This window comes from Salmo salar, chromosome ssa09 (genome assembly GCF_905237065.1).
Source record: "Salmo salar chromosome ssa09, Ssal_v3.1, whole genome shotgun sequence".
NCBI lineage: Eukaryota > Metazoa > Chordata > Actinopteri > Salmoniformes > Salmonidae > Salmo > Salmo salar.
Window position 1 is genome coordinate 57,199,718 of NC_059450.1, and position 144,179 is coordinate 57,343,896.

The following is a 144,179-nucleotide window of genomic DNA, read 5'->3' on the forward strand; positions in this document are numbered from 1 at the left end:
GGCATGCTGACACGGTCGCCAGGTGTATGATGTTTCCTCCGACACATTGGTGCGGGTGGCTTCCGGGTTAAGTGGGCATTGTGTCAAGAAGCAGTGAGACTTGGTTGGGTTGTATTTCGGAGGACACGGCTCTTGACCGTAAGGGAGTTGCAGCGATGAGAGAAGACTGTAACTACCAATTGGATACCATGAAATCGGGGAGAAAAATGGGTAAGAAAAAAAAGAAAAGAATTAGACGACGAGTAGGTAAACCATCACTACCGTCGGTATTATTGGTCAAAGTGCAATCATTGGAAAAAAAACTGGAAGATTTACGATTAAGACTATTGTACCAACGGGACATTAAAAACTATAATACCTTATGTTTCACCGAAACTGGTGAACGACAACACAGTTAATATAGATCTGGCTGGCTTCTCCATGTTTTGGCAGGACAGAGCAGCTACGTCTGGTAAGAGGAGGGTCGGGGTGTGTGTCTATTTGTCAATAACAGCTGGTCCACAATGTCTGATATTAAAGTCACAAGGCATTGCTTGCCTGAGGTAGAATACCTCATGATAAGCTGTAGATCACAAAATCTACCAAGAGAGATCACATCGATATTATTTGTAGCCGTCTATTTACCACCACAAACCGATGCTGGCACCAAGACCTAACTCAAAGAGCTGTAGCTAAGCAAACAAAAACATGCTATTCCAGAAGTGGCACTCCAAGTGGCCGGGGACTTTAATGCAGGCAAATTTAAATCCGTTTTACCTCATTTCTACCAGCATGGCACATGTGCAACCAGAGAGAAAAAACACTCTAGACCACGTTTACTCCACACACAGAGATGCATACAAAGCTCTCCCTCGCCCTCCATTTGGAAAATCTGACCATCATTATATTCTCCTGATTCCTGCTTACAAGCAAAAACTAAAGTGGGAGGTACCAGTGACTCACTCAATACAGAAGTGACCGGATGACGCAGATGCTACACTACAGGACTGTTTTTCTAGCACAAACTGGAATATGTACCCGGGATTCATCCAAGTGCATTGAGGAGTATACCACCTCAGTCACGGGCTTCATCAGTAAGTCCGTTGACGACGTCATCCCCACAGTGACCGTACATACATTTCCCACAAGAAGACATGGATTACAGGCAACATCTGCAGCGAGCTACAGGCTAGAACTGCCGCTTTCAAGGAGCGGGACACTAATCAGGACACTTTCAAGAAATCCCGTTATGCCCTCAGATGAACCATCAATCAGGCAAAGTGTCAATACACTACTAATATTGAATCCTACTACACTGGCTCTGATGCTCATCGGATGTGGTAGGGCTTGAAAACTGGCTTTGAGGCAAGCAACACTGAAGCATGCATGAGAGCACCTGCTGTTCCTGACGACTGTGTGATCATGCTCTCCGTAGCCAATGTGAGCAAGACCTTTAAACAGGTCAACATTCACATTCAGACGGATTACCAGGACGTGTACTGAAAGCATGCACGGACCAACTGGCAAGTGTCTTCTCTGACATTTTCAACCTCTCGCTGGCCGAGTCTGTAATAACTACATGTATCAAACAGACCGCCAAGAAAGCGAAGGTAACCTGCCTAAATGTCGGTAGTCATGTCGGTAGCCATGAAGTGCTTTGAAAGGCATGGTCATAGCTCACATCAACACCACAGAATTTATTTGCAAATTATGGTGGAAAATAAGTATTTGGTCAATAACAAAAGTTTATCTCAATACTTTGTTATATACCCTTTGTTGGCAATGACACAGGTCAAACGTTTTCTGTAAGTCTTCACAAGGTTTTCACACACTGTTGCTGGTATTTTGGCCCATTCCTCCATGCAGATCTCCTCTAGAGCAGTGATGTTTTGCGGCTGTCGCTGGGCAACACGGACTTTCAACTCCCTCCAAAGATTTTCTATGGGGTTGAGATCTGGAGACTGGCTAGGCCACTCCAGGACCTTGAAATGCTTCTTACGAAGCCACTCCTTCACCGTTCTTGTTTTCATTTTGACCCCACGGGTGAGATCTTGCGTGGAGCCCCAGATCGAGGGAGATTATCAGTGGTCTTGCATGTCTTCCATTTCCTAATAATTGCTCCCACAGTTGATTTCTTCAAACCAAGCTGCTTACCTATTGCAGATTCAGTCTTCCCAGCCTGGTGCAGGTCTACAATTTTGTTTCTGGTGTCCTTTGACAGCTCTTTGGTCTTGGCCATAGTGGAGTTTGGAGTGTGACTGTTTGAGGTTGTGGACAGGTGTCTTTTATACTGATAACAAGTTAAAACAGGTGCCATTAATACAGGTAACAAGTGGAGGACATTTTAGCCTCTTAAAGAAGAAGTTACAGGTCTGTGAGAGCCAGAAATCTTGCTTGTTTGTAGGTGACCAAATACTTATTTTCCACCATAATTTGCAAATAAATTCATTAAAAATCCTACAATGTGATTTTCTGGAATTTTTTTTCTAATTTTGGCTGTCATAGTTGACGTGTACCTATGACGAAAATTACAGGCCTCTCTCATCTTTTTAAGTGGGAGAACTTGCACAATTGGTGGCTGACTAAATACTTTTTTCCCCACTGTATCGCCCCAACAGATCCACAGATGACAAAATATCAATCGCACTCCACACTGCCCTTTCCCATATGGACAAAAGGAACACATATGTGAGAATGCTGTTCATTGACTACAGCTCAGCGTTCAACACCATACTACCCACAACGCTCATCACTAAGCCAAGGACCCTGGGACTAAACACCTCCCTCTGCAACTGGAACTGGACTTCCTAACGGGCCATCCCCAGGTGGTAAGGGTAGGCAACAACACATATGCCACGCTGATCCTCAACACTGGGGCCCCTCAGGGGTGCGTGCTTAGTCCCCTCCTGTACTCCCTGTTCACCCACGACTGCGTGGCCAAACACAACTCCAACACAATCATTAAGTTTGCTGATGACACAACAGTGGTAGGCCTGATCATTGACAATGATGAGACAGCCTATAGGGAGGAGGTCAGAGACCTGGCAGTGTGGTGCCAGTACAACAAACTCTCTCTCAATGTGAACAAGACAAAGGAGCTGATTGTGGACTATAGGAAAAGGAAGGCCGAACAGGCTCCATTAACATCAACGGGATTGAAGTGGAGCGGGTCGAGAGTTTCAAGTTCTTTGGTGTCCACAGCACCAACAAACTATCATGGTCCAAACACACCAAGACAGTTGTGAAGAGGGCACAATAACACATTTTCCCCCTCAGGAGACTGAAAAGATTTTGCATGGGTCCCCAGTTCCTCAAAAAGTTCTACAGCTGCACCATCGAGAGCATCTTGACCGGTTGCATCACCACCTGGTATGGCAACTGCTCGGGTAGTGCGTACGGCCCAGTACATCACTGGGGCCAAGCTCCCTGTCATCCAGGACCTATATATTAGGCAGTATCAGAGGAAGGCCCAAAAAAATTGTAAGACTACAGTCACCAAAGTCATAGACTGTTCTCTCTGCTACCGCAAGGAAAGCGGTACCAGAGCGCCAAGTCCAGGACTAAACGGCTCCTTAACAGCTTCTACCCCCAAGCCATAGGACCTCTGAACAATTAATCCACCCGGACTATTTACATTGACCCCCCCCCCTTTTTGTTTTTACACTGCTGCTTATCGCTGTTTATTATCTAAGCATTGTCACTTCACAAATTACCTCAACTTACCTGTACCCCCGCACATTGACTCGGTACCGGTACCCCCTGTATATAGCTTCGTTATTGTTATGTAAATGTATTGTTACTTTTTGATTGAATATATATTTTTTTACTGTAATTTCTTTGGTAGATATTTTGTTAACTCTATTTCTTGAACTGCATTGTTGGTTAAGGGCTTGTAAGTAATCATTTTACGGTAAGGTCTACACTTGTTGTATTCGGTGCATGTGACAAATACTATTTTATTTGATGTTGCACTGTGAAGATGGGCAAGCCAAGTTGTGAGTACAATGTAATTGATCAACTCCATGGTGCATATGTAACAACATTATAGAATAATGACGAAAATCTTTAATTGCTCTGATACCATACCTCAAAATACAGCATGGACTGAAACGTTAAAAAATTGACTTGGCTGTCAGGTCTTCTGAGCTGTTTTTCTGGTTTGATGGGCAGAGCCTTCAAGGAGAGGTGTAAAACCTACAGCCAATGTGTATTTTAGCAGTTGCTGTAAGTAGATATTAGAAACAGTTGAGTGGAGAAAACACTATTCTTTATAACATAATGTCTATCAACACTTATGAAGCCAGATCCTCAATGTGGTTGCCAGTGCGATTAGAAGCATTTAATAGCACACTTGTTCTACTCATAGAGTTGGATAAAACTTGGCCCAAAACCTGTTTTAGCATGGACAGCGCAATGTACTGATTTCACTATTTTGAAGTAGTCAGCTGGGTGGGACTTCGGACGCTAATACATCTCCATGTACTACTATTAAGTTCTGATTTGTGTATAGCAGGCATATTCAGTAATACAGTACTTTGTTACTGCAGTCTGATTGGCTGTGTTAATTCTAAGTGCTATGTAATCACTCCGACAGACATAATGCACTGATAAGTCAACATCTGGACCCCAGAGGTTATATCAAGTTACTCTCTTTCATGCTCTGTTCCACAAGTAGACAGTCTCTTATGTGAAGTGTGTGATATTTTGTAATGGTGCAGTGATAGTAGGAAATGTATTTTGACCTTGAGTAAACTACTCAAGATCAAGGCAGCAGAGTTTATGAATACAGATGGAGTTTTTTGCTGACGGAGTTTTTTGCCTGACGGCAGGGCCCGGGACGGACACAAATGCTCTGACATCCTCCACAGAGCTGAATACTTTCACGCAATGAATGTGGTGGTGATAAACCCTGACTAAAGTTATCAGAAAACCGAGATCAGGTAGGGCCGCTGACCTGTGTGCCACCGATGAAAGCGTCCTGCTCTGAATGGCATTATTAATCTCCGTAGTCCTGGAAGAGCTTCGCTGTGTGGGGGAAAAAAATGGATGTCGCAAACCTTCATTCAGATTGGGTTATAAATGTACGGCTTTCGTACAGCAAAGCTGGGAATACAAAAATGTGTGTGTGTATGAGTGTGACCCGATCGGTTTGATTGACAAGATGGGGATTGTGGATGTTTAAATGCAGGGTTCAGGCAAATTAAACTGAGGTCTCAGAATAGGAGAGAGGTGTGAGTCACACAAATATCAAACAAATGAAATGTCAAAGATGATACCTCGCACAAATAAAATGTCAGGGACAATTCCTCGGTCTGTGGTACCTCTCACTTGGCCTCATCATTCCCAGCCAGTCATATTTTTAGTTAGGCAATGCGAGGGCACAGTAATGGGCACTCTCCCAGGCATGGAAATGGGCATCCATTTGACCCGTCAGGACCCCATTATTTGAACTGCTGAATGAATACCAGGGGCTCCTCCAATCTCCAATCCACCAGGTCACAAAGCATATTTTCTCCACTCCTCGCCACCCAGGCACTTCTCCTCTCTGTTTCTTCCTTCTCCCTGTCTGGCGCTTTGCCTCAGTTCCTCCCATCGCAGCATCCCATCCTCCCCTCCACCAACTCTGACTATCAAAACAACAGTCATTAGGCAAATTTGCTTTGGTGCTAGTTTATGTTAATTATCATGGAATTATCACTTCATTAAAACGGGCAGAGATACATTATCTCAGATTAAATGGATGCGAAATGGGAAGATAATGATCAGGCGACGAGAGGAAAACATTTAAGCGACTACTTGACAATGGAAATAATTAAATTACTCCCCATCTCGTTCCCAAAGAGCTGGCCAAACCCAAAGAGACAATGCGGCACACAATGCGACATGACAGAGCACAAGGACCCCCCATGCCCGAACACGACTCATGAGGCAAAAGTTTCTTCGCAAGATTTCTCTGCAGGTAACTTTTTTCCTATAGTGAGTTGCAGGTATCCATTAATCACACCAAATACCAATTACAGTTTAACGAAGGCTCGCGTCAGCCTGGCGGATCTCCTCTTTGTTTCCCAAACAAAGTATGGAGCTCTGCGGCAAGATTGGGGTGTGTCATTTAGTGGATTAATGTCTCTATAATATTGATTCGAATAATGGCCATTTTATTATTGTTGGTATTATCATGGTGACAGCCTTAGTTTTAGTTTATTTTCAGCTAAACGCAATTACACTAAGTTGAATGTCAAAGATGGTGCGTTATAAGAATGTACCATCGTGGTGTGAGGGAAGGTTTGTTATGTCGGAAGCCAGGGCTGTCTTATCTAAATATATATTGCATTTGTCACCCGGGTGATAAGCAGCATGGTGACCAGAGGGACGCAGTTAAGGATGTGCTCTACTGGCTGATTTGCCATCATTAAAGGGATCATATTGCTATGGCAACTTCAGCAGGACTCCTGTCTCCCCGTTGCTCGGTGATAGATAGTGACTTAGGCAGTTGGTCTGGCCTTAGACAGCAACCAAATCAGGCAGAGAATAGGAGGAATCACTCAAGCCGTGGAGGTCGGGTCTCTCTATCTGCAAATCCAAAGAGACATGGGTCAGAGCCATGATGTATAGACACGAATAGTCCTGCTTTCACCTCTGTAACACTTCAAGTCATAAATATGGACTAGGGTTGTGATACCTTTTTGTGTTTTGATTTTCTTTATAATCCAATCAGCTGAATGCACATGCATGGGGGAGTGCTGTACAAATGCATGAATACATGAATACACAGGGCAGGTAAGTGTGTTTCAGGGGTTACAAAAGCTTGTGAATAACAGAAGCAGTCTTGGTCACGTTCCATGTACTAGAAAGATTCAGTTGGTGTTCTGCAGTATGACGAATGAAGCAGATTGAAATTAGCATAATATTTGCCTTGCATGGGACAATGTCTTATGAAATGGAACAGTGGATGTAGTCAGTGAGCAGGTTCAAGTAGACATATCAAGACCTCTTCCTACTAAAATCTGTGTAATGGACCTACGATTTCTAAAATGTGTGGTATTATCCAAGAATGAGCCCACAAAGGTTTCATTTTAGTTGCTTACTCATTCCCAAAGTTCCCGGTCTCCTCTCTCCTTGGAATCATACCTTTGCATGATTTATCTGTGTTTGAGGTGACTTGAAGGAAAACATTTCATGTATGTGACCAAGCATCGCTAACACCATTTACCCTCATTTTAAAAAGTGGAAAGTTTGCTTGCTCCCATGGTTATTTCAAGTCTAAACTCAGTAGGGGGAATAACTCAAAGTAAATGCAGCTTGACCTTATATTAATTTTACAACAGACTAAGGCAACTTTCTGCATTTGTTTACACTTTTTCAGATGTTTTTGTGTGGATTTCTATACTTTTCAATAGTTTTGATCATGTCTCAACATTGTTAAAATAATGATAATTTCAGATATACTGAAGAAAAATATAAAATGCAACATGTAAAGTGTTGGTCCCATGTTTCATGAGCTGAAATGTAAGATCCTAGAAATGTTCCATATGCAAAAAAAGCTTTTCTGTCAGTTTCTTTGCACACATCCCTGTTAGTGAACATGTTCTCATTTGACAAGATAATCCATATACCTGACAGGTGTGGCATAATCAAGAATCTGATTAAACAGCATGATCATTGCACAAGTGTACCTTGTGAGGGAGCATGAAATTGGCATGCTGACTGCAGGAATGTCCACCAGAGCTGTTGCAAGAGGATTGAATGTTCATTACTCTTCCATAAGCTGCCTCCAACATTGTTATAGAGAATTTGGCAGTATGTCCAACCTGCCTCACAACCGCAGACCACGTGTAACCACGCCAGCCCACGACACCCACATCTGGCTTCTTCACCTGCAGGTTCTTCTGGGACCACCCGCCCGGACAGCTGATGAAACTGAGGAGTATTTCTGTCTTTAATAAAGCCCTTTTGTGCGGAAATACTCATTCTGAGTGGCTGGGCCTGGCTCCTCAGTGTTTGGGCATTGATCCCAAGTGGGTGGGCCTATACCCTCCCAGGTCCACCCATGGCTGTGCCCTTGCCCAGTCATGTGAACTCTATAGATTGGGGCCTAATGAATTTATTTCAATTGACTGATTTCCTTATATGAACTGCAACTCAGTAAAACCGTTAATTGTTGCATGTTGCCTTTTATTTTTTTGTTCAGTGTAGTTTACTATAGGTATTATTTTGAATACTTGATCTAGTCCCTTCTACGAAATTTGGTCTGTGAGCTGTTGTCTGCCTCAACCCAGAGAAAGCACAGACACTTAAGTTGGTTTTCATTGTAGCTTTCAAACGGACATTCCTATTGTGATTTTACATTCCATCGAGGATGGCAAGACCATAATGTAACCACTACTACAATAGCGTCTCGAAAACCTTTTTGAACCTAAATTGTCACGTCTACTCTCGCGCTTCCCCTCCGGCATTTGACTTCGCCGGTATACCAACCACCGGTCCTAGGATTCATCATTACGCACACCTGGCATCAATCATTACTTGCACCTACACGTCATCATGATACTCACCTGGACTCCATCACCTTCCTGATTACCTCCCATGTATCTGTCACTCCCCTTGGGACTTTCCTCAGTCAGTATTGTTCCTGTGTTTAGCGTAGACACTACTGTTATGTTGTTTTGTTGGCTGTTTTGTTAAACGTTTCACCTGCTTCTCGATTCTCAGCATCTCCATTACATAAATAAAACTTTGCTCTGCTTCATAACGTAATTTGTCATTTTAGCTGGCTGTGTAATAGGAAATGCATCCCTTTTGTAGAATGTATGGAATTTGGTCCTAATACTTATCCTATTTTTGAGAAATCTAACAATTTAACATTACATAGAACCTCATCCCTCTTACCTCTGCATATACAGAGCAATAGCCATCTTCCCTAATCTATTCCCCCTCCATTGGCCATTCCCCATTGTCCTGCACTACCACTACTTTCTCCTCAATCTGAATAACTCAGCAGCTAACTGCACCACAGCCACTGCAGTACGACTCCATGAACTCCCTCAATAATCCCCCCTCCCTATTGGCTAGCCCACTGTTCTACAAAAAAGCTAGTTTGCTTTCGGAATGGAGGTACAGGTTCATTAGCTGCCATTCTGTTGGAGAGTGGGCTCCCCAGTGAAGTGGTGGTAGAGGCCACAGGAAGCGCTGTTGGAAGAGGGGGGGCTTCTAGAGAAAATGGTGGTTCTTTCCAGCTGTGTGGGGTCTCTGTGTGGTTCTTCCTCACCCGTGTCGTTGGTATCATCCAGGCCACCAGTATTGTTTTCAAGGCCACATCAAACAATGGCGTTCATCCCCAGGGTTTTTCTATATCAGTTCCATCTATTACTTCCAACAATAGCTGTATTGCTAGGCTCAGCCACATCCGCAGTAGGCCTATACATTAGGTGCTATAGTTTAAAAAGGAAACCAAGGAATCAAAAATCAAACCCTCAGAGATACCGTTCTATGGTTGTGATATATTCACAATACACCACACCTAGCTTTTTGCACTTTTAATGTTTGTTTTGTTTTAGGTGGCTTTTTAATGTTTTTTTCCTTTGTTCGGAAATCTGTCTTCGGCAATCTCCAGAAAGTTAGGCTCAGGAGAAACCAAATCCAATTTCCTCCACCTGCTGCACTGGAAGCTCGACACACCTGTCCTCAAAGTTCCTGGCAAGCTCTCCCTTGTGTTTGTTGGGAGATTTAATTAACATCAGAGAAATAAAGGTGGTGACGAAACACACACGCACAGTCATACATGTAAACACACAGGTACACACACACACACACACACACACACACACACACACACACACTCCTTCAAAATCTCGATAGTCAATCTGTTCAAATCTAAGAGCCTGTAGAAAAGCCTCTCTGTACCACTCTTAACACTCAAACACATTAACCTTTCATGACACTACCCATTACAAAAATTATTTATATGGAAGAATGAAGCAAAAATGAACATGCATTTGCATGTTCTTCTACATGTACAGTACATGTGTGGACACGCATGTTTAATACATTACATTAATGCATGTATGCACAGCCTGTGCCATTGTGATGTGCAGATCTGCACAACATAATGTATTCATGTATATGTATGTGCAGATTTATGGATGCATGTTGAATGTTTGATAGTTATAGCTCAGAGGAATTTATGACACATTTGTGACACATTAATTCACGCTGAACCATTCTCGTACATTTGTGACATTCTTAGCAACACTTCCTTAGAAAGCAAACTGTAATCAAATGTTTGCACAGTGCTTGTTGCACTGTAAAATTAATTATAGGTGTTTTTAAGGAATATAACACAATTGTGAAAGCTCATCGACCAATCAGATTGCGTGGTTGGAACTATCCAGGTGTATTTATTTATGGAATTAATTTGACAGCGACAGTGCACATTAATCAAATTGTTTGGGGCGACAGGTAGCATCGCGGTTAGTGTTGGGCCAGTAAATGAAAGGTCGCTGGTTTGAATACCAGAGCTGACAAAGTGAAAAATTGGTTGCTGTGCCCTTGAGCAATGCACTTAACCTTGATTGCTCCAGGGGCGGTGGCTGTCACCCAGCTCCCTGCGATATGTAAGAAACACATTTGTGTATAACAGGACAATTATATCATACGCACCCCCAGAAATATTACTAACACTTCAGCATTCACATCCACAGAAATCTGCCAGAGTTAGCAATAGAGCAAATGTACACCTGTCGTCCTAAATGAAGCTAGATATGCTTGGTCAACTATCCACTTTGTTGAACTCTTCAGAAATAGGTTCAAATCAATCCGCATGGTTCCAAATTGACCCCTCGACACAACAATGGCTCTCTGTGACTGAGTAAGCTCACTACTGTCTGTCCGGCAGATGCAGAAGCATGCACTCTACACTCCCCATCCACATCTGCAGCCCCTTCATCAGCCTTTCAATTGATTGGAAAGCTCTAATTATTTGCATTACAGGGAGAAAATGTAATGGTGTGTGATTGGGATTTGACTAGTGTTTGGATCACTCAACTTGGCTCGAATAGGGTGACTGGATGGAAATTGCCAGGATTGTCATTTTTAATGGGTCTCTGTGTGTTTGATGGTCCAACTGCACAGTGTATACACATGTAGCCAGTCAGAGTAAGTATGCTAGAGCTAGAGTGGTGTTGTCAATCATATTTGTTCAATAAATCTGCAAGTTTGCTCATTATGAGACAGGACCTTGTATTCACTTGTCATCTCTTGTTGCCATACCACAGTAAAAGATGGCTGCATAGGAGTTGATGGACAACTGCTAATTACGTTGTCATATTTCACCATGAATCATAGCACACAATTTCTAGGAAACATTATAGTAAAGCCTTATGTAATATTTGGAGATCTCCCTCCTTTATTGTTAAATCACACTCCTCCATTCATACCTTGTTATTGTGAATCAGAGCCACCTGTTTATCTTCAGGGAGAGTTAGCATAGATAGCATAGATCACTGTCACCTTTCAAGTTCCTTGGCATTAGACGTGTTTGTTCCCGAGGCAAAAGGACAACTTCTCTACACCAAAGAGAACTGATAAAAAAACTAATAAAAAACTAATAATTTCACTAATAAAAAAACAAATATTGTTTTGGACAACACATAAAAGCAGAGCTGTCACCATGGGTGATAGCAGGATTAAACAGCTCTAAACAGAGGAGTTTTATTCTTGCAGAAGATGTGTCATCTTCCCACTGATTTAACGCTTTCTCTGGCCAGTGTAAAAATATGTATCCTTGTAGCTTCCTACGCCTCTTGATGTTCTCTTTTTGAGCTAATTTTCCTTTTTGGAATTGGTTTGGAAATAGGAAAAGGGGGGGGGTTGCATTATTTAGAGAACTTTCCCACTGCGCCTATCGATAAGTGGCTCTAGAGTTGGGGGAAGTAACTGAGCTCGCCTTAGGGGTAAACAAGGTCATGGAAGGAGAAAGCTGTCAATGTGTGTGTATTGTTTATATGTACTTCTTTCAAATCCAATTTTGTCAAATTTAATTTAAAGGCAGCAAAATGTGAAGACTGTAAGGGGTGTGTAGACTTTAATTAGTCACTGTACATACAGCAAAAACATTCATAAGTTAACAACGGTAAGTAGAGAAAAGCTGTGAGAATTTTGTATGTTATCATAGACCCCTATCAAGCCATTTTTGGAAGACAGTAGCAGCTTTCTCGCTGACACCCTCGGGTTCAATTTATGTTCCAACTGATCAGAGAGTACAACCACTTTTCCTACGCACCTCCACGCCTACGTCTACACCTCCTCATCCCTCAGATTTATGACAGCCGTTATTCAACATAAGAGCTACTCTGCCTTCGTTGTCATGTGTTCAGCTCTCACTAAAGTGCTCAAGCACCTGGCCAAAACCACTGTCAACAATCCAAGTTTTTTTTTCAACGTGTGGGTGACATTCGGCTCTCCTACACACTATGAGAATAATACCCTCAGCTCGAGCTCACCTTGGGTGTTTTGTCTCCAGGCCACCTGTGGCTCAGCTGTGTGTTCGATTCCTAAAGGGACCAGTACGGATATGTATGCACTCACTGGATAAGAGCGTCGCTAAATACCTCAAATGTAAAAAATAAGGGCACTACTTTATCAGGGTCAGTTATGTTGGCACTTTTGCATGCATTGTGTACTATGATACAGCACACAACACAGCTTGATATAAAGATGGAGCACCTACATAACATGCATGGATGGAGGACAGTGCTATCCATAACACAAGTCTTCATTGCATAAGTTTTGAGTAATAGGCTTAATATTGGCATTTACATAATAATAAAATGTTGCAATTAACTGGCTATGGGGCCAATGTCAAAACAACTCAAATCACTGCTGTTATAGAGAAAGAGTGGAATGAACTGATATTCCAGGGAGAAAGTTATTGAATATACTGCATATTTCATAAAATTCTACCCCCATGTTTCAGAGCATACCTTCAGTATCCATGGGAACTGACATTTAAAGTGACATGCTCCTCTGATTTTAACTATCCACAGCACATTTTGGGTCTCACTTTGGACTGTGATCCATCTTTCCGAATTACTGTAGTACCAGAACAATTGATCCGATCATTTTAAATCCCCTAGTATTTTCCACTAAAAGGCTTTGCACAAGAGGAAGACAGGGAAACAATTGAGTTTGATCCAAAAAATGGATTAAAAAAGTAGATCTCATGAAGTAGTCCTTGTTGAAGGAACTACTTTTGATTGTTTTTATCATACATCAACTGGCCTTCTATTGTCGCTCTTCTTAAAACTCCATTAGGATCGGAGAGGTCAGGGAGCTTATCTGTGCCAACGTAAAATAAATCATTGGCGGGCAGGGAGTTAAGGTCAACAAATCATCCCTCCGATAATGCACGTCCATGGAGAGGCCCGGGGAGATTCATTGCCGTGCTAGCGTTGACAGAAATAGAGGCTTTGAAACCCCACACTCTTTAATTTCTAGTCCCGGCGTTTAGCGCTTTTATCCTCCAGAGAGAGGAGGGTCAACAGCATCTGTTCCCCAGCCCCAGAACATTGTTTTGGGGCTTTGAGGGCTGTGAGAGATGCCTGGGGGTCAGTGTCTGATTGCTGCTGGAGATAGCAGATTTAGGGCAAGGGGGCTCGTATCCAAACAGAGGATCCTCAAAGAGCCCTGTTCCCAGGTCAGTGTTATCCGGGAATCTCCAATGGTTAGGATATCATCTGTCTAGCATCAATGCCAATTACAGGGGGGGTGGAGGGTATCTGGTCTCTGGTTCTTGAGGATGCAGCAACGCACCATGAATGCAAGGCATTGTTTGTCTTCTTCATTTCAGAAGGGCGATCAAAGTTCGATTGTGCTCACCACAAAAGGAAGCGGCTGGGTCTATTAGATATGTAATGGTGGCCGGGAGATGGAAAGGGTAATGAGTTTCTCACAATCTCACTGATAGCAATGACCAGCCCACCTCTTTGCTGTATTACAAGCAAAATGCACATCCCTTTCTTTGACATTGTGTATCTCCACAATTACAGGCTCAAATCTTAGCCGCTTATTGTCGGAAAGTAATAGTAACCTCCTCTAGAGCAAAACACTCTCTTAAAATGAATGTCTCTTGTCAGATAATCTGCCATTCTTTGGCCTCGTCACCTCCAAATAAATGTGACCATGTAACAGCGGTACTGGAGATTCCTTATCCATTACTCCTGTGTGGTGCTTCGGAGCTCCACAGGCCTCATCCAGGCCCCACGCTGAGCCTAGTCTGAGTCCAATGTAGATGGGCTGTGTGTGGGCCTCATGCAGGTGTGCAGAGCCCCGGCACTGGGTCGATCTGATAACTCTCCTGCCGTGAGGATAATGGCTTCTTTTAAAGGTGTGGATCTTCAGACCAAGACCATTATCTGCCTGACACCCCCCACCTCTTTGTCCTTGCACCTTTCTAATCCCAATCTGAGGTCCTTAGGTCCTGACACTAGGCTGAAGCTAAATAGTGCTAATGCAAAACATGGAGAGTCCAGGAAGAATAAATAAAACACCTCCCCTTTGTCCTCGCAAATCAGTCCCTTCCCACGCCCCTCGGCCCTCCATTTCAAATCAAATAAATTTAGTTGCAAGCCCTTAACCAACAATGCAGTTCAAAATATTAACAAAATAAAAAACGAACACAACATAATAACAATAGCGAGGGTATATACGGGGGGGGGGCATACCGATGCCGAGTCAATGTGTGGGGGTACAGGTTAGTTGAGGTAATTTGTACACGTAGGTAGGGTAAAGTGACTATGCATATATAATGAACAGCGAGTAGCAGCAGTGTAAAAACAAAGGGGGAGTGTCAACGTAAATTGTCCGGGTGTCCATTTGATTAATTGTTCAGCAGTCTTATTACTTGGGGTAGAAGCTGTTAAGGAGCCTATTGGTCCTAGACTTGGCGCTCTGGTACCGCTTTCCGTGCGGTAGCAGAGAGAACAGTCTGTGACTTAGGTGACTGGAGTCTTTGACAATTTTTCTGGCCTTCCTCTGACACTGCCTAGTATATAGGTCCTGGATGACAGGGAGCTTGGCTACAATAATGTACTGAGCCATACGCACTACCCTCTATAGCGCCATACGGTCGGATGCCGAGCAGTTGTCATACCAGGCGGTGATGTAACCGGTCAGGATGCTCTTGATGCTGCAGCTGTAGATCTTTTTGAGGATCTGGGGATCCATGCCAAGTCTTTTCAGTCTCCAGCGGGGGAAAAGGTGTTGTCGTGCCCTCTTCATAACTGTCTTGTTGTGTTTGGACCATGATAGTTTGTTGGTGCTGTGGACACCAAAGAACTTGAAACTTTCGACCTGCTCCACTTCAATCCCGTTGATGTTAATGGGCACCTGTTCGGCCTTCCTTTTCCTATAGTCCACAATCAGCTCCTTTGTCTTGCTCACATTGAGAGAGAGGTTGTTGTCCTGGCACCACATTGCCAGGTCTCTGAGCTTCTCCCTATAGGCTGTCTCGTCGTTGTTGGTGATCAGGCCTACCACTGTTGTGTCATCAGCAAACTTAATGATGGTGTTGGAGTCGTGTTTGGCCACGCAGTCGTGGGTGAACAGGGAGTACAGGGGGGGACTAAGCACACACCCCCGAGGGGTCCCAGTGTTGAGGATCAGCGTGGCAGATGTGCTGTTGCCTACCCTTACCACCTGGGGGTGGCCATCAGGAAGTCCAGGATCCAGTTGCAGAGGAAGGTGTTTTAGTTAAAGGGTCCTTAGCTTAGTGGTGAGCTTTGTGGGCACTATGGTGTTGAACGCTGAGCTGTAGTCAATGAACAGCATTCTCACATAGGTGTTCCTTTTGTCCAATTGAGATTGCATCATCTGTTGGGGCTGTATGTGAATTGGAGTGGGTCTAGGGTTTCCGGGATGATATTGCTGATGTGAGCCATGACCAGCCTTTCAAAGCACTTCATGGTTACTGACGTGAGTGCTAAGGGGCGATAATCATTTAGGCAGGTTACCTTCGCTTTCTTGGGCACAGGGACTATGGTGGTCTCCCTGAAACATGTAGGTATTACAGACTCGGTCAGGGAGAGGTTGAAAATGTCAGTGAAGACAATTGCCAGTTGGTCTGCGCATGCTTTGAGTACACTTCCTGGTAATTGGTCTGGCCTGCGGCTTTGTGAATATTGACCTGTTTAAAAGGTCTTGCTCACATTGGCTACGGAGTGCGTGATCACAGTCGTTTGGAACAGCTGGTGCTCTCATGCATGCTTCAGTGTTGCTTGCCTCGAAGCGAGCATAAAAGGCATTTAGCTCATCTGGTAGGCTCGCGTCAATGTGCAGCTCGTGGCTGGGTTTCCCTTTGTAGTCCGTAAAAGTTTACAAGTCCTGCCACATCGGAAGAGCGTCAGAGCCGGTGTAGTAGGATTCAAACTTTGTCCTGTATTGATGCTTTGCCTGTTTGATGGTTCGTCTGATGGTGTACCGGGATTTCCTATAAGCATCCGGATTAGTGTCCCGCTCCTTGAAAGCAGCAGCTATAGCCTGTAGCTCGCTGCGGATGTTGCCTGTAAGCTATGGCTTCTGGTTGGGATATGTATGTACCGTCACTGTGGGGACGATGTCGTCAATGCACGTATTGATGAAGCTGGTGACTGAGGTAGCATACTCCTCAATGAACTTGGATGAATCCCGCAACATATTCTAGTCTGTGCTAGCAAAACAGTCGTGTTGAGTAGCATCCGCGTCATCTGACCACTTCTGTATTGAGCGAGTCACTGGTACTTCCTGCTTTAGTTTTTGCTTGTAGCAGGAATCAGGAGGACAGAATTATGGTCAGATTTGCCAAATGGAGGGCGAGGGAGAGCTTTGTATGCATCTCTGTATGTGGAGTAAAGGTGATCTGTTTTTTCTCCCTCTGGTTGCACATGTGACATGCTGGTAGAAATGAGGTAAAACGGATTTAAGTTTGCCTGCGTTAAAGTCCCCGGCCACTAGGAGAGCCGCTTCTGGAAGAGCCTGTTCTTGTTTGCTAGGGCTTTATAAAGCTTGTTGAGTGCGGTTTTAGTGCCAGCTTTGGTTTGTGGTGGTAAATAGATGGCTATGACTAATATAGAGAATTATCTTGGTAGATAGGGGTAGGTAGTGTGGTCTACAGCTTATCATGAGGTACTCCACCTCAGGCGACCAATACTTCGAGACTTCTTTAATATTAGACATCGCGCACCAGCTGTTTTTGCCAGACACACACCCAGCCCCTCGTCTTAGGTAAGATAGTCTTATTAATCGTAGATCTCCCAGTTGAATTTCTAATGATTGCACGTTGGCCAAAAGATGTATGGTAGTGGAGGTTCACTCACTCGCCTCCGAAATATCACAATGCACCCCAACCTCCGCCCCCTTTTTCTCTTCACACGAATGACGCGATTTGGGCCTGGTCTCGGGATTTGGGCCTGGTCTCGAGAAAGCAGTATATCCTTAGCGTAGGACTGGTTAAAGAAAAATACACTGCTCAAAAAAATAAAGGGAACACTTAAACAACACAATGTAACTCCAAGTCAATCACACTTCTGTGAAATCAAACTGTCCACTTAGGAAGCAACACTGATTGACAATAAATTTCACATGCTGTTGTGCAAATGGAATAGACAACAGGTGGAAATTAGAGGCAATTAGCAAAACACCCCCAATAAAGGAGTGGTTCTGCAGGTTGTGACCACAGACCACTTCTCAGTTCCTATGCTTCCTGGCTGATGTTTTGGTCACTTTTGAATGCTGGCGGTGCTTTCACTCTAGTGGTAGCATGAGACGGAGTCTACAACCCACACAAGTGGCTCAGGTAGTGCAGCTCATCCAGGATGGCACATCAATGCGAGCTGTGGCAAGAAGGTTTGCTGTGTCTGTCAGCGTAGTGTCCAGAGCATGGAGGCGCTACCAGGAGACAGGCCAGTACATCAGGAGACGTGGAGGAGGCTGTAGGAGGGCAACAACCCAGCAGCAGGACCGCTACCGCCGCCTTTGTTCAAGGAGGAGCAGGAGGAGCACTGCCAGAGCCCTGCAAAATGACTTCCAGCAGGCCACAAATGTGCATGTGTCTGCTCAAACGATCAGAAACAGACTCCATGAGGGTGGTATGAGGGCCCGACGTCCACAGGTGGGGGTTGTGCTTACAGCCCAACACCGTGCAGGACGTTTGGCATTTGCCAGAGAACACCAAGATTGGCAAATTTGCCACTGGCGCCCTGTGCTCTTCACAGATGAAAGCAGGTTCACACTGAGCACATGTGACAGACGTGACAGAGTCTGGAGACGCCGTGGAGAACGTTCTGCTACCTGCAACATCCTCCAGCATGACCGGTTTGGTGGTGGGTCAGTCATGGTGTGGGGTGGCATTTCTTTGGGGGGCCGCACAGCCCTCCTATTGCTCGCCAGAGGTAGCCTGACTGCCATTAGGTACCGAGATGAGATCCTCAGACCCCTTGTGAGACCATATGCTGGTGCGGTTGGCCCTGGGTTCCTCCTAATGCAAGACAATGCTAGACCTCATGTGGCTGGAGTGTGTCAGCAGTTCCTGCAAGAGGAAGGCATTGATGCTATGTACTGGCCCACCCGTTCCCCAGACCTGAATCCAATTGAGCACATCTGGGACATCATGTCTCGCTCCATCCACCAACGCCACGTTGCACCACAGACTGTCCAGGAGTTGGCGGATGCTTTAGTCCAGGTCTGGGAGGAGATCCCTCAGGAAACCATCCGCCACCTCATCAGGAGTATGCCCAGGCGTTGTAGGGAGGTCATACAGGCACGTGGAGAACACACACACTACTGAGCCTCATTTTGACTTGTTTTAAGGACAAGTTGGATCAGCCTGTAGTGTGGTTTTCCACTTTAATTTTGAGTGTGACTCCAAATCCAGACCTCCATGGGTTGATAAATTGGATTTCCATTGATTATTTTTGTGTGATTTTGTTGTCAGCACATTCAACTATGTAAAGAAAAAAGTATTTCATAAGATTATTTCATTCATTTAGATCTAGGATGTGTTATTTTAGTGTTCCCTTTATTTTTTTGAGCAGTATATTTGTCCAGTTCGAGGTCAGTAATCGCTGTTCTGATGACCAGAAGCTCGGTAGCAGCAATGTTATGTACAAAATGGGGAAAAACAAACAAAATAGCACAGTTGGTTAGGAGCCCGTAATACAGCAGCCATCCCCTCCGGTGCCTTTACCATTGTGTGTTCACACTCTCCTCTACCATATGCACAAGCATCCCAAAGCAAAGGGAGTGAAAATCATTGAGGGTGTAGGGACTAATTATACCCTCAGACAGCCACTTCGAGCCAGCTAAACTTCTGGCTTCACAGCGAAGTTGTATCCACCAAGCTCTGCTATTTCTTTGGTCACACAAACGACTGGAGAGGCGGTTGTGTTTGTATCTGATCTTGAGGTGTGACAAATGCAGTAAATGAAATACCTCCCAAATTAAATGTTTAATTGTTAATATCTTCTAAAATAACATGGGGAATATGTTAATTTGAATTTAATCCTTGTTTTATTACTGAACTATGGAACATGAATTGCATCATTCAAATCAAGAGTGTATCCCAAAGTTGTTGGGTTTATTTGATCCCCCTGCCACTCTCAAAGTCACCATCTGAGTTTCTTAAGCTACACGTGACAACGGAGGGCCCTCCAAACAAGTTGGTAGGGGCGAGGGGCTGGTTTGGGATTCATCGCATTAGCTTTAGATCTGTGATCATTTTTGTGTAATACATTACATTTACAGTTTAGTCATTTAGCAGACGCTCTTATCCAGAGCGACTTACAGTAGTGAATACATACATTTCATACATTGCCATCACACTGCCCTACCCCATCTGGTCAAGAGGAATACCTATGTAAGAATGCTGTTCATTGACATTCAGCGCAGCATTTTTTTTTTTTGTACTGAATCGAACCCACAACCCTGGCATTGCACACACCATGCTGGCGTTGCAAACACCATGCTCTACCAACTGAGCCACAGGGAAGGCTAATAGAATGCTAATAGAATGGTTGCCAAAAAAGAGCAGGAACATGGTGTTGTTTTTCTTTGTCCTTGATAAGGACCAACATCTACTGTCCTTCTTTTGGTCATGGCTGAGTTCCTTCTCATCCTGGTCATGGTTGGTGGAGCTCCAGCTGTGATGTGACTGGAGAATTAAATAAGAGATGTGAGATGGGAAGCGCCTGAAGTAAAGCCAGAGCAACACCTAATTTGCATCCATTAGACTGAATGAGTTTGGCAATTGATAAGTAGAGAAGTGGAGAAGAAAGCACATTAGACCTTTGATATTTATGGGCCAGACACCTCCCCATAACAACTTATGGTGCCACTGGTAGTCCACTGTTGACTGGCAGCAGCTTGGGCCTTCAAGCCAGCTTGAATAGCTGATGCATTTCAATGGACTAAATGCCTCCATTGTCCAGAGCTTAAGACAAACGTGAGGTCTACACCCATTTTTGTCTCTACAAAACCATATATACTGTATTCATGATCCCTAACTCAGTCCATAATTCATGTGTCTGAACTGAGATCTGACGTTGCTTTAGTGGCAACTCAAGCCTTTGCTATTTGATGGTGCTGGACTCTGTGGGCAGACATTTTGTTAGCTTCCAAATGTGAAAGTGTTGTGGGGTTCCTGCACTGGTCCCATGGTCCCATAGGATCCAGTTAATAGGAATAGGGGGCCACAATGAGGCCTGTCCATCTGCAGTAGAAGCAGCTGCAGTTCCTTTTGAAAGACTGAGGTCGGTGCAGAAATGGAGATCGTGGCCGTGATTGGGGAGGGGAGGAGAGGGAGGCTAGCTCACTCGAAAGGACAGGCGACAAACTGTTTTATATTGGAGGAATTTTGGGCTGTCGACGGTGGTGCCCCCCTCTACAGTACATGGCTGTGTCAGAATTAAATCATTTTAATTGTTCAATGATTTCCCGTCGCGCAATTTTGCTAAATGATAATTGAAACATTAATAGGACATTAATAGGACGTGTGTCCCGGTAACCTTTGATATAAATCTCTGCGCCGTAATGGGGGACAATTCACCCTGACCAACGGGAATCAGAAGTAATTAAATATGAGACAAGTGCCATTTGGGGATGGCTTAAATTACAAATACGGCTAACGATTTGCAAATACAGCTAATAAACTCGGGACTTGGTTGATAGAGAAGGGCACGGTTTTCACACAAGGCTGTGAGTCTGTGTGTGTGCGGGTGTGTGCTATTGTATTGTGCTACATACTGTAGCTTGTTTGTAATGGTGATGATATACGCTGAGTGTACACAATATTAGGAAAACCTGCTCTTTCCATGACAGACTAACCAGGTGAATACAGGTGAAAGCTATGACCCCCAATAGGGGCCCACAGACAATGCAATCGCCATCACACTGCCCTACCCCATCTGGTCAAGAGGAATACTTATGTAAGAATGCTGTTCATTGACATTCAGCTCAGCATTCAGCATTCAGCACCATAATACCCTCCAATCTCATAATTAAGCTTGAGGCCCTGGGTCTCAACCCCGCCCTGTGCAATTGGGTCCTGGACTTCCTAACGGGACGCCCCCAAGATGGTGAAGGTAGGACACAACATCTCCACTTCGCTGACCTTCAACACTGGGACCCCAAAAGGGTGCGTGCTCAGCCCCCTCCAACTCAATCATCAAGTTTGCAGAAGACACAACAGGAGTAGGCTTGATTACCAACAATGACGAGACAGCATACAGGGAGGAGGTGAGGGCTCTTAGAATGGGGTGTCAGGAAAATAACCTCTCACTCAACGTCAACAAAACAAAGGAGATGATCTTGGACTTCAGGAAACAGCAGAGGGAGCACCCCCCTATCCACATCGACAGGACAGCAGTGGAGAAGGTGTAAAGTTTTTAGGGGTTTATCGGCGTACACATCACTAACAATCTGAAATGGTCCACCCACACAGACAGTGTTGTGAAGAAGACGCAACAGCGCCTCTTCAACCTCAGGAGGCTAAAGAAATTTGGCTTGTTACCTAAAACCCTAACAAACTTTTACAGATGCAAAATTAAGAGCATCCTGCCGGGCTGTATGACCACCTGGTACGGCAACTGCATTGCCCACAACTGCAGGGCTCTCCAGAGGGTGGTGTGGTCTGCACAACGCATCACCGGGGGCAAACTACAGAACCCCAGGACACCGACAACACCTGATGTCACAGGAAGGCCAAAAAGATCATCAAGGACAACAACCACCCAAGCCTCTCCCTGTTCACCCTGCTAACATCTGGAAGGCGAGGTCAGTACAGGTGCATCAAAGCTGGGACGAGAGACTGAAAAACAGATTCTATCTCAAGGCCATCAGACTGCTAAACAGCCATCACTAACATAGAGAGGCTGCTGCCTACATACAGACTTGCAATCTTTGGCCACTTTAATAAATGCAACACTAGTCACTTTAATAATGCCACTTAATAATGTTTGCATATGTTGCATTACTCATCTCATATGTACTGTATATACTGTATTCTATACCATCTATTGCATCTTAGCTTATGCCGCTCTGTCATTGCTCATCTATATATTTTTATATTCTTATTCCAGTCCTTTACTTAGATTTGTGTGTATTAGGTATCTGTTGTTGAATTGTGAGACATTACTTGTTAGATATTACTGCGCTGTTGGAACTAGAAGCACAAGCATTTCACTACTCGCAATAACATCTGCTAAGCATGTGTACAGTATGTGACTAATAAAGTGTGATTTGATTTGATCCCTTATTGATGTCACCTGTAAAATCAACTTCAATCAGTGTAGATGTTGGGGAGGAGACATGTTAAAGAATGAGTTTTAAACATTGAAACAATTGAGACATGGATTGTGTGTGTATGTGTGCCATTCAGAGGGTGAATGGGCAAGACAAAATATTTAAGTGCAAGGGGTATGGTAGTCGATGCCAGACACGCTGTTTTGAGTGTGTCAAGAACTGCGACGCTGTTGGGTTTTTCACACTCAACCATTTCCTGTGTGTATCAAGAATGGTCCACCACCCAAAGGACATCCAGCCAACTTGACACAACTGTGGGACGCCTTGGAGTTAACATGGGCCAGCATCTCTGTGGAACACTTTCAACACCATGCCCAGATGAATTGCGGCTGTTCTGAGGGCAAAATGGGGTGCAACTCAATATTAGGAAGGTGCTCCTAATGTTTTGTGCACTCAGTGAAGTTCATACTTTGACCTTAAAGACAATAGCTGCTAGTTCCAAGTTAAAAGGACTGTTATGGGATCCCATAGCAGCCTTTGACCGTAGTTACAACCCTTTCCTGCAGTCAAATGACCAAAGTGCCCTCTAGTGGCCTCATGGGTGGAATGTTATTAATATTCTTCATAATTTCATAATTAATACACTTTTTTCATTTTTTTACCACCCAAAATCCTGTGTGTCTGTGTCAAATGGTTTTGTTATTATTCAGTTTTCTGTGATGTATATAAAGTGTAGTATTGGAATGCAAATTCAAAATGTAATACATTTCAACTCTATATCTGACATGGTACAGGTGTCTTCTTTTTTAAGCCCATAATCATGTGTGAGAGGTGTAGATTTGTTTAAGACTACCAAGGAACACTCTGTTCGACCCTGATTCAGCCCACTGCAGTAAAAGTAAAACCTGGCTAGCTCCAGGTTAAAGACACACTCCAGCTATTTTTGAACTTTTCCTTTTGAAAAACAATATCCCATGTATAAATACAGTAATGTACTCACACTTAAGGGTACAAAAATATGTTTTGAGCAAAATTGTGTTTCCTTAGACACAAGTCCCGAATGGCGCAGCATCTCAGTGCAAGAGGGGTCACTACAGTCCTTGGTTCGATTCCAGGCTGTATCACATCCGGCTGTTATTGGGAGTCCCAATTGTGGCGCACATATGGCCCAGCGTAGTCCGGATTTGGCCGAGGTTGGCTGTCATTATAAATAAGAATTTGTTCTTAACTGACTTGCCTAGTTAAATAAAAAATATTAAAAAATAAAATTAATGGAGTAGGCCATTCAATGACTTAGCCTGATGGTACCCTCTGGTGTCATCAGCCTCCTCCTTGCTTGAGGAACAATAGAGAACAAAGAAGAAAGCCCTCCCACCCTGCTGTCAGAGGACACCAAGACCAAAAATGTAATGTCTTTTGTTAAGTAAATCGGTTGATGAATGAGCTGAAAAGGATACTGGAGTAGGACTGTAAAGGGACTGTAATGTGAAGAACCCAGGGGTCTAAACAGTATTAGAACGGCATGAATCATCTAAATGAATGGGGGCAGGGCTACTGCTAGCATGCTACTGCCTGTGACGTAGGGGAGGAAAAGTTAGCTGGAGGAAACCAGATTCTCCTAATAGATTAATGGGACTGTAAGTGAGTACGTTTTAAACTACTTTCATGTTGGCTTGACCAGAGGGTAGAGAGGCAATGGCAAATTAATTAGAGAATATGAAAACGACCCCGCTCTCCACACTTATCTACGAGGGCAGCTGTGTGGCATCAATTTTATCCCCATGCTTTGGGGGTTCTCTTCTTTGTCTTTTTTTCTCCTCCTCCTCCTCTTCCATTAAGCTGTAGTTGTAGAATGTCTCCTTGTCAACCTGCATTTTCTCATTTGGAGCATCAATCCATTACAACTCGCTCCAGGGAGTCATCTGCACCTATGGGGGAGGTGAAGAGTGGAAGCACCATTGAGTGAATATGTCAAGGATAGAGAAAGAGTAGGAGTGGTAGATGAGTGAGGTCCTGACATAGCTTTTCACTTATTTCATAGCTTCAGGCTCTTCAGTGCATCAAAGGCAACTAATCAATTAATAAGGTTTGTAAGGAGAAAATACTGTCAAAAGGATATTATGTTGCTGGGTACGAATGTGCATTACTCACTCACCTAATGCAAAAGGAATGGCAACGCAAGGCTTCACATGCCTCAATGTCTGTTTCGTGACATCTAAGGAGGAGTTTGTGAATGTTAAATGCCTCTAAAATGGCATGGGTGACCCACTCCTGCAAATGAAAAGGGCTCTGCCATTAGAAATGGACACTTTGGCTGGAGCAGTCCCAAAAGACTACCGTCCGTCGCCCTATACTGGTGGGTCTTCCTCGTTTATTTCCTCAAATTAGTCAAGCAAAATATTAAAAAAATTATGTCACAGAGCACTTATAACGAGAGAGCAGCACCTGCCTGAAATGCTAATTTCGACTTGACTGAGCCTGAACAGAAACTATTAATGTCCATGCTATCGTGACAGATATAATAGTCATCACTCTATGCACTAGCATGCCATTTTCAAGGAAGGCTTCCAGACGATATTCAGATCACATTATAGATTTGAATGAATTATGGTAAGACAAAAGATTATTACAAAAAATTGATAATTGCAATATGCTGGGATGCTGTCGTGCTCATTAATTTACAACAATCCGCACACACTCTCTCATATCGTTTCAACACACATATATTTCATTATGAGCTATTTGATGGTAAATTTGTGGAGTGTTATCAAAAACGACTTTCTCTCTCATACTGTACATTCAGGAAAAATAAGGAAACAAAGTGGAGAACATTTAATAGTTTAATAAGAAGCTGCTGTATACATTCAGTGATTATTCAGATTTTTATGTTGCCAGAAGCCATGGGTGAGACCAGCAAAAACATTCAGCTACAAGATCTATTTCGTTGTATGCAAATGTGTCCTTTTTTCATTTACAATTTTCCATGTTGTACATAGTTTAACTGCAAAGCAACTGAAAACCGCATTGCTGATTTGCAATACGGTTCTTCAAAGACCTTAATTTCCTTCAAACATACAATTCCACCAAATCTGTTTGGTTGTGATTGTAAGATTTGACTTGTTGTTCTTAATTATATTTTCAAACTCAATTCAAATGAGACGGTACCTGATGACACAGCAGTTGAGCATTCCTTCATCCTTAGTATCTTACTTGAAGTGTCAACAGGGCCCTTACTCTGGTTCATATCTCTAAGGCCAGTTCTGAGGTGAGGAACTTACGGGGAACCTTAGTCCAAAAACAGAAACACAGAAATAGTTGGAATCATCTCAATAGCTGAAAAAACTATCTTAAACCTCTTCATCTCACTTAAATAAATTAAGCAGTCTTTACGGTTTTGTTTGTGTCCTTTTTGGTTTATTTTGCTATCTCATTCTAAGCTCAACTGGCACACTAGTGTTGCTGCTGAAATTGCTTTTTTTGTTTTTGTTTTACATTTTCTATTTGCCCACACAAAAACTTCATGGCACAAGAACTGACCAATAAGAAACTCTTTACAACAAGGTAGACTGCAAGTCAACAGTTGCCAGGGGTAACACAGTAAACAAAAGAATCCAAGTTAATTTTAAAAATACAAAATAATCATGATCAATAAAAAAGCAAAAATAAATGAATCAACAAAAGCCAGTTAATTTCAAGTTTAACTTACTGATAAAATAACTAAAATAACTACACAGCATTAAATATTCTCATTATACATTTTTAAATTATTTATAAAATATATTTTGGCATATGTTTTTTTCTTTTTGTGTTTGTGTAACAAACGCTACTGTAGCTTCAGTTGAACACCAATGTTTATTATTGTTATTATTTTTTACTCTTGAAACAAAACATTAAAGGGATTGTCACATAACAACAGGTTATTAAAAATGATACTAGTATACCCTATACAGAGTTTCACATAGCAAGACGTGAGTGACGATCCCTCTATTCTAGCCCCATAGTCAAAACTCAGAAAAAGTACAAGACCAGAGCACAAAGTTTCTAATTGTGCTCCACTGGCTACAATCAAGATTGGGCACAGGAGATTTCTAAAGCAATGTTTTTTTCCCCCTCTTCCATACATCTCGGTCATGACGGAAGGAATCGGTCTGTCCCACGTCCCAGTGTTTGGACTGCCTGGGCAGATAGCGAGTTCATTTAGCTCGATCAGTGATAAGCCATAAATACTGTTCCCTCCCTTCCATTCCTTTCTCCTTCTTTACTACTGAGCACTGTTCAAGACGCGCATGGAGGCAATGGTTCAAAGAAGAACAATCCTGTGTATGTCTGTCTGTCTGTTGCCATCTGTTGCACTGTGGTGAGCTCACTCTACAGAGGAAACAACAAGTTGATTTGACAGCCGAGCCAAACTGCAAACCAAAGAAGGCAATTACAGTTAGTGATACAAAAAAGTTTGAAAGGCATAACTGTACTTTTATATCTGTCAGTGTAGGTGTCCAATCCACAAAAATCCGAACGGTGCCAGCCTCGGCGGGGAAAGAGGCCGAATCTGGCCAAAGGGGCACGATTGGGCGCGTCACATAGTCAACAGTAACCTGCCTGTCCACTGGCTGCAGACGGGGTGAGCAGCAAACAAACGGAAAAGCAAACAAGAAAAGTACTGCGACTACAACAAAGCCACATCCAAGGCCTTCACTTTTCTTGAGGAACACAACACAAAGCTCAGCATATTCCAGTACGGTTCCATATCTGGGCTGTGTCAGACCTGGTCGTTAGGTACTGTGTACTATGCTCAAGATGTCTCTCTCTCTTTCTTTCTTTCTTGCCTCGGCTTGAGTTTCTCCTGCGTACACACAGCTATGGCGGAGTATATATATACGTGTTTGTTTAGAGTGTGTGTGTGTGTGTGTGTGTGTGTGTGTGTGTGTGTGTGTGCGCGTGTGGGCTCCCCTGAGGCCCGTTAGAGCACAATGTCCTTCAGGCGCTTGCTGCTGGGAGACTCCTTCTCAACATGGCCGCTGTCGTGGAGGAGCGTGTTGATCTCCCGGACGGCCGGCTCGCTGTCCTTTCCCTCGGGCTGTCGCAGCATGCTGTGGTTGGCGATGCGCTCAGCGTCGCGGCACTTGAGCGTGTTGTAGCCGGATGGCGCCTTGGCCAGGGGGCTTTTCAGGTGCACAGGGGAGGTGATGGGGCTGGCTGCCTCGCGCCCGTTGCCTGCCTCGCGCACGGCGCCGCCGTTGGCCTTGGGGCTGTACGCCTGCGACTCCATTGTCCGCTTGTTGCCCTTTAGCTCGCCCCGCTCTGGGTCCTCTGGGCCATCCTTGCCGAAGGTGGCAAAAGTCCGTTTGATGGTGCCGGTGCCGCAGTCCTCGTAGTGGGGCACATCCACGGTGGTGGCCTCGATGGACAGGGCAATAACGTTATTACGTGGGTGGCCATGATCAGGAGACTTGCCACGGGCTGGGCCGGGCACACGGGGCATCCAGCAGCGGTCTGAATGGCCCAGGATGCGACACTCGTCCTGGCAGTGGAAGCCTTCGCTTGAGTCTGCAGAGAGGGGGAAGAAGGGGGGGAGAGAGGAAGAGAAGGAAATCATTAGGTTTGTCTGTTGAACTGGCCTATTTTCCAGCGCTTTAACTCATTCACGCTTTGCTTTCATGGATTTCACCATGGTTTGTTTCTGGTACTTTCATCTTATTGCAAGGTGTCAGAAACCTGAAAAAAATGAAGAAAAGTTTGTGGCAGCCCCAGTTTATATTTTTCATGGGTAATTTGCGTTCTCTTTCATGTATGGCGTTTCTGCCATCTACACAAGACTCTTCTCCTGCTGCCTTGCCGTTGCTTCCAGACGACTAGAGATCTGCAAGTTTGAGGCACTTCTAATGTGCCAATTAAAGGACGTATAATTAAATCAAAAGTCAATTTCCAGCTCATGCACCATCAGGTTTTCTATAGCAACACTTGATGAATGCCGGGGTTTAAAAAGTGCAATCAGATATTCCCACTAAGAGAGACAGCAGCCACGTTGCCATATTGTTGCCTAGTTCATCCAGCTCAGTCTCTGTCATCTGGCACCGAGTTATAAATATATAATGATGTTTAAATGCTGAATAAAATATTTGGCTGAGTCTGCATAACTACATATCCTTTGTGTCGGAGGGAAGGGCTTTCAAGACGATTTTTGTATCAGTTATAAAAACAATAAAAGAGCCAAGCGCTCTCGTTTTGAGCTGTCGTCCTCTTTTCTGTCTTTTTGTTATCTAAGTGAAAATTGTCTGTAATTTGGACATGACCTTTCTTTTTTAAGATGTTTATTTTTTATTTTTTATCCATATGCCAGTCGAGTGAGTTCTTGATGCTGAAGCCTTTTGAATCCATACATTCATTATTAGCCATCTGGACAAATAACCTAACAAGACCACATGCAAGATGCCCTCGTGTTTACGAATACCATCAAAGTGTGAGCCTCACCAAATCACACACCCATCACAAAGCAGGCAAAGGATGGCTTTATACTGACATATTGAACGCAAGTGAAGAGCAAGTTCTGTTATGAGAATGAAAAGGATGTTTGTGGATATGTAGCGTCTCACTACAATCGCACTCGTGAAAAAAGACTGAATAATACAATAGAGCTACCATGTTAAAGCCCAAATATACACAGTCATTAATCTTAACCATTCAGTATGCCACTGCTGTGCCTCCGAGTTCTCTCTGTTGGCCTCGGCCTTGTAAAAGAAACTGACACACAGATGTTCAGTGACCACATTTCTAAGCCTCCCGATTGGTCCTCGCCTCCTAAGGGCAAGGGGCCCTCCTCCCACACGAAAGGCCCAAGGTGACAAGAAGGGATAGTGGGTAGGAATTGCCGCGCGCCACACATTTACATCTGGCACTCGCAGCTTGACAGATCACCTATTTAAAATCACTAATTACTGTTTTCTTCCCCTCTTTTCTGCACTCTGAGGAACACCTCTGCTTTGGGCGATCAGATCGATATTTAAAGATCGCGTTCCAGGGCCAAGGCTGCCGGAACTGTCTCCCTCTTAAACTGTGATCCTATGAGATTGAAAGATGACTGAATGGCTGGCTGACTTGCTAACTGGCTGGCTGGGTTTGTGGGCCATTTAAACCATGCTATGGCTGATCTCAGTATAGGATTATGTAGGTTTGCTCAAGGCCAGGGACACTGGAGCTCAAGAGGCCAAGCGGGCAGCCATGACCATGGGTGACCGACGTCAATTCCATCATGAATGTTTCATGGAAGGGCTGTGCTGAAGGATTACCTTGAGTTTTGCAGTGTGTGTGTGTGTGTGTGTGTGTGTGTGTGTGTGTGTGTGTGTGTGTGTGTGTGTGTGTGTGTGTGTGTGTGTGTGTGTGTGTGTGTGTGTGTGTGTGTGTGTGTGTGTGTGTGTGTGTGTGTGGGTTTGTGTACCCTGACGCATATTGCCTGTGTCTGCAATATGCACACAGACACCACACACAGACACACCCTCCCTCCTTCCCTCTCTTCACACGCTTGTCAATACACACTCCCGCCCACACACTCTGATGTGAACAGGGGAACATGGCGAAATTAAAATGGAATAGAAAATAAAGCTCTGGATCGACTCTGGTGGCGCAAATTTTGTATGTAATTACCAGGGCCTGTGAACACACACAAGTCCACATCTTGAAAGGGGCTTTTCATCACCTAAAGTCAATGTTATCACCATGGAAGCGAGTGGTTGAGCTTTACCATTATCCATACTGCTCTCTGTGGCAGAGACTGGCTATAGAGCACCTGGCATATTGTACAATCCCAATCTCCTCTTCAGAACTTCTGCTCTCCTATGAGGATCTTCCTCCTTTTCCAGGGAAGCTAGATTTGACTGAAAGATCTCAGGACACAAAGAAGACATATTTAAAGCCTATGCTTTATACTGAGCCATCCATGCAAGATCCAGTGAATATACCCTTTCTCACCCGCTTCCTTTAGGGGACCTCCGGAGAGAGAGAGCGGTTCTGTTGCAAATGACATCGTTCTGAAAGCCTGAGTGCTATTAACGAAACTTTCACATCCTGACTCCACTTAGAGGATCACAACACAAGCAGATGTCATTCTCAAAGGTCCCCCCCGAAGATGACAAAACAACATTGAAAATAAAGAAAAGTTAAGAAGAACGACGGGTCTTCGGTCGACCCCTGACAAAGCCGAATCTCTTGGGGGGGGCGGGGGATCTAAAGAAGCTAAATCTAATGCTCACAAATGAAGCAATTAAATGCTCTTGATAGCCGGATCTGAAACGCCACAAGCTGAGAGGAAGAGCAAGAAGGAGGCACCCTCCTGCTGTGAATGCCTATTGAAAGTCATCAGGAAAATAAGCTTGCCAATCAGTTCCATGAAAAAAACTTAAAGTACAGACAGAGCCATTCGTTCTATATCATTTCCTATCTAGGATTTAATACCTATTAATTACTGAGGGCACTCCGTCGGGAGTCGGAAGCTCGCATGTGTTTTCAGTCATTCCAGATTTGAAATAGAAAGCAAGTTAAACGGAGAGAAGGGGAAAAAATAAATCACAACGATCCAAGTCCCTCAGCACTGCTGACAATTCAGAAATGTTGTGCATTTAATTCCGCATTGGGCCGTCAAAAGAATACCAAAGGCTTTGGGGATCACTTTAAATATGTATGTATTTGTATGAATAATAAATATTGGCACTTCAAAAGCCAAAATCTCCTGGTAGATATCGCCTGTGTTTTACATAGAATAGCATTGGTTTACATCAGTATGAAGAAGGGAGCCCACCTGTTCCCCCTCGTTCCTGCTTTCATTCACTAGAAGCTCCACTTATTCAGCCACCTCACTTTCTGCCCCTTTCCTCATTCACAGGAATGTGTCACAACCTTAGGTCACAGCAGATAGGAAGTCAGCGGGTAGCTCTTTGAGCCTGGCACAGCCATCCCTCAGTGTACCGTTGCTAGCAGACCTTTAACAATCCACCCTAGTTGCACACCTGAAGGTGCTATTTGTTTGTGGCTAAATTAGCAAATGGCTGAGGATGAAATCTCCTAACAGTGAGCACAAAAGGGAAGTATTTTGCTCATATGTAGAAAAGACTCTACCCCCAAAACTCAGAGCTTGCGCCAGAAATCTGTTGTCTTGTTTGGGCAGGGCAATGTGCTTTCACTTGGAAAACAAACACAGTTTTCCCTCCAAAAAGTACAACAAGAGAACCTCCAGGTAATCCTATAAAATGAGGGGGAAGAAGGCAGAGTAATGTCTTAACGAATGAGGCGGCTTTGACTAGAAAGCCAGGGGTGACTCGATGCAGGCCCAGATTCTGGAGACTACTCACACTCGGTTTCTATTGGAGGGCTTAATTGCAGCCATGGGGCTGTGAGATTCTCTGTATGACATCATTCAGTCAGTTTGGGTTTTCTGAACTATGAGCCCTAAAAAAATTTTTGGAGCAGTAAGAGTCTTTAAAAAGTAGTATTAGAAAAAGGTGGATGAGGATATATTCTTAAAGATAATTGTATATAGTCATATACCCTATGGTTAGGACCATGTATCATTTTATTCCACTTCATTTAGCAATGATTAGTGCTATTGATAATGATTATGATAGCCCAATAATACCGTAACAACACTGAGCTGCCCCAAAATAAAGAAAATTGTCCGACGATACCATGTTGAGATCATTCATCAGATGCTACACTGGCAAACACATGATTTGGAGAGATTTTCAACTTTTCATTTATTTCGCTCTCAAAAAGCTTTACTTTTCTACTGTCACTTTGTTAGTTGTTCCCCCGAACCCCCCTCCCACCCCGTCGATATTGGTCTCTGTGTCCAATGGCTGAAACAATGAATTTATAGCTTGTTTGTGTGAGAAGAAAAAGTGATTGGCTCTGGGAGAAAGACCAAACCGCTATGGCTGATATTTTGTTTTGTCTCTTTCACTTCGCTGCAAGAGTGGTGCTGCCTGTAGCTGACTGGTACGAAATCTGAGCAGTTATCCAGCCACTGACCCCTTTAACCTTTTACTGCAGTGGGCTAAATCAGGGTAACACAGAGTGATTCTTTGTAGTCTTAAACAAATCTACTTTGAAACAAAGTATACACTTCACACACATGATTATGGGCTTAAAAAATAAGCCACCTGTACCATGTCAGATATACAGTTGAAATGTATTACATTTTCAGTTTATATCCCAATATTACACTATATACATCACACAAGATTGAAATATAACAAAACCTTTTGACATAGAAACACGAAATTTGTCATAAAAAAATAAAAAAATCTTTATTAATGATGAAATTGTGAAAAAATATTAATAACATTCCACCCATGAGGCCAAAGAGGGTGCTTATGGTCATTGACTGCAGGAAAAGGCTACGGACAAGGCTGGTAGCAGGCCGCCTCTCTTCCTCCATGTCTATCTGTCTGAGTGACATCACTCCTCATGCACCACAACAAAGCCCACACGTTGCTGCACTTGAGGTGCTAGTCCCTATCTGTGACAGTGGAATTGCTGTTCTGTAATTGCTCTCCATATTAATTTTCCATTCTACCAGCCAGAGACTAAATTACCAAGATTACATCTAAATTGTCCCACAGTCTCTCAATGCTCAACTGCTGATGCAGAAGCTCCCTCAGCATAAAAATCTGAGAGAGACATTTCAGAAATGGGGAACTAGGAATTTAGTGTCTGTATGGTTGCTTGGTGCTAGAGCTAAGTTGAATTCTCAGGCAACCCTGGAGTCTGCTGAAAACCTGGGTTGTGTATATTAGGCACCAAATGAAAGAAAAGGGACTGAAACAGGGAGGCACTACCTTTAACAATAATATATGCACATTTTCATTTTCCATTTGCAAAATGTTTAAACCCTGTGCCCCAATGAACACAACCCTGATTAACTTGGTCATGGCTTACCCAGACACAGTGGGTCAGGGGCTTTACAGTCTGGTCATGCTTTAGCTAGCTCTAGCGCTAACGCTATTTGCCATCCACTATTACTGGGCTTGAGCGGGGCCAGGCCTGCCAGTGAGGCAGCCTCCTCCACTACTACCCACCAGGGAGAGTCCAAGCGCTGCTGTCATCCCAGCCAGCCAATTTAGTCGGCCGGTGCCATTAATCAGCCGTGAGCCCTGGTTCCTGTGGGAGTGCAAGATGGAGTGTGATGGTCTTGTTTTTACAAACATTGGAGGGGCATCCTTACCGTGCCGTGCTAGCCCATCATTCTCCCAGCACCACCACAGCAGCCGAGGCCTTTCCCTCCTCTCCATCCACTGCCTCCTACTCCCAACAGCATCTGGTTCACTCAACCCCCTTCCTCCTCCCAACCGCGAGTCTATCCCTCCTCCCCATCCACTGTTCTCCCTCCCTCTTCCTTCCTCTCAACTTGTCTCTTGTCTTCTCTCGTCTTACATAAAGCACATCACTTTTATTAAATCTACCCTTCTTCCCAAAAATCTCTCTTTTTTTGGTGTCGTTATCCGACCCCTCCAGACTTCCTTCTCTCTTCCTCTCATCCTCTTTACCGTCAGTCAGATTATTAATTATGGAGGAAATTAGAGTCGCTGGGAAGCCGTGTTAAGACTGTCATACGGATGGGGAACTGAGAGAGCGGTGGGCCCTAAGCTGCCTCCATTTCGGAGCATTAGTACCAGTAAATTTATCAGGGAAGTGATTTGCTATCTAGTTCATCGAGCGGCCGGGTGTGTGTCTGACAGGCCAGTCTCTTCCGTGAAGGCCCCGGCTGTGTGATTCGTCGGCGGCTAACGTAAACTGACAGGTTATCTTATATCTTTGGTCAACACCACCAACCACTACCCTTACCGCCTGTTTATTTTACAAGTACCACTTTCATTAATTACTTTAAAAGCTAAACTATAAATCATGCCAAATTCCAGAGAACGTTTTTCCTCCATTCTCCAACCACCCCTTCCCCTCCTCCCTCCATTCTCCCACTCGCTCTCTGTTTTGCTGCCCAATCAACTCCTGGCGTGTGTGCATTCCATCGCAGGTTCCTCTTTTTTTAAAGAATGAATCTCCAAACTGATGTTGACAAACAATGCAATGGCTTCTAAATTGATACAAACAGCATACGTTTTACAGCTGTGTAACTGCGACGAGAAGAACAGAATCGTTTTTTTGTTTTTTTGCTATGCTGTTTTCATAAATCACTTTGACCAAAACACTGCAGTTGGCAGCGATGACAAAGGCAGAAGTGGCGAGCCAATGGACTGCTTTATATAGTGGTAACGAACGTGAGCTGGTTGTCATTATGAAATACGCCCAAGTGGGCTGGCGGGACATTTTTTCCAAGTGCCCTGGCAGGCGACTAATTCTATTTTGTTGGGAGGCACCTTTCCGCACCCTACCAAACAGTGGCTCTATATAGGAGATATAACCATCAATGGCAACTAGAGGTCACAGAAGCCTGGTTAAAGGTCCTAAAAATGCCATCTCTGGCTCCAGGGGCTCAGCCTTTACTGGGAACATGGCGTAGGGAGATAGGAAATGCTCAGAGGTGCAGGTTTCAAAGTGATCATGACTGATCTTATGTGAGCTAGTGGGATGTAGGATGTAGGCGACTTGGATCACAGCGTAATAATTCCTGGGGTGGGAGGGGTCGGCTCACGCCGAGGCTCTGATTTGACGACAGCCTGACACACACAGACACACACACACACACACACACACACACACACACACACACACACACACACACACACACACACACACACACACACACACACACACACACACACACACACACACACACACACACACCCAGCTCAGGCCAACATATCAACAAAAGTAGGATCTATCCTGGGAAATCCTCAACGGAGTCTGTACTGCATCCTAGGCGACCGGCTAATTAGATGAAGAGTGACACAGGATACGATTCTAGGGGTGCTGCTCACCCACTAAAGTGTCCCCCTACTGGCAGAACCTCAAATTAACCTGGCTCATTGCAGGGCCACAACAACATAGGCACGCACCCCCAGGACACTCAATCCCCATTTTCTCCACAGTCCCAATCCCTGACCTGCCATTGGCTCTCTCATTTCCTCTCTCTGTAATGGCATGGGCAGAGGAAGGAATGACATCTTTAAATACATTGTAACAAATGCTGCATTTCTGCTGTGTTTAAGCTTGACCGAGCTAGCGAGCTAATTTGCTTCGGCAAAAACCCTTGAGTCTGAGAAAGGGATCGAGGAGGGACAAACGCAGACAGTAAATTACATCTGTGATGGGGGGACAGGGACGAGCTGGGCTTTTGGGGTTGAGGGATGGAGAGGGGGGAGTAGGCAGAGGCAGGAAGACGCAAATCCCTTCGATGAGGTAAGCAGGATATAATCATCGCTGAGGCTTTCTACCCATCTCCAGGGAAGCAGTCTTAGCTAGTGAGTCCCTTATGGGACAGTTCTCAAATGAGTCTATTTGTGGAATTTGTAGAACCAGAGTTGGAGTCTGAGAATATTAGAAGAGTAGAAAGATGTGGGTAAAAGATGTGCTACCTCGCTTTAATAGCTGGGTGCTCTGCCATATATGGCAATAACTTTAAATTAAATCCCAATTTCATGAAACTGCAACACTCCAAAAGGTTTCTTAAAAAAAGCCACCCCACTCTCACCCCAGTGCTACCATAAACCAATTTCCCTTACATTTTGTATTTTTATTTCCGAGTGTGGTGTTTTATTCACTCAGGAAACCCAACACAATAGCTCAGTTCCCATCTGACCACGAACCCACCTGGACATCCGGCAGCCTGAGTTCAACAAATCAATGTGTCTTCCTCTAAACAGCTGGGCCCAGCATGCCGAGACATTGAATATACTAACATCGCTAGACTCCATGGCATTCCCTATATAGTGTACTACTTTTGACCAGAGCTCTATGGCTCTGTCTATGAGCCATGGTCAAACGTAGTGCACTAAATAGGGAATAGGGTGCGATTTGGGACTCAGACCATCTCTGTCTCTTCCCAGTGAGACTCGGCACTGCTTGAACAGAGGCCCCTTACATAATTAATGTAATGTGCCTTCTCATTCAGTCATGTTCACTCTGTGTCTGCTGGGACTATGTGTTTTATATTCCGTTTTATCTCTCAGCAGAAAGACGCCAGAGCATTCTCTCTCTCACTCTCCCTCCCTCTCTCTGTTCCCTCTTTCTTCCCTGTATCTCACTCTCTTTCTCTCTCTCACCCTTCCCTCTTTCTTCCTGTTATTATTTCTTACATTGTCCTTCTTTTCCCTCCATTTCTTTCCACATCCCCTTTTTCATGCTCACTTGAACAATCTATGGAAGTAGAACAATGTAGGTGAGGTTGGTTTGGTTGTGCATGTAGAAACACAGTGAAGCAGGGGTGGCCCCCCTGGGGAGAGCCTAGCTGTCCAGTAGAAGGGCTTGATAAGAGGCCTGGCACAGGTCACCCTAACTGTCACAGCTCTGGCTTACTGGAGCAACCCCTAGCCAATGTCAAGTGCAGGTGACGCATAGAGGCTAATGTTGCACAGGGGCTTGTTGTGATTTTCTCCAGACACAAAAAGGCATTTTTGTTTGGTGTCTGGAGGCCTGCTGTTTCTCTCAGAGGGTCTCCATTATTCACAGCTGAGAGGGCCCTGGCTGTGATGGCACTTAATAGCACCGAGTCCGAGCCCATCTCCACACCACTCTGTTTCTCTAGCCATTGCCTCTACGGCGGAGAGGGCATTGTCAGCAGTACAGCAATCCCGGAGAACTGCGGTGGGCTGGTATCACCCACCGCAGGAAGAAAAGAAAACCAGTGAAGTAAGAAAGGAAGAGGGAACCAATAGTTATGTATTTTCTCGACTATGGCATAAGGTAGATGGTGGGGAGGGAGGAGGGGTGGGGGCGCCTTACTGTATGCTTTATGTATTGTACATTGGGTACGGTTACATGCAGACAATAATACGATTATTGTGAATACTCAGATTAATAAACTAGTTTGGTTTACATGCTTTGCAAGAAGATTTCACTAATAATCCTGTTTACATGGGCACATCTAAATTCAGGCAACTTGATGGGACTTTGATAAATGCAGAAAATTGCCAATCAAAATAAACTTTCTACCACAGTGACCATGTTATTTTTGGGAAGACTAGTTTGATTCTGGGTTCGGACATATAAAGTTTATGTGAAACTATTTCTAAGATGAATACTTTCAGTTTTCCCGAACTCACTTTACTCACGCAAAAGAGGGAAGCTCCTTCGGCTGGTGCTAGCACATGTGCAGATGAAATACACAGCTGGAACTGTGATTAAGGTGTTTACATGTCCTAATAATTTGAAAGATAGCTCAGAAATCCAGGTGTTTTAATCGGTGTGTGCTTACTTCGATTATGACTTTACTCCGATTAAGCTAAGCAGAGTAAGTTATTTACATGACTAATGCCATACTCCTCCTACTGCCATAATCAGTTTAATATTGAATTATTAGTGTGCATGTAAACATACTCATTATGATTAAATGGCCTATATGTGGCAAAGAAGCAAGCAACCCCCTATGCAAGTTAGAATGGCACATTTAGGGATGGGGCCACACACACACATAACAAGGTTTGTAGCATGGGGGTGGGGGTAGGATAGGCCCATACATATCCTCAAGGAAACCCATGTCATAAACTCATAATCTTGTGTGGTGGGATATTAAATTAGACGTCTACTGTGAGTGCTGAATGATATCAGTGCCATCTGAGACTTATTAAGTTGTTTAAGATCTCTTTGTGATGCTAATGAGAGCCGAACTGGGAGAAGGTGTCCGTCCCAAATGGCACCATATTCTCTAAATAGTGCTCTACTTTTGACCAGAACCCTATGGGTATTGGTCAAAAGTAGTGCACTATATAGGCAATAGGGTGCCATTTGGGACGCAGCCAAGGAAACACAAGATTCCCATTATGGTCATGTGTGTCAGTCTTCTCCAGGCCATACTAATAAGGGGCTTAAGTCCCCTATATACGGCGGCTCTTGTGTGTTCATTGTCTGGGGTATGACGATCAGTCTCTCTGCTGTCAATGTGCAGTCTGGCTCAGAGATTTAATGGGAAATGCATGAGAACAGGACGGCGCATCATAAAAAAAGCAATTTTGTGGGTTTCCTGTCTGCCATTAAACTTAACAGCCAACCTCTCCCATTACTTTTTATCCTCCTTTTTTAAAGGGGTGGAAGGGTGGAAGAGGAGTAAGGGCTGAAAAATCATAATTGTCTCACCAAGGAGAATTAACTGATTAAATAGAATTACTTCCTTTCCAAGGGATAGCTATTTGATTGGCATACCTTGAATATTCTTGGGATTTTTGTTTTCTTCATTTTCTCGTGGAGGAATGGAGGTTGCGTGCATTCAGAGTGGACAAAGGGATCTTGGTTGGAGAGAGGGAGGCATGTGAAAATTATGGTCTGGGCTGTGTGTGTGTGTGTGTGGTGGAGGTGGCGTCGTCAGTTTCAGCAGGCCACTAGTCTATCAGTAGCGGCCAGAGGCCTTCTGGCAAGGTTGGGAAGGTGAGGGGGGTTACAGGTGTCCACAGGACATTTCCTGATCCCCTCCCTCTGTCTGTCTCTTTAATCTTTCATCAATAGCTAATAATCTGGACCCCGCCTGGCCAACAGGCTTGCTATAGCTGTGGTCATTCTGTATCAAGGGAAAGTCCCTCCATACTCCCTCTACCTACATTTTTTCATCCTGTTTAAACTGGGTGAATTTCATTTAAATACTGTGAGCTTATCTGGCCGAGGTCATCATTGGGGACAACCAAGTGGACTTCAGACACTGATCAATGAGGCTAAGAGAGAGAAAAGGTGTTTGGTTTGGTTTCCTCAACCTGTGGCCCCTACAAAGGAAATACGTGAAAACACCACCTGCCATTATGCATGTTTTATAGGTAGGTTGGCTGGGCTGGTGTGCTAGTGTTTCTTCATTGAAAAATGGGGTCTGAATGATTGAACGTTTGAAGAATAAATAATTTGCTGCTGAATATACATGAAGCAGACTGAGAGATAATGGAAATGCCAGCTGCCCAGGGTAGTAACCTTTTGTCACCACCTTAATTACCATAGAAGGAGAAGGAAGTGGCTTCTACCACAAATTCCATATATGTTAAATACACTAAGTGTACAAAACAATAAGAACACCATCCTAATATTTAGATGCACAGAAAAGCCTAAATTTGTCGGGGCATGGACTCTACAAGGTGTCGAAAGCATTCCACAGGGATGCTGGCCCATTTTGACGCCAATGCTTCCCACAGTTGTGTCAAGTTGGCTAGATGTCCTTTGGGTGGTGGACCATTCTTGATACACACGGGAAGCACAAGAGAAGGTGAGAGCAAGGGATATATCACACAGTTAGAGGAGGAGAAAAGCTTTCTCCTATCTGTCAGGAAGTGTGAGACCCAGTTAAAAGCAGAGATGCACACATTGAAGCAGTGGAGAGATGTGCCTCTCTCTCGCTCACTCTCTCTCTTTTCTCTTCTCCTCCCCTGCTGCAGTGATAAATGTCTCTTTGTATTCTGGACAGAAAACTACAGGGCTACAATGTACTTGTCAGTAGACAGCTCATTTTCTCTCCCTTAAACAGAGCACAGTATATGCTTAATCTTTCCCTTTGGTGTAGGCAGGAAATAAAACAAATGCCTATTGCCAAGGACTGGAATGCCCAGAATATCGAACCCCATTCATTGCGTGTGTGTGTGTGTGTGTGTGTGTGTGTGTGTGTGTGTGTGTGCGTGCGTAAGCATATTATGAGCTTGCCTGTATGCACACATGAGCGGGTGTATGTGTGCATGCATGTCTGTGTGAGAGAGTAGCATATTAAATCAGTGTTGCGACTGCATGGCTGTTCATATCTTTGTGCCTCTATACCCTATTGACGTTCTGACTGTAGTACTGTAAAGTATTCCTACATGGGAGTCTGCAGTGTAGCAAATAGAGTTGATTAGAGCTGGCTCATTGCAGGCTAGCTGCCAGGCTTGGCCCAGTCTAGATGGAGCACATACAGGCTCGTGTCTGATACCCAGGGATCCCTGTAATACGAGGCCCAGCTTTGCTTTGGCAGCCACGCACACGCATACGTACGCATACGCAAGCACACAGATGCACACACACACAGCCTCTCCCAGAGATATTTGCCCTGTCTGCTCGGTTATTGCCACACACACAGCCTCTCCCAGAGATATTTGTCCTGTCTGCTCGGTTATTGCCACACACACAGCCTCTCCCAGAGATATTTGTCCTGTCTGCTCGGTTATTGCCACACACACAGCCTCTCCCAGAGATATTTGCCCTGTCTGCTCGGTTATTGCCACACACACAGCCTCTCCCAGAGATATTTGTCCTGTCTGCTCGGTTATTGCCACACACACAGCCTCTCCCAGAGATATTTGTCCTGTCTGCTCGGTTATTGCCACACACACAGCCTCTCCCAGAGATATTTGTCCTGTCTGCTCGGTTATTGCCACACACAGCCTCTCCCAGAGATATTTGCCCTGTCTGCTCGGTTATTGCCACACACACAGCCTCTCCCAGAGATATTTGTCCTGTCTGCTCGGTTATTGCCACACACACAGGTCCCACTAGTATAGTTCCAAATCATCATCATCAATACAAAAATGAAATTCTCTCAGACAGTCATAGGATTATATGGTATTTCAATCAAGCCAACATACACTGAGTGTACAAAACATTAAGGACATGACATAGACTAACCAGGTGAATCTCGGTGAAAGATTTGATATGATCCCTTATTGATGTCACTTGACCAAACGGTCGCCCCCCTTTTGTAGGCCCATGGACCAATTTCAATCTGGGGGGGGAACTCAGTCGGGGTCTGAATTTACTGTTGAGAGTTAGAATACATTAAGTGCAATTTAGAAATTTGGTTGTGCAGTCACTTAATTTGCCCATGTCAGCAAAAAAAAATGTATTGGTAAATTAGTCTAGCGGACAGCTGTAGAAACTTGTAGTAAGCATGATCGAATTACCGATCGGGGTGGGGGCAATTGATGATCAGCTATCATATTTAAAAAAATGCATACAATTGCCTCCACCCTATGGAAAAATGTGTAGAATCGCAGGAAATTAACTTTAAAACCCCCAAAAGTATCTTCGCTGTCACGAGTGGAGCCGCTAAAATGTTTTGCTCGCAGGGTGTGTGGGGGGCGGCCCCTCATGATGAGTTCAGTTATTTTGTAGCCCCCACCCCATCAAAGTTGCAAAGGTGTAGATGAAGGATTTTTAAGCCTTGAGACAATTGAGACATGGATTGTGTATGTGTGCCTTTATGAGGGTGAATGGGCAAGACAAAATATTTCAGTGCAAGGGGTATGGTAGTGCCTTTGAATGGGGTATAGTACTGAAGCTATCGAGGTTACCTGGCCAGCTACACTTTCAAAGTCAACAACGCGACCACTGCTAGCTAGCCTACTTTACCACCCAGCAGTACTGTATCATTTTAGTCAATAAGTTGTCTTTGTCATACTTTGATAATTGTGTAGTTTAGAGTAATTATCGAGGTTAGCTGGACAGCTATTTTCGTCCCCCGCGACGCCATTTCCAAACCTGGCCAACTATTACCGACGAGCAGCATTGTAGAAACTAAATACATTACAAAGGAACGTCTTGATTAGTGTTATGTTAGCTAGCTACATAGCTGCCTTTGTATCATGATAAGGTGTAGCACTGAAACTATCGAGGTTACCTAGCCAGCTACACTTTCAAACAAAGTCAACAACGCAGGCACTGCTAGCTAGCCTACTTCACCAGCCAGCAGTACTGTATCATTTTAATCATTTTACTCAAAAAGATTTTTGCAACATAAGCTAACTTTCTGAACATTCGAGACGTGTAGTCCACTTGTCATTCCTATCTCCTTTGCATTAGCGTAGCCTCTTCTGTAGCCTGTCAACTATGTGTCTGTCTATCCCTGTTCTCTCCCCTCTGCACAGGCCATACAAACGCTTCACACCAAGTGGCTGCTGCCACTCTAACCTGGTGGTTCCAGCGCACACGACCCACGTGGAGTTCCAGGTCTCCGGCAGCCTCTGGAACTGCCGGTCTGCGGCCAACAAGGCAGAGTTCATCTCAGCCTATGCTACCCTCCAGTCCCTCGCCTTCTTGGCGCTGACGGAAACATGGATTACCACAGATAACACTGCTACTCCTACTGCTCTCTCCTCGTCTGCCCACGTGTTCTCGCACACCCCGAGAGCTTCTGGTCAGCGGGGTGGTGGCACTGGGATCCTCATCTCTCCCAAGTGGACATTCTCTCTTTCTCCCCTGACCCATCTGTCTATCGCCTCCTTTGAATTCCATGCTGTCACAGTTACCAGCCCTTTCAAGCTTAACATCCTTATCATTTATCGCCCTCCAGGTTCCCTTGGGGAGTTCATCAATGAGCTTGACGCCTTGATAAGTTCCTTTCCTGAAGATGGCTCACCTCTCACAGTTCTGGGTGACTTTAACCTCCCCACGTCTACCTTTGACTCATTCCTCTCTGCCTCCTTCTTTCCACTCCTCTCCTCTTTTGACCTCACCCTCTCACCTTCCCCCCCTACTCACAAGGCAGGCAATACGCTTGACCTCATCTTTACTAGATGCTGTTCTTCCACTAATCTCATTGCAACTCCCCTCCAAGTCTCCGACCACTACCTTGTATCCTTTTCCCTCTCGCTCTCATCCAACACTTCTCACTCTGCCCCTACTCGGATGGTATTGCGCCGTCCCAACCTTCGCTCTCTCTCTCCCGCTACGCTCTCCTCTTCCATCCTATCATCTCTTCCCTCTGCTCAAACCTTCTCCAACCTATCTCCTGATTCTGCCTCCTCAACCCTCCTCTCCTCCCTTTCTGCATCCTTTGACTCTCTATGTCCCCTAACCCTAGGAAGCTCTTTGCCACCTTCTCCTCCCTCCTGAATCCTCCTCCCCCCTCCTCCCTCTCTGCGGATGACTTCGTCAACCATTTTGAAAAGAAGGTCGACGACATCCGATCCTCGTTTGCTAAGTCAAACGACACCGCTGGTCCTGCTCACACTGCCCTACCCTGTGCTTTGACCTCTTTCTCCCCTCTCTCTCCAGATGAAATCTCGCGCCTTGTGACGGCCGGCCGCCCAACAACCTGCCCGCTTGACCCTATCCCCTCCTCTCTTCTCTAGACCATTTCCGGAGACCTTCTCCCTTACCTCACCTCGCTCATCAACTCATCCTTGACCGCTGGCTACGTCCCTTCCGTCTTCAAGAGAGCGAGAGTTGCACCCCTTCTGAAAAAACCTACACTCGATCCCTCCGATGTCAACAACTACAGACCAGTATCCCTTCTTTCTTTTCTCTCCAAAACTCTTGAATGTGCCGTCCTTGGCCAGCTCTCCTGCTATCTCTCTCAGAATTACCTTCTTGATCCAAATCAGTCAGGTTTCAAGACTGGTCATTCAACTGAGACTGCTCTTCTCTGTGTCACGGAGGCTCTCCGCACTGCTAAAGCTAACTCTCTCTCCTCTGCTCTCATCCTTCTAGACCTATCTGCTGCCTTTGATACTGTGAACCATCAGATCCTCCTCTCCACCCTCTCCGAGTTGGGCATCTCCGGCGCGGCCCACGCTTGGATTGCGTCCTACCTGACAGGTCGCTCCTACCAGGTTGCGTGGCGAGAATCTGTCTCCGCACCACGTGCTCTCACCACTGGTGTCCCCCAGGGCTCTGTTCTAGGCCCTCTCCTATTTTCGCTATACACCAAGTCACTTGGCTCTGTCATATCCTCACATGGTCTCTCCTATCATTGCTATGCAGACGACACACAATTAATCTTTCCCCTTCTGATAACCAGGTGGCGAATCGCATCTCTGCATGTCTGGCAGACATATCAGTGTGGATAACGGATCACCACCTCAAGCTGAACCTCAGCAAGACGGAGCTGCTCTTCCTGCCGGGGAAGGACTGCCCGTTCCATGATCTCGCCATCACGGTTGACAACTCCATTGTGTCCTCCTCCCAGAGTGCTAAGAACCTTGGCGTGACCCTGGACAACACCCTGTCGTTCTCCACTAACATCAAGGCGGTGACCCGATCCTGTAGGTTCATGCTCTACAACATTCGCAGAGTACGACCCTGCCAGGAAGTGGCGCAGGTCCTAATCCAGGCACTTGTCATCTCCCGTCTGGATTACTGCAACTCGCTGTTGGCTGGGCTCCCTGCCTGTGTCATTAAACCCCTACAACTCATCCAGAACGCCGCAGCCCGTCTGGTGTTCAACCTTCCCAAGTTCTCTCACGTCACCCCGCTCCTCCGCTCTCTCCACTGATTTCCAGTTGAAGCTCGCATCCGCTACAAGACCATGGTGCTTGCCTACGGAGCTGTGAGGGGAACGGCACCTCCGTACCTTCAGGCTCTGATCAGGCCCTACACCCAAACAAGGGCACTGCGTTCATCCACCTCTGGCCTGCTCGCCTCCCTACCTCTGAGGAAGCACAGTTCCCGCTCAGCCCAGTCAAAACTGTTCGCTGCTCTGGCACCCCAATGGTGGAACAAGCTCCCTCACGACGCCAGGACAGCGGAGTCAATCACCACCTTCTGGAGACACCTGAAACCCCACCTCTTCAAGGAATACCTAGGATAGCATAAAGTAATCCTTCTAACACCCCCCCCCTTAAAAGATTTAGATGCACTATTGTAAAGTGGTTGTTCCACTGGATATCATAAGGTGAATGCACCAATTTGTAAGTCGCTCTGGATAAGAGCGTCTGCTAAATGACTTAAATGTAAATGTAAATGGCTATGGTAGTAGGTGCCAGGAGCACTGGTTTGTGTCAAGAATTGCAATGCCGCTGAGTTTTTCACACTCAACAGTTTCCCACATGTATCAAGAGTGGTCCACCACCCAAAGGACATCCAGCCAACTTGACACAGCTGTGGGAATCATTGGAGTCAACATGGGCCAGCATCCCTGTGGAACGCTTTCGTCACCTTGTAGAGTCCATGTACCAACGAATTGAGGCTGTTCTGAGGACAAAAGGGGAGGGGGGGTGCACATCGCAATATTAGGAAGGTGTTCTTAATGTTTTGTAGATTCAGTGTATAATCATGCCATTTCCAATGTGTTTCGATTAGTGATCCAGGACATAGGCAGAGCATCCAGTAGGGGTTGAGACCTAGATCTGGAATTTACCCCCAGACAGAGCAGAGATGGTCAGGTCATCTCCACTGGGCTCAGCCCCTGGTTCCAGCCTATGGTTTCCTGGCCATTATTTAGTGTCTGATTAGGCTACAGAGATCTAGCCTGCAGACCTCTAGCTATACCCCCTGAGCCTTGTTACCGGTAGAGACTGTGTTGGAATGGAAATGGGGCTTTGCCAAAGCGAGGACTCTGGAGGTACTAGGACAGGAGTAAGGGGGAAAGGGGAGTACCTAGTGCTGTCATAGGCTTCCACAGTCCAAAAACACAATCATTCCAAACCACAATAGCCTGCACAAATGGTAGACTGCAGACAGCTAGCACTAGGCCCGGGATGGGCTACTCACATTTCAGTCTGTTTTCTCTCTCCTCCAAGCACAGTTATCTCCTCTCTCGCTTTATCGCTCTACCCCGCTTTCTCTCTCTCATTAACCTTTGAACACACACACTCATTCGCTTGATCTAACAGACAGACACAAACACACAGATACAGACAGACACATACACACACCAGCGTGCACATAGAAACAGGCAAACTCTCCCGCCAGACATATTGCCCACACACACACACACACACACACACACACACACACGCACAATCTCTCCTTTTCTCTTTTTCCCTCCCTATCAACTCCAGTCACATGACCTGTTCTTAATCTCTCCCCCTCTGTTCAGTACTGCCCTGATCCCCCCCCTGTGCTGTCCAGCTCGGCCCTCCTCCATTGGCTACTAGCTGTGTGTTCGACAAACAATTGTGATTCTACTTGGTTTCTGAGGAGATTATTAACACACCTAGCCTAGCGTGCCTAGTAGCTACAGCGGGGTCATGAATAAGCAATGGGAAGAAGTATCCAAGAGCCGTATTTTCTCTCTCTCTCCCCCGCTCCCAATGAATGCAAGGGATTGTGTGGAAAATGAGCTGTCAGTGGAGGAGATACATCAGGCTCATTGGCGAAGCCCTAGGAAATAATGAAGGACTCCACCATTTCTCCCTCATACGTTCAAAATGCTCCTATCCATGACAAGTGCAGGGGAGATAAGCAGTCATCCCTCTCGAGCTGATTAAATACATTAGGTTTATTGAGGAGGGCTGGAAAATTAGGGTAATGTAAGCCGAAGGTTCAGGGGACGTTGATACAACGTTAGAGCGATGTCTTGTGAGCCACAGGATGGAGTGGAGGGGAGGTGGAGAGAAATATTTGTGTGTGTGTGTGTGTGTGTGTGTGTGTGTGTGTGTGTGTGTGTGTGTGTGCGTGCGTGCGTGTGTGGTGCAGAGCGAGCAGCTATGTCAGGGGTATAGAAAGAGAGGAGAGGGCCTCAAGCCCGAGTGGAAGCCGTTATTCTTCCCAACGGAATCTGTAATTACCTACATGGCACACTGACTGACTGAGAGGCCTGCTTGAGGCATATACTGATAACACAAACGCACCAGGGCCTGGATTCCCAAAAGCATCTTAAGGTTAAGTTAATCATTAGAACATTTGTAGCAGCATCTGTAAATATCCAAGCTGTTTCCCAAAACCCTTGTTTTTAACAATGCACTTGAAAATGTTCGTAATCTAATGCCTGCCTCAGACCAATTTTAGAACAGCTACAGTAAACTTCAGAACGTATTCACACCCCTTGACTTTTTCCACATTTTGTTGTGTTACAGCCTGAATTGTAAATTGCTTTAAATTGAGATTTTGTGTCACTGGCCTACACACAATACCCCATAATGTTAAAGTGGAATAATTTTGTTTTACAAATTAATTTAAAATGAATAGCTGAAAAGTCTTGAGTCAATAAGTATTCAACCCCTTTAAGGCAAGACTGAATAAATTCAGGAGTAAAAATAGCTTAACAAGTCACATGATAAGCTACATGGACTCACTCTGTGTGCAATAATTGTTTTTAACATGATTTTTGAGTGACTACCTCATCTCTGTACCCCACACATACAATTATCTGTAAGGTCCCTCAGTCGAGCAGTGATTTTCAAACACAGATTCAACCACAAAGACCAGGGAGGGGTAAAAATAAAGAAAGCCAACATTGAATATCCCCTTGAGCATGGTGAAGTTATTAATTACACTTTGGATGGTGTCAATACACCCAGTCACTACAAAGACACAGGCATCCTTCCTGTGATACAGGCGTCCAATGGTGACTTTAAAACAGCTAGAGAGTTGAATGGCTGTGATAGGAGAAAACTGAGGATGGATCAACAACATTGTAGTTAGTCCACAATACTAACCTAATTAACAGAGTGAAAAGAAGAAACCTGTACAGAATAAAAAATATTCCAAAACATGTATCCTGTTTACAAGGCACTAAAGTCATCCTGCAAAAATTGTGGCAAAGCAATTACATTTTTGTCCTGAATACAGTGTTATGTTTGGTACAAATCCAATACAAGACATTACTGAGTACCACTCTCCATATTTTCAAGCATAGTGGTGGTTGCATCGAGTTATGGATATGTTTGTAATCGTTATGGACTGGAGTTTTTCAGGATAAAAAAGAAACGGAATGGAGCTAAGCACAGGCAAAATCCTAGAGGAAAACCTGGATCAGTCTGCTTTCCACCAGACACTGGGAGATAACTGTACCTTTCAGCAGGACAATAACCTAAAACAGCAGGCCAAATCATGCTTGCCAAGACAATATTGAATGTTCCTGAGTGGCCTAGTTACAGTTTTGACTTAAATCGGCTTGAAAATCTATGGCAAGACTGCCTAGCAATGATCAACAACCAACTTGACAGTGCTTGAATTTTTTTTTTAAGAATAATGTGCAAATAATGGATGTTCTTCTGACTGTCTTTCCTCTGGCATTTATGTAATTGTAGTTTTTATATTAATTCAGTTGGCTTGTTGTCAGCCATTATGTCTACAGTTTTTCAAAAAAGTTACACATTAGACTACGAAAATCAAAATGGACGCTCCCACTTCATGTCTATGTATGTTAATATAATAACAGACGACATGGACTGTGGGCGGGCATAAACAACTGCAAGTTTTCGGAGTTTGATGTTTAATTCAATCAAATGTTAATATTTGTTTGAGCAGCCGTCGGATCCTCTGACACACTCATGGGGGTATTTTGCCTGCTGAGAGGGAGAGAGGGAGAGAGAGAACGAAGAGAGAAGAAAATACTCCTACCTGTCAGAGTTTTTTTCTCTTCCCTTTTTATTTTCCCTCGTCAAGTCTGCTTACTCGACTCTCAACTCCTCTCCCTCCCTCTTAGGTTGTCAGCACAAACCCTGTTCCTGTTGCTGTCCTGATTCTGACACCTGTCAGCATTTTCATTAGTAGATCAGAGGAGTAGCAAACTCAAAATGTTCCCTGTGTTGAATTTAGGCCATGTTTTGCGGCATAAACACGCAACACTGCTTTACTGTTTCTTTAATTCAACAGGGGAAGGGAAGCGCTTGACTGGCAGGAAGTTGACTTGGCAGATGAGGGTTTTGTGTGTTGAGATATATGGAGAGAGAGAGATGGAGAGACTAGGAGAGCGGTGAAGTTAAGATGGGGGAAGTCTCGTGAAATCAATTAAGAGCAGTGGGACCCTGGTGGATCTGTGCTCCATGGAAGAGCTTCATTCCTGGGCTTCTGCTTCGGGAACATACCCACCGGGCGTGGATGGGATTAATGAGTGGAAAACCCCCTCAGGGGTGAAGGATATGGAATATGTGTGGAATGAGAGAGACTATTGCCCTGTGACTGCAAATGTAGCTGCCTTGAGTCCCTCTTGTGCTAAAGACCGGAAAAATTGGTTTTCTGACCAACACTTGTCCCCCTAGAGTCATAATCCAAGAACCAAAGACCCCTGGTAAACTAAACCCTCAAAATGGCCACCAAGAAAAATTCACAATAAAGCAAAAACGGACATGGAAAAGTCGAGTTTCCGTGCATTGATCATTTTTGCACTTAACTAGAGAATCCGAGAATCTTGAGCCCTTAAAAAACCCATGGCTCATCCGTGTCTGCAAGGAATTAAGTAAGAGCTTCGATAATCAAAGGATTTGGGGGTAAAAAAAATGGCAGCTTCTTTTTGTTACCAGAGCCCTGTGTGGCTGTTTGCCCACTTCTCCCGTGAGACACTAATGGTTCTCTAGAGCCAAAGCTAGCACGTTGTATATTTTTTCAACAACAGATAATTTTATACAGTTTTCTCCAGCTCCTCTCACTTCCCTCAACCGTTTATAGCTGGGCGATATCATCCATAGTCACTGCATTGGCAGATACTGTACAAGGGAAAGCGTTAATAGTTGAAGATATTTGACGATATGGGGAATATATATTTAATGTAATATGATTTTAAGATATTTTATATATTTCCCTAGTGTAATCCATTGACAGAGTAGATTTCAGACCAAGGTATTCTTAGGAAGAACAGTATCTTCTTACAATGTTTGGTCTCGTCTTAGTGTCACTCTAGACTCTGTTGATTATGGACAAAATACCTCTCCACTAAGTCAGACTATAGTTTGGCTACTGCTGGATTCCAGAGACACAATCCATTATCGAGTATCACATTTCAAATCGAGAAGGATAAATAGAAATGCAGGAAATGGACAAACAAGTCGGTAACATAATCAAAAAATGCAAAACGGAAGCCTGTAACAAAGGAAGCCTTTGTACTGTGCGAGAGAAACCCAGAGCCTCGCAGAGAGCACCATGTCTCATATGAGTGGATTCCCACACTGAGACTTTTAAGGAGGGGTGGGGGGTTGTGTTTGTGTGTTTCTCTTTGTCAAAGGTAACGGTACGTCCCACTGTGAAAACACCACCTTTACATGGCGCCTGTGAGAATGGTAAACATTTGTACTGTAAAAAGCTTAAGGAACCCACATGAAGGGAGTTTACTGTACTCCATCTATCCCTCTCCATTCCTTCCTGTTTGCGTTTTGCTTCCGAACACAAGAAAACATCACAATAAAATCACTTTTGTATCCAGAGCCTGTGTTTTTGTCCTTTGGGGCAATTGCTTTGTGTTTTATATAGTTTTTTGTTTATTTTGCTGTAGTACCACAAGGAGAGGCAAACTGCAGATCTAAGTTATTCCCTATAGAACATATCTAAATGGCGGGGTGTTTTGCGAACAAGACTATTTGTTTTGTTCACACAGTTCCCTTTGCCTAACAGGGATACTGCATGGTCGGTGCCCGGTCGGTGCCCACTCACATTCAATTAAGACAGATGTGTCTGAACAAACCGTGTTTTCACTTCACTCGGAACCATCGTGGCTCTCACATCTAGTATATGTTGCTGCTGTAACTTAGCTATCCTGATCTGCTCCTACTTCTGTAAATATATAGGATGCATCCCAAATGGCACCTTATTTCCCAGTGCGCTATTTGGCCAGCAGATAGCCTAGTGGTTAGAGCATTGAGCCAGTAACCAAAATGTCACTAGTTTGAATCCCCGAGACAACAAGGAGAAAGAATGTGTTGATGTGCCCTTGGGGTTAGGAGGCAGTATTTGCACGGCCGGATAAAAAACGTACCCGATTTAAACTGGTTACTACTCTTGCCCAGAAACGAGAAGAAGCATATAATTAGTAGATTTGGATAGACAACACTCTAACGTTTCTAAAACTGTTTGAATGGTGTCTGTGAGTATAACAGAACTCATATGGCAGGCCAAAACCTGAGAAGATTCCATACAGGAAGTGCCCTGTCTGACAATTTGTTATCCTTCTGTTGCATCTCTTTCGAAAATACAGCATCTCTGCTGTAACGTGACATTTTCTAAGGCTTCCATTGGCTCTCAGAAGGCGCCAGAAAGTGGAATGACGTGTCTCCTGTCTCTGGGCGAAAAACAGCAGGATAATTTGTGAGTGGTCAGGCTGGGAACAGTGACACTGGAGATGCGCATTCATGAGAATTCTCAATTTGTTTCTTTCAGCCTTTGAATGATTACAATGTTGCCCGGTTGGAATATTATCGCTATTTTTTCGAGTGAAATAGCATAAAAAATTATTTTAAACAGCGTTTGACATGCTTCGAAGTACGGTAATGGAATTATTTGAATTTTTTGGTCACGAAATGCGCTCGCGCGTCACCCTTCGGATAGTGACTTGAACGCACGAACAAAACGGAGCTATTTGGATATAACTATGGATTATTTGGAACCAAAACAACATTTGTTGTTGAAGTAGAAGTCCTGGGAGTGCATTCTGACGAAGAACAGCAAAGGTAATCCAATTTTTCTTATAGTAAATCTGAGTTTGGCGAGGGCCAAACTTGGTGGGTGTCAAATTAGCTAGCCGTGATGGCTGGGCTATGTACTCAGAATATTGCAAAATGTGCTTTCGCCGAAAAGCTATTTTAAAATCTGACACCGCGATTGCATAAAGGAGTTCTGTATCTTTAATTCTTAAAATAATTGTTATGTATTTTGTGAACGTTAATCATGAGTAATTTAGTAAATTTGGTGGGTATGCTAGTTCTGAACATCACATGCTAATGTAAAAAGCTGGTTTTTGATATAAATATGAACTTGATTGAACAAAACATGCATGTATTGTATAACATAATGTCCTAGGAGTGTCATCTGATGAAGATCATCAAAGGTTAGTGCTGCATTTAGTTGTGGTTTTGGTTTTTGTGACATATATGCTTGCTTTGAAAATGGCTATGTGATTATTTTTGGCAGGGTACTCTCCTTTACATAATCTAATGTTTTGCTTTCGCTGTAAAGCCTTTTTGAAATCGGACAATGTGGTTAGATTAACGAGAGTCTTGTTTTTAAAATGGTGTAAAATAGTCATATGTTTGAGAAATTGAAGTTATAGCATTTTTGAGGTATTTGTATTTCGCGGCACGTGATTCCACTGGCTGTTGACTAGGTGGGAAGCAAGCGTCCCACCTAGCCCAGGGAAGTTAAGCCTAATTGCTCCAGGGCCTCCATTGATAATGGCACTCCCCAAGGGCATCTGAGTTATGCAAGAAAAATATTTCCATTGAAACAGGACAAATTTAAGCATCCACCAAATAGTTTTTATATTACTTTTGCCCAGGGCCCATGGAGACTCTGGTCAAAAGTACTGCATTATGTGTGTAATAGGATGCTATTTGGGACACAGCCATAGTTCAGCAAAGTATCTTCTCTGCCTTTCATATTTTCTTAGGGCTTTCACATTCTACAAACCACAATTGTCTGACTTGTGTCTCCGTCCCTCAAGTCGATTAGCTTCAGCGAATACATAACAGTGATTTCAGCTAGCTAGCTAAGTAAGGGACAATCATTATTCGTTGATGCTAGCGGAGTGGAACTAACCTTCCATGGAGTTGCATTATTTTCCAGAGAACGCATAGAGCCACAAATTCATTATCCCTTTCATACATGACTATAATTTAACACGTTTGCCGCGAGAAATGTATTCAAAATCCACTGAAGTAGCTAGCAAGTTTACTAGATGGTGACAGTAGTTGCCTTGGTAACCAAACAAACCATCAGTCCTAGCTTGCTATTATGAAAATATAATCAAACAATAACAAGAATGTTTTCAATTCGACTTAGCTCAAACATGGAACATGTAAGAATGAAACATTTCCATGGAATTCTACCGTGCAAATGCATGGTGCATTACAAGTAAATAATGCACGCTCTAGAACGCCCTTCAAGCCAATCAGAAATGAGTATTCAGCAATAGCTAATATCCTCTAGAAAAAGGTAGGAGGATGCAACAAGGTCCTTGTCTGAGGGGTAGCGGAAGAAGTATAGTGTGGCTGTGCCGATTCTCTCGAGCTTAGCCCCGGCCCCATTATACTCTTTAACTGTGTAATTATAATGCTGACATGGTAATGAAAGGACAATTCCATTTGGCTATGTCGTTACGTTCATACATGTGTAAGGGTCTTTTGGTCAATTCATTTAATAATTATGAACAGGCCCTCAATACTGTCGATCCCTCATGCTGATTTACTGCCACAGACTCCATTTAAAGACAGGAAAGAAGACAGACATTGCCTGCATGCCATATGGCACCCTATTTCCTACAAAGTGCACTAATTTTATCCAGGGCCCACTATATAGGGGATAAAGTGCCATTTGGGATTCAAGCTTAGAGAAAAATTAAGCCATTTTGTTCAGTGCGTCTCACTGCTTCTTTTTCAACAGAGGGAGAAATTGGCCTGTAGAAAGACCATATTATAACTAGGTCTGGAGAAGGAGAGTGCAATAACAATAGCGACAAGGATCAAATTGCAAATCCAAATAGATATTTTGTCCTTATCTATTGCTGCTATGGTCAAAGCAAGCAGTGGACATCTGCCTGGCAGCAGTAAATAGTCTCTGTCGTTCTGTTAACCAGTAGAGTTTATTTGTTTACATACATTCCAGGAGTTAACATCCATCTCGCTGAAACAGATATAATTAAGGCGAGTGTTAATGAAAAAAGAGCTGCATCCCAAAAAAAGCCTCTCTCTGTTTTTTTGTCTCCCCCATCCATCTCTATCTTTTTTTCTCCATATTCTTTTTTTCTCCATATTCTTCATATACATCTTTTCTAATTGTCTCAAATAATGACTTCGCTAGACTGTTGGACCTGTCAGTATGCATGTTTTGGAGAGGGTTGTGAAATAATTACGGCCAGCTAACCAAATAGGCAGTGAACTCACTAATCATTGTTCATTACTGTCTGACACTGCCAAGGCAGCAGTCCAAAGCCTTTTCATGCTGCCTTCTATGGTGCCTTCATTCGGGCGATTTTGAAGCCGGCATCCCATGTATCCTTCGCTGGACAGGCTGTACCATTGAAACAATTCTGAATTAATAGAGGACACAAGTCCCAGCATAGGATAACATTTTCCAGAAGATTAAGGAATAGCTGAGAAATGTAAGTAAACTGAGCAAAAAAAGAAATGTCCCTTTTTCAGGACCCTGTCTTTCAAAGATAATTCGTAAAAATCCGAATAACTTCACAGATCTTCATTGTAAAGTGTTTAAACACTGTTTCCCATACTTGCTCAATGACCCATAAACAATTAATGAACATGCACCTACGGAACGGCACTAACAGCTTACAGATGGTAGGCAGTTAAGGTCACAGTTTTTACTGACTCTGAAAAACACCAAAAGAAAGATGCCCAGGGTCCCTGCTTATCTGCGTGAACATGCCTTAGGCATGCAGCAAGGAGGCATGAGGACTGCAGATGTTGCCAGGGCAATAAATTGCAATGTCCGTACTGTGAGAAGCCTAAGACAGCGCTACATGGATGGGCACATCCTAACATCACACTTGCGGGACAGGTATAGGATGGCAACAACAACTGCCTGAGTTACACCAGGAACCCACAATCCCTCCATCAGTGCTCAGATTGTCTGCAATAGGCTGAGAGAGGCTGGACTGAAGCCTTGTAGGCCTGTTGTAAGGCAGGTCCTCACCAGACATCACCGGCAACAACGTCGCCTATGGACACAAACCCACTGTCGCTGGACCAGACAGGACTGGCAAAAAGTGCTCCTCACCGACGAGTCACGGTTTTGTCTCACCAGGGGGGATGGTTGGAATCGCGTTTATCGTCGAGGAATGAGCGTTACACCGAGGCCTGTACTCTGGAACAGGATCGATTTGGAGGTGGAGGGTCCGTCATGGTCTGGGGCGGTGTGTCACAGCATCATCGGACTGAGCTTGTTATCATTGCAGGCAATCTCAACACTGTGCGTTACAGGGAAGACATCCTCCTCCCTCATGTGGTACCCTTCCTGCAGGCTCATCCTGACATGACCCTCCAGCATGACAATGCCACCAGCCGTATCGCTCGTTCTGTGCGTGATTTCCTGCAAGACAGGAATGCCAGTGTTCTGTCATGGCCAGTGAAGAGCCTGGATCTCAATCCCATTGAGCACGTCTGGGACCTGTTGGATAGGACGGTGAGGGCTAGGGCCATTCCCCCCAGAAAGGTCTGTGAACTTGCAGGTGCCTTGGTGGAAGAGTGGGGTAACATCTCACAGCAGGAACTGGCAAATCTGGTGCAGTCCATGAGGAGGAGATGCACTGCAGTACATAATGCAGCTGGTGGCCACACCAGATACTGACTGTTACTTTTGACCCCCCTTTGTTCAGGGACACATTATTCCATTTCTGTTAGTCACATGTCTGTGGAACTTATTCAGCTTATGTCTCAGTTGTTGAATCTTGTTATGTTCATAGAAATATTTACACATGTTAATTTTGTTGAAAATAAACGCAATTGACAATGAGGACGCTTCTTTTTTTGCTGAGTTTATAACTTATTTATTCACCAAATTATGTTTAAATGTTCAAGAAATTACTTTCATATGATTTTGAATTCAATTGTTAATTTATCAGAGGTATTGTTCTTATTCAACCTGTTGCCAAGTTAGCTAGCAAGCACATCTTACGCAATAGATAGCTAATGTTAATGTTAGTAGGCAATCTTGTTCAGCTTATTGGCTGTTTAGAGATGAACAACTAAACTAACTAGGCCTAATCATAGATTCAGCAATGTGTCAATTGTGAAGACCCAAAAAGATTTTAAATCATTAATTGGTAAACTTACTAGCCAGGGATTAAAGTGGGCATCTGATCACGTCTCACTCCATTGCATTATACTGATTTGGCAGAAAACAGTCCTGCCTGACTCGTTTGGAGGTAAGACATCTTTTTTTTTTTCATTTGATGAAAAATGCAGCCAGCTGTGTTTTGTTCATTCTAGGTTTGCTAGCCTCTCTGGGATAGGGGGCGGTATTTTCACATCCGGATGAAAAGTGTTCCCAAAGTAAACTGCCTGCTACTCAGGCCCCGAAGCTAGGATATGCATATTATTAGTAGATTTGGATAGAAAATACTCTGAAGTTTCTAAAACTTTATAAAATAATGTCTGTGAGTTTAACCTGTTAGGGCTAGGGGGCAGTATTGACACGGCTGGATAAAAAACATACCCGATTTAATCTGGTTACCACTCCTACCCAGTAACTAGAATATGCATATACTTATTATATATGGATAGAAAACACCCTAAAGTTTCTAAAACTGTTTGAATGGTGTCTGTGAGTATAACAGAACTCAAATGGCAGGTCAAAACCTGAGAGATTCCTTTACAGGAAGTGGCCTGTCTGACCATTTCTTGAACTTCTTTTCCATCTCTATCTTTTACTAAGGATCTCTGCTCTAACGTGACACTTCCTACGTCGTCCATAGGCGCTCAGAGCCCAGGAAAAACCTGAATGTCGTCATCCCAGCCCCAGGCTGAAACACATTATCGCCTTTCTCAAGTGGCCGATCAAGGGACTCTGGGCTTAGGCGCATGACCTGACCGCCCCCGCCTTTGTGATTTTTTCCTCTGTTTGCCGAAAAGGAGATTCCCGGTCGGAATATTATCGCTTTTCTACGAGAAAAATGGCATAAAAATTGATTTTAAACAGCGGTTGACATGCTTCGAAGTACGGTAATGGAATATTTAGAATTTTTTTGTCACGAATTGCGCCATGCGCGCGACCCTTCTTTACCATTTCGGATAGTGTCTGGAACGCACGAACAAAACGTCGCTATTCGGATATAACGATGGATTATTTTGGACCAAACCAACATTTGTTATTGAAGTAGCAGTCCTGGGAGTGCATTCTGACAAAGACAACAAAAGGTAATCAAACTTTTATAATAGTAAATATGATTATGGTGAGTGCTAAACTTGCCGGGTGTCTAAATAGCTAGCCCGTGATGCCTGGGCTATGTACTTAGAAAATTGCAAAATGTGCTTTCACCAAAAAGCTATTTTAAAATCGGACATATCGAGTGCATAGAGGAGTTCTGTATCTATAATTCTTAAAATAATTGTTCCGCTTTTTGTGAACGTTTATCGTGAGTAATTTAGTAAAATGTTAGCGAATTCCCCGGAAGTTTGCGGGGGGTATGCTAGTTCTGAACGTCACATGCTAATGTAAAAAGCTGGTTTTTGATATAAATATGAACTTGATTGAACAAAACATGCATGTATTGTATAACATAATGTCCTAGGGTTGTCATCTGATGAAGATCATCAAAGGTGAGTGCTGCATTTAGCTGTCTTCTGGGTTTTTGTGACATTATATGCTAGCTTGAAAAAGGGGTGTCTGATTATTTCTGGCTTGGTACTCTGCTGATATAATCTAATGTTTTGCTTTCGTTGTAAAGCCTTTTTGAAATCGGACAGTGTGGTTAGATTAACCTGTTAGGGCTAGGGGGCAGTATTTGCACGGCTGGATAAAAAAATGTACCCGATTTAATCTGGTTACTAATCCTACCCAGTAACTAGAATATGCATATACTTATTATATATGGATAGAAAACAGCCTAAAGTTTCTAAAACTGTTTGAATGGTGTCTGTGAGTATAACAGAACTCATTTGGCAGGCAAAACCCTGAGACATTTTCTGACAGGAAGTGGATACCTGATGTGTTGTATTACCTTTAAACCTATGCCATTGAAAAACACAGGGGCTGAGGAATATTTTGGCACTTCCTATTGCTTCCACTAGATGTCACCAGCCTTTACAAAGTGTTTTGAGTCTTCTGGAGGGAGATCTGACCGAACAAGAGCCATGGAACGATGATGGCCCATTAGACACCTGGCGCGCGAGTTCATGTTGGGTACCCTCGTTCCAATACGTTATAAAAGAGAATGCATTCGTCCACCTTGAATATTATTCATGTTCTGGTTAAAAAAGGCCCTAATGATTTATGCTATACAACGTTTGACATGTTTGAACGAACGTAAATATATTTTTTCCCCTCGTTCATGAAGTGAAGTCCGGCGGGCTTAGATCATGTGCTAACAAGACGGAGATTTTTGGACATAAATGATGAGCTTTTTTGAACAAAACTACATTCGTTATGGACCTGTGATACCTGGAAGTGACATCTGATGAAGAGAATCAAAGGTAATGGATTATTTACATAGTATTTTCGATTTTAGATCTCCCCAACATGACGGCTAGTCTGTATCGCAACGCGTATTTTTCTGGGCGCAGTGCTCAGATTATTGCAAAGTGTGATTTCCCAGTAAGGTTATTTTTAAATCTGGCAAGTTGATTGCGTTCAAGAGATGTAAATCTATAATTCTTTAAATGACAATATAATATTTTACCAATGTTTTCTAATTTTAATTATTTAATTTGTGGTGCTGACTTGACTGCCGGTTATTGGAGGGAAACGATTTCCTCAACATCAATGCCATAGTAAAACGCTGTTTTTGGATATAAATATGAACTTGATAGAACTAAAAATGCATGCATTGTCTAACATAATGTCCTAGGAGTGTCATCTGATGGAGATTGTAAAAGGTTAGTGCATCATTTTAGCTGGTTTTATGGTTTTGGTGACCCTGTCTTTGAATTGACAAAACATTACACACAATTCTTATAAATGTACTGTCCTAACATACTCTAAATTTATGCTTTCGCCGTAAAACCTTTTTGAAATCGTAAAACGTGGTTAGATTAAGGAGATGTTTATCTTTCAAAGGGTGTAAAATAGTTGTATGTTTGAAAAATTTGAATTTTGACATTTATTTGGATTCAAATTTGCCGCTCTTGAAATGCACCTGCTGTTGATGGAGTGCACCACGGGTGGGACGCTTGCGTCCCACCTAGCCCATAGAGGTTAACGAGAGTCTTGTCTTTAAATAGCTGTAAAATAGTCATATGTTTGAGAAATTGAAGTAATAGGATTTTTAAGGTTTTGAAAATCGCGCCACAGGCTTCAAGTGGCTGTTACGTAGGTCGGACGAATTCGTCCCGCCTAGCCCAGAGAGGATAACAGAATTGATTTTGCAGGCGAAATCCCGAGCACAATCCATCCAGGGAAACATTCTTTTGAGGTCAATCTGTTTTCCATGGCAAGCATGTTTCAACAGAAATATGCGTGCAGTTCCTATAGCTTCCACTAGATGTCAACAGTCTTTAGAAATTGGTTGATGTTTTTCTTTTCAGAAATGAAGAAGTAGTCATTTCTTTTCTGGGTGGATAGCGAAGTGGACTGTTTTAATTGGGGCGCGTGACCTGAAGTATGCTCCACATTAATTTTATCCGCTATTGAACGCAGTTTATCCCGTCTTAAATTTGATTGATTATTTACGTTTTAAAATACCTAAAGTTGGATTAGGAAAGTTGTTTGAAATGTTTGAACAAAGTTTACAGGTAACTTATTAGATATTTTGTAGTCATGCTGGGCGAGTTGGAACTGGTGTTTTTCCGAATCAAACGCGCCAAATAAATGGACATTATGGAGATATAACGACGGAATTAATCGAACAAAAGGACCATTTGTGATGTTTATGGGACATATTGGAGTGCCAACAGAAGAAGCTCTTCAAAGGTAAGGCATGAATTATATTGTTATTTCTGAGTTTTGTCTCGCGCCTGGTAGGTTGAATGATTGTCATGTGTTTGTTTGATGGGGTGCTGTCCTCAGATAATTGCATGGTTTGCTTTCGCCGAAATCTGTCACGGTGGCTAGATTAACAAGAAGTTAAGCTTTAATTTGGTGTATTGCACTTGTGAATGTATGAAAGTTAAATATGTCAAATATTTTTTTAATTTTTTTGAGCTCTGCAATTTCACCGGAAGTTGTCAAATCAATCCCGCTAACGGGATTTGATCCATAAGAAGCTAGCCAGTGAAGTTGTTTGTGCATTCTGTTTACCTTACATTAACTTAGCTAACTTTCTCTTGTCACTTTTCCTTCCCCTATATTGTTACACGATTGGGTTTGGTGTTACTAGTTAAAATTAGAGGTTAAGTTATTCAACTCTTACAGTAAGTAACTAAACAAGCCCTAAAAAATGCTGTACTGTTAACAAAATGATTGCACATTAATAAAGGTAGTTGTAGCTTCAGTGACTTGATCCAGCACTGAAATTTGAGCAGTGAGGTTAATTTCTCCTCCGTTGTCTCTGCTTGTTCCAGCTTAAGGACGTCACCCTGACATCCTGAAGATGGGACAACCTTTGTTGGGAACTTCCCAGCCACCAGGACAATCACCATATCCCAGGATTTTATTAAGAAGTGTGCAACATCACAATCTTAAATAGAACTAGCTTCCCCCGCTGTCACGATTGTGTGTAGGAACGGACCAAGGCGCAGCGTGAATATCGTTCCACATATTTTATTATAATGTGAAACTATGCAAGACATACAATAAACGAAACAACAAACCGTGACGACAGAGGTGCAACATGCACTAACTCAAAATAATCTCCCACAAAAAAGGTGGGAAAAACAACTACTTAAATATGATCCCCAATTAGAGACAACGATGACCAGCTGCCTCTAATTGGGGATCATCCAAAAACCCCAACATAGAAAAACACAAAATAGAACCAAACAACATAGAAAAATAAAAATAGAATAAACCCACCCAGTCACACCCTGACCTACTCTACCATAGAAAATAAGAGCTCTCTATGGTCAGGACGTGACAGTACCCCCCCACCCCCCAAAGGTGCGGACTCCGGTCGCAAAACCTGAAACCAAAAGGGAGGGTTAGGGAGGGTGTCTAGTGTTGGTGGCGGTTCTGGTGCAGGACAAAGAACCTTCTCATCCCGCGGATCCTCCCGCATCGGAGGCGGTTCTGGTGCAGGACGAAGAACCCTCTCATCCTGCAAACCCGCCAGCATCGCTGGAGGCTCTGAACCACAGATCGTCGCTGGAGACTCTGGACCGTGGACCGTCGCTGGAGGTTCCGGACCGCGGACCGTCGCTGGAGGTTCCGGACCGCGGACCGTCGCTGGAGGTTCCGGACCGGACCGTCGCTGGAGGTTCCGGACCGCGGACCGTCGCTGGAGGTTCCGGACCGCGGACCGTCGCTGGAGGTTCCGGACCGCGGACCGTCGCTGGAGGTTCCGGACCGCGGACCGTCGCTGGAGGTTCCGGACCGCGGACCGTCGCTGGAGGTTCCGGACCGCGGACCGTCGTTGGAGGTTCCGGACCGTGAACTGTCGCTGGAAGCTCTGGACTGGGAACTGTGGCCGGAAGCTCTGGACTGGGAACTGTCGCCGGAAGCTCTGGACTGGGAACTGTCGCCGGAAGCTCTGGACTGGGAACTGTTGCCGGAAGCTCTGGAACGGGAAGGCGGACTGGAGGCCTGATGCGTGGGGCTGGCACAGGTGGCGCCAGACTGGTAACACGCACCTCAGGGCGAGTGCGGAGAGTAGGCACAGGACGCACCAGACTGGGCAGGCACACTAGAGGCCTGGTGTGTGGAGCCGGGACAGGTGGCACCAGACTGGTGACACGCACTTCAGGGCAAGTGTGAGGAGAAGGCACAGGACATACCTGACTGAAGACACGCACTCCAGGAAGAGTGCGAGGAGGCGGCATAGGACGTACTGGGCTGTGGAGGCGCACTGGAGACCTGGTGCGTAGAACCGGTGCAGGATATACTGGACCGTGGAGGCGCACTGGAGGTCTGGAGCGTAGAGCTGGCACAACCCGTCCTGGCTGAACGCTCACTTTAGCCCGGCAAATGCGGGGCGCTGGCACAGGACCAACTGGGCTGTGAATGCGCACTGGCGACACAGTGCGTAGAGCTGGCGCAGGATATACTGGACCGAGGAGGCGTACTGGAGACCAGGAGCACTGAGCCGGCACAACCCGTCCTGACTGAATGCTCACTTTAGCCCGGCAAATACGGGGCGCAGGCACAGTGCGCACCGGGCTATGAATGCACACTGGAGATACAGTGCGCATCACCGCATAACACGGTGCCTGACTGGTCACACGCTCCTCAGGGTAAGCACGCCCACTCTGCAGCGCTCTCAATGCCAACCCTTCTCGCCGGAATGTCTCGTCGAGTTCCTCACTCGACTCCCTGACTGGCTCTGGTTCACCCCTCGGCTAGGCCGACCACTCCGTGTGCCCCCCCCAAAAAAAAATGTTGGGGAGCTGCCTCTCGGGCTCCCATTGATGCCATGCTAATTCCTCGTAGCGTCACTGTTCTGCTCTTGCTGCCTCTATCTCCTCCTTCGGACGGCGATACTCCCCTTCCTGCCTCCAGGGTCCTTTCCCATCCAAGATTTCCTCCCAGGTCCATTCCTCTTGACCACGCTGCTTGGTCCTCTGGTGATGGGAGATTCTGTCACGATTGTGTGTAGGAACGGACCAAGGCGCAGCGTGAATATCGTTCCACATATTTTATTATAATGTGAAACTTTACAAGACATACAATAATGTCACACGCGTCATAGTGAACAGACCAAGGCGCAGCGTGTAGAGTGCTCATTCTTCATTTATTATAGGAGAACACTTAAACAGAAAAATAACAACGACCAACAGTTCCGTAAGGTACAAAGACTAATAAGGAAAACAACCACCCACAAAACCCAAAGGAAAACAGGCTGCCAAAGTATGGCTTCCAATCAGAGACAACGAAAGACACCTGCCTCTGATTGGAAACCATACTCGGCCACACATGGAAAATGAAACATAGAAACAGAAAACTAGAACAAATTCCCCATGAAACAAACCAACCCCAAAACACACAAAACAACCCCCCTGCCACGCCCTGACCATTCTACTATGGCAAAATGACCCTTTTCACTGGTCAGGATGTGACAAATAAACAATAAACAAAACAACAAACCGTGACAACAGAGGTGCAACATGCACTAACTCAAAATAATCTCCCACAAAGGTGGGAAAAACAACTACTTAAATATGATCCCCAATTAGAGACAACAATGACCAGCTGCCTCTAATTGGGGATCATCCAAAAAACCCAACATAGAAAAACAGAAACTAGAACCAAACAACATAGAACAATAAAACTAGAATAAACCCCCCCAGTCACGCCCTGACCTACTCTACCATAGAAAATAAGAGCTCTCTATGGTCAGGACGTGACACCCATGTTATTGTTTATCACGCAGATTTGTCAGAACATTGTAACTTAAGAAGCTCATTCTAAAATACAGACGTAAGGGCAAGTCTTCAATGTTGACCACAATTAGTTTAAATGAGGTGTTAGTAAAGGGCTGGAACTAAAACTGTGTATAAAAAAACCTGTGGCGGTCATGACTAAATATGCCCTCAAGTACTGAACAAGCTTACAGTATATACTGTATATAATTATATGTCAGTATTTCTATCCAATGCATTTAGCTTACATTAGGATGAAGTAGCCTAGGGCTTCAAGTCACCTTTCAATATCAGTTATCAACAAATATAAAACCATGTTATCCTGAACATCAGGGTCATTTAATAATATTTAATAGTTGTATGAAATAATCACAATCTAAGCCTACTCATAGAAAACACAGCAGCTCTAATGCAATATTAGCTTCACAGTGAAACATTCTTAAACAGTCAGTATAAAAGCTATCTCAAAAAATCCTGTATCCTGTATCATGCATGCAAGCTTACCTGTCATGTCCACAATTGAGCTGCAGACCAAGCAATATGTGAGAGGAGGACCCTATACCGTAGGATAATTATTCTAGTTGGTGTTAACTTCATGCATGAATAGGTACTGACGAGATCGATTCTGTTACTTGTTATTCGTGTCAGATACAGTATTTCCATTTTGGGATAGTTGTTCACTGAATTGCTAGCACTAGTTGCTCACTCTGCTACTGTGGCTACAACGTAAACAAATGTCTAGTGCTCAGTGGAATGCAAATGCATTGTCACGTGATGCTGCCTTTCGAATCCCGTCCCAAATGGCAGTTACCTACTAGAAAAGTGCTACCTACTAAGGTTGGTTCCTTTGGAGGCAGGTAGGCAGCAGGCAGCTGCCTTTGGATTGGGACACAACTAGCCTCCCCATGCAGTGAACATACAGATGCACGCATGCAAACACAAACTTACAAACACACACTCCCTGCCACTATCTGTTAACCCCCCCACCACCAACCAAGCAGTCATCACAACATCACAAGCCATGTTCGAGTTCAACACCAGCCACTGAACCAGATCCACTTCAATCCACATGCCTTTACAGAAGCATCTGCTCCCAGATGAAAACGGAAGTAGAAGAGACTGAACTTACCTATTCTCCTCCTATCATGACATCATAATGCCTCTTTCCCCTACCCATAATGCCTTGGGGTAAAATGGCTGGCAAATTAGCCCCATTCAACATCCGTGATTGAGTCCATGTGATCCCGAGCTAACTTCCTAATTTGCTCCGCAGCTCATTCCCCACGATGGAAAATGTTCCAGTCGAAAAAAAAGAAGCAGGGAAAAAAACATAAATCCCTCATAAATAATTTGGGTTAAAGTGTGATTGTTTCATTTTTCTTCGTCTGTTAGTCCTTCATTCATTCAATTCTCTTTTTTCGGAGCAAGGCTAGGCAGATGTAGGTTTCCCTATTGACCAATGGAGTTGTTTAATTCTTTCAAATTGCTAAGATGAAAGGCCTAGTCATCAAGACTGAACAAAGCAAGGCAATTCACTAGCTTCCTGTCTCTTCAGAAAATAAAACAATTGTTAAGTAGGAGGCAAGCCAGTGAAATGGCTGCCGTTCATTTTGAGTTCATACACTGAATCCACTGCTCTATGCTCTCCCAAGTCTGAGCACCTGTGTGTGTTTCCTTTTGAGCTGGATGAACACCCCCATGTGCATACAATGGTAGCACACAGGTCTGTGCCAGTTTCTATCCACCTAATTCTCTGTCTCACTCATTCTTGTTCTCTCACTCTCTCTATCTCCGTCTACAGGCATATCTTTAATTCTCCTTCTCTCACAATTCAATTTAATTCAATTCAATTTCTTCACAGGTCGGTGCCAGTTCTACCCTCTTCCTTTTTTTCAAACACACACCCTCTATTTCTCTCCTTCCCTCTCACACTCATTCCCTCTCTCTCCCTCACCCTCCCTTTCTCTATGACACTTCTTCACATAAGCTCCCCCTCTCCACTACTCTAAAACCATGGAACCAGGAAACACTAACATGACCACCTCCACTTCCCCTGCCAGCGAATCGGATGTCTTCTTAAACGTTGGAAGTCGGCAAAGAAACATCAACATTAATTCTTCTGCTAAATGTTCCTGCTGAATAATGTATGAGAGTGGTTACAACGCAATATGTAGATTTCAACCCACCTTTGTCAGCCATTCAAGCGCATCAGAAGTTGGCTGCCACCAAATACTTCCAGACAGACATGGCTAGGCCAACAATGAGTCAATAATGTTACCAGAGCATCATACAAAGTGTAGCCTTGGGAGGGAGGGATCCCTCTACATTAGCAGCCTTAGCGGAGTTAGCACTGGGACTTCAAAGGGAAAGTACTAAGGTGTTATTCACAATAAACAGATCTGAGGGGCCTTATCTGAGAGTGGGCACAATGCTACCGCTAAATGTGTTCTGCTTGATGTAAACACACAAATACACACACAGGAATGGAAATAATTCAAATTCTATAGAATCACAGAGACACACACAAGCACATGCGCACAACACACACACACACACACACACACACACACACACACACACACACACACACACACACACACACACACACACACACAGGTCTGAGGCCTTATGTCTGAAGCTGCTCTAGTTGGAGGTGTAAACAGCAACACACAAGCTTCGTTTTACATACACAAGCTTTTACCAAGTATCTGATGGGGTAATTCAAATTCCAACACTAAGGGATGAATGATAAGTAATAAACACAGCTTCCACAAACCTTTTCTCCTACCTTGGTCAGGCAGCTGGCAGACGTTGGGGGGTACGGTCATATTGAGCACGTCGTTGACAGCCGTGTCTATGTAGTGGCCTCTCTGGACGTCGTGCTCACTGTCCGTCTGGTCGCTCTCTTCGTGCCCGCTGTCCTTCAGACTATTGCCCTCCAGGTCCTTGAATGTTGATGTGCTACAGAGGGAAGGAGGGAGGGAGAGGGGGATGAGAAAGGAGAGAATGTTGATTTACTGTCACATCAACTTCTATCAGATTCTCTCCTCTTTCCTTCATCACCTCTCTCCCTCGATCCATTTCTCTCCTGTGTCTGTCTCTTTTTCACTTTCTTTCTTAGTTCTCTTTTAAAAAATCAAAACATTTTCTTCATATTGTTTCTCTTTCACCATCTCATCCTTGACTCTCTAACATGTGTGTCTCTCCACATCCTTCTCTCTCACACATTTCTCACAGCACTCAGAATCTTGAGACAATGAGAGGGATGATGGCAATCTTCAGGAGGACTCTTAACTCTGGCCTCAGCTGTCTAGCAGGATGCGACTTCACAGCGTTCCACATTTTATTTCTGGAGGGAACAGAACCTTGCTACTTCTGTAGTAATCGGAGGGTTGTGGTGGTGGAGGCACAGATTCACTCTGTTGGGGATTTTTGGGATTAAGAGGCCATTTTTAAACTCTGCTGATAGTGGAGCAAAGAGGCTGCAGGCTGTTTTAGTCTGTTTCTAAAAGGGACCGTGTGGATGACGATGCACTGACTTCAAGGGCATCTCTAGTGTGAACTGTTGTGGCTATAAAGGGCCTGTCCGGATATTTACATCCTGTTTTTTTACAATTTAAATGTATGTAATTATATACCCATTGATTAATTAAGAATATCAGACGTAAATGCCTCATGAGCCCTCTCCCTCAGCTTTATAGCAAACCAAGTGTCGGGGCTGCCGTTGTGTTGTTTTTCAAATAACAGAGTGGGCCTTTAAAACGTCATGCAATTACACTCTACTGTTCAACAATCAGATGATAATCAAGCATTCCAGGAAGGAAAGGAATATAGAAAATGCTATGAGCATGTACGTACGTAAACAGATTGAATCTGTCTTGTTTGGGGCTTAAAGTCAATAGAGGCAGGCAATCAACAGCTTCATAGTGTGTGCATGATTTCCGTTCATTTGATTGCCACGCCACTGGAACAAATTGTGCTATACAAACAAGACTGCTATTGAGGGAGGAGATGAATGTATACATCACGAACCTCACGTAGGAGAAGAGAGGAGAAAAGAGGAGAAGAGAAAAAATATAAGAGAAGGAAAGAGAAAAGACAAAAAGAAAAGAAACAGTAGCAACAGCAGTTACCAGCTTTCCTTTGAGAGGCTTGCCTGGGAAAGGGGGAGAGAGAGAGGTTCTGCAGTAACGGTAATGCTGGCTTTACCTCTCTCTGATGTTATCAGTGTAATTGCACCTGTCCCAGACTACAGGCCCACAGGCTCCTAGGGGATAGCTTTGTAGTGTGCTGTAGAGGCCACTCGCTTAAATGTGCTTTGTTTACATAAACATAGGGACTTTTTGGGGAGGAAAATTGCCATAATGGCTTTTCAAAAAGCCGGGGACGGCCTCAAACAAAGGGAGGTTGGAATGTTCCATAGCTGCAGGTAAAAAGTGAGAAATTATAGGCCTGGCCGCAAAAAAATAAATAAAATTGCTGCAGGGCGTTATTAGAGTTGTCTACACTACCCCGCCGGAACCACGAGCTCACCTTATATCCTGCTTCAGGTGGACTCAGGAATGCACCATTAGTCCCATATCTCACAAAGATAACCTTTATGCTCTGCTCAATGTTCTCAAAATGGGCGACTCAAATTAACTTAATTATTGGTACTTTGGTAATAGCATTGAGCTGATGTATTTTTTTACACACTGAGATCCAACTGTGCTACGAACCTCTTGCAATATTGAAATCACATTCCCGGCCAAAATTCTATTTGATTTCTTTAATCTTATTCATGATGTGTAAGTCGTTTTACGAGCTGTGTTTTAGCAGAAGTTTTTCATATTGCTCAACGTGTCTTGATTTTTTTTTTTATGGGAATGGATGGAATTATTCATGAATGTTAAAATACGTGCTTTGAAGATGCAGACTTGAAAAATGTACCTAATATAGTAGTGAGGGATCATTTTAGAGTCTAATTCCAAATTAGATTATTGATTGTGTGAATTTGTAGTGAATACACAGAACAAACACTGGTTTTCACAACATGCACACTCATGCATTTGCAGCCCATAGCATCAGACAATTACGGATCACAACGGGTGATAGCGGAAAATATCAAATTGCCTAATCAAGACATACCTTTTGATAAGATGTGCTCGGCTGTTCACATAGCTGGAGTCGACATAATTATCCGTCTGTAACAGAAGATTGGGGGGAGGAGGGGGAAGAGGGGGAGGAAAGTAGAGAAAAAAACAGAAGAGATGCATTTAATTTCGTAGGGAACCAAATAATGTTACAACGGCAATTGCCTTTCAATAGAAGTGTTATTTTACACAAAGTGAGCGAGCCTCAGCTTTCAAAAGGTGGAAGCCATTCTCTTTCAAAGTACCTACACGGAGACAAGGAGAGAGAGAGAAAGAGAGAGAGGGCCTGCTAGGAGCTGAGAGAACTAAGGAGAGTGCTGCAGTGAGCAGAGACACTCCTCCATCCCTCCGACAGTCCTCTCCATCCCTCCATCAGACCAAAGTCATAGAAATGTGATCATTAGGGATGACAGTGCATCATGCAGAGAGATAAGATGATGGAGAGAAGGAAGAAAAGTTTCCCTTTTTCTCCTCTCCAAATCTCTCTCTTTTCTCCTCAACCTTTTTGAGTAGATCTGAATCTATAAATACGAAATAAATAAAAGTGTAAGAGAAGAAGAAATTGAGAGCGTACCAGGTTGAATCTTAACTTTTAGCAATTGCAGATTAAAAGCAAGCATGGAGGAATCTGCATACGATGGATCTCTGACCCACATAGTTCAAAGGCATTGTGCATCATTCTTGGAGAGGGGAGTTATGACAGGGGAGAGAAGGTACATTGAGATGTCCCCTCGTGTCTGGTGAGCATCTACTCAGTCAAAGGCATTCTGTATTCAACGTAAAAATAAAATCCCCCAACGTTTATAGAAAGACTGTTATAGTAAGTTAGACAGGAGAGTGACAGGGGAGAGAGGGGACATAGAACAGGAAGTCCCTTGTGCCTGGCCAACATCCAAACACGCCCAGATAACATGTCAAGAGGGTATCAAAGGCACTCTCAAAGGACTTCCCCAGCCTGCCCATGAAAACTCCATGATCCGACCCTTTCAACATACTTTGATGCAGGTGTTTTCCTGTGGGAAGAGGGAGAAAAGGACATCACTCCTCTTAAATTCCACTCTCATAGACTCATGATATGCTAGCTCAGATAAAGGATAAGGGATAGGGGGATAGTCAATGGCTCACATCCGGTGATGAAGTGTTACCTCTGACAAAAGAGTCACCCCTATGATAAGAAATGGTAATGTAGGCGGTGGCACGAACTCACTGATTATCAAATGAGGGACAATATTTGCCAGCTCGGTCCTGCTGTTCAGGGGAGCGGGAAGCCGTGTGCGATGGTGAGGCAGGGTGACCAAATGCATTTGTGTAAAAAAATGTAGCTTGTTAGCTGGTGATGGGGTTGGCTTTTTTGAAAAGTGAAACCCTTCCCCAATCCCCACCCTATTTATTCCAACCTGTGTAGGTTGAGGCAGAAACCATAATGTAAAACCACAATGTAAAAGGGAGAGAGAGCGAGAGAGAGGCTTTTGATGCTTTTTATTGAGACATCCTGACTTAAACAGCCTATGAAACATCCCCCCCACCCCTCATTAAAAAAGCAAGAGTGTGTGAGAGAGAGGGGAAAGAGAGGCAGAAGACAAGAATTTAGATGCAACACTAGCCCTTGTGTTCTTGTATGTTGATGTGGCCTTTAAAAGGCACTACACAAGAGCAAGGAGGCAGGCTGAGCCTGGTCTCAGAGCAAAATGTATTATATTTTACTAAAATCTGTGCCAGTTCAATTAGTATGATATGTTAAGTTACATTATTTGACCTGTTTAGTATGACATATACAGTATTCAATTTGACTGCATTAGTATGATATGTTACATTTGGTATGTTTACATAAGACAGTGAGTTACTTTTTTGTAAGATGGCACCGGCAGATATGGAAGCTCTGCTTCTAGCTCCTAAGCAACTTTGCAGTATTTCATTTTTTTTCGCTTTCAGTTTTGCACGAAGGCTGCCATCAATCCACGGTTTCTGGTTGGGGAAGGTTTTAATAGTCGCCGTGGGTACAACATCACCGATGCACTTGCTAATAAACTCGCTCACCGAATCAGCGTATACATCAATGTTGTTGTTCGACGCTATCTGGAACATATCCCAGTCCAAGTGATCGAAGCAATCTTGCGTTGAACAGACTTGGGCACGGGCGTTTCCTGTTTCTGTCTATAGGCTGGGAGCAACAAAATGGAGTCGTGGTCATGGAGTCGTGGCCTTATTATAATTAAGATTATAATCGAAGAGAATTCTCTTGGTAGAAAATATGGTTGGCATTTGATTGTAAGGAATTCTCGGTCAGGTGAACAAAATGACTTGAGTTCCTGTATGTTGTTATGATCACACCACGACTCGTTAAATCATAAGGCATACACCCCGCCCTTCTTCTTACCAGAGAGATGTCTGTTTCTGTCGGCGCGATGCGTGAATAAACCAGGTGGCTGTACCGACTCTGATAACGTATCCCGAGTGAGCCATGTTTCCGTGAAATAGAGAATGTTGCAATCTCTGATGTTTCTCTGGAAGGAAACCCTTGCTCGGATTTCGTCTACATTGGCGAGTAGTATACTTGGGAGCCGTGGGTGATGTGCCCGTCTACGGAGCCTGACCAGAAGACCGCTCCGTCTGCGCCTTCTGCAGCGCCGTTGTTTTGGGTCGCCTGCTGGGATCCGATCCTGGATGTCCTGGATGGTGGACCAAACAGAGGATCCGCTTCGGGAAAGTCGTATTCCTGGTCATAATGTTGGTAAGTTGACGTTGCTCTTATATCCAATAGTTCCTCCCGGCTGTATGTAATAAGACTTAAGATTTCCTGGGGTAACAGTGTAAGAAATAATACATTAAAAAACAAAATACTAGCCGGCTTCCACCCGGTTACGCAATCCTGCACCTAAGAGGCTGCTTCCCTATATATACATAGACTTGGAATTCCTGGCCACTTTTAATAATGGAACTGTTGTCACTTTAATAATGTTTATATACTGTATTCTATTCTACTGTATTTTAGTCAATGCCACTCCGACATTGCTCAATCTAATATTTATGTATTTCTTAATTCCATTCTTTTACTTTTAGATTTGTGTGTATTGCTGTGAATTGTTAGATACTACTGCACTGTTGGAGGTAGGAACACAAGCATTTTGCTACACCCACAATAACATCTGTTAATTATGTGTATGTCACCAACAAAATTTTATTTGGATTTGATTTAGAGCAAAAGCGAAAGCAGGGTGGTTGGTCGCGAATGTCTAGCAACCGAAAGGTTGTGTGTTTGAATCTCATCACAGACAACTTTAGCATTTCAGCTAATTAGCAACCACTTACATTTGAGCGACTTTGCATGTTAGCTAAGCCATCCCGTTACCTTAACCCTAACATTAACTGTTGACCTACAAAAGCAGTCAAACGCAACATATAATCCTAAAGCAGTCAAACATAGCACATGAATGTAGTAAATCATACTTCCTAAAGCAGTCAAAAGGAGCATCATAATAAGCGGGTGACCGGGCTACCTACAGTGGCTTGCAAAAGTATTCACCCCCCTTGGCATTTTTCCTATTTTGTTGCCTTAGACCCTGGAATTAAAATATATTTTTTTGGGGGGGGGGGTTGTATCATTTGATTTACACAACATGCCTACCACTTTGAAGATTCAAATATGTTATATTGGGAAACAAAAATGAAACAAGACAGAAAAAATTGAAAACTTGACCGCGCATAACTATTCACCCCCCCAAAGTCAATACTTTGTAGAACCACCTTTTGCGGCAATTACAGCTGCAAGTCTCTTGGGGTAGGTCTCTGTAAGCTTGGCACATCTACCCACTGGGATTTTTGCCCATTCTTCAAGGCAAAACTTCTCCAGCTCCTTCAAGTTGGATGGGTTCCGCTGGTGTACAGCAATCTTTAAGTCATACTACAGATTCTCAATTGGATTGGGCTTTAGAACTTTTTGAGGATCTGAGGGGCCATGCATCTCAAGGGAGAAGCGGTGCTGTCGTGCCCTCTTCACAAGTGTGTGGGTGTGTGTGGAACATGTTATTAATTCAGTGGTGATGTGAACACCGAAGAACTTGAAACTCTCGACCCACTCCACTACAGCCCCATGGATGTGGATTGGGGCATGCTCGCCACTCCATTTCCTGTAGTCCCCGCTCAGCTTCTTTGTTTTGCTGTTGTTGAGGGAGATGTTGTTGTCCTGGCACCACACTGCCAGGTCTCTGACCACTGTTGTGTCATCAGCAAACTTGATGATGGTATTGGAGTCTTGCGTGGTAGTCATGGGTAAACAGGGAGTATAAGAGGGGACTAAGCACACACCCCTGAGGGGCCTGTGTTGATGGACAGCGTGGCAGATGTGTTGTTGCCTACCCTCACCGCCTGGAGGCGGCACATCAGGAAGTCCAGGATTCAGGACTTCCTGACGGGTCCAGGACTTCCTGACGGACTGCCCCCAGGCGGTGAGAGTAGCCAACAACACATTCGCTACGCTGACCATCAACATAGGGGCCACTCATGGGTGTGTGCTTAATTAATGCTCGGGAAATGCATGTCTGTGTTTGTTTTACTCTTTAGTAGCCCTGCCATTTTCTCTCCTAGCTTCAAGGACAAACACAATGCGATCAAATATATAATAATGGCATCAGCGCTAGCATTGTTCCCTGAGGAACTCGCAAGCCGAAACCCACCAGCTTTAGCAATGTACTGTACTATGGATTAAAGAAGTACTAAGTATTGTTGAAATATCACGTTCCCCCCAACAACTTACATACTAATATATCAGCTATACTGCAATGGTTAAATGTCAATATTTTGACATATTACAATGAGACCAATGTAAATCAGAGTGGTAATTTTGGTTGAAATATCATGTTCCCCCCAGCAATATAAGTCACAGTTGTTATTGTGGTTGAAATATGTTGTTTCCTCCACCCCCTCTGTCCACTAGACAAGGCCCGCCAAAATACCTCAATCACTGACCAAATAAGGCCACTGTTTGTCGTCTCACCTCCACACCGGCTAATTACATCCGTAACAAGATAATATTGTAATTAGCGAGGACGGCGGGGCAGGCGGCCTCCTGATTGCATCGTCATCTCACAAATTTCAATCTTAACTCATTAAACCTTAACTCATTGTTATCAAGGAGATCATTTGTAAAAAGCTATTTTGATTAGCATTTTATTAGCTGCCCTTAACTCATCTGTAATTATTGTTGATAGTTATTTTGTGGTTGGATGTGTATGCACTGTACATAGACATATATTGTATCGTGTGTTTTTTTGGTGGAGCGTGCCACCTGTGCTCCACTTTTGTCCCAGTAAGCACTCACTATAATGCCTGGATCACAGAAATATAATGATTTTATTATATTTCTATGGCCAGGATTTCCATCTAGCCCGGGCATTCAGTGAGAGGCTAATGAACGTGCATGGCGGGAGTAACAAGGGGAAAACTTAATATACATTTCCTGATAAATCTCACTCTGGCTCAAGCCCTGTAATTGGTTTGGAATAGTAAGCTCAGCGTTGAGTGTTGTCAATCCCCCTGGGAGTAGCGATGGTGGGAGGGATGATGCTTAGGCACCATATTGGTTTAGTAGTCTACACACTGGGCTACATCATCAGGACTGCATTTCCCCAAATGCACTGCTCTGTGTTCATCACAGGTCATCCTATTGTAATCCCTTAAAGACACCCTAATGCCCCCTTATATTCTTCTAGGTTTTCTGCCCTTATAATGATTTGACCTGCTATTCAACTGTACAGTAGAGTAGCTTCAATGGACCTGTGCTCCGCCAAGGGACTCTAGTTATCAGTAAAATCAGAGCAGCATTAAATCGAGCACATTTTCTTTATTATCACATAGTCAATGGCAATGAGCGAACACAAATCAGAAAAGGGCACAAACTTGCTTACTGCGTTCATGAGGAGGCACTCTGGAGAGGGCTTTTTTGAGGGAGAATACGGGCAGATAAATTAGCAGGGCGGCTTCCTGTAAAGAAATGCCCTCCGCCCCCGTCCGCCTTTATCTATCTGACCAACTTTAAAAAGCGGAGGAGGAAATGTCGATATTTCTTGCTCTGAGATCGAGTTTCAGGCCGATGGAGGACGAGGAGAGACTTTCTTAACTATCGCTAGGCCACCGCAAATGGCTACTTAATCAAGTTGGACAATGTGTTGTTGTGATCTGAGTGGCCCCAGTTTGACAGCCAGAGTCACTCTATCCCTATAATTATTGTTCCGTTTCATCTGGAGAAGAGGAGGAGAGGAGGGTTAGAGCGTTTGGGGGAGTAAAAAAGAAGATGGGTCGAATGAAAGTGGTGAACGAGGGAGGGTACAAGGGAGGGGGGAGATAGGTGAGTCTTCTCTTTCTACTCACCCTCTAGCCCCAGCCCTAAGGCCTCCCCTTTCCCCTTCTCTCTTCCTCCCTCTTTTTCTCCCATGACAGGGGCACTAGTGGGATCCTCCTCGGTGACACTCTTTCTGCCGCAGCAGAGAGAGGAAAAGCAATCTCCTCGCTTAGTGTCTGCCATGAGATTTGATTTACCTTCCTACCTAGCGTGACAATAGGTATTCATTGTATATGGCAGTGGAGAGGGGCACCCAGTGTGTGATTGTTTGTGTGTGTGTAGGAGAGGACGGGTTGGGAGCAGACACAAGCACCAGGCAAGTTCTGGAGTTGTCGGGAAAATAGAAGAAAAAAATGAGAGGAAAAAATCTTGACACAACATCACAATTTTGATTTCTTTTTTTTTTAAATCTCCGCCGAGGCCCGATATATCAACCAATACAATTAAACTTGCATTTACAGAGGAGGGATTTATTGACTAATTGAAGCGGCACGCTTAAAACTCAAATTATTAATTATCGTGCCGTGTCCTTGTTTTCAGCGCCATAGGTAAAACTCTGATTAGTTTTCCATTTAAATGACTAAAACCTTGCACAAATGTAGTTGGAATGGAAGAAGTGAGTTAGTGGTGGTAGACAAAAACATGTTTGGAAAAATAAGCGCTGGGAAAAATAAGGTCTGGAAAGAGGAACGCTCAATGCCTGTCGTGGATGCAGGCCTCTAATCATGTCAAGTTGTTCTGCAGAAACACTCAGCTGAGGCTGTATCAATTAAGTGAGCCACACAGCCTCTGGCTACACCATTCCCTCTGTAGGCTGCTAAATATGAAAATAGCTCACAATATCATCAGCATAGAAAAAAACACAAAGTCCCACGATTAAAACGGACTGAATTTTCATGCCTGATTTGGTCTTTCACACTCTTAAGTCTGCAGTCTTGAGTCATCTTATAGTGGGGCTTACTCATACGGTCCCTTGAGTCCTGGGAAGGAAATGTTACCCATAATGAGCCATGTTGTTTCTATACTCTTCCCCAGGAAGGGGTCAGATAGTAGGGCTCAGTGAGCGAGGGGGGGCAGAAGGAAAGCTTAGTGTCTGAAGAAGCATCTGTTTACACACGTATGTATTCCTCCTTGTATAATGCTTCAGTGCTTCAGCTGCAGAGGAGATGCTGTTTGTGTGTGTGTGTGTGTGTGTGTGTGTGTGTGTGTGTGTGTGTGTGTGTGTGTGTGTGTGTGTGTGTGTGTGTGTGTGTGTGTGTGTGTGTAGCCTATCATCCCACACCCCACTCTTGCACATTCCGAGAAACGCTCACCCATAAGCCTCTCACACTCTCTCTGTCACGCACGTCTTTCTCTCTTTCCAAAAAATGCTGCTCTGACAAACTCTGATTTGCACGCTTGCGCTGGTGCCCCCGCCACAACTGCTACTGCTAACACGGCCGCCACACCAGACCTGCCACTGTATAACCCACTTCTCTAACCAGCTCGGCTTCGCGCTGTGTGGCACTACCCATGACAGCACGCCAGATCAGCACAGTACCTGCTAGGAGTGGGATTTATGCAGCATTTACCAACGGGAGAGGGTAGAAATGCTCAACTAGCCTGTATGGGGTTGACAATATCCTCACATTCACCACTCTCCTCCTATTTCCCAACACACACACACACACCTATAGAATGTCCTATAGATCCTCTACATCTGCTAGATTATAGATGTCCCTTTTCCCAGCCAGGAGGCTCAACCAGTAAACAGGGGCGAAAAAGAGCCCAAGGTACCACACCCATGGAGCTAGTGGATGAGATTACACATTCCATTTCTGGAGCCCTCCCCATGATAAATATGAGGGAGTTATTACCATTTAATATCAATCGGCAAACTCTAATTACGGCCGATCCATCGTCACAATTGGGCACGTGTAAAGTTCTCAGCATCATTTCACTTCATCACCTGTCAATTCAGCCCCCAAACTCAATTTGCCCCAATTTGGAATCAAACGTATTATGAAAGTGAGTGACTTTTTGCGAGTAGTGAATGTAGTAATGGCTTTCTGAAAGCAGGTCTAAGAAATGCATTTTCCCCATTTTTTGTGTCTGCAGGCACTGTGGTAGTGCTACTATGTTCACACAGAGTCTGTGTCCCAAACGGCACTCTATTCCCTATATAGTACACTACTTTTGACCTGGGCCCATAGGGCTCTGGCCATAAGTAATGTACTATGCAGGGAATAGGTTGCCATTTGGGTCACAATCACAGAAACATTAATAGCAGACAGAGTGAATCAAACACTATCACACAACTTCCCTTGACCACGTGTTGGTGTCGTTGGCATTGTTTGTACCCAACTATACAACCCATCCGCCGAGGGAGGAAACACAATGAAACAGATATGTCAACACAATGCTCCTACTTCCTGATTCCAGTCTTTCTCTCTTTCAGTCTCTTTCTCTCTGCCTTCCCATGTGAAACGGAACAAATATTTTCTGACATTCTGTTCATAAACAATTGCCAACTGCTTGTTTTAATAAACTGAGGAAAAGAAAAGACAACGGTGTGTGGATACTTTTTGAGTACTTTTTTCCTGCCTTGGCATCTGTAGTTACAAAGAGCGAGAGAGGAGGAGGTTCTCATGCCCTTGAGTTTTGAACCAGCAATAATGTAATAGCCTCAATAGCCAAGCCCAGGCTATAACATCCCAGTCAGGCCCTTATAGGCATCATCTCCTTCGGCTCCATTTGTGTACGAGTGAGTGGAGATGTGATTAATTATACATACATTAATAGCAACAGTATTCATAATTCATGAGGATGCCAAACGTTAACGCTACTTTCCCTCCTTTTCAGTGTGATTAAAATATTTTAAATAATAGGCCCACGTCGAGATGTCTGTTGCTGCATTCTGGAGGACGGGGCTGAGAGTGTTGGTTTTAGCCTGGTCTTGTTGGTGTTGTTATTGTTGTCTTACTAGAGAGAAGCATTGTTCTAGCCCACCGCACCCTTGTTTCTAAGTGTCAGTCAGAGAGAGTCGGAGAGGAGCGGAATGGCACCTGTGTTGTGCTTTGTCAGTGTATCTGCCTTTGTGGTAAAATGCAAATGAGACAGAGACAATGTATCCACTGAGAGTAGCAGGCTATCAGTGTAACATCCCGCTCAGTAGATTCACACCACTGACAATAGAGAGAAGGGAGTATGGAGAACTGTGGTTACATTTCACAACTGTGTGTGTCATGACAATATGTGTGTGCCTGTTTGTGTATGTCAGTGTGTGTGTTTTTTTAAAGCTATCTATCTGCCCGTCTGTTTTGAGCGAAATCCTGAAGGAATGCGTCAAGATTAAGATTTGGGGTTTTACATACTAAAAAGGGGAGGGAAAAACTCTTGGCTATCACATACTAGCTTTTTCAAAGGGATAAATAGGCTTACTTTTCTCTTAAGCCTGCGAAACCTAATCAAACTCAAATAGCAGGAACTTCCCCTGAGGCAGTCCCAGGGGATTTTCCTTAATTTGGATGTCAGGATAAAAAAGAAGAAGAAGACAAAACTTTTCACACCCTCATCCCAAACTGGGAAAGTCTGGGACTGGTGGACATTTGCATCGAAATTCTCTGAACAGGCCCTGGAATTCCAGAATGATCAGTGAAAGGAGGTCGGAACATCTAATCAGAAAGTCGAATCCACGCAGATTTCCTCAGTTTTCCATTCTTCCGGTGATAGGTGTGAAACCAGTGTGGTTACTAACCATTTTAGCTTTCCAAGTTAATTAACCTAGTGAGGATTTTGGAGGGCTTCGTCTCAATTGTGGATTTTCTCTGTTCACCAATGTAAAAGGGGAGAGGGGAGACTGTAATTTAATGTTCTTATCATTCCTACCGGTTTTGGTGAACATTACTTCCCTGTCACTAATCCCAAGTCTCAAATAGGAGCCCCTTTGCAGTATCTCTCCCACATTCTTAGGTCTAATAATCCTACATACTTAAAAGTGGCACTGGAAGTAGGCTGAGCTTTCATGATTAACACAGTCAGAAGACATTCAAACTGTGCTCCTTTACACTCTAATGTAAATATACAGTAGAGTAGAAAAATACCTATTGTAGGATACAGTTGTACTAATACAGAATACTACCGTAAAACTTCAATGAAACGCCAAGTGTCAAATTGCATATATAATTATGAAAAATATATAAAAATAGCCTCCTGTCCCTTTTAATAGCCAGGCAACATTATTCAAAAGGCACTCGCACATCTGAGCAATCTTTTTGCAGGTGCATGGCAACAGTTGAACAAGATGAAGGAAAAAGGAAACCGCACACTGCTAGTCAGGCAACGGCACACATAGTGCCTTTATTTATACAGGTTTTTCTCATTGAGATAACATCTCTGGACCAATAGCAGCAGGGGGAACAACGTTTCAGACAAAACAACTTACATTACACTAACACAACATTAAACACAACTATAAACACACATACAGGACAACAAAAACATTTTACGTAAAAAAAACTAAGTCTTGACTAAAAACAGCTGTCCTAAAAACAATTACACTCGATACATCGATCAAGTGTGTAAACTCCACCAACGTAACTAGATCATCAAATTTGAAAATGTTCAGGAGAGAATTCCAGGACCACGGAGCTAAGTAACTAAAACTATTTATACCATGACCTGTTCTAATTTTTGGTACTGTTAGAAGCAAATGAGAATGGGACCGTAATTGATATTTATTTACCGACCTGACTAAAAAAGAACAGAGATAAAATGGCATTTTACCCAATATGGCCTTATAAATCAGTGTATACCAGCCAACGCAAGGTCAATGACAACCAGCCAACAGCGCTGTGGAGATCACAATGATGTGTTAGATGTTGAGGGCTGAGGGCTGCATGATACACTGAATCAAGTGCTCTCAGGGTAGTGGTTGAGGCCTGCATATATATAACATCTCTATTTCAGCAAATAAACGCCTGCTTCAAATAAACACCGGGACTAAATTAATTGTTTATGAGGTTAGCATGAATTATTTACAAGTTTCATTGTTTGATTTATTACATGAAATAATTCACTAATGACAACAACAACAAAAAAGTGAATCATTACATTTTATCACCAGTAAGAAACTGCTAGTCATCGTCTGCTAACAGCTGAGAACTGCTGGCTGACTGGCAAGAATGAAAACAGCCAACAACTTCGAAAGTACAGACCCCTATAAATCGTCAGATTGCCCTCTAGTGGTGGAAGTAAAAACTGCTGAAAATGCACAGTCGACGAGGAGAATAATTATTCTGCCAAGGAAAAGTTTATAAATAAATGTGAGACAGTTTGTAAATGAAATGAAGAAATTGATTAAAATCCTGGAAGTGAATGCTGGAATTAAACAATTAACTATGCAAATGAGCAAAAGCTGTGTGCATTAAGAAAATAGTTGCCTTCTCAAATAGGAGCCTGTCGTGTTCAGTGATTTAAGGAAAATAAATGCCAGAGGCTATTAATTTAGGTTTTACGGTAAGTAGAGTATAGTAATAAGATTCACAGTACAGCTGTGTCACAGGATTGCAAACGACCCAAAAATTGAATATGTACATTATTTAATTATTGGATAAATACTTCCCTATGACATAACATTCGACGTCTCCAGGTCCTATCGGGCGTAGGGAGAGCTATCAATACAAGACAGTGAACATTGTTGTGATCGCTTGACACAACAAAGTGAAGTAATGGTTCATCAGGGGGGCTATATTTCCCCAAAAATATTTAGCAGGCAGGCGGCTGCCATGTTGGGTTGTCTCTTCAGATTCCACCCCCCCTCTCTCTCTCTATCTCTCTCACTCGCTCTCCCGTCCTCGTCAGACTGACAAGGCATCTTTCGAGACATTTTTGTTGGATTAAAAGCAAATTCATGCTTGATCCAAAAATGTGGTCTGAAGTACCGTATGGATGGTTCACGCAATTGCGGAGCCTCCGGAGGCATAAAGAGGCCAAATTGAGCTACGTACCGCATCGTCGTACTTCTCTCAAATTTTTTAACGACGCGGTAGGTGATGGTAGGAGGTTCTGTATCAACAAAAACAACTTCCCTTCACAACAGCTCTTTGCTGCTCTGCGAAGTGCAAAAAGTATGTTTGCACAGACTTCTGCCGGAGGCTGCATCACGGTAAGTGATGTATGGCAGACGTCGGATTGACCATGCAGCGCCTTTAAGATTTGCGGCAGCTCATTACAGACTGGGGCTCGGCGAGCGGATGCACTCACTCTGAGATGGATTGAGTGGGTCTCGTTATTGACATGCGTTAATCTGACACTTGCTGAAGGATGAGTCACACACACACTGGCTAAGGGAGTAACAGTCCACATACACACACACTCTTTCTCTCTCTGCCTCCAGAGGTTGCGGCTGATTTGGATACAGGTGGAACTTCATCAGTGCTTATTAATCCTTCTAGCCCTGAATACTCACTTAAACAAACCACATTTACACAATGGGCTTGGGCTGGCCACTGTGACAGGAGGGGAGGTGGGGGTGGACTTGATCTAAGGTATGCGTGCAGGTGCGAAGTGCTTCATACACACACACGTCTACACCTACAGTACACAGGTCCCATTCACTCACTCACTCCCATTCCAAAGAAACACACACACACACACACACACACACACACACACACACACACACACACACACACACACACACACACACACACACAGACACTAGCTGTACCACACCACTATGGATGCTCTTTCGTGTCTCAGAAATGAAAGCCTATATATGTGCTCAAAGCACTGAGTGAATGGTGAATATGATAGGGCAGGCTCACTAACTGGTGAATCATAGACGGGGGGGGGGGTAAATAGAAAGATGGGCATGTATCGGTGGCTGCTAACCACAGCAAGGCTGCTCCAATCACGGCTCCCATCCAGTAATGGAAGGCCCTAGTTAGCTTTGAGCCCCCCTGTTGCCGATGGGGCACATCTGGTCCTAATTTTTCGGATTGGTCTTTCTAGGCAGCTAGCGGTGGGATTGATGGGAGCCACGTTACCACCTCAAGCACATCACTCACACATCTGTACAGCCAGGAGTAGCAGCTTGGTCAACAGGGGCCATGACAGGCTGCCATCAGGTCATCATAGTCATAACAACAACATTCTATCTCTCACAACTCTACAGTGAATGTAATTCACACTGTCATGTTGTTTTAGTTCAACCACCTTATTTCAATAAGCAAATGTCATTTTTTTCCCCGGGAAGCTAATGAATGTAAGTGATAGAATAGAGGAGTCTGCCAATGTTGCCCAATAACATGGCTATAGGAGTGCAAATATTGTAAATATATACATAGGAACATGCATGCACTTAGAGAGAAACATACACACACTTAGAAGAACTCACATACACAACCAACCACCAACATGCACACACACACTCTCAGTGGTGGGGTGGGGGTTCAGCAGCGGCCTGCTGTCATCTCCAGTCAGGGAGCGAACGGTGAGCAGTGGAGCAGCTTGAGAGCGCGGCCAGGGCCAAGAGCGGGCCAGATGCAGCAGGTTTGACCCACTAATTCATGGGGGGGGGGGGGGATTTCAAACCGCTGACAGACACAGGGATTAGCCTAGCCTGCACTGTCTTGATTTAATTTGTATTAGGCCCTGTCTTTGGGGGCAAACAGGTTCTTACAGAGAGAGAGGAAAGCCAGGGCCACTGAAAACAACAACAACAGAAGGCCCGTCTCTCCGGTGCTCCCAAACCCCGTCTCCATACTGCAGTCCTGGAGCCGCGTGGTCTGCTCCACACTGCAGGGAGGCAGGAGTCACCAGGACACAGTGTTCTGATGCCCCTAGCATGCCTGATAGCATCTTGTTTACGGCTTGAATAGGTCTGCTGCCTGTGCTTTACCTCTTTGACATAATGAAATCGCTCGCCTGCCTTTAATACACACCTTGACTTTTGTTCTGCCATTGTAAACAACTTGTCGTAATTGTTGTTGACTTATCAGCTGAGCTGTCTGTGTGTGTAGGTGCATGTGAGTGAAATTGTGCGTGTGTGTGTAATTGCGCGTGTGTGCGTTTGTGTGCACTTACACTGCACACAAACATTCTCAGTGGTTATCTGATGAAAACATATCTTGGGGGTTGATGTTTATCCATTCTGATGCAGATTGGGTGAAGTTAGTCTTTGTCTCAATGCGGCAGCTATGGCAGGATAATGTAATTCATCTTATCCTTATTCATGGCTTCTGATTAACAGGCAATTTTATTCACTGCAGGCTGATGTAGTTTGATATCCTATAGCAGATAGAAGAAACATTCTGTTTACCCCGTAGATATCTAATGTGCTTCTATTTGTAATCTTGGGAATTAATTAAATGAAAAGAGGTAAGAATCTGCACACAATATAATAATTTTACATTCCCCTTTGTCCACGACTGGCGAAGTCGACAGAAGACGACTTACAATGTTAAGCAGAAGAGAGAGAAAAAATGATACTGTGGAGCTGAACTGCGGGCCTAGTAAAATGAAAAGTGAAAAAGCGAGCAGCCGGAGAGTAACAACAGAGAGTAGGCGGAGTACTGGGCTATTCCAGTGAATAAGTAGACATCCTAGCGCCTGACCATCTACAATAGTGTGCTGTGAAAAATATGCCAATGCTGTGTAGCCATCTAGTCTGTTAAAACCCAAAGGCATGATGGTCTAAAAGCCTCCTTTATGTCTTCTCGCTCAGGTGACAGGCTCCATGAGAGCGAGCTAATGTACCATGCACTGGGAAAAGTTATTTTATTACAAGGCAGATCTAAACAACATTAAAGGAAAGAGAGAAAAACCTTGGGAGAGCTACAAATGCATTTGGAGGGTCCTTCTGACAGAAAAAGAAAACACTGTCGGAGATCCTTCATTCGAGACTATCAAGCGGCACTCAGAAAATAGATGCTTTTTCATCCTTCCCTGCTCCTATCGGAAGATATTACGGTGGGAATGTCAAAGAAAGAAAGAGAAAACAGGGGAAGAGAAGTATTATGGTTCTATTTTTTTGATCGCAAGTAGAATAATTGGGCCTCCGACTCTTTACATGAGTAGCACGCCAGCCAAAAGACTGTCCCCGTTCATTCATGTGGGACGCTTTGAAAATATCGCTTCCTGTACTAACCTGCTCACTGTGAGATGCAACAGATCTGACACCTGCGGGAGGCGCTATTCTGACCCTATGTTGATGGGCAATTTCACAAATCTTTGAAAATGCCTCTTTCATACGATCCCATTCTTAAAACATCTATGGCGTGGTGGTGAGGTAGTAGAGATGAAAAAGACAACAATCTGACTCGGTAATAAGGTCATTAGAATGAGCATTACAAAACAATGTTTTCACATTCCTTCTCTGTGTCTGTGTCTCTCTCTCTCTCGTTATTTGGCAGTACATTTTCCCCTCATTTGCATCTAGTATTGTAATGCGTGTACCCAGGCTAATTCGGGCCCTATTACTAATAGCTAATAGCATGATCCTTATTGTTGTTCTAACTATCCATGTTAATGATTGTAACTCTAATTACTATTGCTGTATTACCCAGCTTAACCTATTCCGGGGTGTAGATCACTCGCATTGACGGCAGATCCGTCCCAAATAGCACCCTATTCCCTTTATAGTGCAATACTTTTGCCGGGTGCCCATAGGGCTATGTAGGGAATAGGGTGCCATTTTGGACGTAGACCATGACAAAGCCGGTGAGGAATCGCAGAATTGTCCCTTCGATCAAACCTAATTAGCAGTGTGGTTTATGAGAGAGAGAGAGAGAGAGAGAGAGAGAGAGAGAGAGAACCGTAAACAAGTATCCACACACAGGAGCACCTTCTATTTCTATCCTGTCTCTTGCGCCCTCTTCGCCCTCCCTCTCACCCAAGACCCAGAGGCTCTCAGGCTGTACCCATGAGGGAACCAGTCCAGCACCTCCTTCCCTCCCTCTCCTTCTCCCTAATGAGATGCATGATGGCTTCGCACTTTCAGACCATCTAAAATAACACATCAGGTGGCAAGTGCTAGATTGGTGCCAATTCCCTTGGCAACTGTGTGACAGCCAGTCAGCCAACCAAAAAACAACACTTCATTAGCAAGGTAGTGAGACAAACAGGCTTAAATTGGAAGAAGACTGCTATCACTCCTATTCCTGCTCCATTTCCTTTAAACAACTCTTCTTTGTTCCTAGATAACACCCAGATCTGTGCGATAGCAACTTCACAGCAGCTATAGTTCACTGAATGTGCTGTGCTTATTAGTGTAGGCTGTAAAAGTAGAGAAATAACAAGATAAACTTTCTGCAAATGTGCTAATTTCAGAATGTCTTTTTGATCCTGTTTGCCTCTGACATTGAAGTATTTACGCATTCCTATTTGGCTTAAATCCGTATTTTCCTTTACATAAACATTCAGGCAGTCATGTCAAATCGAGTAACTAAGTGCGTGTGTTGTATGTGATTATAAAGGCGTAAACCATGCAGCTTAAACAGATCAGCTGGACACGCCATTCTGCTGCTAAATTTAACAGATTGTTTTTACTGCTGTGCTTATTAGCGGCGTAAAATAACACATCACCACCTGGCACCATCTTTTTTAAATAGGGGAGAACAATTAAAAGAAAAACCTCAAAGCCATGAACAAAGAAGAAGATAATCAAGGACCTCAGTCCCCCGAGCCACAGACTGTTCACTTGGCTACCGTCTGACAGACGTCGACAGTACAGGTGCATCAGAGCTAAGACAGAGAGACTAAAAAACAGATTCTATTACCAGGCCATCAGACTGTTGAATAGCCATCACTAGCCGTTTACCAGGTGATGCACACTCACTCACACAAAACACACAAGCTATCACACACACACCTCATACTCACAGAAACATGCACGCACGCACACACACTGTACACAGCCAATGCTGCTGTCCCATGTTAGAGAGACGTGAAACCACAGGACACGTCCTGTTTCACACAGTTTATTTAAATAATGTATTCTCAACATAGCTCATTCCAATACTTCTACTACTGTATATTGCATTTTAGTTACACTGTTTATACAGACTATATATATATATATATATATATATATACTGGGTTCTTGCTTAGTATATCTTGTGTAAATTAATCTGTGTACATACGTATAAATTGCATTTGGATTACTGTTACAGTGCTATTTGGGTTGTTAATTAGATTTGTTCTAACATTTCTTGATAATTATTTTATTTGTATACTTGACTGACATTTTACTGCATTGTCAGGAGCCAGTAACATAAGTGTTTCACTGCACCTGCTATAACATCTGCTAAACTGTGTATGTGACCAATAAACTTTGATTGAAAAGTCATTTCTACAAGAAAAAAAAGTAAATGATCATGTATTTTTTCTATATCAATTGATTTCCTGAAAGGAAACGTGAGTTGTTTACAAAAAAACAAACAGCGGGTGTAAATATAGAGAAATAACAAGATAAACTGCCTGCAAATGTGCTCATTTCTGAATGCTGTTTTATCCTGTTTGCCTCTGACATTTAACTATTTATGCCTTCCCATTTGGGCTTAAATCCATATTTACCTTTTCATTAACGCTCAGGCAATTGTGTCAAATTGAGTTACGAAGTACATGCGTTGAATGTGATTATAAAGGCATACGCCATTCTGCTGCAAAATTTAACAGATTTGACTTACTGCGTTAGTTGTGTGTGTACACGCGTGTGTGTTTACATGATTGTGCTTATATTAAAATCCATATACCTTTTAAACTTCATAGGTAAAAAAAAACTCAAAATTGTGAATATCACGACAATCATTCATATTACTTGTCAGATGGCACATTCGAGATGACACAAATAACACACAAATAAAAACTGCCAACATTCAATGACGTAGCTATCGCTCACCATATTTGAAATGTCGCTGTTAGAATCTTACATCCCAAATGGTACCCTATTACCGATATAGTGCACTACTTTTAACACGAGCTCTATGGGCCCTAGTAAAAGTAGTGCACTAAATAGAGTGTAATTTGGGAGGCAATCAAAGTGTTGAGGGAGGCAGTGATAAGCAGCCCCTTATCCGTTTAAAGACACCACCCGGTAATCCAGCCGAGGGGAAACTGCAGCTTTAAAAGACTTAGTCTGGATTAGGCCTAGTCCTTCCAAATTAAACCAAAAGTCAGTTTTCTAGCCGTTGCTCTTGCAAGCTGCTGCTTTCCCTTGATGGCCTTTGTCCCACCAACCAACCACAACAAGGAAATCGGAAAATGGTTAGGGCTATTATTAGAATATTAAGAATATTCAAATGATATTGCTCTGTTGTCTGACGCTGGCCCCGGACACCCAGGTACTAGGAGGGTCGGCCAAGCCTTGTCCCAACCTAACCCTACCCCTCAGTATTGACCTGTATTGTCACAGGAAAATAATCCTGCAGCAACAGTATTTTAATGTCTTGTCCATAAAGTTGCTTGATTTGTGGTTAGGCATTAGCTGGCCAAAAGCAGGCCACATGAAAAGTACAATATTCTCAATATAACCGTGTGTTAGTGTGGGTTTTCTATGAATTTATGTAAATGACAAAACTCATCTGCATTTCCTGCGGTGCAGGATAATTCTAAGGAACAAAAGAGTGATCAAATTAAGATCCAACATCTGTACATCAACCACGGCTGTGCAGTAGGAAAACAGCAAAAAGCAATGACTTGTAATTTATTCCCACTGATCTCTTCCCACTGCTGGAAAAAAAAGTGAGAGCAATGTGCAAAATCCTTACTCATGCAACTTGTAAAAACCCTGGAGAACACAATGTCTTGACTCATGTCATGACATGCCCAAAATGTAATTATTAGAATCTGATGTGGCTCAGATTAAGACGGTTGTGAGTAAAAACCACATGAACCCCCTTTCCCCTCAACTACATTACAGCTGTATGTGCGTACGTGTGTGTGCTCACTCGTGTGTGCACATGTTGTGTGTGTGTTGGTGTGTGTGTGTGCTATTAATGGCCCTGTCAGGCTGCTTTAGGATAATGATCCCTCAGTGTTAGTGTGATCAGAGCACCTGAACACAACTCCATGGTGACCCTTCTCCCATAGGGAATATTCAATCCCAGTTGTTCTTACAGCAAGCGAAACAAGTCACAATTTCCACTGCCTCCACCAGGGCGGCGCCACTTCCTCCCCAACTCTTTCTCCCGTAAGGCAGGTCTGGCAACAGCTGGAGATCAGATGGGAGTAGGGGAGCTTAAGGCTCCTGCTGTAAGCACTGCACTCAGAACACCCCAGAATGACCCAGCGTGTCAGAGCTCCAGTGCTTTCATTCATTAACTAGGCCACTTGTGCAGCGGGATGTCAAACTTTGGACGTGAGAGGAAACTAAAAGCTTTACTTCTATGGTGTTTCCACCAACACTGGCAGCTGGACCCACGAGCATCGTTTTCTGACTGAGTAATGGTGGTATAGTGATGAACTCACAATCATAGCTTCTATCATTATTAATTGTTTTCTTTTGAGTGCTCAGCTAAGAGTATATAGCCCTATTTAATATACACTACCGTTCAAAAGTTTGGGGTCACTTAGAAATGCCCTTGTTTTTTAAAGAAAATCTCATTTTTTGTCCATTAAAATAACATCAAATTGATCAGAAATACAGTGTAGACATTGGTGATGTTGTAAATGACTATTGTAACTGGAAACAGCTGATTTTTTATGGAATATCTACATAGGTGTACAGAGGCCCATTATCAGCAACCTTCCCTCCTGTGTTCCAATGGCACGATGTTAGCTAATCCAAGTTGATCATTTTAAAAGGCTAATTGATCATTAGAAAACCCTTTTGCAATTATGTTAGCACAGCTGAAAACTATTATTCAAATATTTACACATGTTAAGTTTGCTGAAAATAAACACAGTTGACAGTGAGAAGAAGTTTATTTTTTTGCTGAGTTTATGTATATATATATATATATATATATAAAATAAACATCCTCTCACTGTCAACTGCGTTTTATTTTCAGCAAAGTTAACGTATAAATATTTGTATGAACATGACAAGATTCAACAACTGAGACAAACTGAACAAGTTCCACAGACATTTTTTTTCTGTGGAACTTGTTCAGTTTGTCTCAGTTGTTGAATATATATATATATATATATATATATATATATATATATATATATATATATATATATATATATATATATATATATATATATATATACACATATATTTACAGGCAGACATTCTTGTCTTTTCAAGTTGACTGCTATCAGTCTACCAAATGTCTGTCTGTCTGTCTGTCTGTGTCGCCTAATCCAAGCAAAACAAATCGGAGAGAAACAATCCCACCTGAATCGTTTTCAGGGAAAACCGGATAATCAAAATACAAAACAGTCGAAACACTGGAGATCTCGTGCAAATCCCTATACCTATAACATCTGCATTCATCTTCATAAACTTTTTAGTCGTCTGTTTTTTTTAATGTAGTATAATATAGTATCCCAGACCCTACCAGTCAATGTACTACATCTATTATCTGAAGTCTCTTTATGGCCAGCAGAATAGAGGATTGCCTGCTCTGGGGCCTTCCAGGCATCATGAATACAAAAGCACTAGAGGCATTAGGGGTCCCACCATCTCTTTAGACAGGGGGACAAAGAGAGGGGAGGAGAGCGAAAGAGGAAAGAAAAGAAGGGAATGTGGGAAGGGGCAGGGGCAAGAGGAAGGGGAAGATGAGAAAGGGAGATAAAGCCCTGAAAAGTAAAGACATTGCGACATGGGATGGAGAAAAGAGGGGAGTAAAGAGAGGAATGAGGGTAGGAGGAGGAAGGGGAGGAAATGAAAGAGAGGGTAGGGCAGGGGAAGATAAGAGACGCACAAGAAAAAGAGATGAGACCCAGAGACAGAAAGATAAAGAGGCATTGTGACGTGGGGTAAAGAGATGCATGTGGGGGTTAGCTCTGAAAGGCCTGTGAGTCCTATGGCCGGTCATAGCCCATTGACCCGGCGCGGGGAGAGAGTGCTACAGCTCATTACATGCTCTGACTCCTGTTCTGGGGATGAACAATGCACAATTACGCCGGCCTGCTGTTTCCACAGCCCTACCGCTGTCTGCCTCTGAGGCTACTGCTGTGGCTATAGCATGCCAACAGGCTTCTGTGTTCATTAAACTACCCCTATAGCTACTGGCTTACTATGAAATGAGGGAAAGTATGGTATACCATTCAAATAGATATTAAAGTAATACATCAAGGAATGTGCTGTGTTTTATCGTGTTGTTTTTCATATGATTTCTTAAATTTTTCTGGGTCAGCGCGATCTTTAAAGATGCACTATGCAGAAATCGCTCCACCATTTCCTGGTTGCTAAAATTCTAATAGTTTGCCTAATTTCAGTTTATGTGACAAAACAAGCAAGTATAGTGTAGAGAATCATTGTACCATCTAAACCCCTGTGCAATATATTTTCCATAACCCAAAATATTGTATTTTCAGCTGTTTGAAGCTGGTGAACAAAACCCAAAGTAAAAGACGAATAAACTAAACTTAAGAATGGGAAGCATGGAAATAGTGCACATGGAACAGATCTACTGCTTCTTAGACTTGCTTTCAATGAGAATGACAGATCTATAACTCCCATTTCTATGTGAATTTGGTCTGGTCACCCCAAAAGCTACATATTTCATCTTTAATAGATCAAATTCAGACATTAAAGTAAGATGACATGTGAGGAGTAAATGATGAACCTAGTTCCTTTATTTTCAATTGATTTAGGGAATGGACAGCCAAATGACATCTATCTCTTATTATACGCCGATTCAATGACATTAACATGGGACCAGTCATGCTTAAAGTGTATGACTATAATATAATGATGCACATAATTTATCCCGTTATCCTCTACAGTGCTATTTTCCTAGCACTGCTGAGAATAACAAGACAATAAATCCATTTCACCAGCAAATTGGTTCATCTCTCTCTCTTTTTTTCTCCTCATTCTTTCTCTCCTGTACCATCCAACAATTACGCATGCAGAAGTTGACATTTAATCGGATGGTGGGGAAATGCTAACTAACTAGCATCCTCCCTACTTCATCTTTGTTTTAGGTCATTTTCTACTAGTTGTCTGAGTTGGATGCCGGGAAAAATAGTGCTTTCAATTTACCCTCCTTCACAATGAGCATTGTTGTGTTCTCACCACAGCCCTCCCCATCACTCAATCACTCTAACCACCACACAGTATCACAACTTCAAGCTGAGGTCGTGAGAAACCTTGTCAGGCAGCGCGGTGGGAAGTCTGGTGGTGTAACTAGCAATTCAGCTACGAGTGTGGGACCCCAAAGGAAGAGCCACACGTAGTTATCCATCCATTTTTATTAATACCTTTCCCACTCCTGCATTTTGGACTAAATTAATTGTTGTGAACTCGAATAATAGCGGTCATTATATAAAGTCGAAATTAACTATGTTTTTCCACGATGGGAACGGTTAGGTTTTGTCGTTCCTCACACTTTGGTAGAGAATTTACAAAGATTTCCCCAAAGAGGACTCAGAGCCTGTAAGTCCCTTGTCAGTCTTATCACTAACAGGGACAAACATATTGGAGGGATGGCTACTTCCCCAAATCCAAAACAAAACACCCATCACTCAATATCTGTCAGCCTATATTATGACGGACAATTTAGCTAGCAAGATATCTTAGCTAGCTCCATTGCTACACTCTTCCTACCACATGCTTTCTACAATACTTACACTTTATATGCATATGGAAACCCATTCAAGTTAGTGGTTTCAGCCATTTCAGCCACACCCATTACTGACAGGTATACACAGTGCATTCTGAAAGTATTCAGAACCCTTCAGACCCCACATTTTGTTACGTTAGAGCCCTGTTCTAAAATTGATTAAATCGTTTTTTCCCCCTCATCAATCTACACACAATAACCCATAATGACAAAGCAAAAACCAAAATATCACATTTACATAAGTATCCAGACCCTTTACTCAGTACTTTGTTGAAGCACCTTTGGCAGCCTTCTTGGGTATGATGCTACAAACTTGGCACACCTGTATTTGGGGTGTTTCTCAAATTCCTCTCTGCAGATCCTCTCAAGCTCTGTCATGTTGGATGGGGAGCGTTGCTGCACAGCTATTTTCAGGTCTCTCCAGAGATGTTCGATCGGGTTCAAGTCTGTGCTCTGGCTGTGCCACTCAACGACATTCTGAGACTTGTCTCGAAGCCACTCCTGTGTTGTCTTGGCTGTGTGCTTAGGGTCGTTGTCCTGTTGGAAAGAGAACCTTTGCCCCAGTCTGACGTCCTGAGCACTCTGGCGCAGGTTTTCATCAAGGATCTCTCTGTACTTTGCTGTGTTCATCTTTGCCTCGATCCTGACTAGTCTCCCAGTCCATACCACTGAAAAACATCCTCACAGCATGATGCTGCCACCACCATGCTTCACCGTAGGGATGGTGCCAGGTTTCCTCCAGACGTGATGCTTGGCATTCAGGCCAAAAAGTTCAATATTGGTTTCATCAGACCAGAGAATTTTGTTTCTCATGGTCTTAGTCTTTCGGTAAACTTCAAGCGGGCTAAGGAGTGGCTTCCGTCTGACCCCTCGACCATAAAAACCTTATTGGTGGAGTGCTTCAGAGATGGTTGTCCTTCTGGAAGGTTGTCCCATCTCCACAGAGGAACTCTAGAGCTCTGTCAGAGTGACCATTGGGTTCTTGGTCACCTCCCTGACCAAGGCCCTTCACCCCCGATTGCTCAGTTTGACCGGGTGGCCAGCTCTAGGATGAGTTTTGGTTGTTCCAAACTTCTTCCATTTAAGAATGATGGAAGCCACTGTGTTCTTGGGGACCGTCAATGCTGTAGAAATGTTTTGGAACACTTCCCCAGACCTGTGGCTCGACACAATCCTGTCTCGGAGCTCTACGGACAATTCCTTTGACATCATCGCTTGGTTTTTGCTCTGACATGCACTGTCAACTGTGGAACCTTTTATAGACAGGTATGTGCCTCTCCAAATCATGTCCAATCAACTGAATTTACCACAGGTGGACTCCAATCAAGTTGTAGAAATAGCTCAAGGATGATCAATGGAAACAGGATGGACATGAGCTCAATTTCGAGTCTCATAGCAAATGGTCTGAATACTTATGTAAATAAGGTATCTGTTCTTTATTTTTAATACATTTGCAAACCTTTCTAAAAGCCTGTTTTTGCTTTGTCATTATGGGGTATTGTGTGTATATAGCTGAGGATGTTTTTTTAATTTAATCTATTTTAGAATGTAACACAATGTGGAAAAAGTCAAGGGGTCTGACTACTTTCCAAAGGCACTGTTTAATCAAGCACACATACATGCAATATCCATAGACAAACACTGGCAGTAGAATGGCCTTACTGATGAGCTCAGTAACTTTCAACGTGGCACCGTCATAGGATGCCACCAACAAGTCAGTTCGTCAAATTTCTGCCCTGCTAGACCTGCCCTGGTCAACTTTAAGTGCTGTTATTGATAAGTGGAAACGTCTAGGAGCAACAACGGTTCAGCTGCGAAGTGGTAGGCCACACAAGCACACAGAACGGGAATGCTGAGTGCTGAAGCACGTAGCGTGTAAAGCGTCGGCTGGAGTGGTGTAAAGCTCACTGCCATTGGACTATAGAGCAGTGGAAACACATTCTCTGGAGTGATGAATCACGCTTCATCACCTAGCAGTCCGACGGACAAATCAGGGTTCGGCAGATGGCAGGAGAACGCTACTTGCCCCAATACATATTGCCAGCTGTAAAGTTTGGTGGAGGAGAAATAATTGTCTGGGGCTGTTTTTCATGGGGCAAGGCCCTTTGGTTACAGTGAAGGGAAATCTTAATGCTACAGAATACAATGACATTCTAGATGATTCTGTGCTTCCAACTTTGTGGCAACAGTTTGGGGAAGGCCCTTTCCTGTTTCAACATGACAATGCCCCCGTGCACAAAGCGAGGTCCATACAGAAATGGTTTGTCAAGATCGGTGTGGAAGAACTTGACTGGCCTGCACAGAGCCCTGACCTCAACCCAATAAAATACCTTTGGGATTAATTGGAACACTGACTGTGAGCCAGGCCTAATTGCCCAACATCAGTGCCCGACCTCACTAATGCTCTTGTGGCTGAATGGAAGCAAGTCCCTGGAATTATGTTCCTACATCTCGTGGAAAACCTTCCCAAAAGAGTGGAGGCTATTATAGCAGAAAATGGGGAACCAACTCCATATTAATGCCCATGATTTTGGAATGAGATCAACGAGCAGGTGTCCACATACTTTTGGCCATGTAGTGTACCTTGATTTCAACTGAGTGTAAGCTACTATGTGAAAGTCAATAGCCTTTCCTCCCTAACCCATGGCATTAACAAGTGGTTTAGCTTGTGTCGAAGAATGTAGGCCGACCTTTCCTATCCCATTAATTGAACTGCAGGCGTAAAAAAGGAAGCTGGCAGCCAAATCTGTGTTAATGAGAGAAGAGGCTAAGAGAGGCAAAAATAATTTAATTAAGTTATTTTTTCCTCCCTCTCTCCTGCAGCTTTCGACACCAAACACTTCTTCCCTGAGACCAGTGGTACTTTATTAGGTGTTCTTCCGCAGCCACCTTCCTTTGAATCGTTTCCCACCAAAGACAGTAAGAAAACTCACACATGAATTGTGTATGATATGAAAAAAGTGTGTTATGTTTCTTGCAACCCTCAGGGATGGTTTCCAAAGACTTGTCTTAAAAATTAGAGGAGATGTGAAGCCTGCTTTATATTGGATTTCTCTCACACCGACAGACATCCACAGGAGATGCTACACTTAAAATCTCACCCAAGATTAAGATGAGAGTAGCCCTTTCCTGCAGTCAAATGACCCAGTGGCCTCGGGTGTAAGGTTATTAATATATTTAATATAAAGGTTTTGATATTTTTCAGTCTTCTGTGATGTATATAAAGTGTAATATTAGGAACTCAAAATTGAATACATTTCAACTCAACTATGACATGTTACAGGTGCCTTCTTTTCTCTAAGCCCATAACCATGTGTATGAGGTATATACTTTTGTTTCAAAGTTTGTTTGTTTAAGATTACCAAGAAACACTCTGTGTGACCCTGATTTAACCCACTGCAGTAAAAAGTTTTAAGATACAATGATGCTTATAGGAAGATAAATATGTCTATATTATTTAAGATATTTAATGTATATGAATTTGTGCAAATCATCTTTTTTTTCTAACCGTGGCAAACTGTGTTGGAATACCTTGCCTGGTTTCATGCAAGACATACTGGGCTGTATCTACGATTGCCCACTATTGATACAGTACCTCAATGACCTTCAACATCAATGTACCTCAAACTGCCAGTATTACCAACATTGGATGCAGTAGGCCTACATATGCAGAATACATATGCTTAAATGTATAGTTCCTTAGCAGACAGTAGAATAGAGTGAAAATGCTAGAGTTGGATCTGCTAACTCAATGTACCTTAAACTGCTAACATTACTGACAGTTAGTGGTAGTACAGATCCTGACTAAACATGCTCAAAGGTATAAGGTATAAGGTAAAGTACAAATGGTGGAGGTATAGGCCTATCCACTATAGTCCAAGGGATTGCAGGGTGAACGCAAACCGAGTGTGACATATTTGTGTCACAGGCTTTAATAAAAAAATGTAAAAAACAGTGGCTGCAGGAAAGTCCTTTAAATGGGTAATTACGTCCGAGGCTTGGCATCGCTGGAAGGGCTTAACAAGGTGCATAATGATGTCCCCCCTTCCCCGGGGATAAACCTCACCCCTCTCTCGCCCTTTCTCCCTCTCTCTCGGTCCATTTCACTCACTCCATTTATTTGTGGTGGTTTCGGTCTCGCCTTCTCTCATTTACCCCTCTACAACCTTAAGTCCAGACCCAAAGTCATTATCTCCTTATTGCCTTTCTGGGATCTATGGAAAAGCTTGGCTGGTTTATGTTGCTAATGAATGACTTGTAATGCTCTGATTCCATTGTGAAACTAATTTTGTTTGCGCACAAAATGTGTTTTGTTGTCAGTAATGGATCACGGGTTGGATCACAGTAAGTATAAGTCGAGCTTTAATTGAGAAGTAAGTGTAATATATTTCACATTGCTATGGATTTATAATTGAGGTTGTTGTTTTTGTTCTGCTGGTCATGACTGCTGGAAGATGTATTGAAAAGTGAGAAAGTGATTCAATAGGTGAATTGCATTTTGGGATGTGTGGTAGAATGTATCATTATAATAGTATCATATTATTTTGTTTTACAAGGGGGGTTTTTGGTGTAGAGATGTATAAGATGATAGTATTTATTTATTAGCATCATATTGCAAGAACACCACAAGATTGTGCAGCATGCCTATTGTTAAATTACTGGGAATATAACCCACTAAGGGAATTCATGTGCTTTCTTTTCAACGTTCTATTTTTAAAGTTTGACTCGGCTCAAAGCACATTAGTGCTTACCTTTTCGTACCATCTACCATCTAAGGTTTACAGTTTGGACTGCCATTGCACACATGCAAAAATAAACATTTTGGTGAATGACTACAGTATTTTCATGTACAATGCACAATTTCATGGAGGTGCTTGATATGGATATTTTGTTTAGCAGACATAGTGCATGCTGAACCAACACTAAGGGAGCCATTTTCTTTCCCTCCTGCTGTATAGTTTCATTTGGGTTATATTTTGAACAAAGGATGGGGCTTTCAGTATAATAACTGTATCTGTACTTCACAATAGAATTACATTTCAGAGGGAAGAAGAGAAAGAGAGTGTTTTGGAGTCAGACTAATACAGGTTATGGAAAATCGTTCGGGGTCCTATAAATAGACTTACAGATAAAGCTGAGGTTCTCTCTCTTTCTCTCTCCCTCCCTCTTTGGAGACTGTGTTGCTCTCTCTCCCTCTCTCTCTCTCTCTTCTTTCCTCCCTCCTCTCATCATAATTCCAGCCTTTTTCCATGTCCACAGTTTCCCTGGCCCTGATGCACTGACAGAGGGCTGCTCAGCCATCACATGTGGTTACAGGCGGGCTTCAGTGACATTCATATGACAGGCTCTCTCACTCATGTACTGTATGTTTTGACACCTCAGCTGTTGCCTGCACCCCCCGATCCAGAGAAGAGGGCGGCAGCCTGGGGGTTGAGGAGGCTACCATTGGCTGCTAATGTGACATATTTATTGTACATCCTCCACATACGAAGCAAGGAATAGTGTTTCAGGGGCAAGGCTGTATATATGCACTGAACTGACATTGGCTTGTCAATCACGATAAACTTGCACACTATAGTGTTGACCTGAACCGTACTGTGCTGGCATGGATATTTTCTTTTCACATTGTTATTTGCGGCAAGTTGCCAGGAATTATGGTGGATGCGCAACCAGGCCAGTCCAGTACAGCTCAACTTGGCTAGACTATGTAGTAGGAACAGGGTAGGCCTATCTCTGTGAATTAAAGCATCCCATGGGTTAATGATACTCATCCATAAAGGCTCAAGTGCAACCCATTTCAGTGTTCATCACAGCATAATTTCAGTCACCGAAAATGAAATGGCCCGACGTGACTATTGGTTGACACATATACAGTACCACTCAAAAGTTTGGACACACCTACTCATTCAAGGGATTTTCTTTATTTTTACTATTTTCTACATTGTGGAATAATATTGAAGACATCAAAACTATGAAATAACACATATGGAATCATGTACTAACCAAAAAAGTGTTAAACAAATCAAAATATATTTTATATGAGGTTCTTCAAAGTAGCCAGCCTTTGCCAAGATGACAGCTTTGCACACTCTTGGCATTCTCTCAACCAGATTCATGAGATAGTCACCTGGAATGCATTTCAATTAACCTGTTAGGGCTAGGGGGCAGTATTGACACGGCTGGATAAAAAACGTACCCTATTTAATCTGGTTACTACTCCTGCCCAGTAACTAGAATATGCATATAATTATTGGCTTTGGATAGAAAACACCCTAAAGTTTCTAAAACTGTTTGAATGGTGTCTGTGAGTATAACAGAACTCATATGGCAGGCCAAAACCTGAGAAGATTTCAAGCAGGAAGTGGCCTGTCTGAGAAGTAGTGTTTCATCTTGGCTCTTTTTATTGAAGACTCAGGATCTGTGCAATAACGTGACACTTCCTACGTCTTCCATAGGGTCTCAGAGCCCGGGAAAAAGTTGAACGATATCGAGGCAGGCTCTGGCTGAAACACTTTATCGCTTTTGGCAAGTGGCCACTCAGAGTACTATGGGCTTAGGCGCGTGCCCGCTTCGACCGAATGCTTTGTTTTCCTTTGTCTGTTTATCTAAACGCAGATTCCCGGTCGGAATATTATCGCTTTTTTATGAGGAAAATGGCATAAAAATTGATTTTAAACAGCGGTTGACATGCTTCGAAGTACGGTAATGGAATATTTAGAATTCTTTTGTCACGAATTGTGCCATGCTCGTCAGCCTTATTTAGCCTTTAGGATAGTGTCTAGAACGCACGAACAAAACGCCTCTGTTTGGATATAACGATGGATTATTTTGGACCAAACCAACATTTGTTATTGAAGTAGAAGTCCTGGGAGTGCATTCTGACGAAGACAACAAAGGTAAGAACATTTTTCTTATAGTAAATCTGACTTTGATGAGTGCTAAACCTGCTGGGTGTCTAAATAGCTAGCCCTGTGATGCCGGGCTATCTACTGAGAATATTGCAAAATGTGCTTTCACCGAAAAGCTATTTTAAAATCGGACATATCGAGTGCATAGAGGAGTTCTGTATCTATAATTCTTAAAATAATTGTTCTGCTTTTTGTAAACGTTTATCGTGAGTAATTTAGTAAATTCACCGGCAGTGTTCGGTGGGAATGCTAGTCACATGCTAGTCACATGCTAATGTAAAAAGCTGGTTTTTGATATAAATATGAACTTGATTGAACAAAACATGCATGTATTGTATAACATAATGTCCTAGGGTTGTCATCTGATGAAGATCATCAAAGGTTAGTGCTACATTTAGCTGTGGTTTGGGTTTATGTGACATTATATGCTAGCTTGAAAAATGGGTGTCTGATTATTTCTGGCTCGGTACTCTGCTGACATAATCTAATGTTTTGCTTTCGTTGTAAAGCCTTTTTGAAATCGGACAGTGTGGTTAGATTAACGAGAGTCTTATCTTTAAAATGGTGTAAAATAGTCATATTTTTGAAAAATTGAAGTAATAGCATATCTAAGGATTTGAATAACGCGCCACAGGATTCAACTGGCTGTTGAGTAGCAAGCGTCCCACCTAGCCCATAGAGGTTAACAGCTGTGCCTTGTTAAAAGTTAATTTGTGACCAACCAGCTGAAATCGGTCTTATGTGTCAAAATTTGAAATTGTGTTTTTTTACATTGGATAAAAGAAGACTCAGAGCTCCAAAATGGTATATCATCCACAACAGTTAAGGAACAATGGGAAAGTAAGTTTGCTTTGAAAGTTGATAAACTTGTAAACTCACTTTTGAGAAAGTGCCTACTGAAGAGCTCTTCATTGTCTACACCCATTCAGCATTGTTCACACCCTTAAGCTTTAGCCCCATCCATCTCTTTAAGGGTTGATCCGAGCGTTCTGTACTAACAAAAGCAGTCAAGCACCCAAGCTAACTTGCTAGCTACTTCCAGACACAAATGAGAGAATAGCTCACTGAACGTTACTCACCCTAGCAGAGCTGGTTAGGCTGTTATGTTATCTGGAGTGTTGGTGACTGCAACTGTGCTGTCAGATTGTTTGTTTGTAAATTCAGAGCGTTTCACTCTCGGAGCGTTCAGAGCACACAATAGATGCTCTGGCCGCTAAGTAGGCGTGATCTGAACAACGGCAGTCAAGAACCCAAGACAACTGGCTAACATTGGCTAGCTTGCTAGCTACTTTCAGACACATAATGAGAGAACACACCACTCTGACCATTTTAATCACCCTAGCAGAGCTGGTTAGACTGTTTTCATGTTATCTAGAGCGTTGGTGACTGTAACTGTGCTGCTGGCAACAATTAAATTATGCTTTTTTGCTGACGTTTACTGACACCGGCCATATTCAACACGTGTTGAGCATTCGTAAATTCATCAGTTATTCTGCGCTCTGGCACACTCAGACAAGTCTTTTGTTAAGACATGTAGCTAGCTAGGTAGGTGACAATGAACCATAATCCCAACTCATGACGTTACTACCCTGCTAACCAACCAGGTTTAATGTTAGCTAGCTAACATTAGGCTATAAATAGTCAAGCAAATGTCTCTGAGATGCGAAAAATAAGATCATACACCTAACGTTAGCTAGCAAGCCAGCCAGCTAACGTTAGCTAGCTAACAGTACACATTAACTTGAAATGAAACCATTTTCTGTCAAAATTAGAAACGTGTAATATCTAAAAATGTTGCTAGCTAGACTATCTTACCCATATACATCATGGATGGATGTGTTTCCTGTCGGATGCAATGGTTTCTCTTAGTTTGAAGATGTAATCCGGAGACAGGTGTTTTCTTCATCTCCTTCGCTATTGTACTCGATTTCCACTGATTTCAAAACGCGGTCCTCCAGACAGTGGAGTGCATATACGTCACATTAGCTTGTGAGCCAGCCAGCTAACGTTAGCTAGATAACAGTACACTTTAACTTGACATTAGGTTTATGCAATTTTACAGATACATTTTTTTAAAAGCCGCTTTAGACAGGATAATGTAGACATACTGACCAGCTCAAATAGACAGTAGCATGCTATATGGCAAACCAAATCTCATCTCTCAGTATGTCCAGCCTAATCATTATCTCAGCCAATCATGGCTAGCAGGAAGGTTGCTCTGTTTTTCTGTGGCTAAACCAAGTAGGCTCATAATTTAACAATGTTATTTGTATTTACAGATGGCATACTAGTTTGTTATTAAAGGACCACCACAGGAAAAGAAGACCCAGAGTTACCTCTGTTGGAGAGGATAAATTAATTAGAGTTAACTGCATCTCAACATCAACTGTTCAGAGGAGACTGCTTGAATTAAGCCTTCATGGTCAAATCTCTGCAAAGAAACCACTACTAAAGGACACCAATAATAAGAAAAGACTTACTTGGGCCAAAAAACATGAGCAATGGACATTAGACCGGTTGGTCTGATGAGTCCAAATTTGAGATTTTTGCTTCCAACCGGCATTTTTTTTTGAGACGCAGAGTAGGTGAACGTGAAGAATGGAGGAGGAGGTGTGATGGTGTGGGGGTGCTTTGCTGGTGACACTGTTGGTGATTTATTTAGAATTCAAGGCACACTTAACCAGCATGGCTACCACAGCATTCTGCAGGGATACGCCATTCCATCTGGTTTGTGCTTAATGGGACTATCATTTGTTTTTCAACAAGTCAATGACCCAAAACACACCTCCACGCTGCGTAAGGTCTATTTGACCCAGAAGGAGAGTGATGGAGTGCTGCATCAGATGACCTGGCCTCCACAATCCCCCAACCTCAACCCAATTGAGATGGTTTGGTATAAGTTGTGCCTCAGAGTGAAGGAAAAGCAGCCAACAACTGCTCAGCATATGTGGGAACTCCTTCAAGACTGTTGGAAAAGCATTAGTGGTTGAGAGAATACCAAGAGCGTGCAAAGCTGTCACCGTGGCAAAGGGTGGCTACTTTGAAGAATCTAAAATCTCAAATATATTTTGATTTGTTTAACACTTTTTTGGTTACTAAATGATTCCATATGTGTTATGTCAAAGTTGTGATGTCATCACTATTATTCTACAATGTAGAAAATAGTGAAAATAAAGAAAAACCCTTGAATGAGTAGGTGTCCAAACTTTTGACTGGTACTGTACATGACTGCATGAATGTTGAAATACTTGTTTGTGTCGCTGACTGACTAACTGACTGTCAGACTAACTGATGGTTTTGCAAGAGCGTTCCCAAATCCATGGCTCACTCACAAATCAAACCTTTCTCGCTATAATTCCTGCGCTCATCTGCCAGTTACTCAATCAGGGGCTTCAGATAAGATGCTTCACTCTCTCGCATCCCTCTGAAGAGGAGACATTAAAGCACGCAAAGGTTCGCCCCCAACTTCTTCAACAGATAAAACACACTAGCATTTCAACATTTCAAGTTCAAGCAGCCAAGAATCCGTCAGTTGCCACTCTGTAAAATCTTTGTTTAGCTTTTTCACCACCTGATTATTCTCTTTTCTTCTTCTTCCTGAGCATCGAAAATCCCCTTTTGAAATTGTTTAAATGGTACTCCCCATCAAAGCTTTTTCCTAGAGCCTGACTGAGATTTCTTCTCAGCATAAAGCCCCTCAACGAGACAGCATGCTTTGACCTTTACTTTATCGTACGGATTTAGCGATGATTAATTGGATTAGGCTGATGAAATTTAGAGAAATACAAAAGCCCTAGTCTGTTGCCTCGATGGGAGTCATAGAAAATGTAAAATTCTGTAATTCGCAACATATTAGCCCGCCATATGTGTTGTCACATGTATTAGTCAGTGGCTTAAAGAGGAAGGCAACCAGATTAGAGAAGACAGACATTTTTCTCAGAAAAAGCTAAGTGAGATGGAGGGAGGGAAACGGGGGGCTTGGATCGTCAAATTACAATGGAAACATCACAAGATCAAAGACTAAACGTAGAGCGGCTTGAGTTTGTGTTGTGCCAGTCAAACCAGACCCAACACTCTAGTAAGAGGCAATAGGTCAGACACAATCTGATTAGCAATAGCTCAAGATTATGATCAAGACTGCTAACTGAAATTAGCACACTGACTAAGTAGCATTTGATCCAGCATCCAAGCCTGAATGACCAGAGACACGACAATGTGATTGGAATTGAGGGTTTTTTCTTGATTCCTCTACGGTTTTCATCGGTAATGTAATTATATTTTTTATGGCAGAGCTGCAGTCTTTGTCTGTGTCCCAAATGACACCCTAATTCCTTTAAAGTTCACTACTTCTGACTAGGGCACATAGGCCTCTGGTCAAAAGTAGTGCACTGTATAGGCAATAGGGTGCCATTTAGGACAATGAGAAAGACCGCAGCTCTGCCATATAAAAGATAATGACATTACCGATGAGAACAATAGAGAAATCAAGAAATGGCCCTCAAGTCCAAGCATATTGTCGTGTCTCTGGTCATTCAGGCTTGGATGCTGGATCAAATGCTACTTAGTAAGTTTGCTAATTGCAGTTAGCAACCTATATATTTCAAGGAGACATGATGACAACACATTAGAAGTGAGGAAGAGGGGGGGGTGGAAGGTGATTGGCAGGCACAGCAGATGTGTAGTATGTGTTGACAGCATGACATCTACTTTGCATCCTCAATATGGCACGTTGGAATGTGTTCTGTGCATATTGTCCTGATGTGAAGTGATTGCATGGGGGGTGGGATGATGTGCAGGCATGTAGATTATGGAACCCAGTACCACTCCCTATCGCCTCTCTTGCAGCAATATTAAAATGTATCTTAGAATACAGTTAGTGATTAACAAATTGCTGTAGCTAGCAACCTTGGTTTTGTTTACAGCATGGAGTTCTGTTGTTGACTGTGAGAGGAACAAATTCAAGACACAGTAACAGAAATGCCTTTTGTTTTGCCAAATTCTCCAAGTGCCTAAACTCGTCACACTGCAGAAAGCCCGAAATTGAACTGTACGACATATGCCATATGCTTAAAATAGCTAGTTATGTAGCCATCTTTCAGGTAACACAATGGGAGCATCTGGATGTGAATTTACCTCAATTAGCATTGAACTAAACTTGGCAAAAAATAAAGGTCTGCTTACAGTTTCTCCACAGAAAGTCTCACACTTTAACACCAGGGAGCACAAAGACTGCCTCCCTTTTTTCTGTTTCATTGAACACCATAATGAAACCCAATAAAATAAAAAATATGCAATCTGTTTCCCGCATAAGGATGAGCGTAAACTGAATCAATACCAGAGATAAGTTATTTTTTTCCTGCTATATTCATTATCTGGAATCACAGGTGGAGATAAAATAAAGCCATAGTAGTACACATTACCCATTCAAAAACACGTTATAGCCAAAGGCCATTCCTTTACTGTCTAATTGTCTCCACCACCAACTGATCTGCTATAATTAAGCCATGGAAGAAGAAGAAATTAAACCAGCAACATGTAGTCTTTTAATCTGCAACCACAACCACATGCAGGTCAACCAAACAACTCTCAGCTGGTAATACATAGGTTATTCCTGTTTAGCTACCATTTTACCATGTAGTTTCTTAGTACACCTAGCTTGAAATAAAGTACTATTAAAAATCTCTCTCTCTGAAGTAGGATAATACAACCCATGTCAACAGCCTTGGTTTCTATAATGACTGCCTCACCTGGTTCACTAACGACTTCTCAGATAGAGTTCAGTGTGTCAAATCGGAGGGGCTGTTGTCCGGACCTCTGGCAGTCTCTATGGAAATGCCACAGGGTTCAATTCTCTGGCCGACTCTTTTCTCTGTATATACCAATGATGTCGCTCTTGCTGTGGGTGATTCTTTGATCCACCTCTACGCAAACAACACCATTCTCTATATATCTGGCCCTTCTTTGGACACTGTGTTAACAAACCTCCAAACGAGCTTCAATGCCATACAACACTCCTTCCGTGGCCTCCAACTGCTCTTAAATGCTGGTAAAACCAAATGCATGCTCTTCAACCGATCGCTGCCCACCCGACTAGCATCACCACTCTGGACAGTTCTGACTTACAATATGTAGACAACTATAAATACCTAGGTGTCTGGCTAGACTGTAAACTCTCCTTCCAGACTCACATTAAGCATCTCCAATCCAAAGTTAAATCTAGAATCGGCTTCCTATTTCGCAACAAAGCCTCCTTCACTCATGCTGCCAAACATACCCTCGTAAAACTGACCATCCTACCGATCCTCGACTTCGGTGATGTCATCTATAAAATAGCCTCCAACACTCTAAACAACAAACTGGATGCAGTCTATCACAGTGCCATCTGTTTTGTCACCAAAGCCCCATAAACTACCCACTACTGCGACCTGTATGCTCTCGTTGTCTGGTCCTCGCTACATATTCGTGCCAAACCCACTGGCTCCAGGTCATCTATAAGTCTTTGCTAGGTATAGCTCTGACTTATCTCAGCTCACTGGTCACCATAGCAATACCCACACGTAGCACGTGCTCCAGTAGGTATATTTCACTGGTCATCCCCAAAGCCAACACCTCCTTTGGCCGCCTTTCCTTCCAGTTCTCTGCTGCCAATGACTGGAACGAATTGCAAAAAAATCACTGAAGTTGGAGACTTATATCTCCCTCACTAACTTTAAGTGTCAGCTGTCAGAGCAGCTTACCGATCGCTGCAGCAGGTACACAGCCCATCTGTAAATAGCCCATCCAACCAACTACCTACCTCATCCCCATATTTGTTTTTGTTTTTCTGCTCTTCTGCACACCAGTATTTCTACTTGCACATCTTCATCTGCACATATATCACTCCAGTGTAAATTGCTACATTGTAATTACTTCACCACTATTGGCCTATTTATTGCCTTACCTCCTTACTTCACTTGCACACACTGTATACAGATTTTTCTATTGTGTTATTGACTGTACGTTTGTTTATTCCATGTGTAACTCTGTGTCGTTGTTTTTGTCGCTTTATCTTGGCCAGGTGGCAGTTGTAAATGAGAACTTGTTCTCAACTGGCCTACCTGGATAAATAAAGGTGGAAAAATACAAAAATACCTAATACATGTACTGGGTGCTGATGAGACCCATATACACCAATAACACAAATCCTATAACATTAATGAATCTCCTAAAATCAAATCCTCATTATTACATATGAAGTCTTTCACTCTCCTGTTTTCAATTATTCTTTTTTTTCTCTCATTCAAATCCTAATGCCATTATTCCATGAGGCTTGGCTTAGAGTTCATACAGTAAGTTGGAAATAAACAAATATGATGCCCTAGTGTAAAACTGTAAAACGGTGGTTGACTCACAGATGATTACAGGAGCGCCCTCGGGCCAGGGTGAAGACAAACGTTTTTGAGGATAAAGCATGACTAATCTCACTAATCACAAAAGTGCCCCTGTGTCCTAGCTAGACCTCGTGAAAATGTGGACTGGTGGAGTCAAGTGGGTTTGCTCACCGTGACAGAGCTATTATTGGTCATTTCACAGATGCACTGTTTGTTTGCGCTCTACATTAATGGCTATGCAATTGCACTTGACAACAGTTTTTGTAATTTAACAGCAATGTGTGAATATTTAGTTACTGTCTTCTAAATGTCATAATGGAGAATAAATATTTGGCTTTAGCTGCAGCCTGCTTGAGGGGGAGAATGCAAACACACACATGCACATGAACATACTCCCGCCTCTCTCTCTCTCTCTCTCTTTCTTCACCCAGCTCATCTATCTTTCTTCCTCTTTCCCTCTCTCCCATTGACTAACAATCAGCACCTCCTCTCTCCGTCTGTCCACAGGAAATATGCACAGGGTCGCGGTCAAAGGGATGTTTGTCAACGTCATGTGGAACGCGGAGCTGCGACAGAGCTTGCATGTTAAACAGACCCTCTGCCTTTATCAAGCCAATCACAAACGCGAAAAAAAGAATGACAAACACGGTGGAGCCCAGACACCTGGCATTAAGACACTCTCCCTCCCTCCTTTCCTCCATCCCCTAACTCATCCCTATCAGACACCTCCAAGCTTTGCATATCAGAATCTCAGACCTTATTTGTCTCCCTCTCTTCTCTTTTTCATTAACAGAAACATATAAAGGCCTCCATAATCCCGAAGAAAATATATATTTTTTTTTTATTGGATGCTTAAGCCTTCAAGACAGGCTACTCCACCTGGATTTTACAACCACACAGTCATTTCTTTGTGCCTGCGTTTTGCTCATAGAGAGGTCTGTGACCTGAATGCTACCTGTGGGTACATAAAGGCCTGGGCACGGCATGGCGGCATGCACTTGTTCCCCCCTACCAGCTCTTGAATTTACAGGACCTCTCTTTCTCTCCCTCTTCCTCTCCCTCTCACTCCCCCTCTCTCTGGCTCCATCCGTCCCAGACAGTCTGCAGTAAATCAGCATGGCTGTAAGTGGGGCCTCATCGACCCCGCGGGATCCGATAGGAGCTCAGATCCTCAGTGGATCAGCCAATCAATGGCTCAATAACTGTTCTTATGTTTCTGGTTTTGTTTTTAGGCTTTTCCACCCTTCTTCTCACTGAATGTCAAACGGGGATTGGAGTCATCAAATATGTGATGGGTGGGGTTGCTTTATTTGGGACTGAACAGGATTGTGAGAACCCCCTACCCCACTGAGGGCCATAGAAGTAGGTCAAGCTAGAGAGGATGTCCAAGGAATCCAATAGACTAGGGCATAGAGGCAAAAATCTATACTCTAAAGACCAGCTAGTCGGCGTACACTCTTGTCAGCTTAAATAGCCCTCTCGAGCGAGGCCTTTGCTGTCTTCAGCCATACATCACTACGTCAATACAATCAACCCTATGCATAGTGAGTTGACTATAGCTTAATAATAGCTGGCTGCGTGGGGTGCAAAGCTGCAGCCTTGGCCTTGACTGCATGACTAACACTGGAGCCTATTGGGCCGTTTGCACTGTTTGCACATGGAGCATTTAAGCAATGATTATTCTTTCTTCTACCACATGTGGTGGAGCTGATTAGCCGGGTCAATGCGTCTGGCAGGTGTTCAAACTCCTGTTCTTTTGCAATAGCTCAGCTCACAAAAAACAAGGCAGGTAGGTGGAAGCCAAATAATCAATTTTGTCAGGCCTCCAAATTCGCGCTTGGCACGGCTCGCTCTTATCCACAGGTCAATCCCTGTACCTGGGTAAACCTCTGAAATGCCTTGATTTATTTCTCTCAAATGCAGCTACTAACACACAAGACCACACATGGCTGATCAGATTCTATTTCAAACGAGTAGGAAATGTACCGTTACACTGAGGGTATAGAAGTATGATCTGGTACATTTCTACAACATATGACCTTGTAACTGGCCCTGACATGTCTTAACCATCACTCTCCCCTGTCCCATACACCCAACCCCGTACATCCACCCTCTGTCCCCCCTCTTCCCAAGGGCATTGGCACAGATTGGCACAGCAGCAACAAGCCGCAGGGACAGATCAGAGCGAACTAAGCGTGGTCTCACCTCAGGCAGCGGCATGCCGTTGATGATGAGGTCAGGCTGCTGGGGGCCCTGCCCGCTGGCGAAGGAGTGCTGCTGATAACTGCCGTGGTTGGGTGCAGCATTGCGTGAGTTCTGGTTGTCCACGTTGATGAAGGTGCTCTCGGAGCGCCTGCAGCCCAGCGGCAGGCTCTGCTGGTGGTAGTCGAAGTAGTTGAGGGAGGAGGTGAGAGATGAGCAACTCACCACGTTCATCTTGTCCGTCTCCTCCACGTCGCGCGGCACGAGGCGGATGTCGTTCTTGCTCAGCTTCTTCTTCTTGCTCGACTTCTTCTGGCTGCCGTACGAGTACTCCGCCACCCTGCGCAAGTAGAAGAAACTGAACAGACTCAATAAAGCAGTGCTCTGTTGTATCTGCCCACAGGCAAACGCCGTTCAGTCAGAGGCGCCCCGCCCGGCCATGCCAGGGTGCTGACCGAAAGGTCCCGTGGTGGTGGCCAGCTCATTGGTGGGCATTCAGGGTAGAGAGAGAGAGGAGCCATGCTCAAGTGACCCCAAGCCTGACCGCCTTCCCCATGCCACCAATGGAGCCATCATCCCTCATTTGTTTGCGTTTGCATGCTCGGCACAGTCGACATGTCTCACAAACAACAAGCACACACAATGCAAACATGCCAAACCACAAAAGCACACACACACACAGCAACAACAAGACAACAGACAATACTGAAGAGCACCAAACAAATTTTGCAATCATATTTAAAGCACAGCCCCACTGCTAACGTTAATTCCCTTTTTTCTTTCATTACCAAGCGAGGCCCACTGGCAATATGGAGTGCAGGAAAACTGTAAAATCAAATTCATTTAGAAACTAGTGTCTGTAGCTGTTCCCTGACTGGAGCAGAGCATTTTGATTCTAATCAGCCTAAATGAGAAAGCCAGAGATTCTTTATTGAAAGCATGCTGCTGATGCTCAGGCTGGAAGAAGACAATTTCCATTCTCCATTCAGGCTTGCAAATTATTATGAGAGGAAGTTTTATTTTAAGCAGAATCCCTTGAATCCCTCCTGACCCGAGCCTATTCCTCTGAGTTTTTAACATGTCGAACATTTGCATGGACTCCCACTCTCCAAGAATCTATTTTTAGCCCTGGTTGGATGGATTGTGTTATTTACTCTTGTTTCTACCCTGCATCTAATAAAACTTGAGGCCCTGGCTGCATATGCTGAAATGCACATGTAGGACTCCCCCATCCTTAGTATTTACGGGATGGGTCCTTCTTTTCATTTAAGATGCTCTCCAGGTCTGTTCCTCCCTGCCTTCATTCTGGAAAATAAAATGTCAATAGCAGCCTTGGACTCTATCTTTTTCGGGGCATCTCAAAACTGTTATTTCTCTCTCGCGCGCACGTGTGCGCTCTCTCGTCTGAGTAGGGGAGAGAAGAGACTGTGAGGGTCAAAAAAGAGAGCGCATCGTTCTGTTATTGTTCTCTCTAGTACTCCTGGGCCCAAAATCGAAAAATGGACAGGAGAAATCCTCCCGACTCAAAAAAAAATTGCAATAAATTGCAGATAAGCACTGCATAGGTTTGAGGTGGTAGCTAGCTATTTAGGAGCACTGCACATCAATATAGATTAAAGTACCCAGCAGGAAGAGGATTTTTATGCCACAAGACAGGATTTTTTAAGGTGAAGGTTAGGTAGTGTAGGGCAGATATTATTTGATTTAGCCTAGTTGTTTGTTTGATTGGTTGGTTGTTTTCTTGTGTATTTCTATTGCAGAAATAGAGCATTGTGGGTCACATCCAAATGAAAGAGTGTGCTGGGAAATGTAGTAGGCTATGTTTTTCAATGTGACAATGACAGACATCTTTGAAAGAACAACAACATATAAAATGCCCTAAATCCCCTTAAAATTGGCTTAATAAAATTACTTATGTCCAGAGTCTTTTGCCTCACTCTCTAAGAGCATTGGTTTTTCAGAAAACAAACAGATGTTTTTATTCCAATGTCATTAATTACTGTCTGTGTGCTGTTTGTGTTGACAACAATGTGACTTTGAAACTAGAAGCTATGTGACATAACAAGTGAGGCCCTAGGGCAGTTGTCCATACCGTACATAGAATATTGAATGTGAAAGTGATCTTCTACTATGAGAAACCCTGATCAAATCTACATCTCTGAAGAATAAGGATTGGGGAAACACGATGTGGATATCTGATATTGCAAATCCATGAGTGCTTTAGATTTTAAATCAACATTGACCAATATTAACCATAATCCATGACCATGTGTGCCTGAGAAAGTCCACACCTTTTTTTGAAAAATAAAGTTGTCTGCACACCTTATGTAATTCTAGGTGAATAAAGGAGAAGAAACTCAATATTTGACAAGAAACTGCAACACAATGGCATTATTGTAGGCTATGCTTCACAGCAGGGGTTCCCAACCTTTTTTCCCCAAGGGTCCACTCAATAATTATTGTTTATTGAGATAGCCTATATTAAATATAACACTAATTTGATTTGGTTTAATTTCAGGAACCTAGGAAAATGTTGTTTTGAAGCTCATTTCCTGCAATTCTACGTAGTTTAACATGACCCATGACATATTTTAGGATGGCTATTTAATGATAATAATAATAATAATAATAAAAAATAAGGAAAATAAAGTATAGAGCCGATTTCCCCAAATATTATTCTGTTAACAGATATGTTTTATAGTTTGAATTTATATGAACCCTCAACTTAATTGTATGTATTCTCTTTGACAGAAAGTGATTTGATCAATTGATCGTGGAAGAGTCACACATTGTGTAAAATTACTTCCCAAGTAAAGTCCCATTTCTTTGACTACTGGACTTTAGAAGGTCATAGCTCAGCATCTGATTGTCATATAGACAAACCAATACTCCCATGTGCATCAGAGTCCCATCGTCCTCTGGCATTTTACAGCTTGTTTCTAGCCTAAAGCATTGCAGATTTATGCGTAGTTTTAGATCAAGGAAGGTCCCGAGCATTCCATGAAACGTTGGCGCCAAGTTTGGGGGGCACACCCCCTGAGTTGGGAACCCCTGCCTCACAGTGTGTTTAATGGATCTCAACCCAGCATTTTCGTCAATAGTCCTTTATCCGCTAGAGCTTACTGAGAGATGTGCATTTGCCATACTTTATGGAAAAACCATACACGGTCAGCCAATTGCCACACGTTTGAAACAGCCTGATGTAGCAGCACAACTAAAATGATGTTCAGAGTAAAATATGAAATATGATAATAGCTTCAGGTTAAATCCACAAATGCAATTTATATGGACATTTTAAGTGGTAATGTTGCACAGTGGTAGGTGGTGTAGCACAGTGATAGGTGGTCTAGCACAAGGAAATCAAAGTGGGAGCTGATGCTTTACAGATTGATGAAGAAAAGCCTATTTTTAGTATGATGATCAAGATAATAATGTGCTACATAATAATGTCTGTCTCCTTCTGAGGCATAGTCATACATAGAGGCATAGTGCGTTCAAAGGTGGATGACTTATTAGTTTTAGTAGTATTAGTAGTAGATCCCTCTGGCATTAATTGTATTATTAGGCGATCATTATTGATTCCATCATTATGATTAGTAACAGTAGTAATATTATTTATATAATTAACATAGTAATAATGATAATTATTACGTCATCGTTCTCACAGAATGGTAGGGTATGCTGTCTCCTTTAGCACATCCATTTGAACCTTTGGGAATAATATGCGCCAAAGATTCAATAGGTGTAAAATTCAGCTAATTGTCCTAATCTAGCCAAGATTATTGGTCCTAGGTAATGGTGAAGATTTGCAAAAAGGAGTAAGGCAAGGACGCTTGGTCTAGGAGTCCATAAGCCATTTTTGCTTACCAATTCTGAGCACCTGCATTCCTTAGTGGCGCCTAACATTCAGGCTCCTGGACATGCACTAGAAATACAGCTACGTGCACTCAATACCAGCCTGAACAACTCACACACACACACACACACACACACACACACACATACAAACACACACACACACACACCACTGAATGGGTACCAAAATGCGTAAATGTAGGCCTATATGGAGGAATAAAATAATCAATAGGCCTATAACCATGATTGACTGAAACACCAAACTAATGAGATGGATATGAAGGGCTGTTTTCAGTACCTGCAGTTGTACGTTCGGATCTCCTTGTTATCCCTTTTGCACTTTACTGCCACAAAAATCATAGTGACAAACAGGATAGCAGCAATAGAGCCCAGGGCAATGATGAAGATCAACGACAGGTTTACGGGTCCAATAGATTCCTGAGCATTCAGGTCCGGTGAGAGGTAAACAACAATGTATGCAGAGGCGGACAACGACGGTTTCCCGTGGTCGCGTGCCACCACTGTGATCTCGTAGGTCGACTTGACCTGCTCCCCGAACATCTTGGTGGACCGCACCTCTCCATTCACTTGGTCTATCTCAAAGAAAAGCCTGTCCCCCTCCGAGATGGTATAGGTCAGCCTTCCATTCTCCCCCTCGTCGTAGTCGTCGGCCTTGACTTGGGTCACCAGGTAACCCACTCCTGCGTTTCTTGGAATGGATACCTCCGCGGTACCATTTACCAGGGGTGGAGTGGTCATAACAGGTGTATTGTCATTCACATCCAAAACGACAATGCGCACCGTTGCGTTACTGGATAAGGACGGATTCCCCTGGTCCCTGGCCAAAACTTTGAAGTCAAAAGTCCTAGTGTACTCGTGGTCGAATGATCTCATGGAATAAATACGCCCTGAAGGATTTATGCTGACATATGTGTTTACGTCCATGTGTTTAATCTCACTGGGCACGATGGTGTATGAAACTGTGCCATTCATGCCCAAATCAGGATCTACAGCTGACACAGCCAGCAAACATGAGCCAGGCAGGTTGTTTTCTAGGACCATCTCTTGGTAATGTGGTTTTAGAAAGTGGGGAGGGTTATCATTTTCATCTGTGACTTTCACTACAAACGATTTAGTGGCACGTAAAGGGGGGGTACCACTGTCCTCTGCTTGGATAGTTAGATTGTACGTGTCCCTCTGCTCTCTGTCTAGCCTGCCATCAACAAGGATGGTTGAGAAGCTCTCGTATTCCTGGAGCCTGAAAGGAACGTTGCCTTGTAGTCTACACTGCACCTTACCATTCGCGCCCGCGTCCTTGTCTGAGACCCTCACTAATGCAATAACGTATCCACGAGGCGCGTTCTCACTAACTTCAATCAGCTCCGTGTTCACCGACAATAAACTAATGACAGGTGGGTTATCGTTCGCATCCATCACATTGACAGTGACTTTACAATGAGCCGGAATAGAATTGGGACCTAAATCTTTGGCTTGGACATCAATCTCGTAAATATGGGTTGCTTCATAATCCAAAGGGCCATTTACAGTGATAATACCGGTTCTAGGGTCAATTTTAAATACGTCTCTCGTTTTCTCGGTGACGTAACTGTTAAACGAGTACACAACCTCACCATTAGTTCCCTCGTCAGGATCCGTTGCATTCAAGTCAATTACAAGTGTATTAATAGGAGAATTCTCCATCACGTTCACTGTATACACAGGCTGGTCAAAAACAGGATTATTATCATTCGAATCTATTACTTTAACATTGAGCTGGACTGCGCCAATCTTTGGGGGGTCTCCACCGTCTTCTGCACTGATTTCGTATGAATAGTGAGACTGGGTCTCCCGATCTAAAGATTTTTGAACTACGAGCTCGGCAATCTTGGACCCGTCCCCCCTAGTCTTAATCTCCAGCCCGAAGAGCTCATTCGGGGTGATCGAATATGATTGCACACCGAAGATCCCCGAGTCCGGATCGCTTGCCCCCTCTAGGGGGAACCTGGTACCAGGGGAGGCGTTCTCTGAGATTTCAATGTCAATGTGGTTTGTGGGGAATCTGGGCGCATTATCGTTCAAATCCACAATTTCAACTTTAATGACACATATCTCCATAGAGTTTGACATCACCTCCAGAGAGACAGTGCACTTTGCCGTCTGTCGGCAAGCCACGTCCCGGTCTATTTTCTGATGTGTGAGGAGAAGTCCAGCCGGGCTGAGTTCCACCCATCGCGGCTCTGAATTCGAGATGACCCGCAAGTACGGCGCCCGTGGTGCAATGGCAAATCCTTGCGTTTGTGCATCCTTTGTCACGTTTCCAATGATATACCCAGATTTCTGCTCTTCGTTTATCGAGTATTTCAAATTAATAACAGAATCAACCCCAGTCCAGCATAAAATAACTATCCAAATAATTTGTATAAAATCCATCTCCCTGGCGTACATTGTACCTGTTGATTGTCCTTATATTTAATTGGGACCTTGTACGATCACGCACACCTATGCATGTCAGAGATAACGGGCAAAATCATCTAGTTATCTCATCGAAAAGTTATCCAGGGAATACGTTTTGATAAAAGAAAAGGCTCATATATGATATAAATGTTACTTGATTATATCGATATGGTCTACTTCATTGTACTCTTCTGATAAAAACCACATTGTCCAATCTGCTGCAACGTGTGAGATTTTGGGGAGGATAGAGCTTGGAAAACATTTTGAATGATCTCAGAACACTGATTTACCCATGTAAATCTGAGCAGTTCATATCAAGCAACAACTATAGCGATTGACACGATAAACCCAACCATTTCGATGCAGGGTGAAAAACCATGCAAAAAAAATCATTTAAAAATCAAAAGGGAGGAACAATCCGATGAACAGGTATATCAAAGGATAACGTTCAATGGAGATAAAATAATTGGCTAAACATTTCCAGTTAAATTCTTCCCAGCGTCATGATTCCGGTACCAAAACCACAAGGCGCATTTTAGACAAACTGGATTTTACGCATACGTTCCATCCATTCATATTGACGATTTTTTTCAAGTTGTAATGACTTTTCCTCTTCACTGGGCAATTATATCACACCACATATCCGATTGAAACGTAAAAATGATTCCGTATTGAGAAAACCCCTGAATAGCCAAAGTCCAGTTATCGAACGTAGACCAAGGATGCTGTTGCTGGAACTAGTCTTATAATGCTATTAGTGAAGACCACAGTTACCTTTTTATTTCCAGGCAAGCATTTAGAGGTTTCACTCTCTCTCAAAGTCTTGCAGCTTATTTTACTAATTAATTTCCTTGGATCTCACACATGGAGACACCGAACACATCCCGCGGCGAGATATGGTCCATATCAAATCCATTGTGAAAATATATAGAGATAAAAGGATGTTATACCGTCACAATAAGAATCAGTTCGTTTCAAGCTTGCAGCAGAGCAAAATGCAGGAACATTTCCGGCCTGAATGAGCTAAAAAGCACCACTCGTTGTCAGTAGGCTGCTAGTTGACTCCAATACGCGCTTCCTGCTCCGCTCGCATCAACAGTACACACTGCCCCAATGGACTGCTCAGCGCCTAGCGCTCAGTCTCAGGACCCGCAATCCCCTCAACCAATCAGAGGTTACACAGGAGGTTTTGGATTTGCTGGTGGGTGGGGCAAACTACAGCAACGAAAACTCGGCCAACTACCTGCACATTTGTAAAGCTGTAGATGGAATGGGTTAAGTAGTGTGGATATAAATAGGCTACATTTGTTTACTTATCACTCGATGTTTATTATGTATTTAAAGAGATTGAACAGGATCCAGGCCTAGTACCGTAGTTCTAATTAACTAACACAGACACACACATATATATATATATATATATATATATATATAGCCTAACGGTTAGACCTCTTGGTATGTTTATTATATTTAATATTTCAGGTTCTCTTTGTGTTTCTTTCAATGCAATCGGAGTGTTTACATGCTTTTTTTGAAGTACCGGTATGCATTCAGGCTTTGCACAAAATGCAGCTGCATTTTCGTTTGGGATCTGCTTCCAGTCCTTCAATGATGCTATGGCTTTATGTATCGACATAATATTTGATCTACACGTGATTGCTGATGACATCCGGATGATATAAGCTTTATTTACATAGTGGACGTAGCATATAGCTTATTGTAGCCTATTTTGTTAAAGTGGATAGATTTGATCATGAAACGCTGTAAAGCGGTTCATTTTGGCGGCTTCAGACTGCTTTAGATGCGCGAAATGTAACACCAACCTTTCTTGAGAATCAGGTAGGTGTAATTTGCCATGTAAAACGAGGACAATTTGTATCAATATAATGAGGATAAGTGTCATGTTGCATGTTATTTGTGGCACATCGTGTCCGTATCGCCGGACAATGAAACAAATGTGCTTCTAGTTGCAGCCTGCAAACTCCCCCTCTCTCACACTCATTCAGTCAGAGCGCGCGCCACACGCACACACACTGCATTACTTAGATGTGAATAAAACGGCATGGTCACTAAAATGTATAATTAGGCCTACAACAACAAAACAATGTGATTGCTTTGATGTAGCAACATGGCATGTTCTAATTAAAATCATTTGCAATTATTGTTTATGATACTGCAGTCCTTCGGTCTCTTGAAAGGAACACTTTTAATGTTTCATATCAGTTTATCTCTGATAAGACTAGGCTACTTCCATCTGCTTTGGGGTGCATGCAAACAGCAATATAACTTCCCACGTCATTCCGTGGAAACGTAGGCTAGCCTACAACCTGAGTGGCAATAGTTGATTGTTGTATTAACAGTAAAGAAAGCACACCGATTTGTGTTTGCGTCATGTCTATTCAAATTGGCCAGGTCTTATTGGTAAAATGACAATTTGTTTGAGGACACGATAGACTGCGTGCTATCCGTTGACAAAATTTTTTAAGTTATTTACTTGAATTGGTGGGTGAGTAGGCCCAGCATGTCTGTTGTAAGGCATATTTGTCCCTCGTGTGTTTTGCTGCCTTCTCACTCCTCAGCTCACTCCTTCCTTCCCTCTGGTAAACATGGTTGCAGACAACCCAGACCATATCGAGTGCTAACCGGTTTCAAAGTCACAAGGGTGACACCTAGCGTCCTTTTGCCGCTTGGCTCGGTTATTGACATTGACCCGACTACATTTATGTCAAACATTTTGCCTATTGTTAAATTGCTGCATTATTTTCTCATTGTCGCAGACCAACTTGCTCTGAGATATGCGGTTATTTTGCTTTTCAGTGTTTTATTCAGTTTAGAGGTAATTTGTTTCATTCATTGTTTTTATTAGGCCTACAGGTGTTTATTGTTTTGTCATTATGGTTTTTCATTATCGCCATATCTGTCCTGTATGCTTGAATAGACATGTTTTGTATTCCTCATATCTTACTTGAGATGTTCTGAAAATTAAAAATAGCCAAACATCAAAAAACTATTATACCATATTTCTGGAATACAACACACTAACAGTTGTGGCTATTTTACATTTATTTTCATATTTATTATTTCCAAGCCTCAAACAGCCATCCCATTCCAGATGGGGATAACTGTTATATTCGAACTACAAGCTGTACATTCCAATGTGGAAGTTGCCAAAACACTGGTTGCATGTGAAATACAGTATGAATCACAGTACCTTTCACAGTCATATGCCATGTGAAAAAAGAGGCTCTACTAACACACTAATCCCTATAGATCTGTAACATTATGTGGATATAGAAAGTGCTTGATGGATAGATTTTATTTTTGTTTTGAGATATTTTACATAAAAAACTGCCAAAACTGCCAACAAACTGGCTACTCTCTTCTCTTTTAGTCATGATAAGCAAAACAAGCTTTCAGAAAAAAGTACCTTCAGAAAGTATTCATACCCATTGACTTATTCCAAAATGTGTTGTGTTAGCCTGAATTCAAAATGGATTAAATATATAGTTTTTCTCACCCATCTAGACACAATACCTCACAATGACAAAGTGAAAACGTATTTTTTGAAAAGTTAGCAAATTTATAAAAAATGTAATACGGTAAAATCTACTGTAATATACATAAGTATTCACACCCCTGAGTCAATACATGTTTGCATCACCTTTTGCAGCAATTAGAGCTGTTAGTCGTTCTGGGTAAGTTTGTAAGTGCTTTGAACACCTGAATTGTACAATATTTGAACATTATTATGAATACAATTATTTAACCTCTGTCAAGTTGGTTGTTGATCATTGCTAGACAGCCATTTTCAAATCTTGCCATAGATTTTCAAGACTATTTAAATCAAAACTGTAACTAGGCCACTCAGGAACATTCCATGTTGTCTTGGTAAGCAACTGCAGTGTACGGTTGAAGTCGGAAGTTTACATACCCCTTAGCCAAATACATTTCAACTCAGTTTTTCACAATTCCTGACATTTAATCCTCGTAAAAAATCCCTGTCTTAGGTCAGTTAGGATCACCACTTTATTTTAAGAATGTGAAATGTCAGAATAATAGTAGAGAGTGATTTATTTCAGCTTTTATTTCTTTCATCACATTCCCAGTGGGTCAGAAGTTTACATACACTCAATTAGTATTTGGTAGCATTGCCTTTAAATTGTTTAACTTGGGTCAAATGTTTCGGGTAGCCTTCCACAAGCTTCCCACAATAAATTGGGTGAATTTTGGCCCATTCCTCCTGACAGAGCTGGTGTAACAGTCAGGTTTGTAGGCCCCCTTACCAGCACACACTTTTTTAGTTCTGCCCACACATTTTCCATGGGATTGAGGTCATGGCTTTGTGATGGCCACTCCAATACCTTGACTTTGTTGTCCTTAAGCCATTTTGCCACAACTTTGGAAGTATGCTTGGGGTCATTGTTCAATTGGAAGACCCATTTGCGAAAAGCTTTAACTTCCTGACTGATGTTTTGAGATGTTGCTTCAACATATCCACATCATTTTCCCTCCTCATGCCATTTACTTTGTGAAGTGCACCAGACCCTCCTGCAGCAAAGCAACCCCACAACATGATGCTGCCACCTCCGTGCTTACATTTTTTACATTTTAGTCATTTAGCAGACGCTCTTATCCAGAGCGACTTACAGTAGTGAATGCATACATTTCATACATTTTTTTTCTGTGCTGGCCCCCCGTGGGAATCGAACCCACAACCCTGGCGTTGCAAACACCATGCTCTACCAACTGAGCTACAGGGAAGGCTGTGCTTCACAGATGGGATGGTGTTCTTCGGCTTGCAAGCCTCCCCCTTCTTCCTCCAAACATAACGGTGGACATCATGGCCAAACAGTTCTATTTTTGTTTCATCAGACCAGAGGACATTTTTCCAAAAAGTACGATCTTTGTCCCCATATGCAGTTGCAAACCATAGTCTGTTTCTTTTATGGAGGTTTTGGAGCAGTGGCTTCTTCCTTGCTGAGCAGCCTTTCAGGTTATGTCAATATAGGACTCGTTTTACTGTGGATATAGATACTTTTGTACCTGTTTCTTCCAGAATCTTCACAAGGTCCTTTGCTGTTATTCTGGGATTGATTTGCACCTTTCGCACCAAAGTCAATCAAGTCAATCAAATTGATTTATAAAGTCCTTCTTACATCAGCTGATGTAACAAAGTGCTGTACAGAAACCCAGCCTAAAACCCCAAACAGCAAGCAATGCAGGTGTAGAAGCACGGTGGCTAGGAAAAATTCACTAGAAAGGCCAGAACCTAGGAAGAAACCTAGAGAGGAAGCAGGCTACGAGGGGTGGCCAGTCCTCTTCTGGCTGTGCCAAAAGTACGTTAATCTCTAGGAGACAGAGCACGTCTCCTTCCTGAATGGTATGACGGCTGTGTCGTCCCATGGTGTTTATACTTTCGTACTATTGTTTGTACAGATGAACGTGGTACCTTCAGGCATTTGGAAATTGCTCCAAAGGATGAACCAGACTTGTGGAAGTCTACAATTTTTTTTCTGAGGTCTTGGCTGATTTCTTTTGATTTTCCCATGATGTCAAGCAAAGAGGTACTGAGTTTGAAGGTATGCCTTGAAATACATCCACAGGTACACCTCTAATTGACTAAAATTATGTCACTTAGCCTATCAGAAGCTTCTAAAGCCATGACACAATTTCCTGGAATTTTCCAAGCTGTTTCAATGCACAGTCAACTTAGTGTATGTAAACTTCTGACCCACTGGAATTGTGATACAGTGAATTATAAGTGAAATAATCTCTCTGTAAACAGTTGTTGGAAAAATGACTTGTGTCATGCACAAAGTAGATGTCCTAACCGACATGCCAAAACTATAGTTTGTTAACAATACATTTGTGGAGTGGTTGAAAAACGAGTTTTAATGACTCCAACCTAAGTGTATGTAAACTTCTGACTTCAACTGTATATTTGGCCTTGTGTTTTAGGTTATTTTCCTGCTGAAAGGTGAATGTGTCTACCAGTGTCTGTAGGAAAGCAGACTGAACCAGGGTTTCCTCTAGGATTTCTGTGCTTAGCACTCTTCCGTTTCTTTTCATCCTAAAAAACTCCCTAGTCCTTGCCGATGACAAGCATACCCATACGATGATCCAGCCTCCCCATGCTTGAAAATATGGAGAGTGGTACTCAGTGATGTGTTGTCTTGGATTTGCCCCAAACATAACGCTTTCTATTCAGGACATAAAGTTAATTTCTTTGCCACATTTTTTGCAGTTTTACTTTTGTTCCTTATTGCAAACAGGATTCATGTTTTGTAAAAGTTTTATTCTGAACAGGCTTCCTTATTTTTACTCTGTCAATTGGGTTAGTATTGTGGCGTAACTACAGTGTTGTTGATCCATCCTCAGTTTTCTGCTATCACAGCGATTAAACTCTTCAACAGTTTTAAAGTCACCGTTGGCCTCATGGTGAAATCCCTGAGCTATTTCTTCCTCTCCAGCATCTGAGTTAGGAAGGATGTCTGTATCTTTGTAGTGACTGGGTGTATGGATACACAATCCAAAGTGTAACTAATACCTTCACCATGCTCAAAGAGATATTCAATGTCTGCTTTAAAAAAAAATGTACCCATCCATTACCCTACCAATAGGTGCCCTTTGCAAAGTATTGAACAACTTCCCTGGTCTTTGTGGTTGAATCTGTGTTTGAAAGTCACTGCTCTACTGAGGGACCTTACAGATAATTGTATGTGTTGGGTACGGAGATGAGGTAGTCATTAAAAAATAATGTTAAACACTATTATTGCACACAGAGTGAGTCCATACCAACTTACTATGTTGGTTAGTAGCCCTTTCCTGCAGTCAATTACCAAAAATGACCTCTTTGGCCTCAAGGGTGGCATTCTATTAATATTTCATAATTAATAAAGATTATTGACAAAAAACAACAACTAAAATCCAGTATTTCTATGTCAAAGTATTTTTTTTAAATATTTCAGTCTTCTGTGATGCATATAATGTGTAATTTTGGGATGAAAACTCTAAATTGAATACATTTCAACTCTATAGCTGACATGTTACAGGTATCTTCTTTTCTCAAGCCCATAACCATGTGTGTGAGGTGTATACTTTTGTTTCAAAGTAGATTTGAATAAGACTACCAATAATCACTCTTTGTGACCATGATGGCTAAGGGCTGTTCTTAGAAATGATGCAACGCTGAGTGCCTGGATACAGCCCTTAGTCGTAGCATATTGGCCATATACCACAAACCCCCAAGTTGCCTTATTGCTATTATAAACTGGTTACCAACGTAATTAGAGCAGTAAAAATAAATGTTTCGCCATACCTGTGGTATACAGTCTGATATACCATGGCTGTCAGCCAATCAGTATTCAGGGCTCAAACCACCCAGTTCATAGTAGAGTACATTGCTGGTGCTTTTACAAGACATAAGACACTGGGTGGATTCTGAAGCTAGATACAATACATTTTTAATGGACAGGGAATTAAAACAACCATAGGTGGTGGTGGGGCTTTTTACTCAAGGCTTTTATTTAAAACATGTTGCATAGTAAAGGTCGGCAAATCAGCCAGAGGATTTTATACTGTATAATATTCCATTTGAAATTGTGCAGAGGTTGATAAACAAAGTTGCTATGTCATAGGAGAGTGGAAGGGAAACAAATCAATAATTTCAGTAGGCTAGCCACTCTGTCTCCATGAAAGTGGTGGCATATAACATAGGTGATGAGTAATAGAGGGGAGCAGACTACTGGACACATTACATTAATTTGTTTGTCCTTTTGATTTTAATGATGAGTGCTTTTTTTAGTGGTTGTAAACATAACTGTTTACATTTATCGTTGTCGTTTTATCTGTATAATTTGGTCAAAGCAATATATTGATTTCAGACACTAATCTACTAACCTACTGTATATCCTTCTCTATCATCTAAGAGGAGATGATGGTGATTGACTAGGCTACTTCTCCCTTCATTATTAGTATGTATTGTTTGAAAGTACAATTACCCAGAAACCTCCAGCTCTCATGAACAAAGTGTCCATGAAAATGTGTTTCTCCACAGCCACAGATATTGGACCACATGTGGAGCACCCCTACAGTGCATGTGGGGGGGGGGGGGGGTGTTACTTGTTTGCAGTTAAAGGAACACCATACCTGATGGTCTTGACGCACACCTAGATTTAATAAATTTGTGCTAATAATAGATTGGAATACATACATTGAGTCCCATTCAGGCTTTCATAGAGATAGATATAGGTCTTTGTCGCTCTCTGTTGTATTAAAAAACACATTTAGGAAATGTGTACTCTCTCTCCATCATTCTTAAAAATGTGCTCTACCTTTGACAGACAGAATACAAGGGTTTTGTTGATCTTGCGATATGTAGTGATGCATACGAATTGGGTTTTATCCATCTCGGCTCTATTCTTTTTAATGGAACAGAAATGACCATCAAAGGGAGCGAGGTACACTTGCTGTTGTGCGGAGACTGAGACAGTCAGATGGGTTCTGCTGTGACGATAGACTGAAGTGGGGAGATGAGATGGCTCGCTGTCAGAAAATGTAGAGACTTGACTGCACCTAGATGCTTTGAAGCCGGGGAGAAGAAAAGTTGCTAATCAGAGATGACAAAGGCTGTTACGGTCCTTCTCAAAGGGTTGGAAGTGTTTGAGGCTGCTCAGAAGTTTTTCTTTGTACTTTTATAGTGTACCACCATTGCTGACATTTGTTTGTTGCTCTCTGCACTGTTATCACCTCTTTCTAACCCTATGTGAAGTAAAGCATTGTGGAGCATGATGACGGACAGATGGTAGCAAAAGCTAGGCTAGTTAGAGTGAAGGGGAGCATATATTATACTTTTTTGCCCGGAAGACTTGAACCTCCACAGTTCAAAGTACAGAGAGAATGATTGATTTTGTCTCTCAATTTTTTTCTCTCCACCAAGGCATGTCTGCATGGCACACGCTTCTGTAGTCTGACTCCTCTGTCCCTGCTGCTTGGTTCGAAAGGAATAGCTGAGTCCCTCTGACGCTGCGTTGGCACAATCCTCACCCCTCGCCGCACAGCCCACCCCACCTGTCCATGCTGGTCTGCCCGCTGAAGCTTGGCCTGCACTCAGACACACGCCTTACAGGTAGCTAGCAGAAGACAGAGACCGACAGTGGAGCGTTGTTTCGGAACGAGCAAGATGGTTGTGCTTGTTTTGACTTTTAGAACGACCTTATTATTAGTCTTCATCCACACAGCATAGCGAGAAATGTATTCCCCCTCACTGCCCTGGCCAGATGCTGAAGGCAAACGAAGTGACAGGCTTATTCTGGCTACGGGCCCTGTCCGTTAATAATGTTATGCCTTCCACTCCACGCTATGGCGACTGTGATGATACATCCGTTAATATCTCCTCTACTCTTTTTATCAGAGGGCACAGTCCTAAAAGCACTGGTATAAGTTGGATAAAAATGTTTTTTTTTCTTATGCTAATATAACCAAGCATGTTGTTGGTTTTTCCCCAGTCCTAGAAGCACTGCTAGGTGGATTCCAGTCGGAAACTATACTGCTCAAAAAAATAAAGGGAACACTAAAATAACACATCCTAGATCTGAATGAATGAAATAATCTTATTAAATACTTTTTTCTTTACATAGTTGAATGTGCTGACAACAAAATCACACAAAAATAATCAATGGAAATCCAATTTATCAACCCATGGAGGTCTGGATTTGGAGTCACACTCAAAATTAAAGTGGAAAACCACACTACAGGCTGATCCAACTTTGATGTAATGTCCTTAAAACAAGTCAACATGAGGCTCAGTAGTGTGTGTGGCCTCCACGTGCCTGTATGACCTCCCTACAACGCCTGGGCATGCTCCTGATGAGGTGGCGGATGGTCTCCTGAGGGATCTCCTCCCAGACCTGGACTAAAGCATCTGTGGTGCAACGTGGCGTTGGTGGATGGAGCGAGACATGATGTCCCAGATGTGCTCAATTGGATTCAGGTCTGGGGAACGGGCGGGCCAGTCCATAGCATCAATGCCTTCCTCTTGCAGGAACTGCTGACACACTCCAGCCACATGAGGTCTAGCATTGTCTTGCATTAGGAGGAACCCAGGGCCAACCGCACCAGCATATGTTCTCACAAGGGGTCTGAGGATCTCATCTCGGTACCTAATGGCAGTCAGGCTACCTCTGGCGAGCACATGGAGGGCTGTGCAGCCCCCCAAAGAAATGCCACCCCACACCATGACTGACCCACCGCCAAACCAGTCTTGCTGGAGGATGTTGCAGGCAGCAGAACGTTCTCCACGGCGTCTCCAGACTCTGTCACATGTGCTCAGTGTGAACCTGCTTTCATCTGTGAAGAGCACAGGGCGCCAGTGGGGAATTTGCCAATCTTGGAGTTCTCTGGCAAATGCCAAACGTCCTGCACGGTGTTGGGCTGTATGCACAACCCCCACCTGTGGACGTCAGGCCCTCATACCACCCTCATGGAGTCTGTTTCTGACCGTTTGAGCAGACACATGCACATTTGTGGCCTGCTGGAGGTCATTTTGCAGGGCTCTGACAGTGCTCCTCCTGCTCCTCCTTGCACAAAGGCGGAGGTAGCGGTCCTGCTGCTGGGTTGTTGCCCTCCTACGGCCTCCTCCACGTCTCCTGATGTACTGGCCTGTCACTTGGTAGTGCCTCCATGCTCTGGACACTACGCTGACAGACACAGCAAACCTTCTTGCCACAGCTCGCATTGATGTGCCATCCTGGATGAGCTGCACTACCTGAGCCACTTGTGTGGGTTGTAGACTCCGTCTCATGCTACCACTAGAGTGAAAGCACCGCCAGCATTCAAAAGTGACCAAAACATCAGCCAGGAAGCATAGGAACTGAGAAGTGGTCTGTGGTCACCACCTGCAGAACCAGTCCTTTATTGGGGGTGTCTTGCTAATTGTCTATCATTTCCACCTGTTGTCTACTCCATTTGCACAACAGCATGTGAAATTTATTGTCAATCAGTGTTGCTTCCTAAGTGGACAGTTTGATTTCACAGAAGAGTGATTGACTTGGAGTTACATTGTGTTGTTTAAGTGTTCCCTTTATTTTTTTGAGCAGTGTATATACAATGACAGACTGACCAGGTGAATCCAGGTGAAAGCTATGATCCCTTATTGACGTCACTTGTTAACCTGTCTGGGCTAGGGGGCAGTATTTTCACGCCCGGATAAAAAACGTACCAGATTTAAACTGGTTACTACTCTTGCCAGAAACGAGAATATGCATATTATTAGTTGATTTGGATAGAAAACACTCTAAAGTTTCTAAAACTGTTTGAATGGTGTCTGTGAGTATAACAGAACTCATATGGCAGGCAAAAACCTGAGAAGATTCCAAGCGAATTTGTAGTTCTGCTTTTGCTTGTCTATCGAAACTACAGTATCCGTGGGTTTATGTTGCACTTTCTAAGGCTTCCATTGGCTCTCTAAAGCCGCCAGAAAGTGGATTGGGGCGTCACCTGTCTCTGGGCAAAGTATAGTAACTCTGTATGTCAGTGGTCTGCCTGAGGACAAAGGGAATGGAAATGTACGTTCACGAGACCTCGCCATTTTTTCTCTTCCTTTTGAATGAATACAGCATTGTCCGGTTGGAATATTATCGCTATTTTCCGAGAAAAATACCATAAAATTGATTTTAAAGAACGTTTGACATGCTTTTAAGTACGGTAAAGGAACATTTTGAAATTTTTTGTCTTGAAATGCGCTCACGCGTTACCCTTTTGGATAGTGACCTGAACGCACGAACAAAACGGGGATATTTGCACATACCTTTGGACTATTTGGAACAAAAACAACATTTGTTGTGGAAGTAGCAGTCCTGGGAGTGCATTCTGACGAAGAACAGCAAAGTTAATCCAATTTTTCTAATAGTAATTCTGAGTTTAGGTTGCCCCGAAGTTGGCGGGTGTCAAATTAGCTAGCCGTGATGGCTGAGCTATGTACTCAGAATATTGCAAAATGTGCTTTCGCCGAAAAGCTATTTTAAAATCTGACATAGCGATTGCATAAAGGAGTTCTGTATCTATAATTCTTAAAATAATTGTTATGTATTTTGTCAGTTTTGGGTGGGAATGCTAGTTCTGAACATCACATGCCAATGTAAAAAGCTGTTTTTTGATATAAATATGAACTTTATTGAACAAAACATGCATGTATTGTATAACATAATGTCCTAGGAGTGTCATCTGATGAAGATTGTCAAAGGTTAGTGCTGCATTTAGCTGTGTTTTGGGTTTTTGTGACATATATGCTTGCTTGAAAAATGGCTGTGTGGTTATTTGTGTCTATGTACTCTCCGAACATAATCTAATGTTTTGCTTTCGCTGTAAAGCCTTTTTGAAATCAGACAATGTGGTTAGATTAACGAGAGTCTTGTCTTTAAAATGGTGTAAAATAGTCGTATGTTTGAAAAATAGAAATTATTGCATTTGAGGTTTTCGTATTTCGCGCCACGCTATTCTACTGGCTGATGAATAGAGAGGGACGCTGACGTCCCACTGGCCCAGAGAGGTTAAATCCACTTCAATCAGAGTGAATGAAGGGGAGGAGACGGGTTAAAGAACAATTTTAAAAACTCGAGACAATTGTGTATGTGTGCCATTCAGAGGGTGAATGGGCAAGACAAAAGACTTTAAGTGCCTTTGAACGGGTTATGGTAGTAGGTGCCAGGCACACCGATGTGTCAAGAACTGAAACGCTGCTGGGTTTTCACTCTCAACAGTCCATGCCCTGAAGAATTGAGACTGTTCTGAGGGCAAAATGGGGGGGGTGCAATTCAATATTAGGAAGGTGTTCCTAATGTTAGGTATACTCAGTGTATGTCAGCGTAACAGTGATGTTGTTTTGCCACAGACTCCAGTTAGATAACAAAATTCTATTTTTTTCCTCAATATGTCACTATAACTGGGCTGTTGTCCTTTGTCAATTTTATGATGTTTTTTTTTTTTGTATTATGAGGTTGACAATAAGCCATGGTCTGGATGGAAGCTTGTTGATGATGAAAGGCACAGGGAGTTCATCCTCGCTTGGTGTCCCTCACCCAACGGTAATACCACACTTCTCTGTGTGGCGCTCAGGGTGGGAATGAAGTGGATGTATTTGTGTTTGATGGCATGTGACTATTACATTCAGAGTAGTATATGTGATGCAATCCATTTATGGTCTTTGCACCCTATTCCCTATTATCCAGGGGTTTGTTAGCATCCCATTCCACTGGGCAAAAACTGGTTGCATCAGCATTTTTTCCATGTAATACATTATTTATTTATTTTCTACTTTGAATTCATGTTAGTTGACATCTCAGCTAAATGTACATCAAAACTATATGTTGAAATGACGTCTATGCCCAGTGGGATGGCTGGCGTTGACACACAATGTGGCTTTCTCTGCCCGTCATTGGCACGGCAACCAGCAACCAGTACATTTGCATTTCAGTTTGATTTGGATGTTTCTCTTATCAAATATGTCATGGATTACTGGAACCGTGCTCTCGCAGGTTTAGTGATCCAAATGTTATCCCCTCTATCCCCTATTGTTTTGGCACAGGATGGGAATTATGTGCAGATGGTATTTGTATGGGAATGGCTCTATGGCTCTTTAGATTGGGAATGAGATGCAAATGAATAAAGAAATATTGGTGAGTCTGTGTGTTTGAAATGTCCAGGAGGGTTGGTAGGGTTCCTGGTCATCAAACGCTTCCGTGATTAAATACTGTATCTGGTTTGTCGATATTTAAAGCAGTTAATAATTAGTCATCGAAAAATCTATTTGCTTCTGAAAGGAAACATGTTTAAGAGAAATATGTTCTATTTGTGCATGATTCATCAGAATATTTATGCGTTAGATGACAATTAACAAAACGATGCAGTCTTCCTAATGGTAATGGCTTAATGTTCTTCTACAACTGTTAAACTTAGAAGATGTTGGACTAATTAACCACTATTGTATCTAACCCCCTACCCCATAATTGTTGAATTAGCTCTTTCTTGTAGTCAATGTGCAATTATCTGGCCTTGAAAGTTTACCAAATGAAAATATTGGATTTCATAACTTATTCATCTGACAAAAGACAGGTTAGAGTATAGTGAATTATGTGTTTTGGCATATCGATTCATTTAAAATAAACTATTTTCATTGAAGCCATTTAGTTTTCTCATCGATGTATCTCTTCTTCCTCTAATCATTTCAGCTAGGCCCTTATTTTAGTACACATTGCAAAAAAGGGAATTCTAAGCAAGCCGAAATATCTTATCTTATTTCAAGATATTTTACCCTAATAAGACGATTTAGGAAAAATATATAGAAAAATATGTTAAAATAAAATAGTTACTTTTATTTAGCTGTTTTAAGGTTAAAATAACCTAAATTATCTGCCATTGACGTTAGATAATTTAGCTTGGTAAGAAAAAACAACAAACACATTATAAGTGAAATATCACTCAGTATAACATATTTCGGCTGGCTTAGATTTCATTTTTTGCAGTGCAGGTCAATAATGCCATGAATCAGGACCCAACTCAGAATGAGTTTGCCCTATTTATGTCTGCTAGCCCTGAATAGACCCCATGTTATTGCTTTGCCTGTGTATTTGAACCCTGATATTTTGCATTCCTCCAACCGGTTCCCTAGCATTTAGCACAATAGGCCCAATCACACACACAATGCAGTCCCAGAGATTTAGATTTTGATCAGATTACCCCTATGTGCAAAATCAGTAGGCTTTGTTGTGAGGGACACGGCACCTGAAAAGAAAGCCACACAAACACATCGTCCTGAATGCTCAACGACCCGGTTCTATAGTCATATAGGGTGTGGTGTTCACCTGGTGCACGCACAATTCAATTAGCTTTGTGCTCTGTGTTTATTCAGTGTCACCCTCCCTGATTAATTGGGTAACATGGAGCATGGTAACACCTAAAACAGAATCAGGCCTGGGTGGGGAATGCCTCTCTGTCTGATAGCATCTCCATGACCCACAACGGGAGCGCTTATCTCCACATCCCCTCGGGTGTGTTTACAGCTTTTTTTCTAGTCAAGACAAATTAGCGCTCCGCTATCAATTGTGTTCCTCTTAGATGCAGAAATGTGGATGTTGGTAGCATAGAGATACATTTCATAATATTGCATTATTTTTAAATCTATGGAAGGTAGATACTATTATAGTCTCTCTATGTATCTGTACTGATCCATGAGCTCATTTAAAGGCCACACAAGTTAAAGGCCATAGACAGGAAATGAAGGATAAAGAGGTCATTGACATGAGCCTAACTACAGTACAAGAGCAAAGTATACTGATTAGTGGCTATATCTGCCAGCATGTGTAAGTGTGTTTGTGAATTGATATGTATTTACGGCACCGGGGACTTAAGTCTGAGAAACATATTGACTGTGTTTATTTTCCTCCCTAAATCTGTCTCTATCTAATCTAATATCTAAATATCTAGTTTATGAGCAGCTGCTGTGGCTGATTTACATCCCCAGTAATACTCTAAATCCCTCCCTAGTCTCAGTTGGCTATTGTGTGGCTTATCAGGAGGACAAGAGGTTATAGTGACAGGGGATAACCCCCCCCCTCTGTCTTTGACACTGGGGATTGTTAGCATTTCATTGAAAGTGGAAAAGCTTTGTTGATATTTTCTTGCCTCATAATACCTCTGATGAATGATGACCTTTCACCTTTCCACTGTCCACAGCACTGTGGTTAACACAAGTGGGGGGGAGCCCCCACGCCCGCAGCTTTTGGCCCACACGTATGTTTGGCACTTTTGATAAATGCGGTCGCAAGGAGGCCCTCGTGTTTATTGCTTTCCGTAATGTGCCACCGGGCTAGGCGGTAATGCGCTATGATTGTGCCAGATTTAAATGTTTCACTTCATCACCTTTGCCTTCGGACTCCAGCAGGGCTCGAATATACACTTCTGACAGGCTCCGTAAGGCAGGATTAATCAGAACCCCTGTTTATTTCTATAGCACCTTATCAACCAACCATCTTCACTTCTCTGCTAAGAGCCTATTGGTGCTCTAAGCAATGTAGACCTCCCACACTGTGGCAATAATGGATGGTTCACTGAGTATTGGTTATGGGAGATGTGTGTGTGCACACAGAAAATAATGTCATGTTATTTTATCACCATAAAACCTGACAGAGACTGATCTGGCTTAGCATTCAGTGGCGGTGGTGGGGATTGTTTGCGCTGCTATGATTGGCACAGTTCTGCTAACAGCAGAGTAACAGCGTTAGCCCCAGCAGCACTGCAGTCTTTGGGAGGGCTGGACAGTCCCATTTTGTCTTCCCTGAAGGAGGGTTATTAATTGTCCCTATGTTATATGTCGTCTGCCTGCAGAGATGCCGCCTGCGTTTCCCTGACATTCTGAATTCCGAGCGTGTATCCCAGAATGCAATTAGTCTTCCGCCATTGGATAGAGAGACACACACGTCTGCTAGCCTGGCACCCGGCGCTGGAATTAAGGTAAGTGAGGAGAGAAGAAAGAAATTAGTATGGAAATTTGCCCCCTGAAATGCAGCTGGCGATTAAAAGGTGGTTTAGGGTGCATGCCGAGAAGGTGGCAGTTCCCTTTGCAGATATATGAGGTGTAGAAAACAGGAGGATACGGGAAGATTGCTTTCCTTGGGAGACCCATTTTTCCTCCCTTGAAGTGCTGGGGGATTAAGGAAATAGCATATGAAAGGCATGGCATTCTGTTTAGTGTAACCTAATTGCACGTGCAGTATATTGAAAACGTCTGGGGTGGCCAGATTGTATTTTACATCATTGTTTTTTTTAGATGTGTCGGGGCTCAGTTTAGCTCTAATATACGTATGCTTCGGTCTGAACTCATATGGTCCACACAGTTTTATCTGCACTGCAATTGCACCCTTGACCTAATGCCAGATGAGGTAAAGCAGATACAATGACTGTATTTGATACGTTAAAGAGACAAACATCCCATTTTTGCATGCATAGTTCAACAATAGGTCAGAATGCCACAAAGTCAACCCTGCTCTCCTAGATTGTTCTACCTCTTTATCCCCTGTTTTCTCTCCCAGTCGCATTTTAGTTCGCCCACGGTGTGATGCTCTGCATCCTCGAGGCATTTTCTAAATGGATAAACTCACTAATACCCATCTCCCTGGTTTTGGGCCCTCTGGAAATTGCTGGGTCCATTCCTATTGGATTCATTATCTGAGGAAAACGCAGTACCGCCGACGCTCTCGTTCTCTGTGGCTGACGTGAGTAAGACATTTAAGTGTGTTAACCCTCGCAAGGCTGCCGGCCCAGACGGCATTCCTACTCATGTCCTCAGAGCATGTGCAGACCAGCTGGCTGGAGTGTTTACGGACATATTCAATCGCTCGCTATCCCTTTGAGTGCTTTGAGAGGCTAGTTAAGCGATAGGGCAGTCGCCATCATACTACATACTGCCCTGTCCCATCTGGACAAAAGGAACACCTATGTAAGAATGCTGTTCATCAACTACAGCTCAGATTTCAACACCATAGTAGCCTCTAAGCTCATCACTAAGCTCAGGCCCTGAGTCTGAGGTGAAAATAGTATCAAATTGTCAAACTTGAGTAAAAGTAAAGATACCGTAACAGAAAATGACTCAAGTAAATAGGAATCACCCAGTAAAATATTACTGAGTAGAAGACTAAACGTATTTGGTTTTAAATATACTTAAGTATCAAACAATTTTCTTAATTTTTTACGGATAGACGGGCACACTCCAACACTCAGACATAATTTACAAACAAAGCCTTTTTTTTGTGAGTCAGCCAGATCAGAGTCAGTAGGGATGACCAGGGATGTTCTCTGGTTAAGTGTGTGAATTGGACCATTTTCCTGTTCTACTAAGCATTCAAATGTAAGGAGTACTTTTGTGTGTTAGGGAAAATGTAAGGAGTAAAAAGTACATTATTTATTTTAGTAATCCAGTGAAGTGTAGTGAAGTAAAAGTATATATTTTTGAAAATATAAATAGTAAAGTAAAGTAAGTAGTACTTTAAAGTACTTTTACTGAAGTACTTTACACCACTGCTGGGTCTGAACGCCGCCATGAGCAACTGGTTCCTGGACTTCCTGACGGGCCGTTCCCAGGTGGTGAAGGTAGTCAACAACTCCTCCGCTGCACTGATCCTCAACACAGGGGCCCCACAAGTGTGCATGCTCAGCCCTCTCTTGTTCGCCCTGTTCACCCATTACTATGTGGCCATGCACGTCTCCAACTCAATCATCCTGTTTGCAGACGACACTCCAGTGGTAGGCCTGACTACCAACTATGATGAGACAGCCTACAGGGAGGAGGTGAGGGCTCTGGCAGAGTGATGGCAGGAAAATAACCTCTCCCTCAACGTCAACAAAATGAAGAAGCTGATCGTGGACTTCAGGAAACAGCAGAGGAAGCACGCCCCCATCCACGTTGACGGGACCACAGTGGAGAGGGTAAAAAGCGTCAAGTTCCTCGACGTGCAGAGTGACGGCAACCTGAAATGATCCATCCACACAGACAGTGCATTGAAGAAGGCTCAACAGTGCATGTTCAACCTCAGGAGGCTGAAGAAATTTGGCTTGGCCCCTAAGACCCTCACAAACTTCTATAGATGCACCATTGAGAGCATCCTGTCGGCCTATATCACCACCTGGTAGGGCAACTGCTCCGTCCACTACCGCAAGGCTCTCCAGAGGGTGGTGCATACAGCCCAACGCATCATCGGGGGCACACTGCCTGCTCTACAGTGTCACAGGAAGGCCAAGAAGATAATCAAGGACCTCAGCCACCCGAGCCACGGGCTGCTAACCCCACTACCATCTAGAAGGTGGAGACAGTACATGTGCATCACAGCTGGGAATGAAAAACAGCTTCTATCTCCAGGCCATCAGACTGTTAAACAGTCACCACTAGCCGGACTCCACCCAGTACCCTTCCCTGAGCTTCAGTCACTGTTTCTAGATGGCTACCATGCGGTACTCAACCCTGCACCTTAGAGACTGTTGCCCTATGTACATAGTCATTGAACACTGGTCACTTTACTAATGTTTACATACTGTTTAACCCACTTCATATGTCTATACTGTATTTTAGTCAAGGCCTATACTATAAAACTACTGCTGTACACACCTTTTCTATTCATATAATGCCCATTTTCTGGACTCTGACATTGCTCGTTTTAATATTTCAATATTCTTACTTCCTTTCTGTACATTTTTGGGATTTGTATATATTGCCTGTTATTACTGCACTGTTGGAGATAGGAACTTAAGCATTAATTTCAATTCCAAAACGCTATGTATAATATTTCAGAAATGTTGGTAAATTAGCTTTTATTGTCGGAGATTGGTGTGTTTTTTCACAATCTAAATCATGGCATGGGGTTGTTCAATGACAGACATGTAATTGTTTGAAATCTATCACTTGATGGTTTCATTTCAGAGAGACAACTATTTTCCACCATAATTTGCAAATAAATTCATAAAAAATCCTACAATGTGATTTTCTGGAATTCTTTTTCTCATTTTGTCTGTCATAGTTGACGTGTACCTATGATGAAAATTACAGGCCTCTCTCATCTTTTTAAGTGGGAGAACTTGCACAATTGGTGGCTGACTAAATACTTTTTTGCCCCACTGTATATCCAAAAACAGCTTTTTACATTGGCATGTGATGTTCAGAAATTGTATTCCCACCGAAAACTTCCGGTGAATTTACTAAATTACTCATGATAAACGTTGACAAAATACATAAATTATTTTAAGAATTATAGATACAGAACTCCTTTATGCAATCGCTATGTCAGATTTTAAAATAGCTTTTCGGCGAAAGCACATTTTGCAATATTCTGAGTTCATAGCTCAGCCATCACGGCTAGCTATTTTGACACCCGCCAAGTTCGGGGCTCACTAAACTCAGAATTAGTATTAGAAAAATTGGATTACCTTTGCTGTTCTTCGTCAGAATGCACTCCCAGGACTGCTACTTCCACAACAAATGTTGTTTTTGTTCCAAATAATCCATAGTTATGTGCAAATAACTCCGTTTTGTTCGTGCGTTCAGGTTACTATACAAAGGGTAACGCGCGAGCACATTTCGAGACAAAACATTTCAAAATGTTCCATTACCGTACTTAGAAGCATGTCAAACGCTTTTAAAATACATTTTTATAGTATTTGTCTCTTAAAATAGCTATAATATTCCAACCGGACAATGCTGTATTCATTCAAAAAGGAAGAGAAAAAATGGCGAGGTCTCATGAACGCGCATTTCCAATCTCTTAGTCACCAGGCAGTCCACTGACAAACTGTGCTCCTGTACTCTGCCCAGAGACAGGAGATGCCTCAATCCGCTTTCTGAACGCTTTAGAGAGCCAATGGAAGCCTTAGAAAGTGTTACGTAACCCCACAGGCACTGTAGTTTCGATAGAGAAGCAAAAGAAGAACTACAAATTCGCAGACAGGCCACTTCCTGCTTGGAATTTTCTCAGGTTTTTGGCCATATGAGTTCTGTTATACTCACAGACACCATTCAAACAGTTTTAGAAACTTCAGAGTGTTTTCTATCCAAATCTACTAATAATATGCATATTCTCGTTTCTGGGCAAGAGTAGTAACCAGTTTAAATCGGGTACGTTTTTTATCCGGCCGTGAAAATACTGCCCCCATCCCAGACAGGTTAAGTGTGACTTGAATTCTAAATAAATCACCGACAGTGTCACCAGCAAAGCACCATCACACCTCCTCCTCCATGCTTCACAGTGGGAACCACACATGTGGAGATCATCCGTTCACCTACTCTGCGTTTCGCAAAGGCATGGCGGTTGGAACCAAAAATTTCAAATTTGGACTCAGACCAAAGGACAGATTTTCACCAGTCTAATGTCCATTGCTCGTGTTTCTTGGCCCAAGCAAGTCTCTTCTTATTATTGGTGTTAGTAGTGGTTTCTTTGCAACAATTCGAACATGAAGACCTGATTCACGCAGTCTCCTCTGAACAGTTGATGTTGAGATGTGTCTCTTACTTGAACTCTATGAAGCATTTATTTGGGCTGCAATTTCTGACGCTGGTACTGTAACTGTACGTATCCTCTGCAGCAGAGTTAACTCTGGGTCTTCCTTTCCTGTGGCAGTCCTCATGAGAGCCAGTTTCATCATAGTACTTGATGTTTTTTGGTTGTTTTTTTTAACCCCAATTGGTAGTAGTTACAGTCTTGTATCGTCGCTGCAACTCCCGTACGGACTCGGGAGAGGCGAAGGTCAAGAGCCATGCATCCTCTGAAACACAAACCAAGCCGCACTGCTTCTTGACACAACCCGGAAGCCAGCCGCACCAATGTGTCAGAGAAAACACCATACACCTGGCGACCGTGTGAGCATGCACTGCGCCCGGCCCGCCACAGGAGTTGCTAGTGCGCGATGAGACAAGGATATCCCTGCTGGCCAAACCCTCCCTAACCCGGACGACGCTGGGCCAATTGTGCGCCGCCCCATGGGCCTCCCGGTCGCGGCCGGCTACGACAGAGCCTGGGCTCGAACTCAGAATCTCCGGGAGGTCCAGAGCACTTGATGGTTTTTGCGACTGTACTCGAAGAAACTTTAAAAGTTCTTGAAATGTTCCACATTGACTGACCTTCATGTCTTAAAGTAATGATAGACTGTCATTTCTCTTTGCTTATTTGAGCTGTTCTTACCATAATATGGACTTAGCCCTATTTGGTAAAAGACCATCTTCTGTATGCCACCCCTACCTTGTCACAACAAAACTGATTGTCTCAAATGCATTAAGGAAAGAAATTCCACAAATTAACTTTTAACAAGACACACCTGAAGACACACTTGAAATGCATTCCAGGTGACTACCTCATGAATCTGGTTGAGAGAATGCCAAGAGAATGCAAAGCTGTCAAGGCAAAGGCTGGTTACTTTGAATAATCTCATATAAAATATATTTTGATTTGTTTTACAGTTTTGGGGTTACTACATGATTACATATGTGTTATTTCATAGTTTTTATTTCTACATTGTAGAATATTAGTGAAGACAATAGTAAAAATAAAAACCCTGGAATGATAAGGTGTGTCCAAACTGGTACTATATATCTGCCTCAGAGAAATAAGTAGTACTGCTAGGTTTTACAGTCAAATATAATTACATTTATAAAGAACTGTACAAATGATACATTTGTGACATAAAAAAAAGTTTATGAATCAATACAGTAATTTCAGATCTGTATGTAAACATTACATTTAACATTTAGAAGTGCGCTTATCCAGAGTGACTTACATTTACATTTACATTTAAGTCATTTAGCAGACGCTCTTATCCAGAGCGACTTACAAATTGGTGCATTCACCTTATGATATCCAGTGGAACAACCACTTTACAATAGTGCATCTAAATCTTTTAAGGGGGGGGGTTAGAAGGATTACTTTATCCTATCCTAGGTATTCCTTAACCTGTTATGGCTAGGGGGCAGTATTTTCACGGCCGGATAAAAAAACGTACCCGATTTAATCTGATTATTACTCCTGCCCAAAAGCTAGAATATGCATATAATTATTGGCTTTGGATAGAAAACACCCTAAAGTTTCTAAAACTGTTTGAATGGTGTCTGTGAGTATAACAGAACTCATATGGCAGGCAAAAACCTGAGAAGATTCCAAACAGGAAGTACCCTCTCTGACCATTCCTTGAGCTTCTTGGCTCTGTTTAAAGAAAATGTAGGATCTTTCCTGTAACGTGACATTTCCTACGGCTCCCATAGGCTCTCAGAACCCGGAAAAAAGCTGAATGATGTAATTCCAGCCGCTGGCTGAAAAAGTTTAGCGCGTTTGGATGGTGGTCGATCAGAGGGCCATCAGACTGAGGCTCGTGCACGAGGGGATCCCATGCTTTTACTTTCTCTCTCTTTGAACGTAAACACGCTTTCCCGGTCGGAATATTATTGCTTTTTTACGAGAAAAATGGCATAAAAATTGATTTTAAACAGCGGTTGACATGCTTCGAAGTATGGAAATGGAATATTTAGAATTTTTTTGTCACGAAACGCGTCGGGCGCGTAACCCTTATTTACCCTTTCGGATAGTGTCTTGAACGCACGAACAAAACGCCGCTGTTTGGATATAACTATGGATTATTTGGGACCAAACCAACATTTGTTATTGAAGTAGAAGTCCTGGGAGTGCATTCTGACGAAGAACAGCAAAGGTAATAACATTTTTCTTATAGTAAATCTGACTTTGGTGAGTGATAAACTTGGTGGGTGTCTAAATAAATAGCCGTGATGGCTGGGCTATCTACTTAGAATATTGCAAAATGTGCTTTCACCGAAAAGCTATTTTAAAATCGGACATAGCGAGTGCATAGAGGAGTTCTGTATCTATAATTCTTAAAATAATTGTTATGTTTTTTGTGAACGTTTATCGTGAGTAATTTAGTAAATTCACCGGAAGTTTGCGGGGGGTATGCTAGTTCTGAACGTCACATGCTAATGTAAAAAGCTGGTTTTTGATATAAATATGAACTTGATTGAACAAAACATGTATTGTATAACATAATGTCCTAAGATTGTCATCTGATGAAGATCATCAAAGGTTAGTGCTGCATTTAGCTGTGATTTGGGTTTATGTGACATTATATGCTAGCTTGAAAAATGGGTGTCTGATTATTTCTGGCTGGGTACTCTGCTGACATAATCTAATGTTTTGCTTTCGTTGTAAAGCCTTTTTGAAATCGGACAGTGTGGTTAGATTAACGAGAGTCCATTCCAGCTAAACAATGGATATATAGTGTTTTGCAAAAAACAAACATTTTAATACACATCTAAACTCTATTAATAAAAACATCTGAGAACAGTTATATATTACACATACATGAACGTACCCATAAGGAATGATTTTATGGAAAAAAAACACAAATGTGAAAAATTGGTGGATATAGCATTTTGGAAACAAACTCTTTCTCTTCTAGCTAGTAGTCAGTTAGCCATTGCTAGGCCCATCTCACGGCTAGTCGTAGAGACCCATCAGCTACTCCTTGGGCTACAATACCTGGACCCCCGCCGACCCATCACGACTGGACTACAGACGTAACTCCTCCGTCGCGACGTCCCCTGTATGCCCACCCGCTAGCCTGCTAGCCATGGCCCGAAGCTGTCTAGAGAACATCGGACTGTTAGCTTAACAAGCCCATCGGACAAATTCTTTGGCCACTATTCCTATTTTACCAATTGGCCCAAGCCTCCCTTTTTTTCTCCATATCTCCGTAACTTTTTTTTCTTTCTCTCACCTGGATCATCGCAGCTAGCTAGCTGCTATCCGAGTGGCCACTCTTGGCTAATGTCTCTGTCCCGAATCAAGAACCAATTAGCCTGGAGCTAGCCTTGCTAGGCCCATCTGCTAGCCTGCTAGCCGGGGTCCGCTAGCTTTCTAGAGCACATCGGACTGTTAGCTTAAGAGGCCATTCTGACAAATTCTTTGGCCACTATACCTATTTTGCCAATTGGCCTGATTTACCACACGGAGCCCTACTGATCCTTTTGCCGACGTCACAGCATGAGGGGGCCACAACAGACTTTCTTCCGTCGCAACGTCCCTCAAAGGCCCTTCTGCTAGCTTGTTAGCCCTTGCCCGCTAGCTGCCTGAAGCCACTCACAGGACTCCTATGATTACTTGGCTACGCATGCCTCTCCCTAACGTCAATATGTCTTGTCCATTGCTGTTTTGGTTAGTAATTATTGCCTTATTTCACTGTAGAGCCTCTAGCCCTGATCAATATGCCTTAGTGAACACTTTAGTTCCACCTCCCACACATACGGTGACATCACCTGGTTTAAATGATATTTCTAGAGACAATATCTCTTTCATCGTCACTCTATGCACAGGTTTACCCCCACTGTATTCACATCCTACCATACCATTGTCTGTACATTATGCCTTGAATCTATTCTACCATGCCCAGAAATCTGCTCCTTTTACTCTCTGTTCTGAACGTACTAGACGGCCAGTTCTTTGAGCCTTTAGCCGTATCCTTATCCTACTCCTCCTCTGTTCCTTTGATGATGTGTAGGTTAATCCAGGCCCTGCAGTGCCTAGCTCCACTCCCATTCCCCAGGTGCTCTCATTTGTTGACTTCTGTAACCGTAAAAGCCTTGGTTTCATGCATGTTAACATTAGAAGCCTCCTCCCTAAGTTTGTTTTTTTCACTGCCCTAGCACACTCTGCCAACCCGGATGTCCTAGCCATGTCTTAATCCTGGCTAAGGAAGACCACCAAACACCCTGAAATTTCCATCCATAACTATAACATTTTCCGACAAGACAGAACTGCCAAAGGGGGCGGAGTTGCAATCTACTGCAGGGATAGCCTGCAGAGTTCTGTCTTACTATCCAGGTCTGTGCCCAAACAATTTGACCTTCTACTTTTAAAAATCCACCTCTCCAGAAACAAGTCTCTTACCGTTGCCGCTTGCTATAGACCACCTTCTAACCCCAGCTGTGCCCTGGACACGATATGCGAATTGATTGCCCCCCATCTACCTTCAGAGCTTGTGCTGTTAAGGTGACCTAAACTGGAACATGCTTAACACTGCGGCAGTCCTACAATCTAAGCTTGATGCTCTCAATCTCACACAAATGATCAATGAACCCACCAGGTACAACCCCAAATCCGTAAACACGGGCACCCTGATAGATATCATCCTAACCAACCTGCCCTCCAAATACACCTCTGCTGTCTTCAACCAGGATCTCAGCGATCACTGCCTCATTGCCTGCATCCGTAATGGGTCTGCGGTCAAGCAACCACCTCTCATCACTGTCAAATGCTCCCTAAAACACTTCAGCGAGCAAGTCTTTCTAATCAACCTGGCCCGGGTATCATGGAATGATATTGACCTCATTCCGTCAGTAGAGGATGCCTGGTTATTCTTTAAAAGTGCTTTCCTCACCATCTTAACCTGTTATGGCTAGGGGGCAGTATTTTCATGGCTGGATAAAAAAACGTACCCGATTTAATCTGGTTACCACTCCTACCCAGTAACTAGAATATGCATATACTTATTACATATGGATAGAAAACACCCTAAAGTTTCTAAAACTGTTTGAATGGTGTCTGTGAGTATAACAGAACTCATTTGGCAGGCAAAAACCTGACAAGGTTTCATGCAGGAAGTGGCCTGTCTGACAAGGTGTCGTTCTTCTTGTCTCTGTTTATTGAAGAGTGAGGATCTTAGCTGTCCCGTGACACTTCCTATGGCTGCCATAGGGTCTCAGAAGGCTGTAAAAAGCTGAATCGTGGCTTTGCAGGCTCTGGCTGAAAAAAAGTAGCGCGTTTGGGTAGTGGCTGGTTACAGTACTGTGAGACTCAGGCTCGTGCCCGCGTCGACCGAAAGCTTTGTTTACTTTCCTCTGTTTAGCTAAATGGACGTTGCCGGTCGGAATATTATCGCTTTTTTACGAGAAAAATTGCATAAAAATGGATTTTAAACAGCGGTTGACATGCTTCGAAGTACGGTAATGGAATATTTAGATTTTTTTTGTCACGAATTGCGCCATGCGCGCGACCCTTATTTACCCTTTCAGATAGTGTCTGGAACGCACGAACAAAACGCCGCAATTTGGATATAACGATGGATTATTTTGGACCAAACCAACATTTGTTATTGAAGTAGCAGTCCTGGGAGTGCATTCTGACGAAGACAACAAAAGGTAATCAAAGTTTTATAATAGTAAATCTGATATTGGTGAGTGCTAAACTTGCCGGGTGTCTAAATAGCTAGCCCTGTGATGCCGGGCTATGTACTTAGAATATTGCAAAATGTGCTTTCACCAAAAGCTATTTTAAAATCGGACATATCGAGTGCATAGAGGAGTTCTGTATCTATAATTCTTAAAATAATTGTTATGCTTTTTGTGAACGTTTATCGTGAGTAATTTAGTAAATTGTTAGCAAATTCCTCCGGAAGTTTGCGGGGGGTATGCTAGTTCTGAACGTCACATGCTAATGTAAAAAGCTGTTTTTTGATATAAATATGAACTTGATTGAACAAAACATGCATGTATTGTATAACATAATGTCCTAGGTGTGTCATCTGATGAAGATCATCAAAGGTTAGCGCTGCATTTAAGCTGTCTTCTGGGTTTTTGTGACATTATATGCTAGCTTGAAAAATGGGTGTCTGATTATTTCTGGCTTGGTACTCTGCTGACATAATCTAATGTTTTGCTTTCGCTGTAAAGCCTTTTTGAAATTGGACAGTGTGGTTAGATAAAGGAGAGTCTTGTCTTTAAAATGCTGTGAAATAGTCATATTTTTGAAAAATTGTTCTGGGACACTGTAAAGTCCATGGAGAATAAGAGCACCTCCTCCCAGCTGCCCACTGCACTGAGGCTAGGAAACACTGTCACCACCGATAAATCCGCGATAATTGAGAATTTCAATAAGCATTTTCTACGGCTGGCCATGCTTTCCACCTGGCTACCCCAGCACTGGTTAACAGCCCTGCACCCCTCACCGTAACTTGCCCAAGCCTCCCCCATTTCTCCTTCACCCAAATCCAGATAGCTGATGTTCTGAAAGAGCTGCAAAATCTGGATCCCTACATATCAGCTAGGCTCGACAATCTGGACCCTCTCTTCCTAAAGTTATCCACCGAAATTGTTGCAACCCCTATTACTAGTTTGTTCAACCTCTCTTTCGTATCGTCTGAGAACCCCGAAGATTGGATAGCTGCCGCGGTCATCCCCCTCTTCAAAGGGGGAGACACTCTAGACCCAAACTGCTACAGACCTATATCTATCCTACCCTGCCTTTCTAAGGTCTTTGAAAGCCAAGTTAACAAACAGAACACCGACCACATTCTTATCAGCAGACTCAACAGTCTTGGCTTCTCAAATGACTGCCTCACCTGGTTCACCAACTACTTCTCTGACAGAGTTCAGTGTGTCAAATCGGGGGGCCTGTTGTCCGGACCTCTGGCAGTCTATGGGGGTGCCACAGGGTTCAAACCTCGGGCCGACTCTTTTCTCTGTATACATCAATGATGTCGCTCTTGCTGCTGGTGATTCTCTGATCCACCTCTACGCAGACGACACCATTCTCTATACTTCTGGCCCTTCTTTGGGCACTGTGTTAACCAACCTCCAGACGAGCTTCAATGCCATACAACTCTCCTTCCGTGGCCTCCTTCTGTTCTTAAATGCAAGCAAAACTAAATGCATGCTCTTCAACCGATCGCTGCCCACACCTACCCACCCGTCCAGCATCACTACTCTGGACAGTTCTGACTTAGAATATGTGGACAACTACAAATACCTAGGTGTCTGGTTAGACTGTAAACTCTCCTTCCAGAGATTAACCTCTCTAGGGTAGGTGGCACCAAATCGTCCCACCTACGTAACAGCCAGTGTAATCCCGTGGCGCGTTATTCAAAAACCTCAAAAATGCAAAAACTTCAATTTTTCAAACATATGACTATTTTACACCATTTTAAAAAGGCTTTACAATGAAAGCAAAACATTAGATTATGTCAGCAGAGTACCCAGCCAGAAATAATCAGACACCCATTTTTCAAGCTAGCATATAATGTCACATAAACCCAAACCACAGCTAAATGCAGCACTAACCTTTGATGATCTTCATCAGATGACAACCCTAGGACATTATGTTATACAATACATGCATGTTTTGTTCAATTCAGTTCATATTTATATCAAAAACCAGCTTTTTACATTAGCATGTGACTAGCATTCCCACCGAACACTGCCGGTGAATTTACTAAATTACTCACGATAAACGTTCACAAAAAGCATAACAATTATTTTAAGAATTATAGATACAGAACTCCTCTATGCACTCGATATGTCCGATTTTAAAATAGCTTTTCGGTGAAAGCACATTTTGCAATATTCTCAGTAGATAGCCCGGCATCACAGGGCTAGCTATTTAGACACCCAGCAAGTTTAGCACTCACCAAAGTCAGATTTACTATAAGAAAAATGTTATTACCTTTGCTGTCTTCGTCAGAATGCACTCCCAGGACTTCTACTTCAATAACAAATGTTGGTTTGGTTCAAAATAATCCATAGTTATTTCCAAACAGCGGCGTTTTGTTCGTGCGTTCAAGACACTATCCGAAAGGGTAAATAAGGGTGACGAGCATGGCGCAATTCGTGACCAAAAAATTCTAAATATTCCATTACCGTACTTCGAAGCATGTCAACCGCTGTTTAAATTTGTCAACCGCTGTTTAAATTTTTATGCCATTTTTCTCATAAAAAAAGCGATAATATTCCGACCGGGAATCTGCGTTTAGGTAAACAGACGAAAGAAAATAAAGCATTCGGTCGACTCGGGCACGCGCCTAAGCCCACAGTACTCTGATCGGCCACTTGCCAAAAGCGATAAAGTA

At 43.1% G+C, this 144,179-nt stretch overlaps 1 protein-coding gene across 7 annotated transcripts; it reads right to left on the minus strand.

Moving 5' to 3' along the window:
* Window positions 1-25,570: 25,570 nt before the first annotated feature.
* Window positions 25,571-115,855, minus strand: LOC106611509 (protocadherin-19). 7 transcript variants are annotated; one of them, XM_014211789.2, is made up of 5 exons: window positions 112,591-115,855; window positions 108,663-108,777; window positions 68,898-68,953; window positions 66,559-66,731; window positions 25,571-28,290 (listed from the first exon to the last, which is right to left on the minus strand). In XM_014211789.2, the coding sequence occupies exons 1-5, from the start codon at window positions 114,735-114,737 to the stop codon at window positions 27,704-27,706; spliced, it is 3,078 nt and encodes a 1,025-aa protein (XP_014067264.1). In that variant the 5' UTR covers window positions 114,738-115,855; the 3' UTR covers window positions 25,571-27,703. The 7 variants fall into 7 exon arrangements, with proteins under 7 accessions (XP_014067264.1, XP_014067263.1, XP_014067261.1 ...); XM_014211788.2 differs by having other exon boundaries at window positions 66,547-66,731; XM_014211786.2 differs by having other exon boundaries at window positions 108,441-108,777.
* Between the last annotated feature and the right edge of the window lie 28,324 nt (window positions 115,856-144,179).

Coding starts and splice junctions, on each gene's coding strand:
- LOC106611509 (XM_014211783.2), bottom strand. CDS start 114,737: ATGTACGCCAGGGAGATGGATTTTATACAAATTATTTGGATAGTTATT. Junction 108,796..112,590: donor ATCCGAACGTACAACTGCAG/GTACTGAAAACA, acceptor GAGTCTGTTCAG/TTTCTTCTACTTGCGCAGGG. Junction 28,291..66,546: donor TGACCAAGGTAGGAGAAAAG/GTTTGTGGAAGC, acceptor CCCTCTCTGCAG/ACTCAAGCGAAGGCTTCCAC.